Raw genomic sequence first — 144,179 nt, 5'->3', positions numbered from 1 at the left:
GATGGATCCAGTTTCACTCTCGCTATTTTTTAAGTTTAAGCCAGGATGAATCCAGATTCATTCTTATTATTTTTTTTGTGTGTCCATTTGACCCATACTAATTTTTAATCGTACATTAAAATCATGTTCTAAAAATATTTGGAAAATCGACCAAATTTCTCTTTTTGTACGGTATATATGGTGTGATTTGTTACTTTGTTTATTGTACGTCATATTTTAACATAAAAATGAAATTGTTTGATGCAAGAGCACCTCGAGTATATATGATAAACTCATAAACCCCACAGGTAGTAAGAGACAAAATGTTGTGCAACAATGCTAGTGGTACATGAAAATTAATTGTAGACGCTTCCCAATGCCTAGATACGGCATGACTCTGGAAAATGGCACTATTCTATGAAAAGTTTATGTTTCATGGCTTCATTTAAACGAAAATATGTGATTTCACATTTGATGGTGCTATTATAAGGTCCGAACTAAGAAAGTTGATTTTGAGTGAATTCATTTATACTGTGTTTTTGCGTTTTCACACTGTGTTTTTTGAGTTTTCATCCTTGTTTATAAGGTCTGAACTATGAAATTATTAGCAAAACTACCAAGCTGATGGGAAAATGAAGCCATTATTTTACAAGCGAAACTAGGAATTCACAATCATTACAAACCTTAAATATCGAAAACCCAAAACCAAGATAACTTAATTTGGGGAAATTAAGAAAGAAGAAGACAGAATGAATTGTACAACAATATGGCAATGAGGGATCCCAAGAACTAAATAAATTATAAAGAGATTGCCTACCCACCATAATGCGGTGAAACCCTTCACACACATTGTTTGTTGTTGTCTTGGATTTCCAAATCATTTGATTTCTGGTTATAGTTTCGTTTGCAATGTTTTGATCCAGAAACACCTCAAGTAATAAAATTTAGAGATCTAGTGTAAGTATTCCAATCCAATAATCAATCAAAAATCCAATGGTCAACATTGTTTTGCTTTTATATTGGTTGGTATCCTGCCGCTACCATCAGTATCCACCTTATCAATTATGAGCTAAATTGGATGATAAACCCATATGCCAGTGGAATTCGTAGATGTGGCAAGATTTTTAAAAATGCATTATGTTCTGTGAAAAGTTTATGTTTCATCGCTTAGAACGTAAATACGTGACTTCACTTTTGATCGTGCTACTATAAGGTTTAAACGATAAAAATACAAGTATCTCTAGAAGGATTTTTTTTTTCACGATTTGTTTGTAACTACGGAAAATCAGTAGTACACCCAAATAGTAAGTAAACAAAATCTAAGACATGAGATACCAATTTGATTAAAGAATTTTTATTGATCTATAGAATAAGAACTCTCAATTATAAGATTATACACAAAGGAAAACCCTAATCTTACTCTCTAAGCTAAGGTTCCTACTATACCAAAAGTTTCATCCCTCATTCGTTGCCCAAGGACCTCTATTTATAGGCATATCACCCTTAGTGTTGGACAGCTCATTTTTCTTCGTGGGAGTTTTTTGGTCTTGTTTTATCCTTCTCCCAGCCCGTTTTCCATAAAGTTTTTCTCCTTCTTTCGCTGATACCCATGTTATCCTGTCGGGACAGCTATCCTATTTCTTGCTCAATAATTTATTGTCTTCGCCGAATGACTTCTAAGCCAAGCAATCTTCCTTTGCCTATATATATGCTTCATGTGGTACCTTGCCAGACACTCCTATAGCTTTCTCGTGACTTGAACTCTTCTCGCACTGTTATCTCGTGCACGTATCTTCGCCAGTTAATTAATATTGATTTTCTGACTTGATTTGACAAGTCACTGACTGGGATCTTTGACCGAGATATATTCCTCTCTTTAAGGCCTTCTCGTGTTGACACGTGGTGAGTCTATTCTGTGTACCTACATTTTGCCTTTTCTTATTTCGTTCGAATTTCGCGAGAACGGAGAAAGAACCGTCTAGAAATTCTTCAACCGCCACGTTCTCCATTCTCCGGTTTTTACTCCCCCATGTTTTTTTAGTAACTGGCTATTACCGGTTATACTACTTCGAACGTGCCACCCAACCTGTTCTTCCGGTCATTCCCTTTTACTTTAAATATGTCTTCCCATCTTCTATTCGAGCTTTTCTTTTCTCTTCCCTTCTGCGTAAACCCTTACATCTCTCTTCTTTGCCTCATCTTTCTTCGACCTCCTTACTCTTCCTTCATCTTTCTTTATTATCATGACTTTTCAGAATGTATCACCCCATTTTGTGCTTATTTCTTACGAAGAATTTCAGGAAGACTTCCAAAAGAAGGGTTTGTCTCTTCTCCCTGTTGTTGATTCCTCGGTGACTCCTTCTAGTCACGCTACTCCGGACATGGATTTGAACTCCCGGTGGGTTCTTTCCGATGCTTGGTCCTCAGACAAGATGATAGTTTCATTAGGTCAACTGAGGGAGGGGGTTACTTTCCCTCTTTACAACCCTTCCAACCCCATATTTCTCGAGATTCTGAGAAAGATTCAATGTGGGGCTTTCCATCTTATTGGTATCGTTCTTCGCATCTCTGGCGAGTTTGCTACTCGCTCCGGCGAGGGTGCTTAGCAAATACCTTTCTCGGCGGGCGAATTCAACCCTCGCGACTGCAATGATGACTCCTTCGCAGCTAGCTATTCTGCGAGACTCACTAGCACTAAGATATACCAAGAGTGAGGTATCGAGCTTGTTCACAAGTATTCTTCGACGAAGAATCTCCCTCCATGTGTGGATCCTCTCAAGCTTGAGCAGGATGATGACTGGGAAGTGTTTCCTCTCGTGGTGAGAGGTCAGCACCGTCATCTTCTAAACTGTAATCCTTGGAAGATGTCTTGGTTTGTTCCTGACGAGGTATCCTTTCTTCCTTATCCCCTTGTCCTGCCTTTGGGCGTACTGATTCTCACATCTCTATCATTTCTTATGCAGTACGATCTACCAGCTGTCGGTTGGTAGGTTCGGAAACCCACAGTAAAATACTGCAAGTGCACAGCGTCTAACTAGTAGACAATGGCAAGTACAGGTCGTTCCCACGAGGAGTGAATGAAAATACTACTACTAACTAATACCAATAACCAACTAATCAATTCCAAGGATTTAGAAATTCACGAAATTATGAAAGCAAAATAGTAAAGATGTAACCAAAATAGGTAATGGGTTCTTAGGATTTTCGGTTTCCACCAATCAATTATGTAAACTCTACTAGTCTTTAAAAACATATTTCATGCATTTTTAAATATTGATTCTCCGCTGTAAGTTTCTTCGCTTCTTATGTAGTGATCCTAAAGCATTACCTATCTATCCTTGCATACCACGTCTAGGGATTTAACCGAAACACGAAATATCAATTCAAAAGCATAAATAATCTAGAAAATCAAATAAACAATTAGATACAAGCTTTTATGAAGATAAATTACTAGTCAATCAAATCGTTATTGAGCATATAAATGTAAAGTTGACATAATAAAATTAGTTTCCACCCTAACCCTAACAACAATTTAGCTAGACATGAATTTCTTAAAAGCCACAAATGAATCAAAATAAAATCTCTAGCTAATAAGAAACGGAAACGAAAAGAAAAACTTCAAATCCTATTTCCCAGGTTGCGGCTGTGTAGCCGCAGCCTCTTGTCGTCTCCCAAAACCGCCTCCTTTTCTTCTTTTCTGGTTTCGTCGAGATATATAGTGATGCTCGTATCAACAATTCCGAGCAAAGTGCCTAAATCCCAAATCCACACAAAGACCCATTTTCACTTTCTTTCTCGTTGGCATGGTTGCCAAGACTCGACCACAGCACCTCAGTTCACACGACCCACAGACCAATTCCATTTTCAGTCATTCCATTATACGGAACAACTTCACCCAACAGTACCTTCGGTTTCTTAGTTTCTTCTCCAGCCATCACTTCCATCAATGGATTTCTCTTGTAATATTGTTAGAATACGGGCATCCAACTCAAAACCAATTGACAATGAATGGAGAGACCCTAAGAGATTATAAATCGCAGGATCTTAATTGCCCATACAATGTGGGACTAATAATCTCAACACGCCACCTCACGTGTAGCCTCTTTGGGTCTTACACGTGGACAATAAATCGGATGACGCGGAGTAAAGGTGCGGTCAACTGACTCGACACAAATAGCCTGCTCTGATACCATGTTAAAATACGGGCATCCAACTCAAAACCAATTGGCAATGAGTGGAGAGGCTCTAAGGATTATAAACCGCAGGATCTTAGAATGCCCAAACAATGTGGGACTAATAATCTCAACACGCCCCCTCACGTGTAGCCTCGTTGGGTCTAACACGTGGACAATTAAATCGGGTGACGCGGAGTAAAAGCGTGGTCTAATGACTCGTCGTAAATAGCCTGCTCTGATACCATGTTAGAATACGGGCATCCAACTCAAAACCAATTGGCAATGAGTGGAGAGACCCTAAGAGATTATAAATCGCAGGATCTTAATTGCCCATATAATGTGGGACTAATAATCTCAACAAATATTTTCCCCAGCTTCTAATCTCGGTGTCTTCTAACTCCAAGCAGCACCCAGGACCAACACAAAACGACTCACAGATCCTAACATTTCGTTGCTTCTGCAACTAAACATTCTTTAATGTCCGTCTCTATCAGTAGCTTGCTCTCCATCCCAGCTTTATCTTCCTTCCAGTCGATCATCCAACATTCTCCATACGAGCCAAAATTAGACACAGCAAGTCCACCGACTGCCGATTCATTCTCAACTCCATCCACGTACAGTGACCCATCTTTTCCAGCTATTCCTTCACCGATTACCAACTCCACTCGAGCATAACAGAAGCTGCTCATCCGATCAAACAGCCATACAAATCATCTCATAGACTCGAGTACACCATCCTTCCAGAACTAACCACAACACCAGCTCGAGCTCAAGTACGGCTAAGAACCACTTTCAACTTCCTGAACTTTGCTTTGCTGCCAATCCTTACGAACAACTTCGTCAGTCAGGCCATACTTTCTTATTAACACCATTGATACGCCAACTTCCTTGCTGTCGATCACCGTTCAGTTTACTCATCTCTGCCTTCGTCGGCCAGCACCGTTCTTCTCCGATTCAAAACAGCCACATTCAACAGAATCCAAGCTTCACTCCCTTCTTACTCTTCTTTCGTATTTCAATTCACGTCCAACAGCAGAGAACCCCAACATCATCCATTCCATTCCCATCAGTTCTTCTTAATTCAGGCGGAAGCAACACCTTCTTCCTTCTTATTTCTTCTTTCAGGCAATTCTGCGAGCAACTGCAGCTCAGTTTCAGTGCAACCAGAGGCAGCCTTAAGATGGTTGTATGAGGCGCCTCTTATATCAGATCCCATTGATGTTTCCTCAAGACTTAGTGCTTACGAATTTGGGGGAAGAGCTCGAACTCCAACTGTGGAGAGACAACAACAACGGCAAGTAACACTTTGTTGTAATCAAACAACGTCTTCATTCTCTCCATCTCAGGCCGCAGAAAAGGTTGCAGCTGCTTTGAACAATACACACCAATTACCAAATGTTGATGCTCAAACTTCTTCTCTCCACTGAGAACGGAAAATGAGTGCTTAAATAAAGAGAAAGATTTCTTTGTTGCACGAAATGATGTCTCTGGCCGTGATATATAGTGCTGATGATATATAGAAATACCAGGCCAGTTACAGTTTGTCATTTTATTCGCAAACGTCATTTTACTTCCATTTAGTCATTTATTCTCTCAATGATCGGAATTGTTTGTACTTTCTACAAAAGCACTAAAATAATGCCGTTAGCCGAGATTTCGAGTCCTAGTTAATATAAATATGGGTACAAAATGTAGCACTTACGTGCTTATCATCGGTCTACCTAGAGATCACAAGGAAGTAGGGCTTACTATTGGGTTTCCCAACCCTAAAAAGGTGTCTAATCTACTTAACTCGTGACTCGCGTTTGCCTGTCTTCCTTTTCTTACCTTTCTCTTTCGCAAAGTGCTATCGACTCCGCACAGCGTTCCCCCTCCGATTCAGCCAAGGAATCGAAGAAACGTGATCACCCTCTTCCTAAGGTATTTCGTCGAATTGCCTTCTTATTTATTGTACTTTTAATCTTCCACTGACCGTCTGGAATCCATTTACTTCGCAGGCTGATTCTCTTGCTGCTCCTTCTTCTGGCGAGCCCAAAAGGCGACGCAAGGTTTTAGATCTGGAAGGATTAGCTGTTGTTAAGGTTACAACGGTTATTTCCGTTCCTCTTTCTTCTTCTCATACCCCATCCCCTCAGATTCCTGCATCCATTTCTGTGAAGACCAATGATCCTCCTGTTCCTTCTCCTCGTCTTGAGAAACCTCCAGCCAAGACTCCTGCTGGTGACAAAGAAAAGTGGACATCTTCCTCGACGATGGCCAACCCTCTCTTCAACCCCTACATGAAGTTTCTCCACAATATTTATCATAAAGCCAATGAGGACTCATCTTTACAGTCCGTCGCACTTAAGTCTTTGGAGACTTTTAGTGATGATGAGTTTCTTTATCTGGATACCTCCGTCCTTTTGGATGCATCCATGGGCCTGTCTCTTCAACAACATTCTGCCTTAATGATGTTGGTGAGATTCTCACACCATCCCTTCATGTATTATTTCTTGTTTTCTTCGTGGTTGGCTTCTTACTTCGTCTTCGTCAATTTTCAGGAGGTCAACCGCCATATGGCCAGTTTGATTGAAACTAAGTTGCTGGGAGAGAAGGTCGTGTCATTGTAGAATGAGCTCAAAGAAGATAAGGAACATTTAAACAAGAGAAGAAGGTGGAGAAACTTTCGAGTAAGTTGTTTTTCTGATAAATTCCTTTTCTGCCTTTCTTCTGCGGTCCTTTATTTTCTTTTTATGTGCTTCATCAAGTGTGGTGCATGAAACATCATATGGACGCCTCTGAAGCGTCTGTATCTCTTGAGGATATCCGTGCCGAGAACTTGAACCTCTCGACTCAAAATGATAGTTATATTTCTGAAAATCTGATCCTGAACCAGAAGATCGAAACTATTTATCTCCAACTGGACAATTCATATGTTGATTATGCTCGTAATGAGGAGTTAAACCTTCATATTCACGAAGAGAATGAATGCCTCAAGCTTGACCTGAAGCGTCTTAGTAACTCCCTTACCACATCAAGGGGCCTTCATGCTTCGGCGATGTCATCTTACAACCAACTGGAGGAGGATTATAAATGGGTGGTAAAGAAGAAAGACCAACTTATGGTCGATCTTCGCAAGTATCGCAACAAGGAGGTTGGTCTGAACGAAGAAGTGGATTTTCTGAAGAGGAAAGTGGAATTCCTACAAGCTCAACTAAAAAAGACTCCCCGTTCTACCATATCTTCCTGATTCTGATTTTTGATTGTCGTTGTTTTTTTTTTAGTAAATAGGATTCGAACTCTAAGACTTGTTAAGATTAATTTTAAAGGAATAAAATAGAGAGTTACTGGGTCTAGGATTCGGCCAATCTAATATCAATGGGTTCAATTATTCATTCTCAAACAATTATCGCTCGACAAATAAAACAACATCAACTCTTATTCTTGCCAAGGTAGATTCTCCAAATATTAGTTATAAATCGTAAGCATGGGACATCAAACATCTAAGCAAGCATGACCCATCTAATAAAATAATAACTCATTTTTTCAAATCATAATTCTATTTTAATTAAGTGCAAAAGTCAAATAGAACATAAAACAAATTCACCCATGTATGAAGTCCGGCTTCCTCCGTCGACCCAGTGTTGGGGTCTAGCTCCACATGGTGAAAACACACTCAAAGGAATCTTTCGTTGCTCAAAAAGGTGTTTGCAAGGAGAAAAGGTACAAAGCATTTGTAACAGTTATAACTGTTACAGAACCCACTGTTACAGAGAAACACTTAACAGACTGTTGCGAATTCGAAATAGTTGTTACAAAAGCTGTTACAAAGATATTGAATTTGAAACTATAGGTAACGGTTTTTCTGGGACTGCTTTTAACTGTTGTTTCATGTTCTTCTTCTTCTTCAATGGAAGCAACAGAGACAAGCTCTGCAACTCCCGATTCTCACCTCTATTCCGTCCCCTAACTCTCCATCCCCAGCATAAGATTCCCCAGCACTCTATTTATACTTCACAGCATCCAAATCTCTCTAATTAATGCCAGATATTCTCCATTATTCTTCTATGTCATTATACGAGAACGATTTTCTTTTATCTGATTTTCACACGCCTGCTACAACTTAGTACCCTTCAAACACATTGATTACACAATATAGATTGATTCAAACCTTTGCAGCTTCCAGAAATAACTCAACAATGCGTGACAGCAATACCAAATCCCGAGTATTTTTCACGTCCTGTTTTTATCTTCACGTGTTTACCGAGTTGTTAAAGTTTCCAAAACTCTTCTAGTTGATATATTCGAATCCAGAAAAAGATATCCTTCAAATATTCTCTACGAAACTTCCATTTTAAACCAAACATCACTCGATATATTTAGTTTCCTGAATTATCGAGATATGCATGAAATCTTCCTTTTTATTTTCTTTTCCATCTCACTTACCAACCATGTTTAGTCAAAACAGGAAGTTACCAATCCATACTAACGAAGAAGTCCCATGAAATATCTCCCAAGACCAGATCAGAACTTCCGCAGCTGCAAGCAACATTTCCCGCCTTCACTTCAAACAAAGAAGATGGACCTCCCCCTAACCAAACCAGGGGTGTAAATAGCAATTGGGTTCCCCTTAGCCACTGAGGTACCCCTTATCCAATGTGGAAGTCCGCTTAATAAATGCCTTCCGTGGGTGCCTTTAACAACTTTTCGAGCTAATTTTTCCACAAGAGTTTATTCTTCCGAAAACAATTAAAACGAATTTATTAGAGAAATAATGAGTCAAAGCTAATATATTTATGGGTTAAAATGTGTCGCACTTTCGTGCTTATCACTTCCTCACGAGTTAAGTCCGCTATTATTCACGAAGACAAAGGCGCTCTCGTTGTCCAATCCAACCAAGTTATTTCAAAATCTCCTCATGGTGAAGGTTGGGACAATGCTTATCACGAGCTATGTGTTCGATTGGAGGAGTCATATCTTAAGATTTCCAAGCTGGACCATTTGTACAATGACGTCCAAGAAACTTTGGATATTACCCTTAGTCAGGCAGAAGGTAGCGAGAAATATCATTAACTAAGTCATATTTCATGTTCTTTAGAATGCTCTATTTTGTTTTGAAGAGTCCGAGGGCCGTTACAAGAATTAGGTCATCCAGCTTTCCCGCGAGAGAGATGAGTCTCGCAAAGAGGTTTCCAACCATCAAGACGAAGTCAAGGAGCTCCATGATGTTATTGAGGATATGATCAAAACTTCCAAAAAGGTGGCGAAGCTAGATCGTAGGAATACCCAGGATTATTTAGTCCCTCTCTTCAATGGCTACTGTGATGAACGCGGTATTCCCTACCCTTCTCTTCCTTTAGAGGTTTTTTATGACAACGAAGAGCAGCCTCCAGAGGAAGAAGATTGTCTGGATGAGGAGTTTGAACCTCAGGGCGGTGCCTCTGGTGATGCTGGCACTGGTACTGATGGCGCTCCCCTTCAATAATGGCTTTCATCTTGAATCCTAGTCGTTAAATTCTGGTTGTGCTCCAATTTCTAACTTTGGTTGTTTTGTACATTTTCTTTTCATCTGGGTGCTCCCAAGCTTGGAGGCAAAATATTTACTCAATATTTTTGGTGATGCTTTCCTTTGCGAAGTGCTACTCCTTCTTTGATGCATCTCTGTCAAGTATATACTTACCGCGGGAATACTCAAAAGAACAATAACCTTTAAAAGTATATACTTGCCTCTTGTTTTTTTGAGTGTTTCCAAGGTTGCAACATCGGCTGTCATCTTGCTTATTTACATAATATCCTTTTCTTTGTCTCTTGCTTCGCCTTTGGCTTCTTTTCGTCGTCTTATGTTGCCTCTGTTTCGTTGTCTTGGTGCCATTTATCTGTGTGTTTACATGATATTATTTGTCATTCATTTGATTGTGCCTCTAGTTTCTTTACAAGGTCTTAGTATGCCTTCTAGTTATGGTCTTATTTTGTCTCATCCTTTATGAAGGATCTTAATTCGACGAAGTATCAGGCGCTTACTACTCTTTCAAGTAGTAATCCATCTACCTCGCCTTATCATTTTATTGGATCCCTATCTCGCTACGATATAATAGGCCTATCCATTCCCGTGAATGTTAGCCCCATTACATCCTCGTCTTTTCTGGTCACTCAGCTCCCTAATTATGGAGGGTGCCATCCCTTTTTGTTCCTCCTGAATGCCCCTTCAAGGAAGTTACCGCTAACATGCATGTTGAGCTCTTCTCATCCGGTTATTACGACACCAGTTGTTTTCGTGACTTCTTATCCCTTTCGCCGATGTGGCTATTGGTTACGAAGTCACACCATAAGTGAGGTTTCTTTGGGATCGAATGCTTTGTAGCCAAGACTTGTCATACGGTCATGGCCGGGAACGCTCCAGACACCCCAGGCACCCACAACTCAACTGAATACGTCGGCGCCTTGGTCTTACTCCACATCCCTTACCGAAGGCCATCATAAAAAGGGACCCTCAGCGTATAGGTGTTATCATTGACCCTAACTTTCTGTCTGGGAGTTGTTCACTACATGCGTTAGGATTTGCCTCTTACACTTTTGTGCGAACTAAGGTGCATGCCTTGGATTCTCAGCTATCCTAGGCGAAGGTTTTAAGTTTCCCTAGAAACCGCTTATTTCGTGGGTCTTATCTGCCTCCTATTCTTGAGGTCTTATTGAAATTTCCTTATACTTTCTTATGAAGATCTTTTTCTTATTCAAAAAGATCATTGCTATTATTTATTAAATTTTGGTAAAACGCCAAATCAGTATATTTTTCTTTGCAATTCTCTCTCAGAATCAATGCCCTTCTTCGAGACGAATGTGCTCAGATTAATAGCGCCGAGAACAATGGGTGATTTGTTGACAGGGCGTAGATAAAGGACCACACCAGGTCTTCCTCTGATAGTCTCCCTAGTAGTCCTTTACAAATTGTGTCCCACCTTGCCACAATGCTTCGCAAGCTCTCGTTTTCTCCTTTCTTCAATGAAAATAAAGATGATATTTCGGGCTTGCATGTTTCACTTCTCGCGCACTTGTTTGTCATTTCTTTCCTTCCTCGTGCATAGGGTTCCCTTCTCGCTGACCGGCTATTGTTAGATGTTCTTCTTATTTCCGTTATTCTTGCTTGTTGCAACAAATACTCTTTCTTGTTGGATTCTCTTCTGCTTGCTTTTATGGCCTTCCTCAAATTCTCCCGCTTACTTCGTTCTCCTCGCCCCTTTGTACCTCGCAGTGTGTCCTGATTATCTTCCTCCATTACTCTTTTCCCAGGTGTCATTTCTCCTTTTTGTACCCCATATTCTGCTTGTTTTTATTTTTGCTGGCTGTTCTTGATTAATAGCTTCTCGTTTTGTCTTTCAAGACTGATCCTTTCTCTTACCAATTTATTTTTCTTTCGTCGTTCTCGATATAGTTGCTCTTTTAATTGATCCATTTATTTTTATTCATCACATACTTATTTTCCTTTCTAAATAGGCTCACTTGGTTCTTGACTTTCATCTGTTTCTTGTGTGGATGCCTTCTACTGTTTAGAAGTGCTCGTTTTGGCTCCTCTGCGTGGAGTTCGTTTCTCCTTGACTATGGGAGCTTCCTTTTCGCTCCCTATGCTTTCCTTTGTTTTCTTTTTCTTTTTGCTTTGCTTTACCTCCATTGGAATTTCGGATTCTGGATTCATTTCGCAGCGGACCTCATTGTCGCCTCTTTCCTTGTCTGTCTCTTCAGAATTTGTATGCATTTTGGCCTGCTCTTCGCTTATTCCAATTTTAAACACCATCATCCGTTCAACTCTTTTGGCTTCACATGCCTCCTTCTTTCGCTCCATCCTTTTCCTTAGCTTTTCGTCATATTTGTTGACGTCTTTTTCAATACAATCTCGCGCATCCTTTATATCGCCTTTAATTTCGCCTACCCCGCTGGGCATTGGGAACCATATGGCTTGATGATATGTCGATGCAGTTCCTTTTATCCCGTGTATCCAAGGTCTGCCAATAAGAGCATTATAGGGAGAATCTATGTCTATTACACAAACGGTAACTTTTTTTCCAACTCTCTTGCGAAGATTTTCACGGTCAACTCTCCTTTTGGTCTTGATGCAACGCCGTAAAACCCATATATATATTATATGTAGAGGGAACAAGGTCAGAATATTTGTAACCCATAGTTCTGAATGCATGATAAAACAATATGTCAACAAAGCTTTCGGTATCGACCAAGATTCTATTTATCGCCCAGTTTTTTTCCTTCTTCCCTTCATCACTTTCCCATCTTGATTATTTCCCGAAGTTCAAAGTTATGACCAGTGGTTCGGCGTGTGAAGCTTCTCCTTCGGGTGCATCCTTCACGGAGAACGTTATTTCTCTTTTTTGCCATTCTTCTAACGGCTACTTTTTCGCTACGCTGAATATTTCATTTCCTCCGAAGTCCCTCTTGTATACTCTTTTGAGAACATTATCATGGAAGTTTTGAATGCTCTTCTCTGAGTATATTATTGAATTGCAATTTAGTTTGCTGGATCCTCGATCTATTTCAATTCGGTACACATGCTGGTTTTCTCGTGGCGATGGTGGTAATGGTTGAACATATCCTTCCAGAAAATGGGCGACCTCTCCTTGATCCAACAAACGAAGTATGATCTTTCGAATGTTTCTGCAGTCATTTGTATGGTGCCCATGGAACCGGTAGTACACACAAAACCCTAAGCCGCACAATCGCTGCGCATCATGGAAACTATGCCAAAACCAAAACCGCACAATCGTTGCGCATCATGGCAACTATGCCAAAACCAAAGCCGCACAATCGTTGCGCATCATGGAAACCATGCCACAACCAATCCGCACTATCATTGCGCTTCACGGCAACCGTGCCAAATTCGAGTTGCACAATCATTGCGCTTCACGGCAACCGTGCCAAATTCGAGCTGCACAATCATTGCGCCACATGCGCCATTGACACATGCCACGCGACGCTTGCGACCTAACATGCCAAGCCGTGCAAACCTAGGGCCAAGCCGCCACACACGCCATTGGCACATGCAAAGCGACGCTTGCGACCTAGCATGCCAAGCGTGCAAACCTAGGGCCAAGCCGCCACACGCGCCATTGGCACATGCCAAGCGACGCTTGCGACCTAGCATGCCAAGCCGTGCAAACCTAGGGCCAAGCATCCACACGCGCCATTGGCACATGCCAAGCGACGCTCGCAACCTAGCATGCCAAGCCGTGCAAACCTAGGGCCAAGCCTCCATTGGCACATGCCAAGCGACGCTCGCGACCTATCATGTTAAGTCGTGCAAACCTAGGGCCAAGACGCCACACGCGCCATTGGCACATGCCAAGCGACACTTGCGACCTAGCATGCCAAGCCGTGCAAACCTAGGGCCAAGCCTCCACACGAGCCATTTGCACATGCCAAGTGACGCTTGCGACCTAGCATGTCAAGCCATGCAAACCTAGGGCCAAGAAGCCACACGCGCCATTGGCACATGCCAAGCGACACTTGTGACCTAGCATGCCAAGCCGTGCAAACCTAGGGCCAAGCCGCCACACGTGCCATTGGCACATGCCAAGGGATGCTTGCGACCTAACATTCCAAGCCGTGCAAACCTAGGGCCAAGCCGCCACACGCGCCATTGGCAGACGCCACGCGACGCTTGCGGCCTAACATGCCAAGCCGTGCAAACCTAGGGCCAAGCCGCCACACACGCTATTGGCACATGCCAAGCGACGCTTGCGACCTAGCATGCCAAGCGTGCAAACCTAGGGCCAAGCCGCCACACGCGCCATTGACATATGCCAAGCGACGCTTGCGACCTAGCATGCCAAGCCGTGCAAACCTAGGGCCAAGCATCCACACGCGCCATTGGCACATGCCAAGCGACGCTCGCGACCTAGCATGCCAAGCCGTGCAAACCTAGGGCCAAGCCGCCATTGGCACATGCCAAGCGACGCTCGCGACCTATCATGCTAAGTCGTGCAAACCTAGGGCCAAGACGTCACACGCGCCATTGGCACATGCCAAGTGACGCTTGCGACCTAGCATTCCAAGCCGTGCAAACCTAGGGCCGAGCCTCCACACGCGCCATTTGCACATGCCAAATGACGCTTGCGACCTAGCATGTCAAGCCGTGCAAACCTAGGGCCAAGAATCCACACGCGCCATTGGCAAATGCCAAGCGACACTTGTGACCTAGCATGCAAAGCCGTGCAAACCTAGGGCCAAGCCGCCACACGTGCCATTGGCACATGCCAAGGGACGCTTGCGACCTAGCATTCCAAGCCGTGCAAACCTAGGGCCAAGCCGCCACACGCGCCATTGGCAGACGCCACGCGACGCTTGCGACCTAGCATGCCAAGCCGTGCAAACCTAGGGCCAAGCCGCCACACACGCCATTGGCACACGTCAAGCGACTCTTGCGACCTAGCATGCCAAGCCGTGCAAACCTAGGGCCAAGACGCCACACTCGCCATTGGCACATGCCAAGCGACACTTGCGATCTAGCATGCCAAGCCGTGCAAACCTAGGGCCAAGCCTCCACACGAGCCATTTGCACATGCCAAGTGACGCTTGCGACCTAGCATGTCAAGCCATGCAAACCTAGGGCCAAGAAGCCACACGCTCCATTGGCACATGCCAAGCGACACTTGTGACCTAGCATGCCAAGCCGTGCAAACCTAGGGCCAAGCCGCCACACGTGCCATTGGCACGTGCCAAGGGACGCTTGCGACCTAGCATTCCAAGCCGTGCAAACCTAGGGCCAAGCCGCCACACGCGCCATTGGCAGACGCCACGCGACGCTTGCGACCTAACATGCCAAGCCGTGCAAACCTAGGGCCAAGCCGCCACACACGCTATTGGCACATGCCAAGCGACGCTTGCGACCTAGCTGCCAAGCGTGCAAACCTAGGGCCAAGCCGCCACACGCGCCATTGGCACATGCCAAGCGACGCTTGCGACTAGCATGCCAAGCCGTGTGCAAACCTAGGGCCAAGCATCCACACGCGCCATTGGCACATGCCAAGCGACGCTCGCAACCTAGCATGCCAAGCCGTGCAAACCTAGGGCCAAGCCGCCATTGGCACATGCCAAGTGACGCTCGCGACCTATCATGTTAAGTCGTGCAAACCTAGGGCCAAGATGCCACACGCGCCATTGGCACATGCCAAGCGACACTTGCGACCTAGCATGCCAAGCCGTGCAAACCTAGGGCCAAGCCTCCACACGAGCCATTTGCACATGCCAAGTGACGCTTGCGACCTAGCATGTCAAGCCATGCAAACCTAGGGCCAAGAAGCCACAAGCGCCATTGGCACATGCCAAGCGACACTTGTGACCTAGCATGCCAAGCCGTGCAAACCTAGGGCCAAGCCGCCCACGTGCCATTGGCACATGCCAAGGGACGCTTGCGACCTACCATTCCAAGCCGTGCAAACCTAGGGCCAAGCCACCACACGCGCCATTGGCAGACGCCACGCGACGCTTGCGACCTAACATGCCAAGCCGTGCAAACCTAGGGCCAAACCGCCACACACGCTATTGGCACATGCCAAGCGACGCTTGCGACCTAGCATGCCAAGCGTGCAAACCTCGGGCCAAGCCGCCACACGCGCCATTGACATATGCCAAGCGACGCTTGCGACCTAGCATGCCAAGCCGTGCAAACCTAGGGCCAAGCATCCACACGCGCCATTGGCACATGCCAAGCGACGCTCGCGACCTAGCATGCCAAGCCGTGCAAACCTAGGGCCAAGCCGCCATTGGCACATGCCAAGCGACGCTCGCGACCTATCATGCTAAGTCGTGCAAACCTAGGGCCAAGACGCCACACGCGCCATTGGCACATGCCAAGCGACGCTTGCGACCTAGCATGCCAAGCCGTGCAAACCTAGGGCCAAGCCTCCACACGCGCCATTTGCACATGCCAAGTGACGCTTGCGACCTAGCATGTCAAGCCGTGCAAACCTAGGGCCAAGAAGCCACACGCGCCATTGGAAAATGCCAAGCGACACTTGTGACCTAGCATGCCAAGCCGTGCAAACCTAGGGCCAAGCCCACACGTGCCATTGGCACATGCCAAGGGACGCTTGCGACCTAGCATTCCAAGCCGTGCAAACCTAGGGCCAAGCCGCCACACGCGCCATTGGCACACGCCAAGCGACTCTTGCGACCTAGCATGCCAAGCCGTGCAAACCTAGGGCCAAGCGCCACACGCGCCATTGGCACATGCCAAGCGACGCTTGCGACCTAGCATGCCAAGCCGTGCAAACCTAGGGCCAAGCCGCCACACACGCCATTGGAACATGCCAAGTGACGCTTGTGACCTAGCATGCATAGCCGTGCAAACCTAGGGCCAAGCCGCCACACGCGCCATTGGCACATGCCAAGCGACGCTCGCGACCTAGCATGCCAAGTCGTGCAAACCTAGGGCCACGCCGCCACACGCGTCATTGCCACATGCCAAGCGACGCTCGCGACCTATCATGCCAAGTCGTGCAAACCTAGGGCCAACACGCCACACGCGCTATTGGAACATGCCAAGCGACGCTTGCGACCTAGCATGCCAAGCCGTGCAAACCTAGGGCCAAGACGCCACACGCGCCATTGGCACATGCCAAGCGACGCTTGCGACCTAGCATACCAAGCCGTGCAAACCTAGGGCCAAGACGCCACACGCGCCATTGGCACATGCTAAGCGACGCTTGCGACCTAGCATGCCAAGCCGTTCAAACCTAGGGCCAAGCCGTTACGCGCGCCATTGGCACATACCATGCAATACTTGCATTTTGGCATTGCCACCTGCAACAGATGCGTAACCTACAGCCAAGGCATTCCAAACAAGCCATTGGCGCATGTCATTCAACCCTTGCACTTTGGCATGCCGCGCCTACATCAAAGGACACGATTCCTTTCAAGATGCAAAATCTCGGCCGTCGAAGGTCGCCACTATGCCGGCACATCTCTTAAGCTCAACTTATCAAACACCAGCGACATGCTACACGTTTTCCAAGAAAACGCTCGAGACATCAATACATGTCACAAACTGGGGGATGCTCTTTAGGGTTTTGGTTTGGCGGTTTACAGCGTGCGGCATACACAAATGCCCGTTTTTTCAAGACAATGTATTAAGAACAAAACGGTTAGTAAATGCAGGAAGTAATGGTGAAACGCTCTTTCATTATGGAACATCAACTCCATCAAATTCCATCAATACCAGGCGTTACCACCTCTTCCCATTTAACTCATCTGTTTCTTTTTCTTACGAGGCCAGAGTAAGTTTCACTTAGAGTTGTATAAATAGGTCTTACCTATTTCCACCAAAACAACAAGTTTTTGGTCAAGAGAAATACAATACTCAGAAAGGAAACTCTGCTAGCTTTCCCAAAAGCTTTCACCTTCTGATACAAGTCAAGTACGACTCTTCCAGAACTGTTCTGGTCTCAATGCTCTCTTCGCTTCCCTCTCTAAACCATCCCTTCTCCTCCTCTTTGTGACCGAAGCAAATCCGGAACGGCCATTTCTTGTTTTAGGTCGGAGTTGTACAGATTGATCTCTCGAATCTAAAGTACTCCCCTGCAGTACATTTGTTTAGGGTTTAGATTTGTTTCTCACTCACCTACCAAAATTACCAAAATCGGAAGAAACAATTTTCACCCATAAACAATTGACGACCACAGTGGAAGATTGATCTTTCGGTTACAATGTCAGTTTTCAATCCTCGATCTCGTACTTCGATTCATACAGCAGGACGGAAGAAGCGAGCGATCTGTTTAGGGATCCACAACTCGACTACCAGACAACCTGGTTACCAGTCGCAAACCGCAAGAAACGGCTGGGGACTTCACAGAAACTGAAAGCAAGCGATCCAGTCATCAAGTGACTCAAAACGACTGGGGACTTTCCACAATCGCGGCGGTGCTTCACATAAAACTCGATCTTACACACGGAGGATCCCTTTTTCATTAGGAGATCCGGGAAACCGAGTAAGTCTTTCCTAGATAGAATTTATGGTTTACGATTTCAAGTTTTCACGGGAATGATAAAACCGATAGCCATGTTATGTTTCATCCCATGTCATCTACCAACACGCAACGTTCAAGATTCCATATCTTCCCTGAGATGTTCGTATCGCTTACAATCATAACCAAAAATGACATCATCCTAAAACGTTCATCCTGAATAATAACCCAAAACCCTCATAGGAAACACTTGTTTATCAACCCATATATCCAGAAAATCAAAACCATAAGCCAGGTGTTTCATTTTCCTTTCAAACAAAAAAAAAACACAGAAGAATTTTGGAAGACAGAAGTGCATCCAAAGGAAGCCATTCAACAGTGGTTTGCTCTTATCGAAGAAGACATCCTTCGTCATTTGGAGGACCGCCTGTTTCAGCTCCAACTCTTTGGACAACATTCCAATCTCCGCCTCTTGTTGTTTGACCACGTCCGCAGAAGGACCTTCGGTCACCTTGGCCTGCAACCTTGGATCTCAGAGTAACCCTAACACCCAGTCTTCGTGGAATCAGTTGCATGCTCATGTGTACCTACTTTGCATCATAACGATTACCAGTCACTATTCATGAGGTACCTGACGCTACCACGGTAATATTCGAAGAGAAGAACAATATTTCTTTATGGGAGGCATACCTATGGCTAGGGTCTGCACCAACACAAAAAACGCTGGAGTACATACCTGGAATATGCTGGCCCATTTTATTGCTACAGCGCCCACGCTGGAACCAGCGCCCACGCTAAGCCAGAGTCGTGCCAAGCCAGCGCCTTGACAAGCCAGCGTCCATGCCAAGCCAGCGCTCGTTACAACAAGATCCAGCGCTAACAACTTGCATCTTTTCCAGCGCGCTGACAGCTTGCGTCCTTCCAGCGTCACACTTGCACTTCCATCTTGCATCTTTACAGCAGCTTGCATTTTTCAGCAGCTTGCATTTTACAGCAGCTTGCATTTTACAGCAGCTTGCATCTTCCCAACGCTAGCAGCTTGCATCCTTCAAGCGTTACACTTGAACTCCCCATAGGGAATCAGCAATCCGATTTCATCACACGTAAAGATCAGGAACGACTTCTCCAAAATCGAAGCAAAAAAAAAATCATCAAACCCCTTGAGTTCACGAAGACTCTCTTCATGTCAAGAGACGCATGATTTCTGGGGACTTTGCCCACAAAACTGTGCAGTCCATGATGAAACATTTATAGGAAATTATATGTTTCCCCAAGGCACAACGTCAAGACATGTTTGAAGCCCTCAACCGCACCGCATCAGGAAAGGAGCCTTTTCCAACCAGAGAAATCGTTCCCAAATCCCAACCTCTCCTAGAGAGCACGATTGAGAGATGGAACTGGTGACTTCTAACCACTATCCTCTTGAAGGGCGTCCAGTCTTACAACACACTGGTTGACACAGTCTCTCCAGCGGCTGCGCTTCATTGTTCACTTCAGCAGCCGCTCCGCTTTAACATTCGCTGCAACAGCCGCTCCGCTTCGGCTTTCTCTTCATAAGATGCTCTAGGATCCGAAGACGAAACTCCAGCGTTTTTAGTCCATAAGTTTCAACATCCTCTCCAAGAGCCGAGGATGCTTCAACGCCGCTTCTTCCTGCAAAGGGTCGTACCACCACGCTCCCCATGTCAAGGAACATGGTCACAGCTAGCCAATCTTCACAGTTTGCTCGCTTACGCATCCATCCAATCCTTTTACTTCCACGGAAGCCCATACAATCCCAGCCAACCTACTTTGTTACCACGACAATGTAGTCTCTTCTGATTACATCTCTTACCAAGAACTGTTGTCACTCATTCGTTGATACCAACCAGAGCTTCACCACAGCAATATTACTACAAAGATGGAAACACGTAAACCATACTTGAGGACTGAGGATATACACGGAATCCCTTCACTGTCAAAGCTCAGAAGACACAGTCAACCAAAAAGTCGTACCCACAACAAGGTCATCTACTCTTCAAGGGTGCAGCGCAAGAATATCATCACCTCTCTATCTAGAAGACGCCTTCGACACTTTACGAGGCCGCGGAGGATCCCAAGCCTGCAGTATCCAGAATATTTTATCATGTAATTTCTGAGCATCCTAGTGTCACATCCAAAAGAGTACGATAGGCTTATATCAAATCACGTGGACAGGGATTCAAGGCGATGTAATGAAAGTAGGTTACGCATGGGGACTACCAGGATGAGACGCTTTCACTCCCCTCAACCAGGTTATTACTGATTTCAACATCATCATTGTCGAGGTTTTACGAGCCGCACGAATTTCTCAACATGAAGCCGTACATGGGCACCGAAGACTCCAAAAAGCACGTCAGAAGCTTACATTCACATATCCATCTATTTCATCATATCAAACCGAATTATAACTGGGGACTTCTCGCCGTGTCCCATTCCGTACGATAGCCAAAGATTCAGAAGATGGTTTGAAGGATATAACTTGGAACAAAGTCCTTGAGACTTGATAGCAGCGCATCGACAATGGAACGTCTCCCTATTTCATCCATGGGCGCCAGAAGTTTTCGACCATGCAAGCATTCACAATACATCATCATCACCATCAGAGGGTCCACTGAACAACCTAAGGTCGAGGATGGTCCGACGACGCAACCACAATCTCCAAGATTATCCATGACGTGATCGTTTTCGAGCATATATTTCATCCATCCTTCCCAAGAATACACCGGAGTTTTGGTAAATTTTGGAATCCACTGGAGAGACACTGCAGACGAAAACACGGATCCAGACGAACAACAGAAAAACAGAAGAGGTTTGATACCTCTTTTCATGCGGACAAAGTTTTTAGAGCTTCAACAGAATGAAGATTCCTTCTTCCTCCATGAACGAGAATAGGTGACTGGCGCGCGACTATGCCACCCCGAGCCCGCAACATCCCTCCTGATTTCTTCTCGATTTTTCACTGTCGGGACGTTTTCACCTCCCAAAGGAGCTCTAAACCTAAATATCCTTGGTGGGGGAGATAGAGAATTCTGTTTCGTGTCCGATAAAGGGGCGAACCATCAAAATACGAGTCCGTACACCGATTCTGCAGCGATTCTAGTAAAGGGCGCTAATTAGGGTTTCGGCGTGTCAAACCCTAAACCGCAAGCGCTTCCCTTGCAAGCGCTTCCCTTACTAGTGCCATTCCTTTCCAAGCGCTTTACAGACGGCCCACACCCATTCCAAGTTCCTTGATGCTTACAAGTCCCTCTCACACCAAGTCTATGCTAGCAGCTCCGCCTCGCGTTCCAAAGCCTGGCCCCGAAGACACCTAGTCGTACTGGGATTTGTCAAAGCTACCAGATGCAAGGATTGCGAATTATACTTACGTCTCGAAAAAGGTCAGACACGCTTCCTTAGCCCTCTTTCACGACTTACTATCTTAGTTCTATCCTCGTCTGTCGCCATCTTATGCTTACCTCGCAACAAGGCCCCTGTTCCAAGCTAAGCAGGGGACTTAATATTTATGGTGGTTTTTAGACAAGGAGTAAAATCGTAAAACCTTACGTATAGCATGACGTCACCGGTGACACTAACACATTTATTAGAGCATTTAATGCACTTATGTAAAAATTACCAAGGTATCTTTTTTCAAATGCTAAACTAGGGTTTCCACACACAAAACCCTAAGCCGCACAATCGTTGCGCATCATGGCAACTACGCCAAAACCAAAGCCGCACAATCGCTGCGCATCATGGCAACTATGCCAAAACCAAAGCCGCACAATCGATGCGCATCATGGAAACTATGCCAAAACCAAAGCCGCACAATCGCTGCGCATCATGGCAACTATGCCAAAACCAAAGCCGCACAATCGCTGCACATCATGGCAACCATGCCAAAACCAAGTTGCACAATCATTGCGCTTCACGGCAACCGTGCCAAATTCGAGCTGCACAATCATTGCGCTTCACGAACACCGTACCAAATTCGAGTTGCACAATCATTGCGCCATACGCGCCATTGGCACATGCCAAGCGACGCTTGCGACCTAGCATGCCAAGCCGTGCAAACCTAGGGCCAAGCCGCCACACGCGCCATTGGCACATTCCAAGCGACGCTTGCGACCTAGCATGCCAAGCCGTGCAAACCTAGGGCCAAGCCGCTAGGCGCTCCATTGGCACATGCCAAGCGACGCTTGCGGCCTAGCATGCCAAGTCGTGCAAACCTAGGGCCAAGACGCCACACGCACAATTGGCACATGCCAAGCGACGCTTGCGACCTAGCATGCCAAGCCGTGCAAACCTAGGGCCAAGCCGCCACACGCGCCATTGGCACATGCCAAGCGACGCTTGCGACCTAGCATGTCAAGCCGTGCAAACCTAGGGACAAGCCGCCACACGCGCCATTGGAACATGCCAAGCGATGCTTGCGACCTAGGATGCCAAGCCGTGCAAACCTAGGGCCAAGCCGCCACACGCGCCATTGGCACATGCCAAGCGACGCTTGCGACCTAGCATGCCAAGCCATGCAAACCTAGGGCCAAGCCGCCACACACGCCATTGGCACATGACAAGCGACGCTTGCGACCTAGCATGCCAAGCCGTGCAAACCTAGGGCCAAGCCGCCACGCGCGCCATTTGCACATGACAAGCGACGCTTGCGACCTAGCATACCAAGTCGTGCAAACCTAGGGCCAATCCGCCACACGCGCCATTGGAACATGCCAAACGACGCTTGCGACCTCGCATTCCAAGCCGTGCAAACCTAGGGCCAAGCCGCTACGCGTTGCATTGGCACCTACCATGCAACACTTGCATTTTGGCATTTCCACCTGCACCCGATGCGCAACCTACAGCCAAGGAATTCCACACAAGCCATTGGCGCATGCCATGCAACCCTTGCACTTTGGAATGCCGCGCCTACATCAAAGGCCACGATTCCTCTCAAGATGCAAAATATCGACCGTCGAAGGTCGCCACTGAGCCGGCACATCTCTCAAGCTTAACTTATCAAACACCAGCGACATGCTACACGTTTTCCAAGAAAACACTCGAGACATCATTACATATCACAAACTGGGGGATGCTCTTTAGGGTTTTGGTTTGGCGGTTTACAGCGTGCGGCATACACAAATGCCCATTTCAAGACAATGTATTAAGAAGAAAACGGTTAGTAAATGCAGGAAGTAATGGTGAAACGCTCTTTCATTACGGAACATCAATTCCATCAAATTCCATCAATACCAGGCGTTACCACCTCTTCCCATTTAACTCATCTGTTTCTTTTTCTTACGAGGCCAGAGTACGTTTCACTTAGACTTGTATAAATAGGTCATACCTATTTCCACCAAAACAACAAGTTTTTGGTCAGGAGAAATACAATACTCAGAAAGGAAACTTTGCTAGCTTTCCCAAAAGCTTTCACCTTCTGATACAAGTCAAGTACTACTCTTCAAGAACTGTTCTAGTCTCAACACTCTCTTCGCTTCCATCCCTAAACCAGCCCTTCTCCTCCTCTTTGTGACCGAAGCAAATCCGGAATGGCCATTTCTTGGTTTAGGCCGGAGTTGTGCAAATTGATCTCTCGAATCTAAAGTACTCCCGTGAAGTACATTTGTTTAGGGTTTAGATTTGTTTCTCACTCACCTACTGAAATTACCAAAATCGACAGAAACGATTTTCACCCATAAACAGGTATATAGGAGCATTTCTTATATAATAATTAAAACGAACATCCATAGCAATGTTATTGTGGATTTCATATTCATAAATGTGGCACCAATGGAAAGCCCCATGGGCCATAACTTATAAGTACGCTAAAAGAAAAGGAACTAACCATTTCATTCATAAACCTTGCAGCAACAACATATAAATGGCGCACGTTTCTAGCATTGTAGGGATCACAAACCGGTCACCGAGTTCTGACCAATTCATGTTTTGCTTCATGATCAGATCTAACTACTTGGCAAAGAACTTCATATATCTTATCAAATCCAATTTTCGAAGGTGAATTGGACGATATAACACATACCTTAACTTACTCATATAGAAATCCTTAGCAAATACATTTCCTTCCTGTCGTGATGTAGTCACACAAAATAAGAACTTAATTTGAGAACAAATAATTGGTACGTAAGCCTTATAAATGAAACGGTAAAAACAATTTCTGTACACAAATTACATTGTTAACAATTCCATCAATGGATCCTAAAAATCTGAGTTTGGAAAATGAATAGACATTCAAGCATAAAGAGTAGGAAAGAACCTTGTCGGCTTGAATCCTGGAGGAAAAATAAAAAAAGGTACAATAGCATAACAATGTGTTCATATAAGTTGTTGCCTGTTGGTCACCTATTTGAAAAGCTTCCCCCTGCTTGTGAAGACAAAAATGTTTAAATCTATGGTTCTTGTTATTACCTCAAGTCCTAATTTTGTATTAGCCAAACATCAACTCACCACATTACACCAAACAATTTTGAATATAACATGATTTACCTCCGGAGTCGCGAAATATCTTAATTTTCCAAAATCAGCACGACCTGCTTTTCCTCGATCCATTATATAGAAACTTGTTTCAAAAATGGAAAAAATAAAGAAACTAAGAGCAAAAGGTTGACCAAACCTGTTATCTCTCCATCTAGACCAAAACATGTCATGTCGAATTGTCTAATAACTCTAAACCACCAATAAGTCCATCGAAAGCTATTTCGTAAAAAACAATTGAACCAAATTGACACTATTGACTTACAAAATCTGATCATTGATTACACTTATAACTGTACAGGCGCCATCGATCGAATGATTACATTATTCTCATCTTGATCTTCTTTCGCTTGGGTTTCATCAATCAAATGGACATGCGCCATCGATCGTTGCACCATGCAAAGAAAGGAAGTAAGCTTTACTAAAAAAAAAAAAAAATAATAAAAAAAAAAAAGCAAATTAAGCGCAAATTGTGTCGTCCTAGTTATGACGCAATTACTCAAGACGAACTCGCGCGAACTCGAAATTAATATCAACAGTTAACAAATTAAGTCGAAAAGAATACGTTTTTTTCAAGGAATCCAAACCAAACACCATAAAAATATTGTTTGGAAATTATACCCGATTAGATATGTTCTGGTTAGATTTGATAAGGCTTTCCGCAATTTTGCTATAAATCTTTGAAACAGAACTATCATGATTGAAGAACCATTCTCGCTTGTAGGGGTTAAATATCGCACACATGAATAATCGTGCGAGACAACTGAATTGCTAAGGAGAGAACGGAGTTCGCATATAGCATATCTTAAATGACGAAATCGATGACGTCACAAAGTCACCAGTAAAGTGTGAGAGTTGTACGAAGTCTAAGAGTATGTGCGAGAAGACACAGTATATGGGAGCGAGCAACTCACATGCTAGATCCGAAAATATGGGCTCTGTTAGCTGTCCTCCACTATGTAAAATCCGTATATATAGGACCAGCCACCCTTGTGGTAGAGAGAGATCTTTTTGAGAGCGAAGATAGAATTTTAGGAGAGAAAAAGTTATTTGTTTCCCAAGTTAGGGTTATATCTATCATCTTTGTATTGATTTCTATACTTAATAAAATTATTTCTTGATGTTCTTCATAATGATTTCTTAGTTTGATATATAGATTTTTTGAGGGGTGTAGTAGTAGGATTTTCTACTACTACATTTTGGCGCTAGAATACAGCTCGGGATTGGGATTGAATCTGTTTGTGGAAAGTTTAAGATGAATTTCTCTTTCAAAAAATTCCTTTCAAAATAAAATTTCTTATCACTCTTGTTTGTGAAAAATATTTATTTTTAACGTGAAACTTTTCATTGTTCTTGAAGCTTAATTTGAGATTTTTCTTTAAAAGCACAGTTTTAAATTAAGAAAGAAGTTTTAAAGAATAATATTGGAGGCTATAAATCCCCTTTTGAAAAATAAAGTTTATAGATCTGAAAAAGATTTTCATAGAGATAACTAGAAGAGTTATCTATAGATTTGAAGTTGAGGTTACTTCGTATATATATATAATGCAATGAGAAAGTAGATTCAGAGGAATAGTAAAGAATTTCGGAGCATAAAAAGGAAGCAAACGTATACGGTGTAATATGATAACAAAGTCAGGTACCGATACTATGGATTTCAGTACAGGACTCACAGGACAGATCCACAAGCGTGATAATGAAGGAAGGAAGATTTCGACGATCGAAAAGATATCACCCTTATGCGAGTGGCAAAAGCATAAAATCATGTTTGAAGCAGATGACATACCATACAGAAGCTGGGTGCGAACAGATCCATTGGTAATAATTGTACCAGTGCGAAGAATGACAAAGAATGGCAGTGCGGAAAGCTCAGAGGAATGGAAAATAGAAAAACCTTTAGTAGATACCGGGAGCTCGGCCGACATCTTATTCTATCACACGTTCAAGGAGATGGGGTACAACGATATGGATTTACTACCAACTACATACAACATACATGGTTTCAACAAAGCCGTAACAAAACCGAAAGGGGAGGTAATTATCAATATGCATGTAGGAGAAATAGAGGTGAAGGTAACACTATGCGTGGTGTATGTGGAATCACCGTATAGTATGATACTGGGAAGACCATGGATACACGGCATAAAAGGAGTGGCATCTTCCTTGCACCGATATCTACGTTTCCCAATGTCGAGCGAAATAGGAGAAATTGTATGAGATTCAGAAAGATCCAGTGCCTGCTATCAGCTAGATGTGAAGAATTACGAAGGCAGAGCTAAGAAGAGAAAAGATAACTGTAGAAAGGAGAAGCAGTCAAGAAAGGAGGAAGAATTCAGGGTATGCATGATACGAGCGAAAGAAGGAATAGGCATGATGATCGAATTCCCAGATGAGGAAGGCGCACCGGCAAGAGAAATAAAAGAACCATCCCCGTTAAATGAACCTAAAGCAAACTTTGTTGCAGCGGAGCTAACCAAGGAAGTAAATATAGGAACTGAAGAGGAGCCCAGAATGATAAGGATAGGGACAGGAATGGACACAGAAGAAGAAGAGCAGACAATAAACCTTTTGCGAAAATACAATGATGTTTTCGCATGAGACATGGATGAAATGTCAGGGATAGATCCTGATATCGCATGTCACAGGTTAGACATCAGGAAGGATGTGCGATCGTTCAAGCAAAGAATAAGGAAAATAGCAACCACATACCATCCGCAAATAGAAGCGGAATTACAGAAGATGCTATATGCAGGAATAATTCGACCAGTAAAATACCCGAAGTGGATAGCAAACATGGTGGTGGTGTCGAAAAACAACAAAAGGGTTAAGAATTTGCATCTATTTCAGCAATTTAAACAAGGCATGTCCAAAAGACATCTATCCATTACCAGATATACCACAGATGGTAGAGGCTGCTTCCGGATATAAAAGATTGTCACTTATGGATGGGTATAAAGGGTACAATCAAATTCCATTAGCAGAAGAAGACCAGGAACACATAGCTTTCTACGCACCTAGAGGATTATACTGTTACACTAGAATGCCTTTTGGATTGAAAAATGCTGGTGCGACGTACCAAAGAATGGTGGAAAAAGTATTCGCAGAATGGATCCACAAAAATTCAGAGGTGTACGTTGATGACATGCTGGTGAAAAGTAAAGAAATTGAAAACCATGTAACTCATTTGGAAGAAATATTTGCGCGAATGCGGCAGTGCAAAATGAAGATAAACCCTGCGAAATGTATCTTCGGAGTGGCAGCAGGGGAATTCCTATGATATATTGTATCGGAAAAAGGAAAACAAGTGGATCCGGAAAAAGTACAAGCAGTTCGCGACATGCCAACACCAGTGATATTGAAAGATGTGCAAAAGCTGAATGGACTTTTAGCCTCTTTGGGGCGATTCATTTCGCTCTCTTCAGATAAATGCAAGCAATTCTTTAGCATTCTAAAGAAAGGAGCCAAGTTCGAATGGACAGCCAAATGCGAAAAGGCGTTACAAGGCATAAAGAATTACCTAATGAACGTGTCTATCTCGCAGAAAGATGAACCATGAAAGGAACTGTTATTATACTTGGCTTCGACACCATATGCATTAAGCACAGTATTACTTCGCATAGATGGAGGAGTAGAGAAACCAATTTATTACATAAGCAAAGCCTACAATGGAGCACAAAATAATTATACAAAGATCGAAAGACTCATCCTCACACTGGTATATGCAACTCAAAAGCTTCGCACGTATTTCCAATCCCATAAAATCAGAGTTCTTACAAAGGTACCAATTGAATCTGTAATGAAGAACTCAAAACGGTCCGGGAGAATATAAAGATGGAACGCACGGGTGGGAGAATTCCAAATAAAATATGAGATATTATCATCACCAAAATCACAAATTATTGCAGACTTTTTGGAAGAATTTCCCTTGGAGGAAGATGAGAGTGTAGAAGACATGATGGAGATAGACGAAGAACTAGGGAACCCACAAAATTTATTAAGAGAGCGAAATTCAAAAAGGTCGGAGATACTAATTGATGGATCTGCAAACGGAGAAGGAAATGGAATACGAATAGTAATTATATCACCATCTGGGGCAAAAATGGCATATTCATTCAGACTGGAATTGCATTAACAAACAATGAAACAGAGTATGAAGGAGTGATACATGCGTTGCGGTTGCAGTGGAAATGGAGTTAGAAGACGTCAGAATAACCAGTGATTCGCAACTAGTGATCAACCAAATATTGGGGATATACAACACAAATGAGCCTTCATTAAAGAAATACAAGCTACTCGCGAAGGAGTTGTCAGCAAAAATAAAAAACATGGAGTGGAGACATATATGCCGGAAAGGCAACAGATTCGCAGAGGTTTTAGCATTTCTCGTATCAATGCTGGTGGATCCGAAAACACTATACATAAAGATTACAAAACTTTGCTTGCCATCAATCAAAAAGGAAGGAGAAACAGATGTGATGATGATAGAAGATGAAGGCGGAGAGAAACGAAGAAGACTGGAGATTGCAGCTTCATGCATACTTGGAGAAGAGAGAAGTACCAAGAAACAGATTAGAAGCACATACGATAAAAAGCCGCGCGACAAATTATGAATTAAGAGATGGAGTACTTTACCAAAGATCATTCCTTGGACCTTCGCTTAGATGCTTGACGCGAAAAGAAGGAATAAAAATATTAAAGGAAATACATTATCGAGATGCAGGTGATCATAGCGGAGGAAAGTCATTGGCATACAAGACAAAGGTACAAGGGTACTACTGGCCATACATGCATGAAGACGCGAGGGAAGTATCTAGACGGTGTGAAGAGTGTCAAAGGCATGGAAACAGAATACATGCGCCTGGCGCAAACTTAAGCTCATCCACCAGTGTTTGGCCATTCGCAAGATGGAGTTTAGATATCGTGGGGACATTCATACCAGGGTCAGGCCAAAGAAGATATTTGATTGTCGCAACAGATTATTTCACAAAGTGTCAGAAGCAAAAGCAGTCCAACAGATTCGTGATAAGGACATCTTTACATTCATGTTCGAGAATATCATCTGCAGATTTGGCATACCTGTGCAATTGGTGTCTGATAATGAAAACAATTCGAGGGTGAGAACATAGAAATGTTGTTAAATGCCTTCAAGATTCAGATTGGAAAATCAACTCCATTATATCCACAAAGTAATGGGCAGGCTGAGGCAACTAATAAGACACTTGTGAGTACACTAAAGAACTGTAATGGTGACCTTCAACGCTAAATCTATTTCTGTAATGTTTTTTATGATAAAATTAAGCAATCAATTTAGTGTTTATAAGAAGAAACGTTAAACATGTTAACGGGTGATTAGCAAATTATTTAGAAGCCTGGAAAGGAATGCAGGAATTAAAACACTAATTCCTAATTTGCAGAACACAAAGTAAAGATTGAACAAGACTGAAATAAACTGGAGAAAAGATTGATATATTTCGATAAACTTAAAAGCAACTTACAGGACTATTTATAGCTAAAAACTAAAACAGAAACTTCAGTACGTGTCCTACTAACTAGGAGCCAATACGCCCACTAAGAAAACAAACTCACTACTTATAGATTAAGCCTACAGACCCGTTCAACGGAATGACTAATCCATGGACTTATTCAGATGAGAAAACGGCCAGTTTGAGTTTTAAAACTCCAACAGCCCCCCTAAAACTCAAACTTCCTCAATACTGCGAACTCCCAACTTCTCCTTCATAATGTAAAACACTTCAGCACCCAAAGGCTTTGTGAAGATATCTGCTATCTGATCTTCGGATTTACAAAAGTCTAACAATATTTCACCTTCCGTTACAAGATCTCGGATATAATGAAACTTGATATCAATATGTTTACTTATACCATGAAAAACAGGATTTCTTGTGAGAGCAATAGCTGACCTGTTATCGCAGTAAATCGTTGTTGGAAAATTCTGTTCTTGGTGTAACTCAGCAAGTAATCGACACAACCAGACTGCTTGAGAAGCACTTGAAGCTGCAGCCATGTATTCAGCTTCTGTAGTTTAAAGAGGGACAACCTGTTGCTTCTTCGACGACCAAGACACAACACTAGAACCCATATGAAACACAAAACCAGGGGTGCTCTTCCTATCGTCCACATCTCCTGCGCAATCACTATCACTATATCCCACCAGATTGCAGGTTTTAGCTGAATTATAAAATAAACCATGACTTTGAGTACCTTTGACATACCGCAAAATGCGTTTGGCAGCTTGTAAGTGATCCTGACTTGGTGTCTCCATAAAACGGCTGATGAAACCCACTCCAAATACTATATCAGGCCGTGTATTGGTAAGATAACGAAGACTCCCAACTAAACTCCGATAAGCAGAGGCATTGACAAGCTTTCCATTTCCAGCTTTACTCAAATGTGACCTTGCTTCAACTGGTGTCTTGATGGGATTACAAAATTCCATCTTGAATCTCTTCAAAATATCTCCAGCAAACTTCTTTTGGGAAATGAAGATACCTTCAGTTGTCTGCATGACTTCAAGACCGAGGAAGTAAGACATGAGTCCCATATCAGTCATCTCAAAATGTTTAGTCATCTCCTTCTTAAAATCCTGAAGCATACGAGAATCTTTTCCTGTAAATATCAAATCATCCACATACAAACACACAACAAGCATACGACCCTGTACATCTGACTTGACATATAATGTATGTTCATAAGGGCATTTAAGAAAACCATGCTCTATGAAATATGAATCTATGCGGGTGTACCACGCCCGTGGTGCTTGCTTGAGTCTGTATAAAGCTTTGTTTAATTTTAAAACTTTATCTTCATGACCTTCCTTGATATAACCAGTTGGTTGATCTACAAACACTTCTTCTTCCAGAACTCCGTTTAGAAATGCCGATTTGACATCCATTTGATAGATTGACCACTGATTTTGGGCAGCAATAGCAATCACCATGCGTATAGTGTCCATCCTAGCAACAGGTGCAAAGACTTCGTCATAATCAACTCCTGGTTTCTGTTTGTACCCTTTAACAACCAGTCGCGCCTTCAATTTTTCAACCTGACTGTCTTTATTATACTTGGTCTTGTACACCCATTTGACGCCGATAGATTTCTTGCCTTTAGGAAGGGAAGTCAGCTGCCATGTATTTTTCTTCTCTATGGCTTGAATTTCAGCATCCATAGCTTGCACCCACCCATCATCTTGTGATGCTTCCTCGAAAGTGAGAGGATCACAATCTGCAAACAAAGCAAAGTTAACAACATCTTCTTCTAATATAGCATTGTTAGCTGTTACGACGTAGTTTTGAAAACGTGTTGGCTGAACACGACTACGAGCTGGATTCCGACGTGATGTTGTAGAAACAGGTTCTTTATATGGAACAGATGTAGCATCAGTTTCGTCGTCTTCGGTAGAGAGAGAGTCATTATCAAGATCAAGTCTAAACTTCGTCTTCTCTGAATTTGTCCAATCCCAACACTCATCTTCACTGAAAGTAACATCTCTGCTGATAATAACCACATTTGTTGTTGGATTGAACAACTTGTATCCTTTTGTGCGATCACTATATCCAAGGAAAATGCATTTTTCTCCCTTGTCATCCAACTTCTGTCTCTTCTCATCTGGAACATGGGCATATGCTACACAGCCAAAGACGCGAAGAGAGGTAACATCTGGCTTATAGCCGCTCCATGCTTCTTCCGGAGTCATGTTAAGAACACTCTTTGTGGGGCACCTGTTCAAGATGTAAACAGCACAGTAAACAGCTTCTGCCCAAAAAACTTTAGGAAAATTTTTGTTAGTAATCATGCTACGAGCCATTTCAACAATTGTTATATTTTTTCGTTCGGAAACTCCATTCTGTTGAGGGGTGTAGCTTGCTGTCAACTGATGCTTAATGCCATGGGTCTTGCAAAATTCAGAAAAAGCATTAGATACATATTCTCCTCCTCTATCGCTTCGAAGTACTGTCAGACGATGACCACTTTGGTTCTCCACATATGCTTTGAATTCCTTAAACTTATCAAAAGCTTCAGATTTTTGTTTCAAAAGATAAACCCATGTTTTTCTACTGTAATCATCAGTGAAAGTGAGAAAATACCAACTACCTCCATGTGAAATGGTTTGCATCAGGCCACAAATATCTGTGTGTACTAGCTGCAGTTGTTGGTGTGCTCTCTGTGACTTCCCATCTGGAAAAGAATCTCTGTGTTGCTTTCCTCGAACACAACCTTCATATAATCGACCAACACCATCTAACAAAGGCAGGCCTGTAACCATATTCTTCTTTAACAACAATTTCAAACTGTTAAAATTCAAGTGACCATACCGAAAATGCCATAACCAGTTATCATCCATAGCAATAGCACTTAAAGAACAGATAAAAGATGATTCAAGCGACAAAGGAAATAATCGCTTGTCAGTCATCTTGATGGTTCCGACTATCTCATCTTCTTGTGTTTCAATGGTACAAACACCTTTCTCAATAATGAAACGGAAACCAGTAACAGAGAGTTGACCCAAGCTTAACAAATTCCAGTTCAAACTAGGAACATAGAACACTTCACAGATAAAATGAAAAGAGGGCAGTTTAAGCAGCACTTTACCTTTGCCCATTATGGGAACCTTAGATTTGTTTCCAAAGTTCACCATCCCTCTAATCGATTCATCCAAGTTCAGAAATAGCTCCTTGTTACCACACATATGGTTTGTGCAACCTGTGTCCAGGTACCAATTGTTGCGATGTTCTTCATCATCATCACCGCTACAAGTGAAGAATAAATGTTCCTCTTCTTCTAACTCCACATAGTTAGCATGCTCAGCAATTTTCTTTGGCAACTTCACTCTACATTCACATCGATAATGTCCATTTAGTTTACAGCGATAACATTGAACAGTGGACTTATCTTTCTTGCGCGGAGATGTTCCTTTACCTGGACTTGAGGAGTTGGCGTTGCTGGAGCTTCCCTTCTCAGTGATGACGACTTTGCTTTGTAAAGCATGTTCCAAGAACTCGGCCTTCGTTGTTTCATCCTGAATTCATAAGCACATAAAGAACCTTCCAACCCATCAATGGTAATAGAAGACATATCTTTGCCTTCTTGGATTGCAGCAACAACATAGTCAAAAGGTTCCGTTAGTGATCGCATAATCTTCTCAACAACACGAGAATCAGCTAACACTTCACCATTATTCCTTAACTGATTCACAATACTTTGAACTCGACAAAAATATTCAGAAATGGATTCAGATTCATTCATGGATAAAGATTTGAATTCACCTCGTAAGGTTTGCAACCTTACACTTTTCACCTTGTCATCTCCTTTGTACGCTTTCTGCAATATCTCCCATGCTTGCTTATATGTTTTAGCTTCAGAAATCTTTTCAAAGACTGGGCTTGGTGTATGAAGTACAAAGCTTTCTTGTCCTTCCTTTTGTTCTCTCTCAATTCATCCCTATGGGCTTGAGGAAGAGCTGCACCAACTACCGGATCATTTACATCGAAGAATCCATCCTCCACCACCTCGGTAAGCTCCTGAAAAACAAATAAAACTTTCATCTGGATACTCCACCGATCATATTCTTCCCACTAAACTGCGGAACGTGAGGCTGAACTGATTCTTTCATTGTAACCTTTCTTCAAACAACTAAACTGCAAGACTAAAAACAGCGGAAACTAGGATCGAGCACAAAGCTCTGAGTTACCAAATGCAGGAATTAAAACACTAATTCCTAATTTGCAGAACACAAAGTAAAGATTGAACACAAAGCAACTTAGAGGACTATTTATAGCTAAAAACTAAAACAGAAAACGTGTCATACTAATTAGGAGCCAATACGTCCACTAAGAAAACAAACTCACTACTTGTAGATTAAGCCTACAGACCCGTTCAATGGAATGACTAATCCGTGGACTTATTCAGATGAGAAAACGGCCAGTTTGAGTTTTAAAACTCCAACAGTTTGCACAATACGTGTGAGATTTTAAAGTCGTTGGATTTCATTGAGATGTTGGATTCATGGAATATGTCAACGTCGCATGATTTCCACCACAAATCTAAATAAGGATAGGTAAATAATTTTATCGGAACACCATATCTCGCCAGGCGAGATATTGACTGGTCCATATCGCAATATTGACTATTTGGATGTGAAAAGTGATGGTGGGTCATTTTCCCATAACTTATTTCTATGGCGCATTTTTCCTACGGGGCATCCAAAAATGGGGCGTTTTTCCCAAGTTTCCTTTTTCTTTTTTTTTTTTTTTGGTTAGTAGTGGCATTACTTAACAAAGGGTTATAACGCGTCAAGATATACTGTCAAATTTTCATTTCTGTTAATAAAGTTCAGTTTTACTTCTTCTGCATGATCTACATAGAGAAAGTGTCATGGAAATTTCTTGGAAGTAGGTGGTGATAACCCCCTGTCAGTCTCACTTTCAACACCAAGGTAGCATCATAAAGACATATATTCCTACGCAATTGACTACAATGAATCACGGTGACATATTTTTTTTGATCCGTCGGTCCGACCTTACTCTAAGGTGTCTTAGAGCATTTGATGACTAAATAATTGTGCCAAGAAAGCCTTGGCGTCCCATCATAGATTCATAGTCTCTTTTGTTTTTCGAGGTCTCTCTGTCTCCTTCGGCAAAATTACATAAAAAGAAATTCACAATTGATTTTTTATAGGTGTGATTTCTTTCTTTTATCATTATTATACGTACATATTTAATATGAAATTACAATGTTTGATGCAGGAACACCTCAAGTAATTAGTAGATGATAATAAACCCCAAGAGTAGAGTAGTGGAAGAAAAGTTTTATTTTCGTATATATTAAGAGTACTCAAAACGATGATGTCTAACAATGCTATAGTAGTGCATGGAAATAATAGACGCTTCCCAATGGCTAGATGTGGCATGATTTTGAATAAGGCATATGTTTTCTACGAAGAGTTTAGGTGTCAAGCACTCGATTTTAACGTTTATGATCTATTTTTAGAATGGAAAATAGTCAAGCACTTGATGATCTTAACGTGTTGTCTTATTTACTAACACGTTTCTGTTAATAGAGCTCTTCTGCATTCTACATGGAGAAAGTAATTAGTGCCATTGAAATTTCTTGGAAGTGGGTGGTGATACATAATTTCTAGAATCCATGTGATGAACTAAAATGCACCATTTCTAGTAACATTTAGGAACAGAGAGTAAACCCATTCTAAGAAGGTAACAATCAATCTGAAATGAAATTAAGTTGAAATGCAAATGCAAATTCGAGTTAATGATGAAATGAAACTGAAATGAAAAAATCTGTGGTGCATAACCCTCTCTCTATTTATACATGACCGGCCATTATTTTTCCACTCCGTCTCTCCAATAGCAAACCTTTTCGTAGCTCTTTAAGACTTCAACACTTTTTCAACAAGTACAAATGGCAAACAACGTTCCCGGTGATCGTCTTGAAGGTTACAAAACAGATATCAATGGCATTATAATACGTGGCTTGTTGTTAGGGTTTCTTAGCATGTCTATATTCTTCATATCATTATCTGCTGATGTCCTCCGGCCAAATCCTTATGGCACAATTACAGATTCATCTTGTATGCCGGGTTCAGATGTAGTGGTTAACTTGAAAGGTTTTTATGTTTGTTCAATCTCTGCCGCATACTTTGCAGCACTATTAGCTATATGCTTAAAAGCAACCCTCTCTTTCACAAGTCTTCCTGAGATTACTATTCGCGCTTGGGTGTTTCTTTCTGATGCTATTCTCTTACTTGGTTATGTGTTCTTCTATGTAACAGTGGTTTATAGTCTGGAGTTGACATTTGGTAATGTTTCTTGTTACTCAACAAGCTTAATTCTTGCTGTAATTCTTGGAGTCCTGTTTGCTTTGGGAATCATCATCCGCCTCATTTGCCTTTTTTCTGCTCCCAGTCCTTAAATTTCTTCGAAATATTTTATTCACGGTGCCGATCAAAAAAATTATTAGTCACTTAATTCCATTCTAAATTCTCTATGTTTTAGATGGTTTTTTCTTTTAGGAAGTACTAGCTAGGTAATTATTTATGAAATGGTGATGATTGATCATGTGTTTATTGTTTTAATAGAATGGTAATGAAAATAATGTTGTTTCGCGGCAAATCCATCTTCCTTGTTCATGGCCAAAATTTGATGCTAACAAAAATTTCTCTGGTGTATTTTATGCGATATAAGTTTGCAATATTTTCACGGTGTTGTTACAATGGCCATGATCACATTCTATTAGTGGTTTCGCAGAGCGACTTGACATGGCAAAAAAAAAGAAAAAAACTCCGAAACAGATATTATTTGGCACCTAGATTCATGAATACAGCTCTATTTTATATATTCCGAGTCTGTGATTCCCATGCTTTAAATACACACGTCTGAATGTCTGATTCTTGTTAAAATTTAGAAATGAAAGAAAGTGGAGCATCCACAGAGAGATTATGATTTCTCCATGACTCCACCTGATGGGAAAAACCGGATCTGACTGCCTGATGCCTTTAATATGTCGCTAAACCTGACTTGAGAAATGCAGACATTTCTGATGGGAAAATGAAGACATTTTACAAGCTGCGGATTCCGCAGGTCGCCAGAACAACAAAAAGAAATAACTTACATATAAATACCTCAAATTAGGGCGGAGCCACGTGGAGAGGAGGGTGTGCAATTGCACCCCCTCAAATGTAAGCTCCCAAGCCTAATTGGAACTAAATTATCCCGTTTTTAGTCATTTTAATCCTTTTGCATCCCCTAAAATATGTGATGATTGACAACTTGCCCACTCATTTTCCGAATCCTGGCTCCGCCCTCAAAACCGAAATTGTTGGAAACAACAATAAATTTCAAACAAAAATAAATTTCAGTGAAAAGAAAAATACGGAAGCCAGAAAAAAAAGCTCCATAGGGGGATCGTCATCAACATCACCTCACGAGAAAGGGTCGACATCAAATCAAGGTCCCAAAAATTTCTACCGCGGACGTGGAAGAGGAAAAGGAGGTTACAGAAACAACAATCAAAGGTACGGAAAAAATTACTCCTCAAATCTCCGTTGCAATGTTTGCAAAAAGTTTGGACATGCAACCGAAAATTGTAAATATAAGTGCACCAAATGTGATAAATTAAATCACATGGAAAAAGATTGTTGGCTTAACGAAGCTAACTATTCCGAGACAAATAATTCTCAAAATCAAGTATTTTATTCCTGCCTCACCTCGCAACAAGAAGCACAAGGCATATGGTACGTCGATAGCGGATGCAGCAGCCATATGACAGGAAACAAAGAATATTTCGTAAAATTGGAGGAACAAGAGATTGCACCGGTAAAGCTCGGAGATGGAAATTTCCAGAATGTTGAAGGAAGAGGAGTTATATCCGTACGTACAAAGTCAGGTAAAACTCGATACATATCTGATGTTCTTTATGTTCCTGGCCTAGCTCAAAATTTATTAAGTGTTGGACAACTTACAAGAAAGGTATACTCACTACATTTCGAAGACGGAGAATGCACAATTTATGATAAAATTAACAAGCAATTGGTGGCAAAAGTAAAAATGTCAGCAAATTTTGTCTTTCCTCTATCTATGCCATCAATTGAAAATTGTGCAATGAGTACCAATCATATTGATGAATGCAAGTTATGGCATTTGAGGTACGGGCATCTCAACTATAGATCCTTGAAGGTTCTAAAATCAAAGAACATGGTAATTGGTCTTCCCAATATCAGCGGTGGAGATAAAATATGTGAAGGTTGTATTCTTGGAAAGTTCCATAGATTTCCATTTACAAATAAATCGTGGAGAGCAAGAAGGCCCCTCGAATTGGTGCACGCCGATATCTGCGGTCCGACAAGAACAACTTCACTCAACAACATAAGATATTTTCTCCTATTCGTGTATGATTATACCAGGATGATGTGGGTGTATATTCTCGAGCAAAAGTCCGAGGAATTGCCTAAATTCCTAGAGTTCAAGGCGCTGGCAGAGAAGCAAAGTGGTCACCAACTAAAGGTTTTTCGTACAGACCGTGGTGGAGAATTTACCTCAAATGAGTTTATCAACTACTGCAAAGAAAACGGTATTAAGAAGGAGCTTACTGTCCGATACACTCCACAACAAAACGGCATCGCGGAAAGAAAAAATCGTACGATCGTGGAAATGGCTCGCAGCATGTTGAAAGCAAGGAAGCTACCCAACAGTTACTGGGCAGAAGGAGTCAACACGGCGGTCTATATCCTTAATCGTTCGCCAACAAAAGCAGTTCTCAACAAAACTCCATATGAAGCTTTGCATAAGAAAAAGCCCGAGATAACTTCTTTCAGAATTTTTGGTTGCGTAGCATACTCACATATTCCATCCCAACATAGAGAAAAGTTCGATGAAAAAGGAGAAAAGCTAATATTCATCGGATACAGCGAAGAGTCTAAAGCATATATACTTCTAAAGCCAGATACAAAGGAACTGGTAATTTCAAGAGATGTTATTTTTGATGAATTCAAATCATGGGATTGGAATGATGAAGCAGACAACTACGGGTTGCCACTACTCATCGAAGACGAGCCAGATCAGCCACGTCAAAAAGAAAGTACTCCACCAGCAAGCCCGCGATCTCCTAGTCCAACACAACAAAGTCCAAGTTCATCGGAAGCAAGTGCCCCACCTAGAAAGGTGCGTTCCCTAAGAGATATTTATGATACATCTAATTATGCATTTATAGCACTAGAACCTCAAAAATATAAGGAAGCGACAAAAGAAGAAAAATGGAGACATGCCATGGACGAAGAAATGCGAGTGATCGATAAAAATAAGACATGGGAGCTTGTCAATCAGCCAATTGATAAAGAAATAATTGGTCTGAAATGGGTCTACAAGACAAAGTATAATGAAGACGGTTCAATTCAAAAATATAAGGCAAGGCTAGTTGCAAAAGGATATTTCCAGCAACCAGGAATTGACTACTACGAGACATTCGCCCCAGTCGCTCGCATTGAAACAATCCGAATGGTGTTAGCTTTGGAAGCTCAACTAAAAATGAAGGTCTACCAATTGGATGTAAAGTCGGTGTTCCTAAACGGAGAACTTGAAGAAGAGGTGTACGCCGAACAGCCTCAAGGATATGTCTGCAAAGGAAAAGAAAAAATGGTATATCGTCTCCGCAAAGCACTATATGGTCTCAAGCAAGCACCGCGTGCATGGAATAACAAAATCGACAAGTATTTCCGAGATAATGGATTTGAGAAAAGTCCAAGTGAGCCATCACTCTACATCAAAAGACAAGGTACATATTTTCTAATCGTCTGTCTCTACGTCGATGATTTAATTTATGCCAGTACAAAACAAGAGATGGAAGAAAAATTTAAGAAGGAGATGATGAAAGAATATGAGATGAAATATTCATTTCCCAAGAAAAATATGCAGAAGACTTACTGAAAAGGTTCAACATGATGGATTGCAAACCAATTGCAACTCCAATGGGTACCAATGAGAAATTGGTAAAAAATGATGGAGCGACAAAAGTTGATCCAACCTTATTCAGAAGTCTAGTCGGCTCATTGATCTACTTAACAAATACAAGGCCAGACATCGTCAATGCTACAATTATTGTTTCTCGGTTTATGAGCGAGCCAAGCAAGTTACACTATGCAGCCGCAAAGAGAATTCTTCGGTATATCAAGGGAACGAAGGATTTTGGCATCAAGTATACAAGAGAAAAAGATAATGATTTAATTGGCTTCACAGATAGCGATTGGGAAGGTTCTATTGAAGACCGAAAGAGCACATCAGGCTATGTTTTTTGTATGGGAACAAAAGTTATCTCTTGGAGTTCTAAAAAACAAAGTACGGTGGCACTATCGTCAGCCGAAGCAGAGTACATAGCATCAACAAGTGCAGCATGTGAAGCAGTATGGTTGAGAATAATAATGACCGACCTACAACAAAGGCAAAAGCAGCCGACAACTATCTACTGTGACAACATGTCTACAATTGCAATGACAAAAAATCCAGTCTTCCACAGAAGGACGAAGCACATAGAGCTACGACACCACTTCATCAGAGAATTAGTGGAAAATAAAGAAATCGAGCTCCAATTCTGTCCGACACAAGAACAAAATGCGGACATCTTCACAAAAGCAGTCACCGTGGATAAATTCAATCACTTCAGAAAAAAGCTTAACATCGCAAATTAAGAGGGGGTGTTAGAAATGTTTGATAATTTGTGATTAATCCAGACTCATCTAGATTGGTCAGGAGAAGTAGGTAATTCTCTACACAAAGTTAAGTCTAGAACAATCTTGGATCAGTCCGCACACAAATTGAAGTTTAGACTAATCGACAACTGTCTAGAGTCTTCTTTCTCTAGACTACTCTTTAGCTTAATGGGCCTCATACTCTAGAGTATTTGTCTCTAGATGCTTCTTAGTAGTCGGTCATGGCCTAGTATAAATAAATGACAATGTAAGCTGTTGTGAACTAATCAATACAAATCAAAAACTCAAGTGAGTGAAGTAAGAGTTAGAGTGATAGTTAGTAAAGAGTGAGAGCTAGTCAGTAAGAGTCAGAGAGCCTCTTGTAAAACAAACGTGTAAGCCAAAGTTGCTACACTAAATCATCTTGTAACATTTTCATTTTCGAAATAATCAAAGCCTCACTTCCAATTAACCAACCTCTCTTCCCAAATCATTTCCATAAACCCATCACACTTCCGCATTGCACCAACAGAATAACTTAACCAGATACTCGTTGTTAGATTAAAAAAGTGCCAATATACTAAATAATTATGCCAAGATAAGATCTAAACAAACTAAGGGTAAAGTATGTTATCTATGTCCTCCACATAATATGGAATTCAAGAAATGGGAATCTTAAGACGCGTCTCGGTTTTTTACTTTGTATCTATCGTCTAAGGTATATTTTTCTTATTATTATACTTTTGTTCAAGATTAGTGGTCTTTACTCGTCTTTACTCGTCTTTACTCTTGACAAGGTTTAAAGTATTGGACTAAAATCATATCCCCTGGTAGTTTCAGACCCAAGGGTGTGCCGGTTCGGCAAAAGGCCGTTGGTTATATTTTCGCTAATAATTTCATTGCTCAATTACTCAATAGGAGTGTAATTGTTGGTAGGTAATGTGTTAGTTTCACTAAAGGGGATTTACTTTAATGGAGATATTCTCAGATAGGGCAGAGAAAAAGATACAAAACTTGGAACTAAACCAAGGAGAGAAAGAAACAAGCGAGAGAAAACAAAAAGGGAAAAACTTTTTAAAAGTCAAAAAGTAAAAAGAAAAAAAAAATGCCACATCAAGAGCTGTTTACGCAGTTAGCATTTTCAGCTGGCCAAAATCATTTTCGGTTTCTCTTTATAGAGCTCAGAGTTGTTGTTTGTGCAGAAGGAAAAATACTTTATTATGGCCTGAGTAACAATAAATCCTGAAATTAAATTAGGGATTTTTAACAAACTGCCACACTTGCAAATCTCGATTCAAGAAAATGCCACCATTTTTTCCAGAGTTTATTAAATGCCACAACTGTTAGTTTTTCCGTCAGGATCCACTCACTTGGTCTTTTTCGCTGAATCGGTCAAAATAATCTGTCGTGATTTACATATTTACCCTTGAAAACCCTATTATACTAGTCATGGGTTCACCATCTTTCTTCGTTAGTTCTTTCTTCTTCCTCTTTCCCTGTTCTTCTCTTCTCGTGTTTCCGTGAGAAGATTTTGTGATTATGATGTCAGAAACTTAAGAGAAACGTTAAGAGTTGATTGTCGGTGATGCTGTTGTGATTGTTTGAGCACGGGATGAAGAGGATGGAGTTGCTGCTGTAGATCGAACCTATTAGGGTCTGCAGATTGTGTTAAAATTTAAATGAGGCTTTGATTTTGGTTAATGGGTTTCCATCAGGATTTGAAATTGAGATTGAAATTTTCCTTTCATTATTTTTCTTCTGAGTTTGAAATTGAAAGTAGGGTTTGATTTTCTCACTAATGGTTTCATTTCAAACTGTTGTGAAGTGCAAATGAATCAAATGATGTTGTTGCTGCTGGATGAGCACAACGCGGTCTATTTGTTCGATGAAATGACCCAAAGAAAACATGAACTGTAGTGAGATGTTTCAAGGGTGTAAATGTCTTTTTCTAAGCTGAACCACTGCCACCTATGCACTAACGGATGTAAACTTTTGCTTGGAAAAAAAATGGATGGAAAAGGTCAAATGTGTGGCACTAAATAAATTCTGAAAAAAAACGGTTTCACTTTCTTAAACATGAAATTGAAAGTGTTACACTTTATTAAAATCCCCATTAAATTATTACTCTTAGAAGGAACTGCTTGGAAGTGGGTGAGACCCTGTCAGTCTCAGTCTCAACACAAAATTAAATGGTGAAAGGAACGTTGAAATGCATATTCAATTTCGAGCAAAATGTAAAATGAAACTGAAATGAAATGACTAATGCGCATCACCACCATCTCTCTTTATACTAAATCTTTCTATAACTCCAAAACAAAATTATTTCGCACCTAGGTTCATGAATACAGCTTATACTTTCCCAGTCTGCGGTTCCCATGCCCTTAGTGCACACAGAAGGAAAGTGGAGCGTCGCAGAAAGATGAATAAAATGCCGCCTTTGTTACGTCCCTAAACCTTACTTGAGAAATGCAGTTTTCGGACAATTCTTAACTTTTGGAACTACGAGAAAATGTCAGAAGAATTATTTTAAAGCATGACCTAATGACTCGGTATCCATCTATTTCTGTTGTTGGCCAAAATGCACTAATATAATTAGTAGTATTATTTATGCCAAGAAAACCTTGGCGTCTCCTTCGGCAAAATTACATAAGAAGTTCCCAATTGTATTTTGTGGGTATGATTTCCTTTCTTTGTTTATACGTACATACTTTAAGGTAAAGGTGCCACTGTTTGATGCAGGAACATCTCAAGTAATTAAATCAGTGGATGATAAACCCACGAGTAGGGGAAGAAAAGTTTATTTTTATTAATATGAGATGAAATTTCGTCCAACAATTCTAGTGGTACACGGAAACAGTAGACCATTCCCAATGCCTAGATGTGGCATGATTTTGAAAATTGCATTTTCTATGGACAGCTTATGTTTCATAAGGTTTAGATTATAAAAATACGTGATTTCACTTTTGATGTTGCTATTATATGGTTTAGATTATGAGTTCAGTTTTACTTCTTCTGCACACAGAAATCAAGTGCCATAGAAATATCTTGGAAGTGGGTGCTGATACATAATTGAACCCTATCAGTCGCGCTCACTCTCAACACCGAAGTGGCATTAGAGAAGAACCCACGTGAAATAACACCATTTCTGGTAACATTTACGAACTGAAAGTAAACCTAATCTGAAATGAAAGTTGAAATGCAAATTCAAATTCGAGTTAATTGTGAAATAAAACCTAAATGACAAAATTTGTTGTGCATCACCATCTCTCTATTTATACATGACCATTACTAGTGTTTCAGTACTCACTCCTCTCAATCAGAAAATCTCTCTGTAGCTCTTCCAACACTTTCTCAAGAACAAGAAGTAAAGATGGCGAACAACTTTAACGGCGATATCAATGACATTATCATACGCGGCTTGTTATCAGGGTCTCTTAGCCTGTTTGTATTCTTAATATCATTATCTGCTGATGTTCTCCGGCCAAATCCTTACGGCACAATTGAAGATTCATCTTGTATTCCAGGTTCTGATGCCGTAGTTAACTTGATACGTTCTTATCTTTTCTCAATCTGTGCACCATACTTGGTGGCACTATTAGCTACGATCTTAAAAGGGATCCTCTCTTTCGCAAATCTACATGAAATTGCTGTTCGTGTTTGGTTGTTTCTTTCCGAAATGATTCTCTTATTCGGTTATGTGTGCTTCTATATGACCGTGGTTTATAGTCTGGAGTTGGCATTAGGTAATGTTTTTTGTGCAACAGACTCAGCGTGTTTAATTCTTGTTATTATTCTTGGAGTCTTGTTTTCTTTGGGACTCATTATCTCCATCATTCGCCGTTAGAACCCTTTGAAAGATTATCTAGTTAAGGAGGGTTTAATTTCATATCTTCCTCTACCCTATATATTATTCATACTTCATTTAGAATCGATTCTAAATTCTCTGTTTCCGGATAGTTTTTTCTGTTTGGAACTTCTAGCTAGGTAATTATGTATGAAATGGTGATGGTTGATGTAGTTCTTGTTTTAATATAATGGTAATGAAGATATTGTTGTTTCACCTTAAAACCCTTTTCTTATTGATGGCCAATACAAATTTCTATCTAGTGTATTTTATGAATTTAAGTTCACAATTTTATTACATGAATACAGCTCTATTTATCTTCCGGTTCGTGAATCCATGCACAGAGAGATGAAAAGGATTTCTCCATGACTCCACCTGACTGCTAAGCATGGGATCCGATCCGAATAACTAGTTTCAATTCCGATAAGAGTCTAGGAACCGATACCATTAAACACGATGTCTTTGATACGTCCTTAAACCTGACTTGACAAATGCAGTTTTTGTACTTCATTGCTGCATGCCAAAACTAGGAATTCACAAGCATTACAATACAAGCCTTACATAATGAATGGTACAACCATACGGCGATGAGGGGATCCCAAGAACTAAATAAATGATTCAATTGTAACAAAATGATTCCGGAGATTGCCTAAAAGCCAGAATGCGGTGAAACCCTTGTTGCTGTTGTTGTATCGTTTATCACAACGCTGGTGTACTTCACGGACATGCATTGTTGTTGTTGTCTTGGATTTCCAAATCATTTGATTTCTCGTTATTGTTTACAAAGGTTTGATCCACATATAATAGGCGCTTCCAAATGCCGAGATGTGCCACGATTTTGAAAAAATGCAGTAGTTTATATGGGAAGTTTATGTTTCGTTTCATCTGCTTAAGAAAAGAAGGCTATTATTGGGGCGTCACACTCCAATAGAGGGGTTTTACTTGGATTCTTAATTTCCAAAAAAGTGGTTATGGGATATCCTAACACATAATGTCTAGATTATCCTTTAACTAGAAGTGATTTTACGTCCAGGTTTTTTTTTAATTCTAGCCGTATAATTTTATTTGTATGTAATTTTACGTCCAGGTTTGGATTAGTTCCAATCGTAAAAGCTCATTTTACGTCCAGATTTCTTTTAATTCCAACCGTAGAATCCGATTTTACGTCCAGTTTTCTTTAAGTTCCAACGGTAGAAGTGATTTTATGTCCAGGTTTGGAGATTTTACGTCCAGGTTTGGATTAATTCCAACCGTAGAATTTTATTTGCATGTAGTTTTACGTCCAGGTCTGAATTAGTTCCAATCGTAGAAGCTCATTTTACGCCCAGGTTCCTTTTAATTCCAACCGTAGAATCTGATTTTACGTCTAGGTTTGGATTATTTCCAACCGTAGAAGTGATTTTACGTCCAGGTTTGGATTATTTCCAACCGTAGAAGTTTATTTTACGGTCAGTTTTTCTACACACAAAAACTGTCCTAAAATTCACCAAGTATACAACAAAATTCGTTAATTTAGTTTTTATCTAATTAAATTAAATTAAAATTAACTAAATAAGGGTTGTTTAGTCATTACAAAATTATTTGAGATAAGAGATTTTTGATATTACTTATAAGTGACCCGTTTTTGTCTTATTAGCTGACGCCCCTCTAATAAAATGTAACGCCCCAATAATAGCCTTCTAGGAAAAATACGGTTTAAACTATATAAAATACAATCATATTTCAAGTGAATTTCTCTTGTGATTTGACTGAAAATTTAATTTTTCACTTGTTGACAGTGAAAGATCAACTTTCACCCGACCACACCGGGAAAAAAGATCCAACTATGGTTTGAGTGGAAGATTATGTTTTCACCCTTAACGTTCCTTGTGTATTTAATTTTTTAACATTTTAACATATGTTTTCAAACAAGTATATTCTTATAATAATTTCATTTTTCACCTAAAAATGGTGAAGATGCAATTGTAAAGATAAAAATGTAATGATACTTTATAAATATTCTAGAAAAGCTTTTATTTTTTAAAATGAAAAATATTTACTTCTCTTACTATTTATTCGATGGAAGGCTAAATATCTAGGTTATTAAAAAAAAATCTAGCTTATTAAAAAAAAAACCTTCACTCCAATTTTCATATTGCTTGGTAGTTGATATTTCTTTTGATATTTTGGTATTTTGCCTTTTTTTCGAAATACCTATTAGCTGTTATTAGTGCCTTTTGGTTGTAATTTAAACTTTGATCTTGACGTTCTTGAAATCCATGTAATATCTATTATAGCGTGGCTATAACATTTAACATTTTAACCAAAAAGAAAAAGTAATCTATCACCTTTTTAAAATTTCTTTTAATGCCATATATAATAAACTGGTGAGTTTTAAAGATATAAATTTTCTTTTTTGTGCGACACGTATTTTCTCGGATTTGCAAATGATCAATTACTCAGGCTAAATCCTAGACTAAAAATCCAACAAGAAGAAGGAAAACTAGTGATCAGGTGTGTAATAAAAGAGAAATGAAAGTGCGTTTGAAATTTCTAGGAAGTGGGTGGTGATACATAATTGAACCCAATAAGCTGTCTAACTCTCAACACCAAAGTTGTATGATAAAAGAACCCATGTGAAGTAATACCATTTCTAGTAACATTTAGGAGCTGAAAGTAAAACCTATACTATATTGAAATTAAAGTTGAAATGCAAATTCAAATTCGAGTTAAATGGTGAAATGAAACTGAAACGATATTTCTTATGCATCGCCACCATCTCTTTATTTATACTCTTTAACACTTTAATCTTGTTCAGCCCAGTCCTTCTCTAATTATCTCCATAGCTCTTAAAAAATTCTTTCAAGAGGTGATGAAGATGGTGAACCACGATAACAGTGATCGACTTGAAGGTTACGACATAGAATTCGATATCAGCTTCGGCTTGTTGTTAGGATCTATTGGCATTGCTGGCATCACCCCTGTGATAATATCATTACTTCTTGGTGCTCTCCTCCCAAATTCTTTCGGCATAATTGCAGAATCACCTTGTAATCCAGGTTCAGATGCCGTGGTTGAGGTGATACGCTCTTATGTTATCTTAATCTGTGCACCATACTTGGCAGTAATCTTAGTCAAAGGCATAAAAACAACCATCTGTTTCAGAAGTCTACATAAGATTGTTGTGTGTGCTTGGGTGTTACTTTCTAAAGCTTTTCTCTGGATCGGATACATGTACTTGATGTGGGCATGGTTTGATAGTCTGAAGTTGGTTTTGGATGATATTTCTTGTGCCAGATACACAAAGAGCTTTGGTCTTGCTGTTTTGGTTGGACTCATCTTCGGTATGGTACCCGTCCTCTTCAAAATGCGCCATCTTTATGCTCCTCGCGGTTAGAACTCGCCTCTACTGTAAAGTTTACATGATTATTAAGAATCTGTTATAAATTCGCTGTTTTTCTGGGAAGATTTTTCTTTTAAGAATTACTAGTTATCTAGGTTTATGTAACAAATGGTGATTGTTGATGTGGTTCTTGTTTATTTATAATATGGGAATGAATATATTGTTGTTTCACCACAAAACCCTCTTCAAATTCCTATTTGATCTATTTTATTTAAGGGTGCACACGGTACGGTTCGGCTCGGTTCTTGCCGAGGCCGAGTATCTGTACCTCCCAGAGGTCGGTTCCCAGATTTTGGACCGGTACCGGTACCGTGTACCTCGGTTCCGGTATCATTCGGTACATGTACGGTTTCGGTACGGGACCGGTACCGGTCGGTACTTTTCCATCTCATCTTCTTAACTGTGAGCAACATTTTCATTACCGCACGTTGTAAAGGTAATAGCAATGGTCACAATTCTACTGTCAGAGACATTGAGGCGAAAGAACGAGTACATGGAGCTAGTGAAGTACATGAGGGAAGTGATTGCCAATTAGAGTTGTGCAATAAAGGATTTTAATGGGAGAACGCTGTCGACCAATGAATTTTGGTGGTATACTTCAATAGATGAATCATTTTGTTGTGTCTGTCACTGTCAGGTAAACCATTCAGCATCGTGCACCACGGCCTACGCGATAATCGCCTCTGTTAACAAATTCATGTTTTCTCCACTCTTTTTCACCAGGGTGACAATAAATAAGAACGGCAAGCTTTTCATAAACATCCCCACCTCCATCAAAAAGTATATAAACCATTGAATCATCAGTACTACCAGTAGTACCTGTACTGCTGCATTTACCAACCCCATCACCAGTACCATTACTGCTGCTGCTCTGAGGAGGTGAAGACAAAATACAGTCTAGGTCATTACTGTATTTTCGATCACATCACGAAACCCAATTACCAGTCTGTCGAGCTACTTAAAAATAGTCTTAATTGCTGCCAAACAAACCCATGTACTCAGCCACTGAACCACCGAAAACAGCCACGACTTCTGTAAGTGCACTGGTCGTTCAAGCCTTTAAACAAACACTTGATGTGCATCTTTGAGCTGTTGATGGAGATTTGAATTTGCTGTTGATTTTAAGCTCATAATATCTCCATCTCTACATTGCATTTCACATTTAGAACAAACCCATTCTGATAAACCTTCTCAAACACACATCATCAATCAATGGCATCAATCACTTCACAGGCAGTGGTATTCTCTTTCTTCCCCTGTTTCTTTGGTAAAGGTTAACCCTTAGTTTATATACCCTTTTTAATCTAACGCCTAATACTGATCCTTATCCCCCAAATCTAACGGTTTATATAATTCGGGACTTTCGGTCCGGTACGGCACGGTACTTGTATTGGACCGTGTACATGTACCTCCCAAACCTCGGTTCCTATTTTTGCGACCGGTGCCTGTACCTTGTACCTCGGTTCGGTCCAAAACCAGGTACGGTTCCACCGGTTCCGGTTCGGTCCTTCGGTCCGGCTCGGTTCCTGTGCACCCTTAATTTTATTGATATGAGATTGCAGTATTTTCCCGGTGTTGTTACAATGGCCTGTGCTAAAATGCTCCAAATTCCTAGTTTGTCAATCCCATGCCTTTAATGCACACAGAAGGGAGCATCCACAGAGAAACGAACATGATTTGTCCATGACTCAACCGGACTGTGAAGAATCGGATTCCATTCAGAATATAACCGAAACCGATATATCATTTTGTTTTCTGAGAAGGAGATCAGGAATTTATCACTGGAAAATATGCCTTTCTCTATACAAAAACCATTCTCTCCAGAACTTAGTAACCTTCATCCTGTTAGTGATTAGATCCTTTAGATCCTTTAGAACCATTAGAATCCCTACCTTATTTCTTCCCAATAATGACTTCTGAGCATAGATTCATTACCATCGATCGGAAGTTTTTTAGGTTAGCCTGTAGTTCTACCATACCCAACTCCACCATTACTCTCACAGAATTTCATTCAAATGGAAAACTGAATGGAATTTTTTCTCTTCGTCTTGCTGCTGATTTACAAAGATTATTTTTTGAAGCTGCCAAAAATGGGGATCTAGGAAAGACGGTTTGGAAGCATGAGGATAATCAACAATGGTTCTCTGCAACCAAACGTTATAATGAAAAAGGATATTATCTTCTTATAACCCTTTCTAGACCAAATCCCAAAACTTGCCCAGTCTCCTTTTATGTTCCAGCTGGAATTCGATTCGAAGGGTGGTTCAATTTAGCTACTGCTTTGGAATCCATTACAACTTTCTCTGCTTCATTATCCAGATCTAAACCTCATATGATGAACCTACCTACCCCTCAAACCAGAACAGAGTCTTTCACGAAACCTAATACATCTTATGCACAATCCCTGTTCACCCAAAATAAGGCCGTCCAATCTGTAACCCAGCATCCCATTAATTCTCCATTTATTTGTGATAGACATGCTGCACCATGTGCTATCAAAACTAGGAACTCAAAATATGGCCAGTTTATTCACAATGATCATGATCCAACAAATTTAGGAGGATGGAATACTGCATTCATCATTTCTTCATCTGGAAAAGTCAAGTCATGGCAGTACTTAGGTAGATTGTTGTGTACAGAGTTGCAGATTCAAAAGGCTTTTGAATTGTTTCCAATAAACTCTACACAAGCAATTTTTTATGTGGATGATGGCTTTTCAGAGGCAAATATGGAATTCAAATTCATTGCTCGTGACATCACATATTCTGTGTTTCGATGGCATCAAAATATCTGGGAATCTACAGTTAAGCATCACTATGAATTCAACATCGAAATACTGGGCATTCCTTTTCAGTTTTGGTCCTTAAAACTCATTCATTCAATAGGAAAAATTTGTGGAGAGATGCTTCTGATTGATCCTGCAACCCTAAAACTCACCAACTTACGCTATGCGCATGAAAGTAAGGAATGTTAATGGAATAAATTCCATACCTAGAGTGATAAAACTATTTTCTGGAAAACGGATGATCACTGCACACATCCATGTTACAGGGAAATCATCATCGGCTAGAGAAAGCTTCCTTATCACTCCTCCTGTGAATACGGGCAATGAATATACACTTGTTGCTGAGTATACACTTTCTCTTCTATGCACAAATAAATTCGACAATTTTCAGTGGGTTCTTACAAACGTGTATGGGCCAAATAACTCAGTTGACAGAGCTGAATTTTGGACTGAGCTTGACACTATTTGCAGATATTGGCCAAACCTACCTTGGTGTATTGGGGGTGATTTTAATACAATTACCAAGTGTGCTGAAAAAAAGAACTGTAAGAATATTACAAGAAGTATGAAGAAGTTCAATAAGTTCATTGATGAACATGATCTTATTGACTTACCTCTCAAGGGAGCTAGATACAATTGGTCCAATGGACAAGCAAATCCGGTTATGTGCAGATTGGATAGATTCCTTATTTCACCATCCTTTGAACAACACTATCCTTTTGTTACCCAATTAGCAAAAACCAGACCCACCTCAGACCACATACCTCTCCTTTTAGATATTTCCGACCCCTCTTGGGGACCTAGTCCTTTTAGGTTTGAAGTTATGTGGTTCTTGGAGAATGGTTTCCTACAATTACTAGAAGATTGGTGGCTTTCTTTTTGTTTTGCAGGTACTCCTACCACAGTGCTCTGGTTGAAGTTACAAGCACTTAAAGAAAAGTTGAAGGTCTGGAACAAAGAAGTTTTTGGATATACCAATACTAAACTGAAATTTATTCTCTCTGGAATTCAAACTCTTTATGACTTGGCTGAAGATAATAACTTAAATGAAGAGGAGCAGAATGTACTTTTACAATACAAAGCGGACTTTGAAAGAATTTCTAAGATGGATGAGACTTCGTGGAAGATTAAATCAAATACAAAGTGGTTACAGGAGGGTGATAGAAACACTTCTTTCTTCATCAGCAATGCTTCTGCCAGGCGTAGATATAACAGAATCAGGAAACTCTACATTGGGGATGAGTTGGTTTCTGATAAAACCAGTTTGCAAAAACATATAGTAGGTTATTACAAAACTCTTTTCTCTGAAGAAGAGATCATTCGACCTGATATGGAAGGGATTGACTTTGATTCAATTACCTCCACCGAAGCTGATATCCTAGAAGATGATTTTACTGAGGAGGAGGTTTTTCATGCTATTAGAGACTTGGGAAAAGACAAAGCACCTGGTCCGGACGGTTTCCATATTATTTTCTTCCAGAAGTGTTGTCACTTTATCAAAGGTGATATCATGGGTACTGTGAACGAGTTTTGCACTACAGGTACTATTTACTCTAAACACAACTCTACTTTCATCACTCTAGTGCCTAAAAAAGATCATATTGAGTCTATCAAGGACTGTAGACCTATTTGTCTGCTTACTAGTGTGTATAAGATTATTGCAAAAGTTCTAGCTTCACGGCTGCAGCTTGTTATGGATAAGCTGATCTCTCCGGTGCAATGTGCTTATATTCATGAAAGACAAATCATTGATGGCACTCTTATTGCCAATGAACTGGTAGACTCTAGACTTCGATCTGGAATTCCGGGCATTATTTGCAAAATTGATCTTGAGAAGGCTTTTGATAGAATCAATTGGAGGTACCTTGAATTCGTACTTCTGAAAATGGGGTTCAGGAGGAAGTGGTGTAATTGGCTGAGGTTTTTTATTCAACTTCTTCTTTCTCGGTTATTGTTAATGGATCTTCTTTCGGTTACTTCACTAGTTCTAGTGGCGTGAGACAAGGCTGTCCAGTTTCTCCTCTTTTATTCAACATTGCCATGGAAGGTTTTTCAAGGTATATTGATAGGGTTGCTAATGAAGGCCTTATTAGTGGTTTTTCTGTAGCTCCTATTGGTATTGTGGTCAATCGCCTTCATTATACATATGACACAATTTTCTTCTTAAAGGATAACAAGGAAGAACTCCATCACCTGTTTTCAGCATTATATTGTTTCGAATACATAACTGGGCTAAAGGTAAATACCCTGAAAACCAGACTTGTTGCCGTGGGAGTAGTTCCAGACTTAACTCTTTGGGCTGAAGAATTAGGTTGTTCACTAGACAATCTACTTTTTATGTACTTGGGAATGCCGCTTGGTGCCAAATCTAACTCCATCAGAATCTGGGACCCTATCATCGAAAAGTTTGACGCTAGACTTTCAGTTTGGAGGCGTATTTCACTTTCGAGGGGAGGTAAGTTAGCTATGTTGAAGTGTATCTTATCCTCTATTCCGACCTACTATTTTTCTCTGTTTAAGGCCCCAAGCTCTGTCATCAAGATTTTTGAAAAGAAGATGCGTAACTTTCTTTGGGAATATAAAGATGGGGCAAAATTATCACATTTATTTAATTGGGATATAGTTCGTGCTAATAAAAATAGAGGTGGTCTAGGTGTGTGCAACCTAAAAATCATGAATTTAGCTTTGTTAGCTAAATGGTGTTGGAGATTTGGGGTTGAAAAGAGTAAGATTTGGTATAGAATTATAGAAGATGAGTATGGAAAAGATTTTTCTTTTGGGTTCCTGGAAAAGTCAGTCAATCCTATGGGGTCTCTTGTTGGCGGGCAATAGTTGAGTCGGGAGGCTTCATTAGTGATCATTCGAATTTATTTCTACATTCTGGAACTGTCATTACCTTTTGGAATGACTGCTGGTGCGGGCAGCAACCTCTATCTTCTATTTTTCCTAAGTTGTTCAAGCTAATCAGAAATAAAAATGCTTGTATTGCTGACATGATTTCTAGTGAAGGAAATTGGCAGTTCGATTTCAGGAGGGTCCTTTCATATGTAGAGGCTCAAGAATATGGAATGCTCATTGCAACCATTGGTGATATCCCCCTGTTCGTGACGGTTTGACAGACACAAGGAGGTGGAAACTGCATCCCTCTGGTGTGTTTACTGTCAAATCATTGTACTCTCAATTAGTGGCAGAAAATGGCGTGCCTCACTTTCCTACTCATTTCATCTGGCAGCAGGCAATCCCTCCAAAGATATGTTTTCTTATGTGGTGTTTGGTTCACGGCAAGTTGAACACTATAGATACGCTACAACGGAAACATATGTCTCTTCATAATAACTGTGCTTTGTGTGGTGGAGGAGAGGAGTCACAGAATCATGTTTTTCTTCACTGTAAGATTGCATACAAGATTTGGTGCAACTTAACACCAACAACAGGTTGGTCTTGGGTTTTGCCGGGATCAATGAGAGCCTTGGCAGATACCTGGCACACTCATCACTTCTCTCAATCAGGCAACTACATCTGGAATTTAATCCCAGCAACTATCGTTCACACAATCTGGAAAGAAAGGAATTGTAGAAGGTTTGAACCTACATACCTCTTCAAAACTGATAATGATCTCATTTTGGAAGTCAAGACTTTAGTTCTAACTTGGGCTGAGGCTGCAGGTCATAGAGTTCATCAAAACTGCTCCTACACGGTTCTGTCTAATTGGGAGGCATTGTTTTTGTAACTTTCTCTTTGTTTATAGCGTAACTTGGTTTTTTCTTTTCTTCTTCTACCCCTGGTAGATTTGCATGTACATTCCTGTTCTTTTAATAAATCCTCTCTTTCAATCAAAAAAAATTTTGTTTTCTGAATCTAAAGCCCTCATGTTTAAGTAAATGAAGCCTTAGATACGTTGCTAAACCTGACTTGAGAAATGCAGTTCATTTACTTGTTAAATGCCCATCTGATGGGAAAATGAAAACATTTGGGTTGTCCGTTACCTTAGTTCTCTAAAGATGTGTTGGTGCATTTGTTAAGGGGTTTTTTGTGTCTTGACTCTTTGACAGTTTATTGAATATGTTTGACTAAGATCCCTTCTTGGTGTCTGTTAATAGCACTTTTATCGATCTTTTTTCTTTGACGAGGCGTAAGGTTTTATGACAAATTAAGTTGAAGCTAATTATGATCTTCATTTCCTTAGGTAGTTTCAGACCATGGATGGGTTTCCCAGCTGTTCTGCATTAGGCATTGGGTCAATTGTATTAATATGAGAAAAATGTTGATCTAACAATGCTAGTGGTGTATAGAAATAATTGACGTTTCCCAGTGCCTAGATGTATGGCATGATTTTCAAAAAATGCATATATTTTCTACCAAAAGTTTATGTTCCATCCATGTGATTACAATTTTGATGGTGCTATTGCAAAATTTAAATTTATGAAAGTAGATTTTGAATGGATTTTTTCTTTTGTGGAGTGTTTTTGAGTTTTCATGCTTGATTTCGCCATTATAAATTCTAGATTTACACATGTTGTCGGTGAAAATTTCATCTTTTACCGGCCGGTGATTTGAATGAAAATTCAATTTTCACTTGTTGACAAAAAAAGATTGACTTGCACTCCGAGGTAAAAAAGAAAAGTTCCAGTAGTTCTTTAAGTGGAAGAATATGTTTTCTAGTTCAAAAAAGAAAAATAAAAACACTAAGTTTCGCCCTTGATGTTTTATGTGAATTAATTTATTTATTTATTGCATATGTTCTCAAACAAGTAAGAAAAGAAAAAAAAAATAAAGATTTCATTTCTAACCTAGAAAGAGAAAAAAATAAAACAACAACAAATGCTAATCATTCAGGAATTGGTATAATTATCCGTGATTTGTGATTTCGCAGGAAGATATGATCAACCAAAGTGCATTTATGCAGATGGATTCTTAAATGTGGAACAAGATGAATGTGGTGAACTACAAAGCTACTAGCTATGGAGTGGGGCCAGTGGGCATAAGAGCTTGGAATACAATATGCATGTTTTGCGTTGGATGCGTAATTGGTAGCTCATCTATTATGGAGTTGCAAATTCATTAGGAGATATGAATGGATTTAATAAGTGTTTTAGCAAGTACCAACACACCCATCCATTGGTTGCGAGCAAAATATTTCCCGACATGCATGAAATTTGACGGTTTCTAAAATTTGAATCTCCTATTTCCAAGTTTTAATGTTGGTGCAATATTGGAGGATACAGTTACAAACAATGCAACTTGCATATTCGATTTTAACGTGGTCTTTGTTTTTTTGTTAGTAATGGCTTTACTTACCAAGGACTATAACGCGTTGAGATACACAAAATTTCGCTTCTGTTAATAGAGTTAACTTTAACATCTTCTGCATTCTACATATAGAAATGAAAGCGCTATAGAAATTTCGTCGAAGTGGGTGGTGATACACTGATACATAATTGAACCCTACCCCCCTTCAACAAAAAATTGAACCCTATCAGTCTCACTTTCTTCTTTTTTTGGATCATCTGTCAGTCTAATTTTCAACACCAAAGCAGCATCATAGAACCCATGTGATGAACTATTTCTAGTAACAATTAGGAAGAGAGAGTAAACCTATTCTAAGAAAGTAATAATCAATCTGAAATGAAATTAAGTTGAAATGCAAATGCAAATTCGAACTTATGATGAAATGAAACTGAAATGAAAATATTTGTGGTGCATCACCATCTCTCTATTTATACATGACCATTTCCAGTATTTCAGTACTCACTCCTTTTCTCAATCAGAAAATCTCTCTGTAGCTCTTGTAACATTTTCTCAAGAAAAAGAAGTAAAGATGGTGAACAACGTTCCTGGTGATCGTCTTGAAGCTTACAAGACAGATATCAATGGCATTATAATGCGTGGCTTGTTGTTAGGGTTTCTTAGCTAGTCTGTATTCTTCATATCATTATCTACTGATGTCCTCCGGCCAAATCCTTATGGCACGATTACAGATTCATCTTGTATCCCGGGTTCAGATGCAGTGGTTAACTTGAAACGATTCTACGTTATATCAATCTGTGCACCATACTTTGGAGCATTTTTAGCTATAGGCTTAAAAGCAACCCTCTCTTTCACAAGTCTACGTGAGATTGCTGTCCGTTCTTGGGTGTTTCTTTCTGATGCTATTCTCTTAGCAGGTTATGTGTGCTTCTATATAACAGTGGTTTATAGTCTGGAGTTGGCATTTGGTAATGTTTCTTGTTACTCAACCAGCTTAATTCTTGCTGTAATTCTTGGAGTCTTGTTTCTTTGGGGATTCATCATCCGCGTCATTTGCCTTTTTACTGCTCCCGGTCCTTAAATTTCTTCAATATATTATAGTATCACGGTGGATTTAATTCATATTGCCTCTACATAGCAGTTCACACACTTTGCTTAGATTCTATTCTAAAGTGTTCTCTATTTTTTAGATGGTTTTTTCTTGGGGATTTTAATAAAGTGTCACACTTCCAATTTGCAGTTCAACCGTTTTTTTCAAAGTTTATTAAATGCCATACATTTGACCTTTTCCATCTAAAAAACTGTTGCCATCAGTTAGTGCATAGGTGGCAGTTATCCAGCTTAGTAAAAGACATATATACCCTCAAATCAGTTAGTACATGTACTCCTTCTGTTGTTCTTAATTCCTATTTTAATGACCACTTCAAAGTGGCAATTAAAGATACCAACAAAATTGCAGTTTTATCTCCACCTGCAGCACTTCATCTCAGTACCACCAGCAAACTCATCCAACAACCAATGAGGATAAGTTTAGACGATAATTTTAAACTCATCCAGCAAACTCATCTCAGTACCACCAGCAAACTCATCCAACATCCAACAGCAAACTCATCTCAATTACTCAACCCACAGCAGCATATTTAGACGATAAGTTTCTTTTGCTTGAGATACGGGACCCTACAATGTATGACAGTATAAAAGTTTATGTTGAAGAGCCTGTAAAGAAGGAGGAACAACCCTGCTAGTAACTATGAAAATCTTTCTTTGGGCATACTTATGAAATCCAACACGATCACCAACTGAACTTGAAACTCGAATCACTTGAGTAGAAAATACAGTTGCTTGCATATAGGCTTCGTTACAGAGTGGCTCAAGACCAACACCCACTGACAAAAAATGAAGAATTGAAATCCCACCTCAAGAACAAAGAAAAGGTGATCTACTAAAACTTCAAAAAAGATAAGAAGAAGAAAATACATGTTGAGAAGTCTCCAGCCTCCTTAAATGTGGATAGGAATTGCTCCAGTGTACCAAAGACCATAGGCATACAAAAATGCATAAGAGACCACAGTTCAGAAAGATTATTCTGAATGGGGGTTCCCGTAATCAATAACCTTCGTGGAATGAAAAAAAGTTATTCCAATACATTGTATAAAAACTGCAAACATTGACCAATTAGGCAGCTGCAAGTGTGTTGAACGCAAAGGTGAACTTTACCATCAGTACTCGTTCATTTACAAGAGTATAAAATAACATACACTCCCTGCAGCTCCTGATGAAAGTAGTTTTGTAGGTGTAGGACTATCAAGATTAATGAAGAGTTAATTGAAAAATTTGTACATACACTGGAAGGATTTTTAAGTCGCTGTGCTTCATCAATTACAGCATAGTTCCATGGAATTTGAGAAAGAAAGTCCCTTATCCATCAACACAATGTCATACGTAGTCAAAAGGACATCGAAAGGAAAGTCTGTGCTAGCCTATAAACATAACAAACAAACATTAGCTCAACAATGATTTTGTGTAAAAGAGTATGACAATCAACTCGAATCAATGCTCCTTTCGAGAAACAAAACTCAGAACAACATCAAGTTCATAAGATAACAAACCGTCAAAAGTCTCGTACAAGGAAAAATACTGCATTACCTGCTCAAAAGCTTTCCTGCGAAGATCGAGTCTGACTTCTTTGTCTCCAACATATCGTAGAACCCTCAATTTAGGACAAAACTTTGCTACCTCTGATACCCAACCATCTGTCACACTGAGAGGGCATATTACCACTGAGAAAAAACAAGAAATTCGTAAACAAACAACAACGAAATCCTCTAAAATCCGTAATCATATATAATCAACGATCAAATCACAAAAGTACTAGCAGAAACCAAAAGATTAACTCACAGAATGGCCCAGGTGATTTCAAATGGAACTTCAAATAGATTAAGAAAGTAATGGCTTGCAAAGTCTTCCCAAGACCCATCTACACAAAACAGAACCTAAACCATTATAAAGTAGAATTTTATTACCAATTAATCCGTGGGAATTAGGCGTAAGCAAAGAAAATTCTCCTCTCCCCACTGGTAAGATGACTAGCAAGCTTTCCCTAATGGCCTAACTCATTGCAATTACACAGTGAGTAACAACAAAAATACTGATTTCAACAACTAATACTGAACTTGAAAAACTCGAAGGAAAGAAAAAAAGAAAATCAAAGAGTTAGGGTTTTAGTAAGCAGTCCGAATTCCCAACCTCGTCTCCTGCAAAATAGATAACAAAAGATCAATTTAAGGGAAGAAATCAATGATATAGAGTAGAAACGGAATTGAGAGCTAGGGTTTTACTGACCAAGAATAACATTGACACCAGTAAGATATCTTTGTATAAGCCATGAAATTCCTTCAATTTGATGAGGCTTCAGTGTAGCCTTTATGCCAATCTCATCATAGTTTAACGGGAGTACGTCACTTTGATGATGATCCCTAGAAATAACTAAATCTGCTGCTGCTTTTAGTCTCTCCTTGTAATTCATCGACATCTTCTCTCCTGAGTAGTTGAAGAATCAATCTACCAGAACATTTACGTCGATCGAAGAAAATATGTGGAAATCAACCCTAAACTGAGAGAACCCGTCTTCTCTCAAGAACATCACAAACCCGTTTCTCTACTGTTTCTTCTCATCTCAAGAACATCACTAGTATAACAGGGTTTTCAAGGGTAAATATGTAAATCGCGACAGATTATTTTGACCGAATCAGCGAAAAAGACCAAGTGTATGGGTCCTGACAGAAAAACTAACGGTTGTGGCATTTAATAAATTCTGGAAAAAGAACGGTGGCATTTTCTTGAATCGGGATTTGCAAGTGAGGCAATTTGTTAAAAATACCTTTTTTTCTTTTAGAATGGTAAAATTATGTATGAAACGGTGATGGTTGATCATGTGGTTATTGTTTTAATAGAATGGTAATGGAAATATTGTTGTTTCGTAACAAATCCATCTTCCTTTTTCTGTTGTTCATGGACAAAATTTGATGCTAACACAAATTTCTCCGATGTATTTTATGCGATACAAGTTGCAATATTTCGCGGTTGCAATATTCTCACGGTGTTGTTACGATGGCGTATGATCATATATGCTATTCCAATAGTGGTTTCGCAGAGGGATTTGACATGGCAAAAAATAATAAAAAATCCAAAACAGATTATTTCGCACCTAGATTCATGAACACGAACACAGCTCTAGTTTATATTGTCCCAGTCTGTGAATCCCATGCCTTAAATACACACGTCTGATTCTTGTTAGAATTTAGAAATGGATTTCTTCATGACTCCGGTGATGGGAAAAACCGGATCCCACCGACCGATGCGCCTTCGATATGTCGCTAAACTTGACTTGAGAAATGCAGTATTTTTACTTGTTCCGTGCCGACTGATGGGAAAATGAAGACATTTTACAAGCTAAAACTAGGATTTCACAAGCATACAAACCTTACATATAAAAACCTCAAAACCGAAATAACTTAGCCAGAACAACAAAAAGGCCCAAGACAAAATGAACTGTACAACCGTATGGTGAGGGGACCCCAAGAACTGAATAAATGATCAGTTGTAAGAAAATGACCCCGCAGATCGCCTGACGTGGTGAATCCCGTGTTGCTGTTGTCACCATTCCGCAAACTCTAAGGTTCAGTGAAGCTCGTCTACATCTAATTGAACAGTTTGATCTGGCGGAGTTTGTGAATGATTGTCAGAACTGTTCAGTGTGTGCAAGGGCAGATGAGATGAACCATCACTGGCGCTAGGTGTCGAGATCATATTTACTGGTGGAGGCATCGCCAAGGGAAGTTGAGATGAACCACTGCTGTTGCTAGGTGTTGAGATTGTACTTACTGATGGAGGCATCTCCCAGTGATGTTCAGATAGACCACCATTGGAGCTAGGCGTTAAGATTGTACTCTCTGGTGGAGGCATCGCCAAGTGATGTTTAACTGAACCACCATTGGAGCTAGGTGTTGCCACCGTACTTGCTGGTGGAGGCATCGCCAAGTGATGTTGAGATGAACCACCACTGGAGCTTGGTGTTGAGATTGTACTTGCTGGTGGAGGCATCGCCAAGTGATGTTCAGATGAACCACCATCGGAGCTAGGTGTTGAGACTGCATTTGCTGGCGGAGGCATCGCCGAGAGACGTTGAGATGAGCCACCACTGGTGCTAGCTGTTGGAATTGTGTTTACCTGTGGCATCCCCAAGTGATGTTGGGACGAACCACTATTGGCGCTAGGTATTGAGATTGTATATTCTGGTGGAGGCATCACCGAGGGACGTTGAGATGAATTACCACTGGCGCTAGTCGTTGAGACAGTATTTACTGGTGGAGGCATGGCTAAGGGAAGTCGAGATGAGCCAGTGGTGACGCTAGGTGGGGAGACAATATTCACTGGTGGAAGCATCGATAAGGGTCGCTGAGATGGACCACCACTGCTACTAGGAGTTGAGAACAGATTTACTGATGGATCCCGGATGGCGGATGGAGATGTTACCTGGGATGGTAATATTATGTTCTGGCTAAGAGCATCAGAAAATGCCCGACCTGATAAGCTCCCCCTCATTCTTCCTGCAGGCCGCCAATTCTGCTCCGGGGTCACTTCTGACGAGTTATTACCTCTAGGAAATGTTGAATTTCCTGCAGGCCGCCAATTCTGCTCCGGGGTCACTTCTGACGAATTATTAACTCTAGGAAATGTTGAATTTCCTGCTTCCACATTTCCTCCTCTTTGTTCTCCAATTAAAGCTCTATGTCCATCACCAACCATTAGGGAAGATGATCCTCTTCTAGGCTGAAGTTCCACCGGTACAACGGGCAAAGATCTCGCCCCCTGGGCAGGCTGTTGAGACATCATCCTAGAATGTTGGCCTCCTGGTGGAGAAGCCACATTAGAGTGTGATCCTCCTTGCCGATTTTGCATATGGGATAAATGAGGTGGAGCTCTAGTCATTATAGGTGGGCTCGCCATTTGGGGGACTCTTGTGCCTGGAGATGGCTGAGAGTGTTGAACGACTGGACTTGGCTGAGAGTGTTGAACGGCTGGACTTGGCGTTGTCATGACGTAATTCCTGTAAGAACCTGAAACTCCTGGAACTCGGCTTGGAGCAGACAGACCGACAATCTGTTGAACTGGTGGTGGCTGACTAGGAAAGTTTGGTCGGGGACCCTGATTCTGCTAGATAAGCAATAAGGGAGAGAGCAACAGTCAAGAAATTGGAAATGTAAATATCACGGACTGGAAAAGGGTACATAAATTCTTATACAGGATATTTTCCTTTCAATAGGTAGTAGTCAAACCTGTGTTATCGAGCGGAAGCGAGGGCAAGGTTGAGTTAACATTTCTGAAGTGAAATTGCGATCCATATTTGACCGAGAAAACTGTTGTTGCTGGGTTTCTGCTGCACCACCGAACTCAGAACCACTTAACATAGGGTACTCCAAACTTGGTCGCGCCCGTTGATGAGAAACTGGGACTAGAGGCTGGGCAGGGAGTGCCTGAATTGCTACTGGGGTTCTGGTAATATGTCTCGTATTTCTTCCTGCCTCACCACTGATCGTTAAATCCCCATACTCTGATGAGCCTGGTCGCTGTAATAACAAATCATCAGGCACTGAGTAATTGCGCATTAGAGAATTAGTAGGTCGAGAGGTCCAATGCACATCCCCTAGATCTCGATTATGTGTAGGAGTAACAGCATCAGTTAACACGGGAGTCAACATATAATCGGTTGAAGAGGGATCAGACATGGGTTCCACCACAGGGAGATTGAATCTAGTATTTGGTGCCACTGGTTCGTTAGAGGCAGAGAAATTTGAAAACTGAACTCCTGACCAGAAAGAATCTTCATTTTGGATCCCCGTAATATCGAATTCCATTTCTGCATTACCGTGGGTAGAATCTTGTGAAGGCTTTACATCTTGAGTTTCACAAATATCCATTACATTATTCTCATAAATTCCTTCCATGGTGAGATCCACAACATCTGCGGTATATGCTGAGAATCTTAGAGGTGCACATTGGTTGGACTCATCTTGTTCGTTTCCTAAAGTTTTATCTTGTTTATTCAGAGAATCATCAGTTTCCCTGATAGGTTGCCACGATCCATCTGCTGAGATCATCACATCTGCAACACTGTCGCCTACCTCTTTCAATACCTATATACAAAGGAACTTGCTCGAATGAGATTTTTCAAATGGAATAATCACTTCAATAAATGTGAATGGAGAAAAGCTTACTTCAACCATACGCTGATCGATCCGTAAGTCTGTGAACGTAACTGACTGATTGCACTGAGGGCAGCGCCAAGACGGTCTTCTCGAGTTAATCTTAATATAATTTCCATAATCGAAGCACTAGCGTAATAAAAAACAGCTAGGTTAAATTAAAGACGCAACAATATGACAAACACAGAAACACATAGAACATTAGGCAATGTTTCACCTGATGGTGTTTGCATAGTTGCCCCTTCACTGGAGTTGTCAAACGTCGGAAGCTGTCAAAATTGATAAGAGAAAAAAATTGATACAATCAGATAAAAATGTATGAGGAAAGGGAGTGACTGGAGTCCAATACTTTGTCTGATTAAGCACATTAGCAAGAAGAAAGAAACCAATAGTATTAAGCACCAAATCTATGAAACTCATAGCAAAGGATCCATAGCTAACCTTATAGGACAATTAAGTGAGATCCGTGATGCCCCTTCAATTATCTCAGAATCTGAGAAATGCAATAGTAACAGGTTATACCTATAATTCATTTAAAACTAATTAAGACACTACAGCATGGCATCCTCAATTTGCATACCTAGGTCGTCCGCAGAAGAAAGAGAAGACGCATAATGTTGTAGATTTGGAGGACCAAGAGATGACACCTCACTCGTAAAAGCAATGACTATGACATAATTACCTGTACAAAATAGATTTAGCAGTTACAGATCTGTATGTGAACCAGCAGTGTTATATGCAACTAAATAGTAAATATTTCAGAGAAGGGGAGAGACCATTGAAGTGCCCAACAGCCTGTAGGAGGTTCGTTCCAAATTTAACCATTGTAGTCACATTTGTTGGAAATTGTGGCCCATTATCCTGACCAAAGAAATAGTAAATAAGCCTTAGCCATATTTGGAAAAAATGCATAAATGAGCTTTATCCCGAGAGATATCATCAGGTAAAAAACAAACCATTGAACTGTTGATCCTTCTTTCTATTCCCTTTCCATTTAACAAGAAACTGCAAAAGCAAGAAAGACATGATCAGAAACGAATATAGTTGATCAGGAAATTTTGAAAAGATAAAAGAATGATTAAAAAAGCAAAGGAGTAAGTGGAGAGTACTTTGCTCGTTGGGGGGTTATAAGGCAAGACGATGTGTCAATGTTATCCGTCTGAGCAACAAATAATCGCTGCAAAACAAGCAATAATTGAGCTGTTAACAAATAGAAAGAAGTCTAATACAGTAAACAGTGGGTAAATGTAAGGAGTTTCATATGATCTGGTATTGCTCGGCAAAGTTTACTTGACATTGACATTTACGGTTACGAAGGTTTGCCAGGCACTTAAAGGATTAATCTTTTAGATCGGAAAAATTGTTTATAAAAACCAACTTAGCCTAGTGAAGTAAACTGAAAAGAATTTGCCTGAGGAGATACTTACAATCTTCTCCCGTGCAGTTGCTTTATTCTTCATGACATGGAAATCAAGCAAATAAGCCCCAAATCCAGGCTACATGAAAAGAAGGGAGAGTTCCAGAACACCATATACGAATGTTAATTTCTACACTTATTTCACCCTCTAAACTGAAAAAGGATCTCACAACAAAGTAATATACAAGCTATTTTTATATCATCGGGGAAAAAGTATCTACAAACCTTGACTTCAAGATAAGCAAATATGTGTGACATCTTCATCCAGGGATAGAATCTGCGTTATAAAACAATGCTTGCAATTAGTATACAGAGACAATACAATTCCTATTAAAACCAATACCCTCTAAGGAACTAATCCATGGAAGGTTCATACTGGAGATATGACCTTTGAAATCACATAAACAACTTCCTGGGATGTGTTATGAAGCTTCATACCTGTCTAGAATTTTTGAAACTACTGGTGGAGGATTGTCCGGTTGTGTGCCAACATCCGATGGATTGCAAAAGCTCATACCTAACTAATTATTCAAAAGTAAAATCGTTAGGGAAATCAGTTAATCCAAAGTCATTATTTGAAAGAAACAAACACATGCAGAGGATAGAAAGATGGGTCAAGATCCCCCAATGCCAGATTTTCCCAAAATCTAGAGAGTGTTAAAATGATGTGCCAAATTCGGGGTTTACTACTTGCTAACAAAAATGAAAAGTTTTGTCATTGGCATGTTAAGCGGCAAAGATTAAGATAATTATCAAACCTCGTTCGTGCGACTAAGAAGCATATCTACATCATTAGCCAGGAACCATCCACTCTTACAGGCACTCTGCACAAAATGTGAATAAGATATAAGATAAACATGACATTCAAGACAAACATATGGAACAAATACCATTAGTCCATTACTAAACAAATAATCTTTCCATGGACCATGACCATGGAATCCAGTAAAACCTATAATAATTAAGAAAATCAGCACTGATAGCATTGATTCACAAAGCCGGTTTTTACTTTGTGAACCTACCAATATCAGTAACTACCCCGAGTAAATAAACTCTTCCAAGATTACATTTCATCTGCGTCAATTTACAAGCAATTGGCGCATTCAATTCCCACAGAGGCAGTACGCATGAATTGGTGCGTGCTTGGAAGGGACTGGCACAATTGTCGAATGCCACCTTATTAAGTTCAGTTATCTAACAATTACATACACATTCAATTTCCAAACACCAAATTACCTTGACAGATATCATCACCATCATAATCGCTGCTTGGAGTAACATTTCGTTCTTATGTTGGTAAATCTAGCCGGCACAGCACAAATTCACAGTGTGTTAATACCACCAATACGATGTGTCTTGCACGAATCAAATACTAAAAATAAAGCCGCAAATACACAATTTACCCGTCTAAAAAGTGCCGGCAACTCATGAGCTCTAGCCGGAATCTCATTATTCGCAACCGCGTAATCGATACCTCTGTAAATAGCAATTGAAACCAAATCTTGAACATTATAAACAGTATAATCAAAAAAAAATATATTAAAAAATCAATTTCTCAACATTGAACAAATTCAGTAGATTTTTTACTCAAATTGGGGGGAAAATTAGAAGGAGAACCTGGCTAGGGTAACGCAGAGATTGAAGAACTGACGATGATCGAAACGAGGACCAGAACGAACAAGTTTAGCTAATCTTTCAGCAACAGAAGTCACTCTGAATGAATTCATAAACGATGCTGGAATTACATAACCTGGGTCAAAGGTTGGGTTTCCACCACCGCCGCCTCCGCCGTTGCTAACACCGTGTATTGATCTCATCGGTGGCCTCTGTGGTGGTTGCGCCGCTACCATCTATGTCTCTGTCTAAATAACTGTGAAAAACAATAAAACCAACTGAACCCCTGGTGAGGATGAATGAAAGAGTGTTTTACACTCTCTCACTGATGCTCTCGAAAATTCACGTCTTTTCTTTGGCACGTACTATACGGTGGTCAAAAATTATTGATGCAGGGTCGGCGTTTTTAAAATCTCATCCTACTGAATGAGATTTTCAGATTTTTTTTTAATAGAGGAATTAATAGAAATTCTATTCAATCATATCCAAATCGAGTCCGGGTTTTGATGAAGATGAAAAATTAAAAAAAAAAATTCAATAATTTAGATCTGGTTTCTCTTTCTAATTTTTAGATATTTCAGATCTACTTTCTCTCTCCAATATATTCAGATAGTCAGATCTGTATTTTTCTTTCTAGAAAATTGAATGAGATATTACCAGTTAATTGATTATATATGGAAATATGTAACGGTAGTTATGGGTATTAAAGAGATTATATATGGTAATATGAAAGATTAATATAGGTAAAAAGATTTAATATCCTCTAATCAACTTTGATGAAGATAAAAACCTTTAAACTTCATATGAGGAAAAACAGAAAAACCTTAGATATCTCCAAAATAGTCAGATCTGTTTTCTCTCTCCAAAATAGTCAGATCTGTTTTTTCCTCTCACAAAGCTAGATGGTGAAGAATTTGAGTTTTGGTCAAAAATATGTGTTGTGTTAACTTTTTCCTAAAGTTTAGGTACTTAAGAGCAAAGTAAGGAAACTTCCTAAGAATTACTTACTTAAGAGCTAAGTTAAGAAATCTAAGAGCATCTCCAATATTAGGGTCAAGGTCATCCTATGTGGAGGTCTTATTTACACCTTTTGGTTATAGGTCATTTACTACATGACAACAAGATATAAAGATAAGACTATCGGCCTAAAACTTCATCTTCAGTCTTCAAAGTCGTGTTAAACACTTTTTGTTTAAATATAGAGATAAAGATGATATGGATTAGACTTTCTCTTTTACTCTCATTCAGTCATATCATCTTTTCTTATGACTTTCACCTTTGTATGAGAGATCGAAAATTGGGTGGAAAAAGTCTTAAATCATGTGTCATGTTATTTTTAAACCCTGAGCCCCTTACCCATACCCCCACCCACTCATGTCATCATTCTTTATGATCTTATCCCTTGTACTGGAGATGAAAATTGGGTGGAAAATGTCTTAAATCCTATGTATCATGCTATTTTAAGGAAGGTTATTATTGGGGCGTCACGCTCCAATAGAGGGGCTTCACTTGGATTCTTAATGTCCAAAAAAATGGTTATGGGATATCCTAACACATATACAAAATGTCTAGATTACCCTTTAACTAGAAGTGATTTTACGTCCAGGTTTGGATTAATTCCAACCGTAGAAATTTATTTGCATGTAATTTTGCGTCCAGGTTTGGATTAGTTCCAACCGTAGAAGCTCATTTAACATCCAGGTTTCTTTTAATTCCAACCGTAGAATCCGATTTTACGTCCAATTTTCTTTTAATTCCAACCGTAGAAGTGATTTTACGTCCAGGTTTGGATTATTTCCAACCGTAGAAGTGATTTTACGTCCAGGTTTGGATTAATTCCGACCGTAGAATTTTATTTGCATGCAGTTTTACGTCCAGGTTGGAATTAGTTCCAACGGTAGAAGCTCATTTTACGTCTAGGTTCCTTTTAATTCCAACCATAGAATCTAATTTTATGTCCAGTTTTCTTTTAATTCCAACCGTAGAAGTGATTTTACGTCCAGGTTTGGAATATTTCCAACCGTATAAGTGATTTTACGTCTAGATTTGAATTATTTCCAACCGTATAAGTTTATTTTACGACCAGTTTTTCTTCCCACAAAAACTTTGTCCCAGAATTCACCAAGTATACAACAAAATTCATTAATTTAATTTTTATCTAATTAAATTAAATTAAAATTAACTAAATAAAGGTTGTTTAGTCATTACAAAATTATTGAGATAAGGGGTTTTTGATATTACTTATGAGTGACCCGTTTTTGTCCTATTAGGTGACACCCTTGTAATGGAATGTAACGCCCCAATAATAACCTTCATTTTAAGACATTGACCCTTTGCATTGAAAATGCTCTAAGCTTTTAGGAGAAGTAATATGACCAAGGTTTTTTTATTTTTATTTTTTTGTGTACAAACATAAAATTTATATCATTATAAAAAAATCCATGTCTATTACTCAAGTGAAAGTTGGTGGTGACTTATCCCACTCCTTTGTAAGTTTCTCAATCCTGGCTACTTCGGATAAAATATTTGCTACTTTATCCTTTCCTAAGTACACAGTAATAATGCTAAGATCTACATCGGTGAAAATTCAAAATAATGTCTTTTATAAGGTGTTGAATTCTAAGTAACGTTGAGATGGCCTTTGGTGATAGCTTCCACTGTAAGCATAGAGTCACTATCTGATAAGTGCTTGATTCTTACATATTAACTACTCAAATTTATATTTATTAGTTCTCCATGTTGTACATATTTGATAAGTTTGATTATTTTTGCAGTTTTTAGGAAATAAAGCTCGATGGACTAAAATACGGAATTCTGCTGGAGGAAATGAACTAATGAAGTGATTTAATGCGATAGGCCTAAAAAGAAACATGAAGAATTACTGGGCCAATTATCTGGATATGGGAGTATGGTAAGCATGCCACTGCGTATGTAAAAGTGTGTCACGGCGTGTGTAGAAGTGTGGAGACCATGTGCATGATATTAATTATGATAGGGGATATTTGAATATATTTTATTTAAAAGTGTGTCATGGCATGTGTACAAGTGTGGATACCATGTGCAAAATATTAATTATGATAGAGGATATTTGAAGATATTTTGTTTAATGAAGAAAATATTTCTTTACGAATGTGGAGTAATGGAATATATGAAGATTTGGGAAAGAATATAATTCTTTATGGTTGGAAATAATAAAGAAAATATTGATTGCAGTGTTTGACATATGGTACATTTTAATTGGAGGCGTTTTATATTATTTGACATGTGACGTACTTTCATTGGACGATCATGTGGTAGCGGAAATGATAAAGAAAGCAGATGGAAAAAGGAGAGACGGCCAAGGGCCGAGAGCAAACATTAGTTTTTAGTTTAGATAAAAAAAAGGGGAAACGTCCGGGTCTTATTATCAAAGTCACCTTCTCCGGCTTTACTTTACGCCTATTTAATTGTACCTACCATAATGTCAATCCCTTCATTTGTTCTGAACTAAATTTTCATAGATGTAGAAGCATGTGCAACCCTTATTTTCACTTGCGAACTTTCTAAATATTAAACGAAAGCATCATTATTCTTTACATCATGAAAATAATCATCACTACGCAGGGTTAAGGAGCTTGGTTCGGGAGGCATCCAATTTACCTAATTCATATTCGCTTACCAACTTTCCTAGGGATGTTCATGTTTGTTGTAATGTGATTTTTCATTTAACATGTGAGAATTTCGACTTAGGGTTTGTGTTCTGAAACACTTTCAAACATCTTTCACTCCAGATAGCCCAAACAATGATGGTCTTTTTAACAATTTCCTCTGCAGAACAAGCTCATTATTGTGCATTGTCCATCTAGTTAATGATACGATGTTGCAGACACATTTGATCGGAAATCTAAGATTTTTATGCTAGGATGCTAAAACTTGGAATCAAGTTTATAATACTTGTATACGTAAAACTACCGTATTCGAGTATTCGAATGTAAATTTGACATTGGTAACCTATCGTCTGTAAGGAGTTTTTGATGGTACTGGAATAAGTTATAAATGACACCAAATAACGTCCTTCATATTAGAGTGTGCTAAGGAGACCCTCTCTTTGAGAGAAATTTTGGTAAACGTTATCTCGTTTGAGTAAAGGAACTAGTTTAAAGTTATATAGCATTTTGTAAAAGAAAAAAAAATGTTAGTCACATTGTGGTGAAAAACGATGGTTGTATTAATTAGTTAACCATATATATAATTCTTTGTTGGCGTTTATGTTAACTCTGTGGGCATTTTTTTTTTTGTTTTTTTTTGTAATCTATCAGTAGCGGAAATTGAACCCGCAACCTATAACTTGGGAGTCCAACCCCTGACCAACTGCGCTAATGCCAGTTGGTTCTCTATGGGTATTTTACTTGTTGCTTTTTGTATATGATTTACACCTATGTGGATCGCTTGTTCTCTTTTCTTATTCTTGATCGCAGTAAACAAATTCATGGTGTAACCCGAAAATCTTAGTTTTTCATTGGCTAGTTTGCTTCGTCCGAACTCAAGTTTGTTGGAAAACTTCCAACCGAGAATCCTTGTTGGTTAATAAATTTTGCAAGGGGACACTCTCTTATGATCATTTTTAACTTAGACATGTTGTAAAAAAGTTCATTAATTGTATAATTCGAGAAATTCAGGGTTCCTCGTTGGATTCTTCCCAACGACTTGTTGATTCCCAACTGGGAACCTAGTTGGATAAAAAAGTTTGCAAGTGGATATGTGTGTGTATCGTGTGTACATATTCTTACAGTCGGGCTATGTAGTAATTAAGATGCACCGATTTTTGGTGTTTTTCGTGGATTAAAACAGCACCCCAGGATCGGTCTACGAGAACATGAGCATCTACTGATTCTGGATTTATTTTTGTCAAAAAAATAAAAAAATTCAATTTTTAATGATGAATTAACATTAGTTGATTTAAGGATTTACTTGATTAAATATCTAATAGTCACCCAAAGTAACACCAATTAATCAAGGGTAAATTAGCCATTGAAGAAAATAATTGGCTACCGATTTTTTCATTTTACTTCAAAATGTTTTATTTATTTTTTTGACTTAAAAAGGGAAAAGTTTTATTAAAGTGAACTTGGTATCGCCAAAGTAGCGATACCAAGGTACAAAAAATTTACAAGGATGAATATAGCTGCATTCCAATTACATAACAAAGTAGACAAATCAAAACCAGCGAATAAATCAGTCTTCATACCACAACTAAACATCAAACATTTGATATTCGCTATCAGTTGGTTCAAGTCCTTAGTAACATGATTATAGACTCTCGCATTTATTTCGTTCCAAACACACCATCAGTTTGCAAAATGCAAAATACTCCAAATCTTCTTTATTCTGCATTTAGCATTTTTCCGGCTCTTATCATCCCATTCCCATAACTTTGATCTAACATTTTTAGCTAAAACCCAATTGATCCCAAAACTATCAAGAAAGTAAGACCAAATAGCAAAAACTAACTTGATGTGTAGAAATAAATGGTCATTTGTCTCCAAAAAATCACCACAGAAAACACATTTCGGATCTTGAATCATACATGCGTTATAAAGAACATCAAGAGTTGGAGCGTCATTGAAACATAGAGTCCAAACCAAAAAGGATACTTTTAATGGTACCTTGGAATTCCACAACTGTTTATCCGGGAAAGATAATAGACCATCTATTTCTAGCGCCTCATATGCATTGGCCACCGAAAATCATCTTCATATCTCAAATCTCTAGTATCTTCACCGGAAAACAAAGAGGGATCACCAATAACTTTTAGAAAATTAGCAACCTCCAACATTTCTTGTTCATTGAGATGTCTAGAAAAACTGAAGTTCCAAGCACCTCAAGAGAAATCAAGTTACTTACCATAGCATTTTTCGGTTTAGTAAGCCGATAAAGATTAGGAAAAATATGCTTAAAAGGATACTTACCGGTCCACACATCATCCCAAAAGTTAATACGTAAACCAGAGCCAAGAGATAAAACAGTACCAGATTTCACAAATTCTCCTGACTTCAATATTCCAGACCATAAACTATGACAGACTGAACTTCTTGATAAAGAAGGAATAAAAGCTTCTGTCGAACCACCAAATTTCTGATTTATAATCCTTCTCCAAAGAGCATACTTCTCAACACCATATCTCCATATCCACTTTGCATGCAAGGCTTTGTTGACCAACTGTAATTTCTTAATACCAATACATATATCCCCTCTAGCTTTAGGCAAATTAACTCTAGACCACTTTACCCAACTTTTATTCTTAATAGAATTACCTGAACTCCAAAGAAAATTCCCCAAGATCTTATCTAGCTCCTTAGCCACAACCACTGGCATTTGGAATATAGATAAATAGTATATTGGCAGGCTAGACAACACACACTGATCATAATAAGTTTCTGCCATGTAGACAAATAGGTTCTCTTCCAGCTAGCTATCTTTTGTTGAAGTCTCTGAATGATATCATTCCAAATGAGACTACACTTCGATTTACTACCTAGAGGAATGCCCAAATAATTCATACAAATGAGACACTAAACAACCAAAAATATCTGCACAAGATTCAATATTATGCATTTGACCTAACCCTACTACAGTACTCTTCCTATAGTTTACTCTAAGGCCAGTCACAATTTCAAATCCCAACAAAATATTTCTAAGATTCTGAATTTGATATTCCTCATCATTAATAAATACATCAAATCATCAGCGAATGGAAGACGAGTTACAACAGCCACCGAAAAGCCAGAAATAAAACCATCATTCACCACTTTGTTGAGCATTAGTGATAGAACTTCAGCTACGAGAATGAATAAAAAGGGTGAAATAGGATCACTTTTCCTAATTCTCTTATGACTCTTGAACATTTCAGTTGCTTCCCCCTTTAGCAAGAGTGCAAATCTATACGTAGAAATACACCAAATAATAGATATGCCCCAAATGATTCACCCAAGCACCACGCTAGCTAAAAAGCAAAAAAAAAAAGATCCAAAACTTGCAACTCCTTCGTGGGATTTTTTATAAAGTACCCTTACTTTTCACATTACACTAACAAAGTACCCCCGTTTTTTTAGAAATTTGTTAAAGTACCCCGTTTTATTCAAAAGACAAATTTCATCCAGTTAAGTGTTAGGTGGAAGTTATCTTTCCAATTAAAAGTCATATTTACCCCTGAACTACATCTCCTTGGTGGGGATAATAATTGATCCGATGATCCTGAAAACGGTGTGACAATCCTGAACCGGGCTCGACGAACGTGAAAGTGTTGTCACGATCCTGAACCGGCTCGACGAACCTAAAAAAAGGTTGTAGAAGGTCGATTTTCCTCCAACCAAAAACCCCAAGACACTTGAAATGATGAACCCTTTTTGGGAAATGATGTAACGAACCTAAAAGCGGTGTGACGATCCTGAACCGGACTCGACGAACCTGAAAAATGATGTAGAAAATCGAAAAACTAAAAGGCAAATATGTAAAGTAAATTAATTTTAACTAACACTAGATGGAAAAACTAACGTGAGGGTACTTTAACAAAATTCAAAATAACGGGGGCAATTTTTTTTGGTTCCTAAAAGAGGATTACTCTATAAAAATTCTCCTTCATTATTATACGAAGAGGATTTTTTTTTTCAGAACTAGTGAGAAAACCCATAGGTGAACAAATTAGTGATAAGAAAAAACCGGTCATATTATTTCTACCAAATAAAAACCGTTTCAAATAAAACTGGGACAAAAACCCCAAGCCAAATAATAATGTGTAAATTTAGTTTTTGTTACTTTTAAAAAAGCCAAACATACCCTTCGACCTTTTCTTCTTCTTCTCTGATTTCTTCTTTCTTCTGTCTCCTTCTCCCACCACTATCATCACCATCAGCAACAATGGAACTGCACCAGAAGAACGGCGCTGATTCGAGAGATGAAGAATTCGAGAGACGTTTTCTCTTATTCATTTCCCTAAAACTGAGAAAAGAAGAAGCGGCAGTTGCCACTGTTTTATCACTTGAAATTGAGAGTAAATATCGTTGCTGCTCATCGAGAAATAGATCGAGAATTGGGAGATGAGAAAAGGGTAAGATAGAGATGATGGACTTTGGTAAGATTCAAGATGGGTTGAATCTGAGATTGCAAGAAATTGGATCTGCATCTCTCCTGGGGTTGATTCAGAAATTGAAACTCAGAGTTGAGTTAGATTGAGAAGATGTGAAGATGGGTTCTGCTAGCTTCTGTTGAATTCAGTTGTGGAGTTTTGGATGAACTGAAATGGGGATCTGGATAAATTGAGGGTTTGTGTTGGTGCTCTTGAAGAAAAAATTAGGGATTTTCTAACAATTCGAGAAATGAATGAGGCCGCTGGTGTTGAAGATGGATCTGAAGAATGATGGTGGTGGAATTATGAAACAGAGATGAGAAGAAATCAAAGATGAGCTGTTGTGGCTGCTGGTGATAATGAAATCACTTAAGAGGAAATGGAACTGTAGATGATCGAAATGATGCATTAATGAACTTGGCAAACTACGATTCGATTTGAGATGGGTTCTGAAGTAGCAAGATGTTGTTGCTGGGCATATTCATATGAGAAAAGAATGAGAAGAAGATGAATGGAGTTTTTGGTGATGTGTGTTGACTGAATTGATGCCTCAGCTGCTATTGAAATTGCAGGTGACGATGGATTTTGACTAAGCAGTGGAAGTGTTTATTGGTGGTACTACAGTTCAGTGAGGTGGTCATGGAAGTGAAGAGAAGGAATTGAATAAGAAGTGCAAGTTGTGTTGAGAACTGGTGTTTAAGAAGATGTAATGTTGATGCTGTTGTTGTTACTGTGGTCTGATGGCAGAGATGTAGGTGCAGTTGTCTGGTGGTGTTAGCTCTAGCGCAAGGACTGGAATTGCAGGTTAAGCCATGGATTGCTGGTAGGATTTAAACCAGTTGAAGCCTTGTGTTGGTTGGTATGCAGGATAAAGAAGATAATGTCATTGGCTTGTGAACTGAAATGATGCAGGTGGAGGTTATGGAGCTGTGAATGGGTTAAGAAGCTATATGTCGCAGTGGTGGAATGTGGAGCTGTAGATGACAAGGAAATGGTGGTTGCTGCCATGGTTCAGCTGGAGCAGTGGAAATTTAAACTTCAAGCACATTATAAACTTCAAGCACATTATAAACTTCAGCTGGAGCAGTGGAAATCTAATAAGAAGAGGATGACAGACAATGCTGAAGATGTAGATTATATGGTCGTCGCTAGGATGGCACAGGGGATGGTAGGAGCTGAGCTAGCAAATATTATTGAGGTTGTTGCCATTAATATGATGCGTGACGAAAGAACTGAGGTATATATAACCTGCTTTTTTATTTTAATCCATCTGTTTGAGTATATATAATTGGAGATCTCGTAATTGTCTTAGTTATAAGGAAACTGTAGGATTCTTATTTTGTCTAGGTCACGCAAGTTAATTAATGGTACATGTTTCAAGTATCTGAGGTGCACATCAATGGAACCCGCAGTATGTTACGAATATTGATACTCTAGAATAGAGCCAGTTACTTGCATATCCTTAAAACACAAACAAAGTTATCTTGTATCTGCTTATCTCTTTTTATTCTTCTCTGACTGAAAAATAGCTGTAGGTCTATATTTTTCAAGCACGAGTTTCAGAAGTTTCTTAAGTTTGATTAACTAATGAAGCTATCGTTTAATGTACCTTAACCAACGGACGATTTAGTCAAATTAGAAGGATCTCTGATGAGTTAAAAAGAGGGATCTGATTTTAAGTTGAAATGGTCAATGAAGCAGATGGTGCTGTTGTGGATAGATGGAGGATGAAAGTAGAGCTGAGTTACAGCAGATGATGCTGTAAACTAGAGAAGAAATGAAGCTTAAATGAAGTGCAGCTACTGATGAATTCTGATGAAACCAATTATGGTTTCATCGTATTTATGATGAAACCAAAATTGGTTTCATATAATTTTTGGTCAGTGGTGGTGGTGGTCGTCGGCAGGTGTTGGCGATGTTGTTGGTTTTAGTCGGTGGTGGTTGGCGGTGGTCGACAATGTTGGTGCTGGCAGTTGATAATATGTGTTCTAGCATAGAGCATGGATCTGTGTTGTTGTGATGTTGTTGTATCCAAGACAACTGCAACATAAGATCCTTGTTGAATTTTTCTTATAGTTGAATTCTGATGAAACCAATTAGGGTTTCATCTTATTTTATGATGAAACCAAAATCGGTTTCATCGGATTTATGATGAAACCAAAATCGGTTTCATCTAAATTTTGGTCAGTAGTGGTGGTGGTCGGTGGCGGCGGTGGTCGGTGGTGGTAGGAGGTGGCGGTGGTGGTCGGCGGTGGTGGTCGATGGCGGCGGCGACGGTGGTGGTCGGTGGCGTTGCTTGTTAGTGGTGACAATATAATAAGAATTAAAGTGGGGTTGATTTTTGTTTTTGTTGGGGTGATTTAAACTAAGAGGGTAATATAGACCAATTATATTAAGTGGGGTTTTTGCGAACAATTTGTTTTGTTGGAGTTTTTGTGTATGGATAGTGACATCTTTGGGGTTTTAACTCGCGTACCGTTTTTTTTTTGGTAATATAGGTGTATACGCATTTTGAAAGCTAAGTTGGTGGTGGAGGATTTAGTAGTCTACGGGCTTATTTGGAACTGTCATTTGAAGCCACCTGGTCTCGACTTGGAACCCATTAATTACTCCCTCCGTTTCAAATAACTAGGATGGAATCTATTAATTACACACGAAACCAGACTATTTATTTGAAACGGAGGTAGTATCACATTTCCGGAATGAATTTGAATTTTCTTATGAAGTTTTTATTTTTAATGACTTAAACGGAAATCCCGGTCTGGTGTACAGGAAACTGATAAAAAGGTGTGCAATCTCGGGAAACAATCAGGACATATGGAAAAAACAAAGGGGTTCTTGACCTTGGTGCTATGATACCATGGGAGCATGTCTTTATTTATCAACATTTCTACTTGCATTAAACTATCTTCTTCCATTCATGTATCTTTTTACAATTTCCTGCATATCTTTTATACAATTTACACTCAGATTTCTCTTTACTGGGACAGTGGAATTGCGACACTTACGTTTCCCGGATATCCTTTCCGCGCCAGAGCTTTCAACCTGTGCATCTGCATCTTTCCCATACCTAGGACAGTTCTTGCTGGACTTCATGTGCCCCACCTGGTCCAAGAAGTTGAGATGTCAAATACACGACCGGTAACTATGGATTTTCCTAAACAAGAAAACTGCTAGCTGAATGCACAAACCTCACCACATGCGCTGCATACAAAATCTTCTCCGTACCTAGGACAGTTCCTGCTGGTTTTCATGTGTCCCTCCTAACACGAGGAGAAGTTGAGATGTCAAATACAGAACGGACACATTGTCTAATTTTACTGAACGGTTAAAATGTTGGCAAGATGACAAACCTGCCCACATGTCCCAATAGAGAATCTTGTCCAAACTTAGGACAATTCATGTTGGTCTTCATGTGTCCCTCCTAGTCAGAGAACAAGTGGAGCTGTCAAATACAGAACGATGAATTACGTTACTTTCCTGAACAAGCAAACTGGTGGGAAAATCCACAAACCTGGCCACAAGCCCCACATACAAAACGTTCCCGGAAATTTTTTGTTGCGGAGTGCGGCACCTACAAAAAGATTTCAAAAAGTACGGTAACTTAATCAGTTTAGGAGAGAATCTCATACTGTCATCTCCGCAAAGTAATGATGGATCGATGCAATTTGGTTTTCCAATTTAGGGATTAATGGCCTCTCGTTAGATACTTAAGCCATCAACATTTTACTATGAAAACTGATAACAAGAAACAAATGAACTACCTTAACATCACTCTTTGTATTGAAGTTGCCAGAGAAGATTCTTTCACCAAGTACACTTTCCACCTGCACCCAGAAAAAAAGAGGATAAAGGATGACTATATCAAAAGTTTGTCAAGACATTCCCTTGCAGGGTGAAACCTTGCAATAAACAGGTAAACCCAGGAGCTTTATCAAGCAGGTGCAAAAGTGTAACTGGATATACAAACCTCCTTTGGATCACGACTAATGTTCTCCGGTGATGTGACTGAACTATCAAGCTGGGCTGTAGCAATGACTTGTTCGATATTGCCATTAGTTTTATTGAGCTGTTCAGCACTTGAGCCTGACTGCCAACTCGATCCTGACTCGGCCTGCCCTTCAGCTATTGTCTTTTTCTTCTTTTTCCGCTCAGCTTCATCATCTGAAGAACTACGAGGAAAAAGAGGTGGGCTCATTTGTCTTTGGAATTAAGAAAACTAGTGAATCAACATCCACATACAAATGAGAGAAATCAATAACATTTGACTAGATTGTAGATTGTTTTCACTGTCAACTCTTTCGTTGATAAGCATATATACCCGAGAACTTTCTTTCATGCCAACAACATGAGAGAGTCAAAAACAGATACGCCTTTGGCTGAATAACAATATTGGGTGTGTGACTAAGAGTCATGAGACGGTAACGAATGCAACATTAGATCGAAAATACCTAGTTGCTAATCCAAATAATACTCTTTATAGACTTAATATCTGTAGCATGCATCACTGTTGAAATATTTAGATAGGCTAATGTGCATGGCGATCAAATAAAATAGCGAAAAATATTAGACAAAATAACCTTTCCCCATGCTTACCATCCATGAGCATCCTGCATGGTTCTGCAGTTTCATTTTCAACTTCCTCATCTGCTTGGACTTGGGCTAGATTTATTGTTTCCAATCCCATCAGTTTTGCCTTGTTTAAATTTATTGTTGCCAACCCCATCAGTTTTGCCTTGTTTAGATTCATTGTTGCCCCTCTCAGTTTCTCCACATTCTTCTGCATCTACTTGCATCGGTTGATCGACCACAGTAGGTGAAGGCATGCTAGAATTTTTGGTAGGCTTTAATTTTGGGTCTAAATCTTTGCCATACATAGGACAGTCCTTGTTGGTCCTCATGTGTCCCTCCTAGTTTGATAAGAAGTTGAGATCTCAAATACAGAACAAATAAATTAAGTAATTTTCCTAAACAAGCCTACAGTTGGAAAATGCACAGACCTGATTACATGCCCTACATATAAAACGCTCCCGTACAACTTTAACTGATTGGTGCTTTTCCTGGTTAAGGATTTCAAAAAGTAAGTTGATTATACCGGGAAAAAAGATTATACCGGGGAAAGGAGGGAAAGTAATAATAATGGAATCATCCTCTAGTAAAAGCTATAGATAAACTAATAAACATGTTTGCCTTTTACTTCAATAGTACATAAGAATCTAATATAATTTTGCCAACTGGTCCCACAATGGGAGGCAGAGTATTTCATACTTTCACAACGTCAGGCCACATAAGTAGCAGGGATTCATTTAGGTTCTCTAATCTTGTATATGACCTTCTCACGAGATAAATAGGCTATTTCTATTATACTGTGGAAGTGACAACAGCAACAAAAAATATGAGCTACCTTAACATCATTCTTCGCGTTTAGCTTCTTTGATTTGAAGATAGCAGAGAGGGTCCTTTTACCAAGAATTCTTTCCACCTACATCCAAAAATAAAGGATAATTCTGTTAAAAGTTTCTCAAAGAGATCCCCAACGGGTGAAACTATGCAAAATAAAGTTGAATCCAGGAGCATTAACATCCAGAGGCAAAGCTTATAAGCTCAATAGCTAATCGGAAATACAAACCTCCTTCGGAACATGATTAATGCTCTCCATAGACATGATTGAACCATCACGATTGGCTATAAAAATGACTTGCTCAAAGTTGTCATTAGTTTTATTGAGATGCCCAGTACTTGAGCCTGACTGGCAACTCAATCCTAACTCTTCCCTAGCAACTGTGTTTTTCTTCTTTTTCCGTTCAGCCACGTCATCTGAAGCACAAGTAAGAAAATCCTCATTTGTCATCAGAATTATAAAATTAGTGAATTGACAATGTAATATCCACAAGCAAACGGGAGATAACGTAGCCATTAAACAAGATTCTACAATTTCTTCACGGCTAACTCCTCTGTAGACAGATTCTATATTTCCAGATGAACAACATGAGAAAACAGATAAGCCCCTGCAGGTTCTATTTTCTTTTATTATCTATATTTCTGGAATATCCAAGTAAGTTAACAAGCACTGCCATCAAATAAAAAACGCTAATCTGAAAGAAATAACAAATACGTAAACATAAATCTAAAATCTTATATATGCTCACCATCCCCAATTATCCTGCATAATCCTGCTTCTGCTGCTTCATCCTCTATTTTTTTCTCTCCTTGGACTTGGGTTGGATGGTTCTGCATTTTAATACCTCGAACACCATCAGTATTTTCTTGCTTAGATTCACAGCAACCCACCTCCGGTTCAACACATACTTCTGCATCTACTTGCGTGGGTTGGTTTTCCAAAGTACGTGCATGCGTGTCAGAATAGTTGCCGATGTGCGAGGGTATTTTAGCCGCACCAGTACTGCCACTAAGAGTTGAGAATGGATTTACCAGTGGATCTCTGATGGCGGATGGAGATGTTACCTGGGTTGGTCGAATTATGTACTGGCTAAGAGCACCAGAATGTGCACGGCCTGATAAGCTGCCTCGCATTCTTCCCAACGGCTGCCAGTTTTGATCTGGGTTCACTTTTGATGACTTATCAACACTAGTAAAATCTGAATTTTTTACCTCCACATTTCCTTCTCTTTGTTCTCCAACTAAAGATTTATGCCCACCACCAACCATCAGGGAAGATGATCCTCTTCTAGGCTGAAGCTGAACTGGTACAAGAGGCAGAATTCTTTCACTCTGGGCAGGCTGCTGAGACATCATCAGAGAATGTTTGTCTTTTGATCGGGAAGCCACATTCGAGGGTGGTCCTCCCTTCCGACCTTGCATACGGGATAAATGAGGGGGCGCTCTAGCCATTATAGGTAGGCTCGCCATTTGGGAGACTTTTGTGTCTGGAGATGGCTGAAGGTTTTGGAGGTCTTCACTTGTCTGACTCGACGATATCCTGACGTCAGTTTGGTAGGAACCTAGAAATCGGCTTGGTGCAGGAAGACCAACAGTCTCTTGAACTGGTGGCTGACCAGGAAAGTGAGACCGGGGAACCCATTTCTGAAAAGTAAGTAATTTAGGAGAAGAGAAATATATCAAGAAGTGGCGAGGAAATGATAAAATATATTAACAGTTTCCCTCCCTCATGTGAAGGGGAACACCACCACCTTCCTACAGGTTCCCAATTTGAATATAAATCACACTGCATTGACTGAATTTACCCATACCATTCTAACATGTTACTATTGACTGGAACAGGGCAACTAAATTCTCATAATAGGTAGATCTCAAACCTGTGTAATCGGCGGGAAGCCAGGTGGAGTTGGAGACATGTCTGAAGCAGAATTCACATCCATATTCGAACTTGAAAACCGTTGCTGCAGGGTTTCCGTTGTACCACCAGAGTCCGCAATACTTGGTCGTGCTCGTTCGCGAGAATGCATCAATAGAGACTGGTCAGGGAGTGCCTGAACAGCTATCTGGGTTCTGGTAATATTCCTAGGTATCTGTCTTCCTGTATCACCGTTCATTACCAAATCCCAAAATCTTGATGAGCCTAATGACTGCAGTGATAAATTATCAGAAATTGGGTGGTTCCGGCTTAAAGAAGTTGAAGATTGAGAGGTCCCACACACATCCCATGGATCTCGATTGTGTGTAGAGATAACAGCATCATCTGGCATTCGAATCAGAGTAAAACTGGTCCAAGACGGCTCTAAAATAGGATCCATCGCACATGGATTTAATCTTGTGCTCAGTGTCACCGTATTGCTAGTGGCAGAAGAATTGGAGAAGAGAAATCCTAAAGAAAATGTATCTTCATTTTGGATCTCAGTAATATCAAATTCCATTGACTCATTCGAATGCACAGTGTTTTCCAAGGGATCTATATCTTCGGCTTCACTAGTATCCATTGCGATATTCTTGTCAATTCCTTCCACAACATTTGAGGCAGATTCTGATAATCTTTCAGGTATGCATTGGTTGGGATCATCTCCTTCTTTCCCCAGGGTTTTATCTTGTTTATGTGCAGGATCATCAGTTTCCCTGACAGGTTTCCAGGATCCGTCTGCTGAGATAATAACGTCCACAACATTCTCTCCTACGCCTTCCAATACCAATATACAAAGGGACGTCGCCAAATGTGGTTACCCAAAGGTAATAATCATTTCAATGTAAAGGTAAAGAAGAAAAGCTTACTTCAACCGTATGCTGATCGACGTATATTTCCGTGTAGCAGACTGACTGACTGCAATGAGGGCAGCGCCAGGAGGGTCTTCTTGAGTTGATCTTAACATAATTTGCATAATCAAAGCACTGGTGCAGTATAAGCTATGAGTTAAAATAAAGATACAACACGAAAGAGACGAATAAATTAAGAGTATTACGCAATGATTCACCTGCTGGTGCTTGCAGAGTCGCCCCTTTGCTGGAACAGATATTCGTCGGGAGCTGTTAAAACCGTGAAGAACGATAAATAGATTATTCAGATGTAAATGGATGGGGAAATTGAGTGCATGACAAATTCATTTGATCCAGTAAAACAGTATGCAAAAAGAAATCCCAAAAGCCGTAAAATATGAAAGTGAATGCGGAAGGATCTCCTAGCAAACCTTATTGGACAATTAAGTGATACACGCGACACCCCTTTGACTATCACGGAATCTGATAAATGTAAAAGTAACAATTTAATTGTTCATTTAGAGCTTCATAAAACGACAAACTAAGTGCAAATAAAACTATAGCAGCAACCAACCTAGCCAAGGAAACACAGAGATTAAACTGGCGAGAATCGAAACGGTGACCAGTACTAATAAGTGTGGATAATTGTTTAGCAACAGAAGTAACTTTTGATGAATCCATAGATGATGATGATTCAGGATTCGTTTTGTTTTCTCCGCCACCGCCACCGGCGCTGTGTGTTGATCCTCCGCCCATTTGTGGTCTTTCTTTTCACTTGTGAGTCTAAGGAGGAGGACTAACATTTCTTGGGCCTCTTGGGTGGAGGACGACCTTGTCCATTTGTCCCACAATGAGTGAGACGTGTCAAATTTCGATGGTGGCGCAGTCACCAATGTGGGTTACAGTATCAAGTTTCAAACGCCGCTAAATACTCTATACTCAGAAGATGACAACAACAAAGTCAATATGTCCGAGTGGTTAAGGAGACAGACTTGAAATCTGTTGGGCTTCGCCCGCGCAGGTTCGAACCCTGCTGTTGACGTTTGCTTTTGCTTTTTTTCTTTTTTCTTTTGGTAATACTTCTTGCTTGCCATTTTATTAGTCAAAACTTGGAGAGGAGGGAGGGATGCATCCTCACATTTTGGACGTTATTCAGCCGTAAGCAGTAACGAATTTGAAACAAAACATTGTGGGATGTATTTCTTTTACAAAGTTATACTTTCATACGGAAAGTGAGAGTATTCTGAGATGTGTAACATCACTATATACTACTTTGATAATGAGTGGTTAAAAATCGACTAGATTTTATGCCCGTGCTACGCACCGGGCATCTTTATCTTTTAACCATATTTTTGATTTGGTGTGCTACGCTTCTTCCCACTCCGCCGCGGTGCATTTTTGATTTGTTGTGGCTCGGCTTTGCCTCGCCCCGTCGTACATTTTTGATTTGGTGTGGTTTGGCTTTGCCTCACCCCGTCTCTTAGGATTTTTTATTTGGTGTCATGCGGCTTCGCCTCCCCATTGCGATGCATTTTTAATTTGGTGTGGCTCCGCTTTATGTTTGATTTGGTGTGTCTCGGCTTTGCCTCGCCCTGTCACCATGTACTTTTAATTTGGTCCTTTAGCGGGGCGTCTTCCAGCCCCTTTTCGGTGCACTAAACCTTCATTTTTTTTTAACAAAAATGGCATGTAACTCGTGCTCTGCATGAGGTTGGATGACAATTTAGAAAAGATATGTTAAACCTTCTTATTCTTGAAAAAAAAATTTAGGCTCGTGTATCCCATGCTACGCACCAAGTTGGATGAGAATTTTAACGCCCCAATGACTGTTCTCGGTCCCTTGCATATCAGAGCTTGCTTCACCATGAGCTCAAAATGTTTTTCTCCCCTTTTCCTTGGAACCTCCGCTAGATCGACTATGGGTATGGTTTCGGAATGCTCACCTTGTTGTTCTATGTCACTTGATGTTGATACCTTTGGAGGCCTACCCCTTTTCCTTGGAACCTCCACTAGATCGACTATGGGTATAGCTTCAGAATGCCCACCTTGTTGTTCTTTGTCACTTGATGTTGATACCTTTGGCGGCCTACCCCTTTTCCATGGAACCTCCTCTAGATCGACTATGGGTATGGCTTCGGAATGCTCACCTTGTTGTTCTTTGTAACTTGATGTTGATACCTTTGGCGGCCTACCCCTCTTCATTGGAACCTCCGATGAGTTGGGTTTTGGTGTGGATACGGAATCCTTCGTTTGTTGTTGACTTGATAGCGGTTCCTTCCTCGGCCTACCTCTTTTGTTTGGAACCTGCGCTTCCACGAACCTTTGTTCTGAAATCTCACATGCGGTTAGATCTCGTTTCTTACTTTCCGCGCGTTCTTCTTCACGTTGAGTCATTTCTTTTAATTTTACCCTTTGTTTTCTCCTTGACGTTTTAGTTTTTGGTCTACCTATTGGATCTCCCTTTCTTGGCTCTTCGCTTTGTGCGATCCATGGACGAGTAATTAGCCTTAGTTGGCTCAAAAAGACTTGCCGGCTTACCGAGTTGCCACGTGAGTAAGCTTCGAATAATTCCTTTTCTTCGTTCGTATCCCATGGGGATTTCCCGGGTTCTCCCGAAGGGGGAGGGTCGAAATATAGTTGCTTCCAAAACGGATCAACAACCTTTATAGGTATCACTTCTTCATACTTCACAAGCATATGACGACACAGAATCCCCAATGAAGACATGTCGGGACAAATACACACATCACCCGGGTTTCCGTAATTTTTCTCATATTCCATTTGTCTCATCATATGTTTTATTGCCCAATGAAAGACGTTGAATTATATTCCTTGGAGCAACTTACCATAACGAAGAAATTGAGTCATCCTTTCCATTGAGATTTTCTCAAAAGTCTCCTTGATCCTATTGTTATCAGCCTTAAAGTATTGATTCATTTCCTCGGTGACCATAACCACATTGCCTTGACCGGACTGTATGAGATATTTAAATCTCCCATGAGCGGACTCCGCTTCACTAGTTGCTTCACTCTTGAAGTGTCTATACCGGATTGTCCATGCACGCACACATTTTTCCTTGAACTTATCCAACCATTGAGTCCGACAATACCATACAGCAGTCGGATAAACTTCGTTCCAATCGGCAATAAACTTCTCCAATCTCTTTTCGTACATAACCTCGGTAAGAGACCAATAAACTTTCTCCCAATCTCTTAGAAATTCCAACCACTTTTTATGATTTTCCGCATGTTCTTTGTCCACTCGCTCCTTTATCTTTCCTCTCTCATCTTCTTCTTCTTCGGGGGATAGTTTGTTCTTTCGAACATCTTCCTCTAGTTGAACAATCATTCTCTTCTTAATATCCGCCTTAGTGGGTTCAAACAAGGCATGGCAAGTTTTTTTGACATTTTCACGTATATGATACGTACATAGGAAATTTTGTGCGTCCGGGAAGACGTCGGATATTTCTTTCATTAATGTGTCATCTTGATCGGTTACGATGACCCTCGGAAGTTGATTTTCCCGGAAGAATAATTTCAATTGTCGTAATGCCCAATGATAATTATAGTCCCTCTCGTTTTCCATTAAACACCAAGCCAATGTGAATGCTATCTTGTCCGAGGTTTTCCCCACGATGTTGAACAACGACATATTATATTTGTTCGTCTTGTAGGTACAATCCATCAAAAGAACACCACAACATGTATTTGCCAATTGTGAAAGAAAAAGATGCGAAATGAATATTTGAAGGGGCTTCTCGTCCGACCCTCTTTTAATGATACGCGTGTAGTTGTAATCCCAAGCTATCTTCTCAAATTATTGCATAACGGACCTCCCTTCCCATTCCACCTTTCTAATAGTTGCTTGTGCGCTATAAATTGTACGTAGAGAAGACACGTTAGACTCATCCTTTTCCTTGAAGCCTCTGAGAATTTGTCTCGGTTTGATAAGTGCTTTGGTCAATCTCTTTACATCCTCAAACTCATGAGTTTTTAGTTTCGCAACTAGGGAGTGACCAACAAAATCTTTCGGATCCCGGTGGTTATGACATCCACACAAAACCTCACAATCCCAATTGTTCATGTCATTTAAAGGGAATACAAGCTTAAACGAGAAATTATTCTTCCTCGTATGAGTCTTGTATACCCTATTTGTCTTCTTTGGATATACATAATCCTTTCTCTTGTGGCTATTCTTCTCCTTGTATTTCCCACTTCTCTCGCAAGCCATCTCAAAACGCCTCTTTGAACCTTCGGTATTCCTCACCAACACACACATGTTCTTAAGAGCTGTCTCTTTAGCCCAAACGATTGCTTCATTTCGATCTATTATTCCCTACATAAGATCAATTTCACGTTCATTAGAAGGTTCATTACTAGCAATCCATTAGTAAAGTTCAAGATACTAGGTGAAAAGTGTTTTTTGGTACCATACCGGAGGTATTTTATAGTATTCCGACGTATCCCGATGAAGCGGCTTTGCATTTGTTGGATCAATATATGTCACCACCTAAAGATCGAATGAAAATTAGTTCCAAACGAAATTAAAACAGTATGCCGGAAACCCGTACTGGCATGCTCGACCAATGTTCCGGCATAGTCGAACTTAACCAAAACTGAAGACCAAATTTGAAACATATTCCGACATAAAAGATTCATTAGACAGCAACGCCGGAAGCAAAGGTGCCGGCATTCTCGTAATTTATTGTCCCAAGCCGGTACACGCTTCCGACATTAAAAATAATTGATATGTAATGCCGGTATTCAACTTTGGAAAACATTTATTCCTGTATGTTTTTTGGTAGGTACCGGCATTGTAAATTTGAAACTTAACAACGCCGGTTGCGCTGCCGGCATTCTCGATATTGATGGTACCACGCCAGTACTTGATGTTTATTAATTTCCCATGTCGATATTTGGTTTTAGATGGAAATGTTTCCTGTATATTTTTCATGCAGTTCCGCCATGGTAACCTATCAATGAAACCATGCCGATTAAATATTCCATAGTATATTCCTTGGTAGGTAAAAAAGTTAACTGCGTACCGGTATAGTAGAATACTATACCAGATCAATATTCAAAATTGGGGATATCGGTCTACCGGCATGGTCGTAGTATGAATACCGTGCCAGTAATGAGTCTGCCGGCATGGTATTCATACCATTTCCATGCCGGCACCGAGGTCTTACAGTTGAAAAAATGACGGGTTTAAAAGAAAAAAATCGATTTTTCAACCTCCTACCAGCTTTACCTGTGTATTGGGGATGCTTGCATGTTGTGCAAGTTTACTTTCTTGTGTAGCTTCTTCGAAAAACTCTCCATACTCGTCAAAATCATCATTCAAGGGTGTTGGCCAACAAAGAGTTGCAATTGAGAGTTGTTGTCGTTAGCTGAAGATTCAAGATATGCTCCTTGTTGTAGTTGAGCTAAAGATTCAGCAACTGCAATTCTCTCCTCACAATCATCTTCAATTTTCACAAAAAGATTTCCACTCAAAAATATTTTTCCCTCCTTCTACTCTCACCTCACTCACCCAAATTCAAATAAAACACACACTAATCATTCATCAAAAATCTTATGATTTTACTAATTATTATTAATCACTAATCCTGATTAGTGAGGGGTATATTAAGTAATACGTAAAATACTTAGATAAGGAGTGATCCCGAATTGATATCTGGATCCGGTTTTTGTCCTTTTCTTATATCCCCCAATTATTTTTTTTATCCCCCAATTTCGCATTCTTCTCGAAACAATAAAATAGGGAAAAAAAAGCTCATTTGTAAAATAACATATAAGATCCCACACAAAATAAATTTGAAAATCGATAGTTTCCTTTCCCTTATCTTTTTGTTATTCCGCCATCCATCTTAGAGTATTACCAAATCTGAATTTAGTATTTCGGCAAGAGATAGAGTCGGAATTTCGAAAGAAATTGTGTCAAAACACCTTATGTAATAATGATCCACATGTGCACTAAATATCCCCCGTGAGGATGCTGCAGAATATGTAAGGATACATAAGTTGCAAAATGGCTTATGTACCACCCAGAACATTAAAGTTACAACTTAAATAACGGTCGGTGCATGGAAGTACTTCACAAAACCATCTACTTTCGGCTTCCCATAAATGAAACTCGGTCTTAGTACAATAGCTGAGAAATTTTGTTAAGCCAAAAGATTTGCATGAAGAGCTACAGGTATGTGCAGACTTGTACATTTGTAAAAAAAAAATGGTCGCAAGAAGAAATGTGAACAGTAATAATAATAATAATAAGTGAAGTTTCAAGAAAATGAAAATTTTGGTGTCGCCAAAATGTACATACTAAAAATAAGTTTGTAATGGAAGGAATTCCCTTATGTACAAACTCACATAACGACGTTTTTATATTATGGATTACGGTTGTTTGGGAATTTCGACATAACCCAGTAAAGTATCCAGAAGACAGTAGAAAGGGCGGGAGATTGTAGTACAGAGATCAACACAAACTTGGGTTCCTACAATAGAAACACATGACTGTCAGATTAATGTTCGGCATAGAGAAAAGCACTGCCAAGGAAAGTGACACAAAGTCGTAGTTCTGAAATTCATCATAAGTCATAACATTTCATTTCCCTACCATAATCCTTTGCAGCATCTACTGCCAAAACGTTCGCTTCACCATTTACATTTTTCATTTCCTCATCATTTCCAAAACCTCCAATAGTTGACACAACTGCTATAGCACCAACCACTACTTCGTCTCAATTCGCATAAAAAACATCTCCTGCATAAAGAAAAGAAAGGTAAGGTTACACCATAGGAACACAGTTGTACAAATAATCATCTCTAAGGACACATAAAACAGAATCTAACTGTTGGAGGAGAGACAAATAGTCGCGAGCAACCTAGTTTCCCGATGGGGCAAGGAAAAAATACATATTGTCTACCGCAAATGTGAAACAAACTCAATTCAAGAAGTAGACCCATGCGAGTCCAAGAACTTAATGTGAAACAAACTCAGTTCTCATAAAGTTGGAATTCAAACACTTTTATTTTGGCTCCAAGGGATATTTAGTCTAATCTTGACTCTGGATATACTAAATTGCAGAAAAAATAATATCAAAAACTTCATGAATTAAAAATAACCTGATCTTCCTGCGTTATAATAAAATATGATGACATAATAAGTTTGAGACAGATGCAGTACCTGTAATTGAACATATGCAAGAGTGATTAATAATTCAGTAAAGCATAGCAGGTACTTTATTTTCCCGATCTCTTTAAGTATGTACATATGCAAGGAAAGGTATTGAACAACCAAACTTAAGGGAAATTCGATATTTGGGTTAAGTTTGAATATTTCTTTTTTGTAAACCCAATTTGGTGCGTTGAATGAACAACAGAATAAGAAGTATGATAGTTGACATGCATCAAACCGATAAATCAGCAATTTAAGCTACAATATTCTAGTAATTTAAGGTTGTACGCCATCCAAGTGAGTGTTAGAGGGAGATACGATATTAAATCCGCACCAAACTGGAGGATCAAGGTGGCGGGGACGGCGGAGGAAACACAACAACATCATCCCCTATGAATTCATCCAAAATTGCTTCTGTTGCTGAACAATTATCTACATTAGTCGACGATTCGATTCTTTTCAATTCAATCTCTATATTGCATTAGCCAGGTTCGTTGAACTCATTTTTGCCCTCTAACTATTTGATTTATTACCTGTAAGAAAATACATTCGCCTCCTGATGGCAATGCCAAATTATCATATTCCAGGTGCTTACCATGTGTTACAAGGATAAATCTCCGGCAATGGATCCATCTTCGACCAGTTTTACGCTGATTCGAATTCTAACTGAAGCTGATACCTCTATACAAGACCGAGATCCAGGTAATCGAATTCCTCATAATTTATTACTAGAATCATTAGGTTCATCAGGATTTTGGGATTTCGTATTCAATGGTGAGATTGGAAGAAACACACCTAGAAATATTGCCAGAACCCCAACTCAGAAAATCCCTGCCCAGCCTCTAGTGATGAATTTGCGCAAACGAGCACGAAAAAGTGTGATTGTTGGTCTTCCTGCACCAAGCCGATTTCCAGGTTCCTACCAAAGTGATGTAAGTCAGACTTGTGAAGACCTCCAAAACCTCCAGCCAAGCATAAGAGTATCTCGAATGGCGAGCGAACGACCACACCCTCATTTATCCCAAATGCAATGTGGTAAAGAAAGATTACCACCTAATGAGGCTTCAAGACCAAGATGCCAACCCTCTCAGCAGCTCGCCCAAGGAAAAAGATTTCATCCTAGAAAAGGATTGTCTTCCTTAATGATTGGTGGTGGACATAAATCTTTAATTGGAGAGCAAAGAGAAGGAAACATGGAGGTAGAAAATCAAGATTTTTCTAGAGTTGATAAGTCATCAAAAGCGACATCAGATCAAAACTGTCAACCATCGGGAAGAATGCGAGGCAGCTTATCAGGCCGGGCATATGCTAATGCTCTTAGCCAGTACATAATTCAACCAACCCAAGTGACATCTCCATCCGCCACCAGAGATCCACCAGTAAATCCATTCTCAACTCCTAGTGGCAGTATTGGTGCGGCTAAAATACCCTACAGGCATGCATATACTTTGGCAAACCAACCAACGCAAGTAGAAGCAGAAGTATGTGTTGAACCGAAGCAAGAAAATACTGACACTGAAGATGAAGCAGCAAAACCAGGATTATGCAGGATAATCGAGGATGGTAAGCATGTGGAAATTTTCTTGTGTGGTTTAGCATCAAATCCTGCTTCGCATAAGCTAATGCATGTTCAGTTTAAGTTTATCCTGTTCAGCAATAATGTAGATTATGGTATGGTTTGATGCTCTTATCATTTGTTTAATCTTCCTTTATGTTAATGCTAGATTGTTTAATCATTCTTATGAGTTAAGTTTTCCAGAGAACAACTTTTTACTTGACCTTCAGATGACGAGGCTAAGCGGAAAATGAAGAAAAAGAAAATAGCTAGGGAAGAGTTAGGATTGAGTTGTCAGTCAGGCTTAACCACTGAATATCTCAATAAAACTAATGACAATGTTGAGCAAGTCATTCTTATAGCCAATCGTGATGGTTCATTCATGTCTACAGAGAACATTAATCATGTTCCAGAGGAGGTTTGTAATTCTGATGTTTATGCTCCTAGATTCACCCGCTGGAGATCTTCTTGAAAAACTTTTAACAGAATTATCCTTTATTTCTTGGATGTACGTAGGTGGAAAGCATTCTTGGTAAAAGGACCCTCTCTGCCATCTTCAAAACAGAGAAGCCGGAAAAGCACCACTCAGTTAAAGTTGTACAGGAACGTTTTGTATGTAGGGCATGTAATCAGGTATGTGCATTTTTTTTTTCCAACCGTAGGCTTGTTTAGGAAAATTAGGTAATTTATTTGTTCTGTATTTGAGATCTCAACTTCTTATGGCGACTAGGAGGGACACATGAGGACCTACAAAAACTGTCCTATTTATGGAACCGGTTTAGACACACAAATAAACCCTAGAAACAATCAACCGATGCAAGTTGATGCAGAAGAATTCTGGGAAGATGAGGCGGTAAAGTCCTCTGCAACAAAAATGCACGTGAAAATTTTGTATGTGGGGCATGTGGTCAGGTTTGTGCGTTAGTTTGCTTGTTCTGGAAAATTACGTAATTTGTGGTTCTGTAGTTGACATCTCAACTTCTTATCCGACTAGGAGGGACACATGAAGACCAACAAGAACTGTCCTAGGTATGGACAGGATGCGGACATACAAGTAGTTGAAAGCTCTGGCATGGAAAGTTTATCTGAGAAGCGTAACTGTCTTAATTCCACTGGCCAACCAAAGAGTGTAAAGTGTATAAAAGATATGCAAGAGATTGTTATGCGAAAAGCCCGTGAAGATGAAAAGGATGATATCCTTAGAGTTGAACAAGCAACTAAAGCTGCACATGAAAAATTGTTAATGGCATCGCGGAAACGTAAGAGGGCACAAACACTAAGGGAATATGCTGACTTGTTAGCAGAGCGTGCAATCATGGCGTTCAAAATTGCCCAAGCTGCTCGATTGTCCGAGTCTTCTAGTAGCTTCATCTTCTCTGGATAATTGATTCAAACTGTTTGATGGTAAAATCAGTATACTCTCATAGTCATAGGGTTCCCTTTTTATCAATCTTCAGGCTGAAATTTTTGAGATTGTACAGTTTTCAAGAGAAGAACTGTACCTTTTCATTTGTGTATAATATATGTGGAAGTATATGCTCGTTGAGCACATACTAACTTGAATTCAGCACCAAAAATAAATAAATAAAATCTAAATATGATTCGCACAAGGCACTTATTAACCCGACTTTTGTTTTTTTAACTTCTCCAGCGTCGACACTTTATTTTTGCTGCAACCCACATGAAAGGACTTCCCAAAATGTCACCTATCTTGGTACAACTCTCTTCCTCTTTTGGTTTTCGTTGGTACAAAGATGTCAAAACAATAGAGTAGAGTAATGATCCAAAACAAAAGAGTGTGAGGACAGTTAGTATAAAATTAGCAATTTACATAACTAGGTCAATATGTCCGAGTGGTTAAGGATACAGACTTGAAATCTGTTGGGCTTCGCCCGCGCAGGTTCGAACCCTGCTGTTGATGTTTGCTATTTTGTTTATACCTCTATTTTTAACATATATATACATGGAAAAGCAAATCCTATTTGGGCCGCACAACTACGGGCCGTAGGCCCTACAATATTATAAGCATTTTTTTTATTTATCAAAGTTTTATTGTGTTGCAAATGACCATCAGTCGATCACTCTTCCCTTGTTCATTACCAATGAACTAGAAGGTGAATAATTCAGTGCGACTCACTCACGTTACATCTTTACTATTATTAAGCAAAGAGGTCATTCAGGCCCTTTTTACAAAATTATCCCTCAAAATAAAATCAAAGTAAAAATAAACCGAGGTTATAGTTGTCAAAGTACTAGCTAAAGGGTAGAAATGTACATTTGCATCAGCATTTTTCGAGAAACAAATTCAAAATTCAAATTGCAAATGCCAGTTCCTCAACCTCTCATCTTCAGGGAGACTCTCTGTTGTGCTCTCTTCCACTTCTAAAACCAGATCCGGTCTCCCTGTTCAGTAATTTTTTTTGATTTGCAACGATTGTTATATCGTTTTTATGATTGGGATTTTATCTCCTGTTTTTAACACTCTTTTGTTTCATTTGATTTATTTTCTGATTACAGAGATCAAATGGTAATGCCGAAGGACTTGGTTAGATGTATGAGATTTTCATGCAATTGAGCATTCACTTAGGATTAATCTCATTGAGTCATACGGTAATGTTTTTCACTTCTTTTTCAATTTATGTCCTTCTCTAATTTGATTTCTATGAGTTGGTTTGGTGTTTTTGTATACGAGTTCGATTTTGTAAACCGATGGGTTTTTTGTAATTGTGATTTGAGTGAGAATTTAAATTTCTTGAAGTATATTCAACTGAATTTAACTTCATTCCAGTGTTTTTATGTGAATTGAAGTACATAAAGTGTTCGATGATTTGTTGAGAAGAAAAAAATTTGATTGCAGGGAATTCGATTTGCTGGTGTAACTTAACATATGTTCTTAACGAGGTCTCTGATGAATTTGGACAATGGATTGCAGAAACAAATTATAATTAGCAACAATAGCACCAACAAGTTCAACTTGCATTTAGCAAGGATGCGTATGATCCTTCATTACAGAGGCCTCCTACCAAAAATCAGGCTTGAGCATTTTACAAGATTGAAAAGGTATGTCTTATAAGTTCCCTATTAAAATGTTGGGGCCTGTCAGACTTATGTATATCTGTTAGATTGTCAGCTGAAAGCTAACACTGAGGTTTATACAAGTTCTTGATATCCATATACGTACTTAATTAGCAGCAAAAAAAGATCTGACAAGAATGGTTGATTGAGCTTATTAAAATCGGAAAAATGTGTACTTTGCTAGAAAATTCAAGAGAGATATTGATGTATTTCCACCCAAAAAAGGCAGCGGCAAAAGAAAAGGTGGTGTGGGTAAGAAACAGAAGAGTAGGTAACTGGGAGGAGCACTATAATGGTTGTGAACATCAGAAGGTGACTACTGTTATACATCCCAAAGTTTGCAAGATGTTAAGATCTCTCACAGCTTTCGGCTGTTTAATTTATTTTTCAATATTTCTTTGCATTTTTTGATACTTCTTCACAATTGATAAAAATTGAATTTGTGAGAATTCAAAATTATAAATGGAGTAGGCATTTTTTGGTAGGCGCAACCCAATGAAAAGCCAGTTACATTAGTGCCAATGTATGACATACATGCTGAATGTTTGCACTGAATTGCTTGCTCATGAAACGCTATCTGTGGCAGTTGTATCTATATTACAAGTAGTAGCCCGTATATAGTAACTGATTTTTGTAATACTTTTACACTCCAGGCAAAAAGACGTGGCGGATTTGTTAAGCAAAGGAAATCTGGCATGCAAGTGATTTTTTTGCCTATCGTATTTTCTGAATGTCTGCGTCACCGATGTTCTTCATCGGGAGGTATGAAGATTTCTAACTTGAATAGACGCAGCCGTATTTGGAAGGACTTTCTATTATGTTGTGGTGCAACATGTATATAAAGACTGAACTTCTATTTCGCACATGGAACATAAGTTGGCCGTGAACACGAGAGAAGTAGAGCTATTTATAAATGAGGAATTTTAACCTATACAATATGTGCTAAATTACCAACTTATCACTATTCAATTGGATGTGAGGTGTGCATATTTGAACGCAAATTCAACATAGCAGATATTTGAAACACTTAATAGGTGTAGAACTTGAGTCAGAATTGGATTTTAGATTTTAGTACAATGAAGACGGAACTTGCTAAATTCTTATTCAGTAATGTTCAGCTAGAATAAGTGAGATTTTTAGTTCTTAACACTTAGATATATGTATGTCATATGCCACTTCTCTACATTCATCAAGAAATCGAGCTTTTCACCATTTACTCATATGCTTTCTTAATATTGTTTAACAGTCTCATATGCCACTTTTCTATTATTGTTTCCTTGCACATACTTTCACAAAAACAAAAAAAATGGTCTTCCACCAATTTTAACTCCTACTGCATCTTACTTTAACCTATTACGATAATGCAATCAGGCAATGGAATGCGAGTGCAGAAAGTTTCATCTTATTCTCATTGCATAATAGAGAGTGTAAGTCATGGACCTTTCCTTTGGAATTCTTACGCCAGAATTATGAAGGATTATGTGGGCTGAAAGTATAGATTTGCTTAAACTATGGTTCGACATTCGTAATACTGTGTTCCATCTGGAAGAGACATTGAGTATCGCAACATTCTCTACTGCTAAGATGTACTAGGCTTTAATGCTCGGCCAACAGCTGCAGGAAGTGGACCGAATTGGGGGTTTTAGTAATGGGTCTGAAATCAATGGTTACGTCTTTAACTCCTTTCTAATTGGTATATTGTTATGGCTGTCTCTAAATGATTCAGCAGTACTTATGTATTTCAATTCGAAAACACGTGCAGCGCACGTGCCCTTTACTAATATAGGTGAAAACCACCCATTCGTCCTAATTAAATAATACCAAGATCCTAAAATTTGTAGAGAATAATCCAAACATAGAAACACACTAAATTTGGATTATTTGGAAATAATTTATTTTATTTTGTCACTATTAATTTACCCATTTCTTCATTCAATCATCTTTGTTTTCATCAAAAGTTATAGAGAGAAGCAGAACGAGATTTAGGAAGAAGAGAAAGAACAATGTCTGAATCAATAATTGACAAGGCAAAGAACTATGTGGCAGAAAAAGTTGCAAACATGAAGAAACCAGAGGCTGAATTAACAGATATCGATCTCACAAAGTTTAGTCGTGATTCAGTCACTTTGAATGCAAAAGTTTCCATAACAAATCCTTATAGTCACTCCATTCCCATTTGTGAGATTGCTTATACCCTTAAAAGTGCTGACAGGTATGGTCATATATCATTTAGCATTTGTTGATTTTTAATTCATTGATTTTTGTTTTATGTACTTTTGATTTAGAGTCGGACTTAATCATGTTAATCTTGGTTCCTGATCTACATAGATTTAACTCATTTTTAAGACGTCATCTGATATTTAACTAAGATGTCAAACTATTAGTCTTTTTAATTTACATGACATCTGATCTATCATTAGATTTCACATTACACTTTTGACTTCAAATTCCCATCTGCATACCATGGACATATCACCGTAGTACAATGATAAAATCGTTAGGTGATAATACCTACAGTTTGAGACGAAACCTGTCAGCAGGAGGAGAGATTTAGGTAGGGTGATGGGGTGCATCCGTATGAGCCCAAACATTTACTAGTCAAGGCTCACGCGTTATGGACTCGAGTCTTTAGTGAAACATTTTCTAATTGCAATACCGTTTAAGTGATTTTATATTTGGATGCATTTTTTTTTTGTTCCAATAACTATTCCTTTAATTTGATCGAACCAAAGACCTGACATTTTCCTTTTTGCTTTATTTTGTTGTTGATATTGTGGGATTAGGGTAATTGCGTCAGGAACTGTACCAGATCCAGGATCCATCAAGGGGAACGAGGTTACAAAGCTCGAGGTACCAGTGAAGGTGCCATATAATATTCTGATAAGTCTAGCAAGGGATGTAGGTTCAGACTGGGATATTGATTATGAATTGCAAATCGGTCTCATCATTGATATCCCGGTGGTTGGTAATATTACAATCCCACTTTCTCAGAAGGGAGAAATCAAACTCCCAACTTTCTCGGATTTCTTTAAAGGAGGTGGCTCGAAAGAGGATGAAGAAGAAGTTGCTAAGAAATCTAGAGTTACAAAGAAAGATTAATAATTTGTTTTGTTTCCATCCAGGAGAAAAACACCTGTTAATTTTTTTTTTCATTTTTTGTTTTATTTTCTGTGTTTGGATTTTATGATCTTCTTTTGTTATAACGTTTATTATCTAAGGAGCCATGGATGATACATTTCCAAAGATTGCTTCAAAATCTTGAACCTTCTCACCTCACGAACCCTTTTCTAGTACTATATGCCTTGATATACTTCACAAATCTAGTTTTTTCATTTACATATTCTTCTGGGTAAACCTTAACCCGTAACTAAAGATGTATACTTTTAAGTGATCTTCATGTTCCTCCACCATCTCAATATCATTTATCTTAAGTTTGCAAAAATATTTGAGATCTTCGTAATCTGTTGCTCTTCACCCCCCACCTTTACCATTTAACAGAAAATCAAAAAAATTGGAGTATCCATCTGTGTGTATATACAAACTGAACGATAAAACGTACTGCTGTGAATAATCATCGCATTCGCATTTTATTTGTAACAGGTTCCAACAAGCTGATCATGATTACCAATTTCCATGAAATGTAGTCATGCGATTTACACTTTTATGTCAAGTGAATTTAGTATGAACCTAGCCTGCAACACCAGATCATGCATCATAGGCCACTTAATTAGTTCAGTTCAATGCTCTCTATTTGTATCTTCTTGATGCATATTACTTTTTCTTGCCCACTCAATGTGTAATATGCCTATGCTGTTATCATTGTAGTTTACTGGTCAAATCATTGTGAGAATCTTTTAGCATTCAACTGTTCACATAAAAGCAATTCACTCCAAGAATGACCGACTGATTATGACCAGAGTGAGGAGCAAATACTAAGGAAGTAAAAATTCCAACGACAATAGAGACAATGATGTTTGTGGTTCGAGTACTAAGATAGTAAGACATACTACCAACTATACCTACGAAAACAATAGTGCACGAGTTAAATGCTAGTTATTTCGTAGGTGCGGTAGGTAGATGACCAAGCATGAGAAAAGTTGGTAACATGAATATGTTCATTTTCTTAATTTTATCTGGAATTTTGAGATTTTGTATATTTGCAATTATTACGGTGGTGCTGATTACTGGTGGTGGAATTTTAAATTCCAAGTGAGAAATTTTGCTCCCATAGAGTAACATAGGAACATCAAGAATCCGACTGTTGGAATCGGGTTTGTTGTGACAACGGGCTAATTTCATTGATACCTAAACTGTGAGGATTGGTTTCTGTTTTAGTCTTTAATGTGTGAACTATTGCCATGATTCCACTTAATTACTTTGCGGTGCCAGAATTACCTAGGAGAAGAAAGGGCAGGTAAGATGTCTCTTTCTCCTATTTGCGACATGAATTTGCAGAGGATGAACCTTCCCAAGAACTTGATGGTCTTGGATTTTCTCGAATTGTCTTATGTAAACGGATCTGCACAACAATAAACCACACATTGACACATATATGCTAACAACTTTATATCTACAGTTTTGTCACCTTTCTTCTCAATTCCCCTTTCTAGGAAAGTTGCCAGTTTCTATTTTGTTAGGCTTAGTCTTACGGGCTAGATATTTAGCTGCTAGATTGACCATTCACGTCAGATAAGGCAACCTCCTAACCCCTATGGGATGGCCAATCTAGCAGCGGAACGCCTAACAATTCGGCGTTAAACGCCGAACAGTAGAGCATTTGGGGAACGCCGAACCAAGCGACGTTTGACCATAGTCAGCTAAGTTGACGCGCCGCTCTGATCGGCGTTGAAGAGACTCGATACATTCAGCGAAAACTCGACCTTTCCTCCATTTACAGTTCTTCTCAAAAATGTTCATTTTCTCTCCCAAAATTGTTTCTCAGAGATCTTGAGTTCTAGAAGTTATTTTACAAATTCCTTCCGTGGGTTTGCGTTTCATTGGATTTGTGATCGATTGATGGTGGTTTGGCGCGATTCCATCCACGAAATCATCTGAGGTAAGAAATTTAAGTTTTAGGTTGAATTTTTAGGGTTTTTGATTTTTGATACGATTTAATTCAAATTGATGATCGATACATGGTATTTAGATGATGCAGATGATATGTATATGATTTAAATTGATTATTTGTGATGATTTTCATTTTTTGGGGATTTAATTTGATTATGTGTGATGAACAAAAAATGGTTTTTTTTTTGTGATAAAAATGAATTAACTTGTATGATTAGTTTGTTTGTAGGTAAATTTATATGATTATGAATGATAATGATAATTTGTATGATTAAAATGAACGATAATGATGATTGAGTTTGTATGGATGAATTGGTAATGTGATAACTTAGTTTGTATGGATGAAAATGAATGATAATGATTTTTTTTTTCATCTTTGTTATTGATTGTAGTACGAGTATGGATGAATTGTTAGACCGGTTGGATATAGTTTCGTCAAAGAATTGTGATAGACGTGTATGTCAAGATGTTATGAAAGACCCTCGCAGTGTGAGCTTTATAGGTAGTTTGAAAGATGTTGAAAAGTATTATAAAACTGTAGTGCAAGATAATCCGGTAGCACAAAGATTTTGCGATAATTGTGGCTTTTCCTCTGTTTTTGAGTTTGATTTTTCCAGTGGGGATAGCGGCTTAGTTGAATCCATAGCTGAGAGATGGTGGAAAAGTATTAGGAGCTTTCATTTTCGGGAGTTTGAAATTGGCCTCCTTCCTTTAGATTGGTACATGTTAACGGGAATTCCCACTGGTGACCCTAGTAAACGACCAGTAGTTATGTCGCAGTTGGGTAGTGATCTAACATATCCTGCTTTGGATGATTTGTATTTTTCGAATATCAAAACTTATGGTCCATGGGACTCTAAGACTAATACATTTTCCTTAATTGTCTTGAAAAAATACATTGAAAGTAGAGAAGGCCAGAATAATATTGAATGTGCAGTGACATTGACACGAGCATTCTTTATGTGGTGTTTTGGTCATTTTCTTTTAGCGCATTCTACTGGAAAAGTAGATAAACGTTGGGTTCTGTTATTGGCTGATTTAGATAGAGTTGGGTAGTATGATTGGGGTCTAGCTTCATTAGGTAATACCTATAAATATCTCGACCATTGGTCAACCAAGGGTACGAATTTAGTTGGCATGGTTGTGGTACTTGAGTATTGGTACTATTACTACTTTCGCAACATGCAACCCTTCCTTTGTCAGTCACCTCAAGGACATTTTGATGTTTTCCCAAAGATTAGCCTCTTCAAGAAGGAAAGGATTGTATCAAGGAATAGAGGACATAAATGAGGCCAAAAGGATACCATGAAACACTCAGTGGAAAGCGCAAGAATACAGATTGATACTAGAACAAGGGAAACATGTATTTGGCAACCATGGGAAGAGAGTCGGTATGCTATGGGAGACCAATATGAGTATGCACTAGAAGTATCCAAAAAGAGAATTCTGTTTTTTCACTTTGAAAGTGGCACAAAAGTTAGTTGTTACTTGGGGGCGAGATTCCAAAGGCAGATTATAGGTGAGATTGTAGTCCCGGCAAATCCTCCAAATTTGGAAGCAATTGAAGACAGAGATATTGTAGTAGAGGTCAACGACTATTATACAGTCACTGAGGATCAATACAACACTTGGTGGATCAAGAAGAGTGTTGGAGCTTATGTCACTGATTCATACCATGAACATAATGTCGATGAGATAGCAGTTGGTAGCTCAGCTATTCCTCGCAGTTTGTTTCCTAGTCATCCTCCTCCTAACATGATGTCACAGACATATACCTATGGCATATAGAATGAGCCCCCATCAAAACTGCCGGAGATAGATTGGAGTTTACCATTTACTGATGAAGCCGGCATAGAACATCAAGTACCAGTTCCAAGGGTTCCTTGTCCGTTTAACTTTCGAGGTATGAATTTGACAATGGTAAGTACATTTACATTTTGTACTCATTTTCATTTTAAGTTTCTTGAATATTTAATTAAAATTCTCTGATTTATATACTTGTAGGATGATTGCATTAGGTTTATGGAAAACTCATTTTTATTACAGCTTGGAGCTCGTCAAGTCGCACGGGACGAATCATATAAAAGGGCTACAACTTCATGTTCCTTATCCGGAAGATCCACATCGTCTTCAGTACCATCTGTCCAAACAATCCACATGGAGCTAATACATCACAAGACCTCACATTAGGGGTACTACCTAGAAGATGGTGCATATCCCATGTATAGTTGCATCGTGCAAGGATACAAACCCGCCTCAAACATTATAGAAGGTCTTTTCAATCAATATCAAGAAGCTAAAAGGAAGGACATAGAACGTGCATTTGGTGGTTTAAAATGTAAGTTTGGCATTATATTGAAACCTTGTCGTTATTATAAAAAATCTGACATGAAGGCAATTATGAGGGGGTGCTTGATAATGCACAACATGTGTGTTGAGGTGTAATATCGCAATACGGATTGGGGGAGGATCACGGGAGATGAACCTCAACCGCCAATTCAAGGAAACGTAAGGCTACCTCCTCATATATTTTACAACCCTGCGATTTGGTCACAACTTCACTTGGAACTCACTACACACATATGGAACCGACACGGAGAAGGTCTGAGAGATAATGATATTCCAAACATGCATATTGATGATGCCTTGCCGGAAGTTCATGAGGGTACAACCGACGTGGACACCGATGAAGATCAATATGACCCTCAAGGAGATGGTGCATTTTATGAGAATGGAGAGTAACCATAATACTCCTTTATTTTAATCAAACACGCATTCATTAATAAGTAGACATTTTAATTAGTTCTTCTAATACTACATAATACTCTTTTTATCACTTAAGTACGTTTACAATTACATTACATATTTAACTAGAACTTCATATGCATACTTCTTCATAATACTTCTTCATGCATATGCTTCATAACCAAGTATCTCCAAAGCGGTGTTATGAATGAACGACATTCCATGATCCGTTTCATATAAAGTCCTAGCATCCTCACGATTACCATTTGATTCCCTTAATGAAATGACAAAAAGCTTGCAATAACGCTTGATGCTTGATAACCGACATTGCAACACTTTTTTGCATCTTCCGTTAGCATTACCATTGATTCTCACAAATTCTTCAACAACTTGTTCCCAAAAAGAGTTGGTTGTTAATTGAGTGTTGTTAACTTTGCAATAACTTCTAACCAAGTCATTGTCTTCGTCGATGGAAAATGCGGCCATGCTTGATTTTTGAATTGAGAATTATGTGATAGGAGAATTGAGAATTGGGGTGGGGATTTTGAGTTTTATGTGATAGGTTTATATAGAGATAGGATTTGGTCTGAGTTTGAGCTGAAAATGTAGCCGTTTGAGGAAACGCCGAACCAAACGACGTTCCAACGCCGAACCGGACGACACTAGCAAGTCTCAGCCATCTGATCAAGGTGACCGTTGAATTCTCAACGACTCAGATTTATGGTTGGGTCATAGCAAACAACGATCCGATTCATGGAAAAGATCAAAAAGGTGTAATATTTTGGGGAAAGATAATGGAAGAATACAATAAAAGAAAAGGTCCCAATGGTGTCGAAAGAGATAGAAAGGCATTACGAACAAAGTGTAACACATTGAGAGCCGAAGTGAAAAAATATATTTCATATATTAGACCCTACTTCCGAAGTAGACCTACGGGGATGACCGAGGAGGATTATGTAAGTAGCTCAAAAAAAATTTAATGTTTTCTTTCTTCCATCTTGATCTCTTTCTTTCGTTCTCTAAATTTTTCTTTTCATTTTTTCCCCAGTATCGTCGTGGAAGAGAGAATTATGTAGCAGCGACTAAAAAACAATGGATGCACGAATCGATTTTTCAGTTCCTGAAGACTTATCAACCAGATTACAATCCAGCGGTGAATAATGATGATGGAGTCGGTACTTCTACTCAACCTAGTCAACATACTCAAGTTACTGAATAAAATGAAGTTGATAATTTGGATGAAGAATTTCAAAATATGGCAAGGTTTGGTAGCTCTTCATCTACTCATAATTCTGAAACCTCAGACATATCAAAGATAAGGCGTTATTTTGAACAAACAGATGACGTTAGAAGTGAAGGGAGATATCAAGCAAAGAAAACGGATCGTGAGGCTAAAGCATCGCATAAATCAGATGAAAAATTGGATAAACTCATCGAACTTCTTGAAAACGCACAAACACAAAGAATGGCAAAATATGAAACATAGGAAGAGTATCTTAAGAAGGACATGGAAAACTCTTCAATTTTGGCACAAACGCAGCAAAGAGAATCGGACATGAATATCCTACGTCAACCCTTGGATGAATTACAAGAATGGGAGAAAACCGTCTACAAAATATGGAAGAACGAGATTTTAGCCCGTCATGGATTACCACTTATCCCCTAAATTAAAATGATATATTAGTAATAATTTAAGTTATTTAGAAGTAGGATTTCAATTTTAATGTATTTTTTTGTGTTCTAAGTTGTAGAATTTCAATTTCAATATATCTTTTTATGTTCTAATTTATTTTAATTTTAATATTTTTTTCAATTTCTTCAAAAAACATTGTAACCGTTTTGCAATGTAATTAAAAAATTCCCTTTAGTTTGATAAATTCTCAAATTTGAAACAAGCAACCATTGGAACAAATTGGAAAATCATTTGGAATTCTCATAATTTAGAAAATGAAATTCTGTAAAAAAATAGTCGTTGGAGGAAAAACAGTCAAGCGCCGCATGGTGCGACGTTGAAATAGGATGCCGAATGGAACAACATTTATTGAAACGTCGAACGGTTCGGCAGAGATTTCAGGGAATATTCGTGAAATTCCGAGGAGTTCAACGTTTAGACCACTTTTTCAGCGCCGAACGATTCAGCGTTTCAATCTCGCTGATAGTTGGACTGCGAGGACTTGCTAGGTGAGAGAACTATCAACTATCACTATTAACTTTTTTCCAACACTTATTTTTTAATTTGCAACACTTTTTGGCCAATCTAGCACTCTAATCTAGACCATAGGACTTAGCCTTATGGCTGGGACGTTATCTACAACGTCCTTGGCTTCTTTCGCCGACCTAGAGTTATTGCATCCTTCGTATTTCTTTTTGTTGTAGAAGTTGGCATGTTTAAAGAAGCAGTGGACTGAGTTTTGACTAATTAAGATATCTATTTTTATTTTGCTAAGAAAAGATATTATATTAAGAGATAAAACTTATAAGTATTGTGAGAGGAAATCGGGAGAAATTTCCCACCACTCATTACAAGTATTGGTTCTTCTACAATGCTTTGCTAATTTATCAGCAGCTGAATTGAAATTTCTACTGAGATGGCTAGTTTTAGAAAAGGAAAAGGAATTTAAAATCAAATGACAGTCATCTAAAATGGTGCTATTGAACCAAGCTAACCCATTATTTTTATTTTCTAAGTAATCCATGATTTTCTTTGCATCACTGTAGAGACTGATAGAATCCAAGTTCTTGCTTCTGGACCATTTAATGGCTTCAAAAACTTCTAGAATCTCTGCCTCTTCTGCATTTTTTGCTATGCCTCTGACTAATTTGCATCCCTTGTAGGACCCTGAACCTGTTTTCATATAGATGCCAATTCCAATATTATTAGTATTTTTATCAAAAGAGGCATCACAATATATAACATTACAATCAGTTGGAAGAGATTGATTAGACACTGGATTGAAAGAATTATTAGCTCGATTATTGATTGTGTTATCAGAAGAACTAGCCATTTATGTGTTACCCACTACCAAGGAATTGACAGTATCATTGGTAAATCTAATAGCTAGTCTAGCTGTAGCAGAATGCTGAGTAATTCTCCCCTGAAAAACTTTAAAACATCTGTCTCTCCATATGCTCCAAGCAGTAGTGAGAATTTCTATTTGAATGTCACCATGCTGATTGTTAAGCAGCCATTTCTGTAGCCAATCTTTGACAGAAGGATTGGAAGCTGCATCTTGCAAAGTTATAAAACCATTTGGTGTAGTAGACCAAACAGTTTTAGCAAAACGACAATGAAAAAGAAGATGCTCAGTCGATTCAGCTATGTTATCATTACACATGTTACACAGATTATCTCTAGCAGGAGCATAACAAGAAAGTCTCACTTTAGTTGGCAGAATATCACTAATACACTTCCACAAAAAAAGCTCAACTTTAGGAAGAACATTAGTTTTTCATAAGGCTTTGAGAATAGGAACTGGACCAGAGTTAACAGACCCATCAGTAGCATTATTAGTCAGGGTCCTATACGAGGATTTCACAGTAAAATTACCATTATGTGAAGGAGACCAAATTAGTCTATCTCTACCATGTAAAGGTATTCTAACATGAGATATTCTAACAACATTCTCCCTAGTAAAAAAATCCTCTAACTTGAGCATATCCCATTGTTTAGTATCTCTACCTATGAAGTCAGCTACCACTAGATTAGGATTAGGGTATTGTTTACATATAGGATAAGACACATTAGGGATCCAGTTATCCTCAAAAGCCTTAATACTAGAGCCATCTTTCACTTCCCAATGACTGTTTTGTTTCACTATTTATATACCCCTATATACCTTTCCACACTCAAGAAGATTCCTTCTTATTCTGACAATGAAGAGGATCATTGTTACTAAAGTATTTACATTTCAAAATTTTGAACCATAATTCATCAGAACCATGAATAAGCCTCCAAGAAATTTTAGAAAGTAAGGAAAGATTAAAGTGGACTGCTAGGGTTATTGATAATGCTAGGACTGGGTTAGCGGCAAATATTAGTTTAGAATCTGACCATGCGACATTGATTAAGACTATCCTTTATCAAAAAGAAGGTTACTTATGATTCTTATAAAATGTCTTCGATTTTGTATTTCTTTTCTGAATTTTTCTGCATGTGGCTTTAATCTTTTTATTTCCTTTTGTAGATACTGAAAAGTGGCATCTTGAGGAGATTGAGAGTTTGAAGGAGAAGCTTTCCGCCAGAAATGTTAAAAGCCGCAGAATTAAGAGAAAGTTGGTGGTTACTGTTTCCAACTTGAATAAGGACGCACTCCGTGTTCACGATGCGGATGTCAAGAAGAATGCAATGCAGATCTGCACTGATCATAATATTCCTGTACCAGATTATGATTTTGCTGAAGTTTCCGCTAATGAAGAAGATTCTGAAATCTCTAATAGTGAAGCTGATTACGAAGAATATGAAGTAACCGATGAAGAGAACAGAGACTCTGAGGTTGAGAAAGATGGTGAAGATAATATGGGAGGAAAATAGCCGCACTCTCTATAGATCCTCTTCCTTTCCGCGCTTGTGAATCCTTTATCAGTCCTTTGTATTATATTCTTATTTTTCCTCTTTTGTATACTGGATGTCCCTTAATTTTTGGGGCCTTTTCTTTAATGTGTACTCCTAAGAATTTGAGGCTTTTTTCTTCAATGTAAATTCTCCTGGTGTTATATCTGCACGTAATCAAGAATAAAAAAGCAAAATGCTATTCTTTCTAACAGTTAGAATTAATCCAATGATGATAACATATTGCATGAGTGTATGAGTGTATCATATGAAGGCGAATAACATTTTATATTGACATTTGCATTCCCATTCTTGCCTTTGTTATTCGCTTTTATTTGATCAATATTTGATATGTGCTTAACCATTCGCTTGCATGTATACGGGTGTGATATGATATAATTCATATCCTTATTATGTGTGCGCTATTATTCGCATTAATTATATTACGAGTTATATATGGTACCTGAATGTTGTCTCGTTTATCCTTACCTCTTTTGTGCATTTTACCTGCGTCTTGATTGGCTTTCTCTCTGCAATGCTGCCTCAGTTATTCTGCTTCGTTATCATTTTCGCACCTTAATATTTTTCTTTTCTCCTTGCTCCTGTTTGATATCATAGTGCGTTAATTTTGCTTCTAATTTATTGTGCGTCTTTATAAGTGCTTGTTTTCCTGCATAATAATGTTAGTTGCATATGTAAGTCAATTTGTGTTTGTTATGAGGTATTATTGAGCCTCTCTAATTAAGTAGAGGTCTTATTATGCCTCCCCTTGTTGATAGGTCTTATTTTTGCCCCAAGGTATTGTTTGGGTCGGGCGGCAAAATCGCAGGATGTCTTTATACTATCATGCAATGACCCACTGATCTTGCCTTATCATCTTTCGTATTATTGCCTCTGTAGGATATATTAGCGCGTCAATACGACAAGTCTATACTCTCCTTTGAGTCATAGCCCCATGATATTGACGTCTTTTGACACAATTCAGCTCTCTAATGGAGGGTGCCGCCCTTATATTCCCCCTAACTGCCCTTTCAAGGAAGCTTACCCCTACCGGGTTAGGGTGGGATCTTCCCATCCAGTTATGCCGACAATCAGCTAATTTCGTGATCTCGGACGAGATCACACCCTAGTGGGGTTTCTTGGGGCCGAGTGTATCATAGTCAGGACTTGTCAATGATGGCCAGGTACGCTCCAGACGCCCCAGGCACCCTTGACTCAACCGTGTACCGCGACCCCCTGATCGAGTTTCTACACTCCTTAGGAGAGAGCTTAGTACCTTAATCTTTCGACTAAGGAGTCTCTGCTGGATAGGCTTTCGTCTCGTCCCAATTCTCCATGACTCAGGTTCCAGGGAGGGTATGTCTTTCGCCCGAGTCATGCATTACTAGGTTTTCCCCAATTATGACGCGTGTTAGGTCTTATTGTTGCCTCTTGCAATTATGCGGACTATGGTGCACGCCACAATTGGATGTCTGGGCTCCCTAGTTAGAGGTTTTAATTTTTATTGCCCTTTATTGAAGTCTTATTTATGAGGTCGTATTGTTGCCTCGTTCTTCTACTTATATTTTTGTATGTAATATTCAATTGTTGAAGAAGTAAAATCTTTCATTTTCATTCATATCTTTGATTCGTACATTGTAGATTTATTCTTTCTTCATTTATTCACCTACATGATAAATACTTAATATAAATATTATTGCCGCCTCGCCTAAGGATAGTACTTCTTTAAGTATTTTTGGTTCCAAAGTTGATTCACTTCTTCTTAATTTTGCTTCCATTAGTTCATACATTCCATTCCCACTGACTTTCCTGATCGCGTATGGTCCATCCAATACGTTTTGTCCTTTTCCATCTCGTCCTTTCTTGTAATGCGGTATTATTCGCAATACTAGTTGATGAGTGCTAAAAAGTGCATATTTCTATATCTTTTTGTTGGAAATTAACTCATCTTTTGTGCATTAATTCTACATTTTATCCCATATTCTGTATTTTCTTTGTTTTCAAGAATAAATATTTTTCTTAATTAATTTTGTATTTTTAGGTAATAAATGAAGTTTGGATGAATTGTGGAGCGGAAAAGAGCAGAAGAGTAGTAGAAAGCCGGAAGAAATTACGCAAGGAAGCCGCGAAGAATGGTGCACACAAGTCCAAAGAGCTAGGAATGGGCTCAAGAAGGAAGAATTGTTCTTAAAGAAGATATGGGCTTGGCATACCCAAGGCCCAAAACCCTTACCCAAACCCATTTTCTATATCCATAACCGCCTCCATTCTCAGCCGTTAGATGGGACTACATCGAAATCCTACGGTCGCTCCTTCGTAGATCATCAAAATATGAAGTCTCTGACAAACACCACAGCGCTTAAATTCCAAGCCTTCAGATTAGACTGTAGTTGAATCCAACGATCGCTTCTATGCCTGTGCATCAAAATTAGATACTCCCGATCTACACTACAGTACCTAACATCATCTAACACCGTTGACTTCGTTGTGTTTCAAAATCCAACGGTTTCAGAGATTCATCTCTCATCTCACCGTTAGATCTACGAACCATCTTCGCATCCCGCAGCTCAGAGTCACAGAACATCAAAATTTGATGAAGCCGCTCAACACTCTAAAAACCTAATACCCATACCTCCAAATCGACCACTTCTTCTTCTTTTCTTTCTTTCTTCTTCACCCATCCCTGTTGCAGAACCACCACCACCTACCCTGCCACTGCCATCGCCACCACCTACTCCATAGCCACCTAAACACCACCAAACACCTAACCCTTCATCATTAGCACACTCTACACCTCCCTCAACAACCAATTTCACCTCCTCTCACGCCACAGAAATCCTAGGTGTGAAATAGGTGAAATAGGATGATGAGATGGAGATAATCAGAGGCATGGAGAGGAGCAGGAGACTAAGGAGAAGAATGGGTCGAAGTCAGTAGCGTGTAATCGCATCAATTTGGGTAAGAATTTACCAAACCCTAGTTCTGTCAATTTGGGGTTTTTTTACATAAATCCTAATTAGGTTGAGATAGAGCATGGAGAAGATAAAGTGGGTGATATAGGGTAGGTAATTGAACCTAACTGTGATTTTCTGTCACATTAGGTAGAACCCTAATGTCTACTGTTTTGGGAATTTTTGGGTGAAAAGGGTGTAAACCCTAATTATGTAATTGGGTATAAAAGGGGATATTGGGTAAGTGTTGGAATCATGCCTGGATTAACCAGAGCATCAGTAGAATAGTTTAGTTTTGTTATGAACTGTAGCTTTGAGGGTTTCAATCTTTTCAATTCCATGATTCTCAATTCAAATGCATTGTTAATTTTAGCTGTTCTGAACTCCACCATGTATTTAGTTTGAGTGTGTGATTGTTACATTTTATATCAAGCTCCTGTTCATGTTTATCTAGATGCTGGAATAGCCAGTGTCATTTGGTCTGATTTTGGGAGAGCTGGATTAGCCAGTCTCTCCAATCTTTGTGCTGTTCATATTTTGCTCTTGTTTTATCCACTGTTAACTGTTACTGTGAGGTTATTGTTGTTGTTTTCTTTTAATTTCAGTTTTACCATGTTTTAGTTTGTCACCTTGCTGAGGAAAAAGATGAAGCTTCATGTGAATGCTAGTTAACTGATATGTAGAGAAGAGTTTTGTGGTCTGAAATTGTGCAGGATAATCATAATTTAAGCACTTAGTTAGGCTAGCCTTGTGACTAATGGTGCTGCAGCTCATGCACAGTTGTTGCTAAGCCCTTAGACTAGTTGTACTTTAATCAGACAATTAGTACTTTGGTAAGTATTTTAGCTGTAATTAGGATATCCCATAGGAAGAACAAGTGGCAGAAATTTGAGTCACATTGAAGATTGATTAGCATAAGTTTGAGGTGAAATCAAAAACCTCAGTGCCACTGCCCTATTACCATTTTGTCTCACTGTTTTACTTCACTATTAACTTAATTTCTCATCTCCACTGCCCTTGGCTTAGGCCTTGGTTTATCTCTTTGTCATTCTTTGTGTCACTGTCATTTTTCCAGTCACTGTCATCACCTAGTAGTTTCTTTGCTGTTTTAGTTTACTTGTTCATTGTTTCACATTTTATCACTTTCACTGTCACCTTCTCACTTTCACTTTGTTCCATTTTGTTTTGCTTTTGTTCTTTGTTTAGTTTCATTGTTCTGTCACCTTCTCATAATACTTTTGTTCTGTTTGCTTTTGTTCATTGTTTTGCTTTTGATGTGTTCACTGTCACCTTCTCACAACACTTTTGTTACTTCAGTTTCAAGTTCTGTCACTTAAAAGCCCATTTGTTCTCTTGCTTGGCTAAAGCCTAGTCCATAGCTCAGAAGCCTAGCTCAAGCTAAGGCCCAGATTCATTACAAAGCCCAGTTCAGTCTTGGGTTAATCTAGAAGCCCATTGACACTCAAAGCCCAGTGCACTTCAAAGGCCAAGGCTAGTGCACTTCAAGACCAACTGAGCCCAAGCTCAGTTCACTTCATTGTCAAACAAGCCTATAATCCAAAGGTACCCAAAGCCCAAAAGGCTTCATAGTTAACCAACAACAATTTAGGAGCCCAAAATAGCTAGAAAACTCCAAAACACTCCCAGTCTCTGTGGATCGACCCGTACTTGCACGAGCTACAACTGACGACCGTGCACTTGCGGTTATAATTTGTAGGACCTTTTAGAAACCTACCACTAGTTATCCTGGAAAGAACTCACTTTGTTTGACGCGCTTGTTAAGGTTATGATCTTGTGGGTATGTTATCGCCTTAGTGTACTTTTTTTGCGTTCTTACTTGCAGCACCTTTCTGTTTCTCTGAGATCATATTTTCTTTGACCTTTGACATTGCCGCTTCAGTATTATTATTGTTCATTTCTTCTCCTTTGGTTACCATATCAACCATTAGCCTTTCTTTACGCTTATCCTTCTTTGCTGCATCTTTCCAATTTCTTCTTTTATTTGCGCGTCCTTCACTCTTCTCAACATCTATTCTACTACAGACTTTAACTTCTGCTAAATCTCCTCTGATTATTCCTACGCCCTGTGGTAGTGGAATTTAATATACTGGTGATAGGTGGAGACCACTCCCAGAATGTTGTGTATCCATGGTCTGCCTATCAAGGCATTATATGGAGATTCCACGTCAACTACACAGAAAGTTATTTCAGTAGTAATGGTTTTAAGAGGGATCCGCATGGTGAATTCTGCTTTTGGCTTGTTAGCTGATCCGTTGAACCCATAAATTTTGTAAGTGGAAGGGATTAGATCTTCATCTTTGCAACCCATGGTCTTATATGCGTGGTGAAATAGAATATCTACCGAACTTCCCGAAATCGATCAATATCTTGTTTATTTCCCATGCGTATGCGTCATTGTCTTCTTCTCCTTCCATTTTTATTTTTGGTATGATTTCCAACTTGACCACCAATGGGCTTTCATGTAATTATCCTCCTCCTGGTACCTCTTCCGCACTGAATGTGATTGGTTGTTTTTGCCAATCCTTGAGTTTTGACACCTTTGCCAGGTTGAATATCTCCTTTTCCTTCATCATCTCTAGCATATACGCCGCTTAATACATTATCATGAAAATCATTTATGCTTCTGAATGAATGAATTATTGAGTTACAGTAGATATTTTTAGCATTCGATTCTACTTCAGTTAAATATGTTTTCTTCCCTGCTTCCAGTCTTGGTGCCCGTCCTTCTGGTGGTGGTGGTAGGTTTTGTTGTTGTGCGGATAAGAAATGGTTTAATTTCCATTGATTGATCATTCTCTGTATAATATTTTGCACATTTCTGCAGTTATTTGTGCTAAGACCATGAAAGCGATGATAAGCACAAAATTCTCGGCTTCTTCTTCCTGATGGTGGCTCTTGTCCAAGATTTGGTGGTGTCAGTATTTCTTCCATTAAAATTAATGCCTCCCATATTTTGTCTATTGCGGTATTTAGATGCCGCATTTTTATTTCTTCATATACTCTGTGGTTTCCACCTGGTCCTAGGTTATAATATCTTTTTTGTCCTCCATATCCTTCTGCTTGGTTGTCAAACCTGGGAATATTGTTATTACTTGCTTGGTTGTTATATTGTCTTTCTCTATATTCTCTTTCATACATTTCTTGATCTCTACTGCTCATTGTTACCTACTTTTTCTTATCCCCCATTATTGTCTTTTCTTGACTCCTTTGGGATGTGCTTGCGATCGCATTTTCTATCTTTGGAAGCAAGCTTGCATTTCCTTCTTTTGCGTTGGTAAACGCAACTGGGTAAGAATCCATGTCTCTCTGGTTTTCTTCAAGAGCAATATATTCTTCTTCGAATTCGCACCTCTGTCATGGTTATGGTATCCTTTATCCTGATATCTGCGTATATAACAAATCTATCGGAAAGAGTGAATTAATGAAAGCTAAAATAAGATTCTTTTCTTCCACTGTTCCAGCCATCTCGCTACACATGGTTCTCCATCGCATAGTTAAGTTGCGTAAGCTTTCATTGATTCTTCTCCTTAAGCTGAATACCTTCTCTATTCCTGGTTGTAACATGTTGTTTCTTATGTATGCTCCTAAGAATATACTTTGTAGATGATTGAATGATCTGATTGTTCCCATTGGTGATCCTTCAAACCATTATAAAGCCTCTCCTGTTAAACTAGCAGGAAAATACTTACATAGGACCGCATCTTTATCTTCCTATTGCAATAAAGATCTGTTGTACGCCTTTATATGTTGCACCACATATGTGGTTCCATCAAAAATATTAGTAAAGACAGGTAAAGTGCATTTAGCTGGTACTCCTTCCATTTGTATCTTCCTTGCGAATGGTGTTGTTCCTGGTTCTTCTATTGCTTCATCTAATTGCCGCCTTCCTCCATCTCCCCGTGCTGTCATCATCGCTCTTACTTCTGCTAATTCTCTTAATATTGTTTCATTCATGGTCTGATATTCATCTTGTTGCATAGGTATCTTCAACCTTGCTTGTCTTACTCTGTTATCATGCCTACTTTGACGCAGCGCCTATTATAGTTCTCATTCTTCCGCCTCTTCTCTTCGTCACCTGCATCTATCTCTTTCGTTCCTTTCATTTCTTGCATTTTTCCGTGGTTCCCTATGTCTTTCATCTTCTTCTGCCTGTTCGCGTTGATTTCGCAACATTTACCTGCCTTGTAATATTATCCTTCCCTGTTCTTCATCACTTTCATCTTCCTGATCATAGTATGTATTAGAGCATAGCTCGGTTGAACCCACCAAGCGTTGGTATGTCAAGTTTGGTTGTCATAGTTTAGTGAATCAAAACTCATTTTAAGAGTCGCTTGATTATATACTAGAGCCAATTTCGTATAGGTTAGCTTGAAAGTATTAGGATATGAGACATTACAAGTATTGTGAAGACTTGAAGAAGTGAAAAAGTAAGAAGCTACAATGACAACATCATCCTTCCACTTGTGGTTAGTGATATTTGACTTGAACTGTTTCATTCCCTAACGTATCTTTCAAGTCGTGCATATTGAAAACAGAACTGGGAAGCGTGAACACTCTAGATAGACATAGTATTAAGGAATACAATATGATTTTTATTGCTTGACCATTAAACTTTGTAGATAAGACATCGACATAATCGTTTAAATGCTATTGTGATTATGTATGGGTATGAGGTGAGGATTTCATCCTAGGAAATAATGTTTTACATGTGTTTTAAGGAAGTAAGTTCATAAACTTGTTTATGAATCGAAAAGGAAATCGCCAGGCGTTATTGGTATTGTTATTCATTGCATATCTCGTGAACAACCAATATGTGTGATTTAGTATAACCTCTCATGACTTGTTTGTGTTCTTGGTAAAACTATTAACAAAGGCCCGACTTATGTATTGTATGACTTTTATTAGTGAAACCAATCTTAAGTAATCACCTGGGATGGTATGATCGAGTTTGTGATTTGTGTATGGCCGAATCTGGGTAAAGGGGAACCGATCCTAGTAAGAGGTGCAACACATCACAAAGGGGAATCGATCCTTGTATGAGGTGCAGCAAGTTTGTAGCAGAAAGGGGAACCGATCCTATGGACATGTGCAACACGTTTTTAGGCGAAGGGGAACCGATCCTATGGACATGTGCAACACATATAAGTTAGATACCATATATATGTGGGGAACCAATCCTAGTACCTATTCAACCGAATTTGGGAAAGCTAGTGTGACTATGCACAGTACTCACATGGAGGTAGAACCGAAAATTGTTTTGGTAGAATCGTTAAACCCATGATTTTTGATTGAGTGTTCTTGATCAACCACATAGTTCTTGAAAGTCATATGAACTAATTCTAAACTTGTTTGGAAGTGTGGCAAATCAGTTTCAAGGTTGTAAGTATGAAAGAGGACTTACAAAGTAAGGATGTCGACACACTTTGAACACATGCAGTAATGTTTATCTTTAATTGTTCAAAGTTATTCCTTAATAGCTAAAGGAAGAAAATCCCAGGATCGAAACATAAATAAGTTAAGAATATTTTAATTAAGGTCTTAATTTTATTTTAGGAAAATAATAATTAGTAATGTGCATTTACTAGTTAAAGATTTTCCAATGAGATTTTCGGTCATTATTTTGGACAGAGCATTTCCAGGAATTATGGAAACCGATTTTGTGCTTTAATGAATATATTGAGAATATTTTCGGTTTTGGAAATTCATTGGTGTCCAAACTTCCTTGTATATAAATACTTGAAGTTTGCATTTCTAGCAAACTAATCCTTCGTGACAACAAACTTCCTCGGTTGTGTTGTTACTGGTGAAGCCGCTTATTCGGAGAGGAGAGTAACCTAATTAGGCGAAATCTATTACGTCCGCTCAGTTTAAAGTATTCTTTGGAATTGAGAAGCTCTATTAGTACCGTTGGTGGGAAACTAGATAATTGCGGTTTATCTTGTGTTTTCGATTGATTTGATTGACTAATGGTGGTTGAACTTTGATTGCACCTAGTTTTTTTATGCTTGAAAATCTTCTCTTCTGATATAAGATTCACTCAAACTAGATTGAAGTTTAGAGAAGGATCTTTAGACTGTTGTTAGTGTTAAAGATGGATCTTGTGATAATCCATTGTTAACAAACTCTGTTCTGTGCGTGATTGATCACAAGAGATTCAAGTTGTTGTGTGCATACGTTTTTTGAAGGTCTAAGAAGATTTGAAGACAAAGAAGATATTGAAGATTTCTGATTTGGGGTTCATAATCTTTGGTGTGCACAATACTTGTTTCGGTATAAGAGGATCCAACTATAATCGTTTTATCCTTGTGGTAGATTGGATTGATTAGTTGTGTAGATCGACATCAATAAAGTTCTTTGTAATTAAAAGTATTGATTGCAAAATCTTAACAGTTACTTCGGTAGTTGAACATAAGATAGATCTAAGAACCTGACGAAGGAGTTTATTTGAGATAAACAGAAGATCCTTTGTCGAACTCACATCACTTGGTTGAAGAGAGTTGCTACCAAACATATTTGTTGTTCCTTCACTGTTTGGAATACGAACCAAAGGAATTGTTCCAAGTACGTGACTTATTCATAGGTCGGAGGCGTGGAAATACAGACGGAACTAGGTGAACTACAGGTTTAGTTGCTTGGTCTCAACTATACGAAGTTGGTTTAATTTTGTGTAGCAGCTTAATCCCGAGAGTTTTCAATTCTGGACAAGGTCCCGGGGCTTTTCTGCATTTGCGGTTTTCTCGTTAACAAAATCTTGTTGTGTCATTTACTTTTATTTTCCGCATTATAATTGTTTTATTATAATTAAAGTAAATCACACAAACGTTAATTCCTATTTACTTGATAAGCAATCCTATTGTGTTTGGTTAAGTCCGAACTTTTTATCAAGTAAACATACTTCGTTGTTGTATTGTCTCGATCTCATATCCATAGACGATCACACGAAGTGTGAAACGATTAGTTGCATTGTCTCGACTCTGTCCATAGACAATTACTTTCGGATAAAGGACATATAGGTAGGAAAAGTTTTAGCTTGAGGTATATTTGGGTACCCTCTCCTTTTCAATTGGTATCAGAGAAGGAAAACACGAAAATATCTAACAATCTGTGTTTGGTGCGATCCAACCTATAAGAATTGAATCTAATGGTTGATTCAGTTAACGTAATGGCAGGATTTGACTACTTTACAAGATCGTGGTGGAAAACACGTATGAAGTATTAATACTCTTATTCCTAAACATGTTAGGAATTATGCTTATGTATGTCTTGAGTGACTTACGTAATCCTTTGGCTTTCATAGGATTGTATATCATTATAGTGAGTAACAATGGTACAATGGCCTATGAGACATGTCGTATCTTGAAAATGGATAAGATTCTGCTCAAAATTTTTATGAATATCGGCTATTGTGTTTTGGAAAAATCAAGAATCTTAAATATATTTTGGATGGCATACCAAAGTATACACATGTACATTTTCAGATCAAGGACTGTCAATGTTTCGCTTTCTAGGATGCAGTTTTGGAAAATATGTGATCCTGTAAGCAATGAGTTTTCAGTTAATAATTCTATTAACAATGGTTTGCTTCATACACCTCACAGCTGTTTTAATGAAGCAAGTGATCTTTTGAAACATCACTGGGTTTATGATTCTGATGGTATTTTTAACAAATATCATATCTTGTTCACATTTATCTCGGAATACTCTAGTAAATTCTTGAATAAAATTCAAGTGATATTGCCACTCTCTGGTAATAAAAGAGTAAACAGGTTTTTGGACAAAAACATGGAATCAATCGAAAACAAAGATCTAGACCATGAAAAACCGGGTGACTAAAAGAAAGAGCTAGATACAAAATCAGAATTGTTTCCCCACTTGATATTGGGAAGATTGATCAAAACCGTAACTAGGGTTTTTCATATTTTTGCAAGTATGAAAAAGAGGAAAACAAGAGAAGAAATCTCTGGATTAGACAAGTATGTCTTGAATCCTTTTATTCCTCCCGGGGAAGTTGAGAAAATCAAGTATCCTCACTTGATCAAAGGGAAGCATGCCCTTACAAATTTTGTAGATAACACATGTTATGAAAGATATCAAGCTTTGAAAGAAGTAAGCTTCACTGAAGAGAAGAGATTCGATCCAGATGTTTTAGAAACCAATTATGTGAATTTTTTTCAAGACCGAATCTGGGAAATATGTTCGGATTTCAAAAATATTCACCTGACATAGTAAGAATTTTTTATGGTAATATTCACAATATTAATCATGAAAAACTTACGTTTAACAACTTGGTTGGAAGTACTTTTCTTCATATCAACAGAAAGATGATATCAGAAATCATCAACTACAATGAGAAGGGTCATATGATTACTTGTTTTTAAATTGAGCACGATAACATTTAGAAACTCATCACTGGTAAAACTGTTGAATGGAAAAAGGAAAGATGCTAACCAAAGATGTACCTTTTTATCTTAGGGTTTTTGGTAAACTTGCTGTAACAACCATGTTTGCTTGTACAAGATATTCTTCTCTATGGAATAGAAATTCTCTGAATTGGTTTATTACCTTCTTGAAGGCAAGAAACAGATTGATATTTGTGGAATAGTTATCAATCAAATAATTAAAATCATTGAATCTCTTAATGTCACAGGTTTCCATAGAAATCTTGGATATCCCCGTCTCATCACCAAGTTGTGTGAAAGTGCAATTGGCAACAAATTTGGAGATGAAAAAGATACTAAAACTGTCTCTCAGGGAATATTATCAATCGGATGAAGGGAACTCCAAAGGAAACGAGTATCTCATATGATCAAACCCATAGTAATGGAGCCAATTGGATTGTATTTAGAAACAATTGGCATTTGCCTATAGAAATGATCTGGAAACCCTTTTGAAGGAATCATAAAGATCAATAATAATTTTCTAAAAGGAGAACAGGAAGAAGACTCTGAGAAAGAATCTGATGGGAAACAAATGAAGTCTCATTTGTCTTCAATAAAAAAGAAAAATAGACAGTAGTTTTTGATTATTTCAATAAGGTCTATTATGAATAAAACTATTATGAATAAAATTATTTGATTTATAATTTTTCTTGTGATGGTTTTTTGATTTACATAGTCTATGCTTGAATGTTTTATCATTGCCATGGATGTTTATGGGATGTTTGATTTCGGTTTTATTACCTTGATATTCGATCTCATAATGTTGTGAACCCTTATGGTTTGGGTGACTTTTTGATTTAGCAAGATTAAGTTATATCCCATGTTGGTAGGCTTTATCAAAGGATCATGAGGGGTTCTGATAGAAACAATATGTGAAAAAGTCACAATATGTTGAATGGTTTTGGTTTAGCATAAAATCATATGTGTTTCGGTGGTTTTTCAACTTTTGCTTGCAATAGTTAAAAATCGGTTTTCAACCTTTCTCTGGTAAAGGTTGGTTGTTGTTATTCTTTTGTGTTTGCATAAGGATGACAATATAATGATATTTCTATATCAATTCTCCTGTAAGAAGATGCAAACAAATTGGAGAAGCGGATGCGAAATTTGAGGTAACAATGCTGTTAGTTAATTGTTTTTCTGTTTAAGAAAAGCCTGATTTTATTTCATATATATTTTGCTTTTGCTTAACAAAATTTCAGTACAATTGATGATTTATTCCATTATGTGTGTATGGATGTGTGCGTGATTCAATTGGTTCCGGTTCAGAAAAACTATTGTTATCTTGCTTTAGTGGTATCAATTGTTTAGGCTTACAAAATTTCGGTGCAATTTGCGGTGCCATAATGTCTATGTTGTTTCAATTGCTTCCTGTTGAGGTGAATAATCAAGCAAGTTGATTTATTTTGGTTTGTATGAATTATTTATGGCTTAACGAAACAAAAAGTCTACGGGATGGATTGTTTAGTCCAATTCGATTCCGGATAAGAGAAGCTAAGTTTATCTTAGTTAGACTTATCAAAGTGGAGGTTTCAGTTATTCAAGTCTAATCGAATGCCTTAACAAGAAATGCTAGTTAACTAACCTAGTACTTGTCTTGTTTAAAATTTAAAGGTCTAAGTTATATGGATAATTAGAGCCAGATGAGAAAAATAGAGTTATCTTTATTTTGGTCTTATCGAATGAAGCGATTGTATTTGTACAATCGGTTTAGCAAAGGGACTAAGGTGCTTAGTTGATTTTTTTTTTGTTTGCTAAACTAAATTAGGAAAATTGCTTCGGGCAATTATTTCCTTGATAACATATCAAAACAAATTACTTTGTAATTTCGATTTTGATATTGGTTATCAAAATGGAGTGTGGAACCCTCGTGCTTAACTCTATAGGTTTGCAAGTCTATTTTGAGATTTGTAAGATTCTTTTCGGTTTGTCCTTTATTTTTTTGTTTCTTTGTTATTTTGTGACAAAAAGGGGGAGAAATATATGGAGTAAACAAGTGATACTGGCATTGATTTTATATTGATTGTGAAAATGCGGGGGGTACAAGAACCACACCCAATATTTCGATTAGCAATATGTATGGACTAACTCCAATATACTTTCAAGAGAATCAACTAGACTCAATCTTAATAAAGTATATCAAAGAGTTATATATCTCTTTCTCGATTTAACTCTTACTCAAGCAAATAGAAATTTGCGAGTCTAATTGAATACAAGAGAAATCACTTGAACGGTACCAAAGACCAATGTTCAAGGATCAATCAATTTCAATCAACAACCAAAGGTCGGATTTCACAATTGATTGATTCAAACACACAACCTGTGATATTTCAATTTGTTAGAGAATAGCTCAGTCAACCTCGCATGCATCGCTATATCAAGAATGTTTGTCAATGTTAGTGATCAAAACTAAAAAGTCTTGATTTCTAGCCTATTAGCTAACACTATATTTGTTTACTCCTGACTCATCTGAGTCGTCTGGATCTGAGTCATCTGAATCTGAGTGAAATCACCTGACTTATCTGGATCTGACTCGATATGTTTGTTTTGAGTCAGATATGACTCATCTGACTCAAAAAAATGTAAGTCAGTGGTTTGGTCCCGTGAGTCAGGGGTGTTTTGTTACCTGACTCAAATGGGTCCGAGTTAGGGGTTATGTCTGAGTCATAGGTCGAGTCAGATCTGACTCAAAATGCAAAACAAACGGTCTGACTGCTGACTCGACCCGAGTCTGAGGTTGACTCAGATCCAGACGCCGAGTCAGCTGCAAACAAACAATATGTAACTCTCGGACTAGGATAGGAAAAGTGTAGTTGTGCTCAAGGACTTCATGGTGATTCAACGACAACGACGAAGATCTACACCAAGGAACCGTGGAACTTCATCAACAAAAAGGTATGTGAAGACTTGAACTTATCTATCAGTTGAAAGTCTATCTATTCTTCTCCTATTTATTATGAGACAAATGTCGTATGCTATATAGACTAGATCATATACACTTGATATTTCGAGCTGAGTATTCATTGCTTATCTTTTACTCGAAATCTTGTGTTGGTAAAGCGTTTCGCTTTGATCAGGTTTATCTTCACCTAGTGACGAAAGTCATGAAAGTTTCAATCACTTTGGAAATTGATCTGACGAGAAAGGTCTGTTGTTCTTCACGATTGAATATCGCCCTCTGAGAATGTTTCAATGATTGAAATGAGAGTTTAGATTACATAACCATGTATTCCTTGAACCGAAGTTTTCGAACTTTGTTGATCAAGAGAAATCGGTAGGATTGTGGAATTGGCTTGCCAGGTCCGCGAACTGACGGAAGTTCTCGACACGAGAATTTCTGCCGAGTTTGGAAAACTCAACCGATTAACTTAAGTACGCGAACTTGTTTGTGAACTTAAGAGGTTATGATCTAAAGATGTGCTCTGAACATGAAACATTAATTATTAAGGAATTCTTAATGCAAACCGTGGCTATAATGTTCATGAGCCTATTCTAATCGAATCGAATCATCTTTGTTTCAATTGTGTCTTGTGTAGTTACATTAGATCTCATAACAATTGAACAACTCTTAACTAGTTCATTTGAGTCAATTGAACTAGTTATGGTGAAGAAGAACATGATTAATATGAGATGCTCATATGGTTGACCTTTTGGGTTATCATGTTGAACCAACATACGTGTACTCGTTTGGGCATGGTTTTCTCAAACCCAGTAAACGTGTACCTAAGTGTGTATGACAAGCTATGTATTTCGATATAACGGTTGAGAGAGATATTGGCTTGAATCTAAATCAGGTTTTCATCTAACGGTAAATAGAGTTTGCTTTGTACCTAACGCAAAACCCTGATTTGAAGGCTATATAAAGGAGACTTCTAGCATTGAGAAAAACTAATACCTACACGTCTGTGTGCTATTAGTGCTCTCGCTAGAGTCGATCTCCATTAACTCTTGAGTTTCTTCTCTAAACTCGAGTTAGCGACTTAAAGACTTCATTGGGATTGTGAAGCCAGAACGATACTACTTTTATCGTAGTTGTGTGATCTGATCTTGCATCTTCTATTGTACGAGTACAATCGATTGATTGGCTTGAGATCGTGAGAGTTATCCGATATGAAAGTTAAAGAAGTCACAAACATCTTCGTCTCACTGTTTGTGATTCATCGACAATCCGCTTGTGTAGTCAGGAAGTATTGTAGAGAGGTGATTGATTAATCTAGGTTGTTTTTCGGGAATATAAGTCCGGATTGTCAATTGGTTCCTATTACCTTGATTTTATATCTAAAAATGGAACAAAACCTAGGGTTTATCTGTGGGAGACAGATTTATCCTTTCGGTAGACTTTTCTGTGTGAGACAGATTTGTTTATTATCAAGTCTGTGATTTTGGGTTGAAGCAACTCTTTGTTGTGGGTGAGATCATCAAAGGGAATCAAGTACGCAGTGTCCTGCTGGGATCAGAGGCGTAGGAGTACAAATGTACCTTGTATAAGTGGGAGATTGGTAGGGGTTCAACTATAGATCAGTCCGAAGTTATCTTGGAGTAGGCTAGTGTATATAGCGGCTTAATACAGTGTGTATTCAATCTGGACTAGGTCCCGGGGTTTTTCTGCATTTGCGGTTTCCTCGTTAACAAAACTTCTGGTTTCTGTGTTATTTCTTTTCCGCATTATATTTTATATAATAGAAATGATACAGGTTGTGCATTCGTGAGCATCAATTGGAAATCCAACTTTTGGTTTTTGATTGTAGTTGATTGATCCTTGGACATTGGTCTTTGGTACCGTCCAAGTTATCTCTCTTTGATAAAGACTCGCTATTGATTTTAGCTTGAGTAGAAATCAAATCAAGAGATTGAGATAATAACTCTTTGAGATACTTTTTATCTAGATTGAGTCTGATTGTCTAGTTGATTCTCTAGCAAAAGTATTTCGGAGTTAGTCCATACAGATTGCTAAGCGAAATATTGGGTGGTGTTGTTAGACCTCCGATTTTTCAATTAGTATCAGAGCAGGCAGACACGTTAAAGACCTCATCAGTCTGTGTTTGTAGCGATCTGACTATATGGACCGTAATGTCTCAATTGACGCCTCACCAGGTTTAAAACAGTGAGAAAAGGTCTGATAAACTGGTAATCTTCAAAAGAGATTGGAAGAACAAATCCGGATCTATTCTGGTCTTGTTACAGAAATTGCAACTCTTAAGGATTTGATATCCAGTAAAAATCTCTCGTTGCTTCTGAGAGAATCGAGTTGTTCCTTTCTAAAGAATTTTCATCCTTCTGACAATGCTCAACTATCATTTGTTGAGAAAACTGATGTGACTAGGAACCATTAAGACAAATTCCAAGGGTTTGGTTTTTATGGATGTTCATCCGATCATCCTCAACGACCTTGTACGTCGTCTTTAAGGAGTCTGGAGGCTGCAAGTAATCATTGTAAGAATATTGTGCAACTTTGTGTTACTCAAAAGGGACGTATGATACTATCAGGAAATTCTGTACAGAAAAGTACCGATGGTATATGCAGTCTTACTTCTTGTCCTACTTCCTGTCTTCGATGGTGTAGTGACAGTCGATGTGGGCCTTTTCTACATGTGTTAGGCGATTCCTCCTTGTGTGTATTTTCTATCGTCTCCAAACGTAAAAAAGACTCTACAACCAAAACAGAAGGACTTCTGTCAATTGGTTGTTATTCGTCTCATTCAGAACCAGGAAACATTGATGTAACTCTGAGCAATTTCTCTTGGAAAAAATCAATGAACGATGAGTTAGATCAACTTCATAGACAAGTTATGTGGAACCTTGTATCATGCAAGTACAATGTCTATAATGAAGGTTCTAAATGGGTATCCAGGAATGAAGGAGATTTTTTAAACACCTTCAGAAGTAATCTCAGGCTCATTTCTCAAGGACACTCACGTGTTGATGAGTTTGTGTTCAAGGAAACGATTGTCCCTATTGAATGCCTTTTAGATTTTCGGCCTACTTATACTTGTCACAAGCCTTATGTTACAAGTGCTTCAGGGAACAAAATAAGAAGAATCTCTGCACATGTGCCTTACCTTAGAAAGTCACTATGGGATAAACAAGGGGATCTTTTTGATCCCATCATGTCTTCCTAACCTTAGACATTCGTGTCCCCATATTTGTCTTGAGAAAATGGGGATTTGCGTCTTTTAGCTCAAGAAGTGTATTTTTGGTAATATTTGTTGTATATATATATATATATATATATATAATCTTAAATAACTAAGAAATACAAAAGCTTTTGTTTGTCCAGGGTTTCTGTCGTCCGTTAACGGTGCGACTCAAGTCATCCTTTATATGGCACCTGTTACTAGATGCAGTACAAGCAGGAATGCATCCCTTGCAGCTAATATTCATGGATTCTCTAGAATATCCTCTACAAGTCTGAAGAAGGTGAAGGTTACAATTAATGGTAAAAATCCTTCCTCAAACTGGTTCTTGTCTTCTTATCAAAGTGATGAAAACTTCAAGAACCTAGTAAAAGAATTCATCAGCAAAAGAAACAGCTTAAAATCTCGGATCTCTGCATCCTTAGATGATATTGTTCACTATGAACAAATGCTGTCTCAATCTACAAACACTTTTCAAAATCTAGAAAAGGAACTTAGCAAGTTGACAGTGTTCTCAAAAGATTTGGAGGAGTTAAATGATCCCTTTGTCAAACAACTCTTCAATAACGAGAAGGAGCTCTCTGAAGATTTTTTGGAAAAGCTTATTAATAACTAGTATGTCTTCCTTTTGAATTAGATGGAAGAATAACTAGTGCTTTGAAAGCTATTATTTGTTGTTCATCTTTTTATGTTATTTTTTAGGTTTATTGGTATTAAATTCTAAAAATATTTGGAGGATGATGATTATTGCAGTATTTTCTTGGTTTGTTATATTGCAATATTTTTATGGGATATGTATTGTTTGCGTGTATGAACTTGAAGGTTCCATATTGTGGTCAAAAGTAAAGTCGTTCATGAATTGATATTCGTATTATTGAAAGGACGAATGGACTTTTGACATATACAAAGTTTATGCCTATACAATCATGTATTTGATGAAAAATAGGATTGAATCTTTTATATGACAAGGATAAAGTCTATTATGTTGTTATGCATATAATGATGCAAAGATAGAATAGATCCTTGTATGTTATCCACGGTATTGATCTTCATTGATCCATTTTATTATGTTTTACCGTGAAGGCTCCATTATGTGTCTTATGTTGAGCACCTTACAACTAAGTCGATTAACCTTGGATTTGTTGGTTGTTCCGTAAGATGCTATATATTGAGCGTTATGAACTAAATTAATCATCCTTGATTACTTAGTTTTGTTCTCCATAAGTTTTCCTTCTTATGTTGAGTACATGTGCGGTTAAGATGGTCATGTTTCATGATAATCTTAGTCGAGGTTCCATAATATCTTATGTTGAGCCCAAAATAATTAAATTGATTACCTCGGTGATTAGTTTTGTTATTTGTTTGTATTCCGATTAGATTAATTATAGGTTCTCTTGTAATTAATCTAATTAAGTTTTCATATATTCCACAAGTTCTTGTGTTGAGTATATGAACGTCTATACTATCATGTTCTTTCGGTTAATATAGTCACGTATTCCATAAGGTTTTCCTTATGTTGAGTACTTGAACGGTTAAGTTAGTCATCTACATATGATTAACTTAATCGTATCCTGTTGCTCCGTGAGTTTACTTATGTTGAGCACTTTCAATTAAATTGATCACTTTTGTGGTTTTGATTTAATTGCGTATTCCAATTAGAATATTCATGGGTTTACTTGTGAGTATTTTGGTTGATTTTTGGATATAAAAAATCATTCACATTGTTTTTGGTGTCCAAATATAAACCCTTCTTTTCTTTCGAAATTAAGGTCGCTCTTGTTGTTCCTTTGGGAATGACATCAAATGGGGGAGAGTTCTTTTGAACTTGTGCTTAATGGTAATATCTTGCGGGGAGTGCGGCTGTGGAATTTTATAGGGGTTATCTTGCGTCTTAAAACTCCTTGATGAATGCTGTTAGCTTCGGCTATAAGATTGCATCTAAATTAAGATGATATGTTGTCTTTCTTTTGGTCATGAAATGTCTCTTGTGGAAATTTCATTATGAACCCGTTCTTGTACCTTTGCCAATTTTATTGACAAAAATGGGGAGAAATATTGTAGGTCACACTACAAATACATATGGTTTTCAGATCATTGTGTAAGGGGGAGTGGTTTCCATGATCGAGATGGAGTATTGACTAAGGGGGAGTGATACATATCACCATAGTATTATTGTTAAAGTCGTGATGCAATTGTACTTTGATGTTCATACTAATACTATGACATTGTATAATAATGATCGAGAATCTCGATTTCTCTCATTGTTATAGCTATGGATCTTCAATAACGGTGATACTAAACATACAACCTTTGGGATCATTGGAGTACTTGGAAGGACGAAGATTTCAAGGAACGTTGAAGATTGGACTATGGAATAGGAGCCACTAAAGTTTATCTTTTTTGTATTCCATATGTATTAATAGTTTTGTCACTAAAATTGATAAAGGGGGATATTGTTAGAGCATAGCTCAGTCAACCTCGCATGCGTTGCTATATCAAGCATGTTTGTCAATGTTAGTGATCAAAACTATAAAGTATTGATTTCTAGCCTATTAGCTAAGTCTCGGAATAGGATAGGAAAAGTGTAGTTGATCTCGGAAGTTCTCGACCCGAGAATTTATGCTGAGTTTGGAAAACTCAACCGATTAACTTAAGTACGCTAACTTGTTTGTGAACTTAAGAGGTTATGATCTAAAGATGTGCTCTGAACATGAAACATTAATTATTAAGGAATGATTTATGCAAACCGTGGCTATAATGTTCATGAGCCGATTATAATCGAATCGAATCATCTTTGTTTCAATTGTGTCTTGTGTAGTTACATAAGATCTCATAACAATTGAACAACTCTTAACTAGTTCATTTGAGTCAATTGAACTAGTTATGGTGAAGAAGAACATGATTAATATGAGATGCTCATATGGTTGACATTTTGGGTTATCATGTTGAACCAACATACGTGTACTCGTTTGGGCATGGTTTTCTCAAACCCAGTAAACGTGTACCCAAGTGTGTATGACAAGCTATGTATTTCGATATAACGGTTGAGAGATATTGGCTTGAATCTAAATCAGGTTTTCATCTAACGGTGAATAGAGTTTGCTTTGTACCTAAGGAAAAACTCTGATTTGAAGGCTATATAAAGGAGACTTCTAGCATTGAGAAAAACTAATCCCCACACGTCTGTGTGCTACTAGTTCTCTCGCTAGAGTCGATCTCCATTAACTCTTGAGTTTCTTCTCTAAACTTGAGTTAACGACTTAAAGACTTCATTGGGATTGTGAAGCCAGACCGGTTCTACTTTTATCGTAGTTGTGTGATCTGATCTTGTATCTTCTATCGTACGAGTACAATCGATTGATTGCCTTGAGATCGTGAGAGTTCTCCGATAGGCAAGATAAAGAAGTCACAAACATCTTCGTCTCACTGTTTGTGATTCCTCGACAATCCGCTTGTGTAGTCAGGAAGGATTGTAGAGAGGTGATTGATTAATCTAGGCTGTTCTTCGGGAATATAAGTCTGGATTGTCAATTGGTTTCTGTTACCTTGATTTTATATCTAAAGACGGAACAAAACCTAGGGTTTATCTGTGGGAGATAGATTTATCCTTTCGATAGACTTTTCTGTGTGAGACAGATTTGTTTATTATCAAGTCTGTGATTTTGGGTTGAAGCAACTCTTTGTTGTGGGTGAGATCATCAAAGGGAATCAAGTACGCAGTGTCCTGCTGGGATCAGAGGCGTAGTAGTACAATTGTACCTTGTATAAGTGGGAGATTGGTAGGGGTTCAACTATAGATCAGTCCGAAGTTAGCTTGGAGTAGGCTAGTGTATATAGCGGCTTAATACAGTGTGTATTCAATCTGGACTAGGTCCCGGGGTTTTTATGCATTTGCGGTTTCCTCGTTAACAAAACTTCTGGTTTCTGTGTTATTTCTTTTCCGCATTATATTTTATATAATAGAAATAATACAGGTTGTGCGTTCGTGATCACCAACTTCTCTAATACAACTTTTGGTTGTTGATTGTAGTTGATTGATCCTTGGACATTGGTCTTTGGTACCGTCCAAGTTATCTCTTTGATAAAGACTCGCTATTGATTTTAGCTTGAGTAGAAATCAAATCAAGAGATTGAGATAATAACTCTTTGAGATACTTTTTATCTAGATTGAGTCTGATTGTCTAGTTGATTCTCTAGCAAAAGTATTTCGGAGTTAGTCCATACAGATTGCTAAGCGAAATATTGGGTGGTGTTGTTAGACCTCCGATTTTTCAATTAGTATCAGAGCAGGCAGACACGTTAAAGACCTCATCAGTCTGTGTTTGTAGCGATCTGACTATATGGACGTAGAAATCAAGACTTATAGTTTTGGTCACTTAACATTGAAAAACATGCTTGAGATAGCAACGCATGCGAGTTCGACCGAGCAGTGTTCTAACAATCTCCTCCTTTGTCAATTTTAGTGACAAAACTGTCAATACATATGGAATACAAAAATAGATAAATAAAATTTTGTAGCTCTTCTTCCACATGCCTAATCTTCAACATTACTCGAAATCTTCGTCACTTCCAAGTACTCCAATGATTCCAAAGGTTGTAAGTTTAGCATCATCGTTGTTGAAAATCCGTAGCTATAACAATGAGAAAACAAGAATTCTCAATCATTGTTATACAGTGTCATAGTATTATTATACAACATCAAAGTTCAATTGTATCACAACTTCGACAACAATACTATGGTGATATGTATCACTCCCCCTTAGTCACTACTCCATCTCACATGGAAACCACTCCCCCTTACATAATGATCCGAAAACCATTTGTATTTGTAGTGTGAACTACTCATTAATTCTCCCCCTTTTTGTCAATAAAATTGGCAAAGGTACGAAAATGGGATCCTAATGAAAATTTCCATAGAGACATTTCACGACCAAAATAAACTGACTCTCAAATATTAGACGACTCATTCTAAATATTATTGCCTAGGATCATTTGTATACTTTTCAAAATTTTCAAAATAAATCCTCAAACCCGTACTCATAAAAATGAACATATACTCATTGTTTGAAATCTCTTCGTGCGTGAACGCGAGAAGCTTTGCATTGAAGAAAACTAGAGGTGGGAGAATGTATGTAATACCCCGATATTCGGAGGTGGTTGGTCGAATGGAATATAAGTAATGATTTGTCCTTACCTAACACCGAGGCCTTTTCAGCACAATTGGCTCCAGAGTTGGCAGAAAACTCTGCAGTTAAGCGTGCTCGGACGGGAGCAATCCAGGGATGGGTGACCTCCCGGAAAGTTGTTGCTGGATGACCGCAGCGATGCCCGTTGAAAACCCCACACTACCGGATAACCGCAATTGCTAAGTGGGGACAATATCGGTGGAGGAACGGGTCATTACAATCTACTTTTTCGGTATGCCGCACCGCGATTAAGGACTACCGTGAGCAGAGCCTAGTCATGTGAAAATTTGCACCTATTTAGTGATCCAGCCACTAGTTTGTTTGTTGTTATACAGATTTATCTAAGTTCTACAAGCCTATAATAATATACTGAAAACCTATGCACCAAATTCCCAATTAAGTTTGTTTAGTTTTCTTTCTTTCTTTTTTATTCTTGCTCGGTAAATAGATTTATATTTAAAAATGTGACGTACAAAAATTATTGCACAAACCCAAGTACAAGTTACAACCCACAATGACATTTCAAAGTTGAAATGCCTGTAAGATCCCAAAATGGAAAACCCCGTTACAAAGACCAAAACAGATGAATGCCCCGCCAAAACTCATATATCCAAACAATACTCAGAAAAAATCGAGCCCAAACAAATACCCTGTAAAACACTTTGAAAGCCCAAATATCATATGGACAATGGACATAAGTCCATAAGTAAATTCCAAGTAAACTCAGTTAAGAAGCCCACGAGATAAACCCTAACAAACATTACGTTTCAAGATTTCCATCACGGTTTGCCGTCAACCCCACTGCCTCCACTGTTGCAGCTGCCGCTTTTGCCGATCACCGCCATCTTCCTCCCAAACCACCTTCACTTTCACCTCTACTACCACAAACCGCCGTTGATATTGCTTTTTGTTTAGTTTTCCACCGCGACTGTTGCTTTTTCACCAAGTTTCTGTTGGGATACATTTTTACCCCATGAGTCCATGACTATTTAATTGGTCTTGCGAAAAATGACCGTTTTCTTTTCTTTATTTTGATGCTTGAATTAGGATTATCGTGTCAGGAAATATACCAGATCTAGACTCCATCAAGGGAGCTTGCGGAACTCGAGGTGTCGGTGAAGGTGCTGTTACTGCTGTATAATATTCTAATAAGTCTAGAAAGAGATGGATGCAGTAGGTTCCATTGGGATATCGATTACGAATTGCAAATTGGTCTTGATATTGATATGTACTACGTCAGTGATTGGAAAGAGGATGAAGAAGAAATTGTTAAGAAATCTAAAGTTACAAAGAAAGAGTAATTTGTTTCGCTTTTTTACTGCTCTCACATTGTAAACATCGTTTAACTGAAAGAGTGATCCTATCAGTTGTCTCCTTGCAGGATAAACTCCACATCATTCGATCATTATGAACCTTCTTACCTTAGTTCATTTAAAAACATCTGTAGCAACACTTACAAATTTAGTTCCATTTTTATTTTCCTCCAGCACTGAAAACTAGTATGTATATCGTTTAGTTCATGTTTAATTTCCTCCACCATCTTTACCCTCTAACAGAAAAACCAAGAAAACTGAATGATAAGACATACTATTCAAAATGATCATGGAATTCAAATTTTACTATAACAGGTTTGAACAAAGTAAAGAATGAAACCGATTGTTGTGGAAAAAAAAAATCAAATTTTAGCATGTGCTGCCGATTGGCCGCTGTTAACAGCTCATGCTAAATCACAATTAAGTTTCCATCACGCGTTATAAGAATTCAAACCGGCCGAAATAAAGGAAACTCACTCATAAAATGACTGATAACTGATTATGACCAATTGAATTGAACATGGTGTGATGAAGACCAAACACTAACAAGGTGGTCATCCAAATCCAGGAAACATATATACCGAACGAGGAATTGTACACCATAAGAAATGCAACTGCCTACGTATGTATGGTATATGACCAAACATGAAAAACCTAAGTGACATTCACTTGAATTGACATTCTCATTAATTCGTTTGTCTGGATTCAATAATGTACCGTATGTTAGCAATTAATTATATGGGAGTTATGTCTTCTTCAAAATTGCGTTTAAATTGTGTGGACAACCAAAATGAGAAAATTCTTGGCAAGCATTTAAACTGTGTGGACAACCACCATGAAAAAATTACCGGTGTCACTGTAATACAATGGTAAAGTTATTGGACGATGATATTAGTGACTTGGCTTCGAAACTCGGAAACATCAAGAAAATTCTTGACAATAAGTTATATGTACGTCACTTCCATGCATCATGCTGACGTTCATGATATCAAGAAAATTCTGGACAATAAGTTATACGTACGTCACTTCCATGCGCCATGCTGAGGTTCTATCATGAAATATCTTTGGACAAGGTGAAAATTCTTGACAATAAGTTATACGTATGTCACTTCCATGCTGCATGTTTCCCCGAAAACACTTGTGGTTCTTTCGTGAAAATTTCCTTGGACAAGTTGAAATAAAAATGCATGTGGAGTCCACATGTAAAAAGTAAAAACGACTCGGTTAGTATATATATGTCCATCCGGACCATCCCATTAATAAGATTGATAGAAAAGAAAAAGTTGAGAGATTTGCATTGAACACTGGCACCAACTAATAACATGATCTCTGCAATGTCTCAAATTATTCACTATCCACTACTAACTACTTCTTCCTCATCTTCGTTACGGTCTCCTTTCACCTCCACCCCATTCTCGAGCCGGTTGCGTTTTAGCACCAAACGCCTTGCACAATCAGAAGACTCCGTGCACTTTCAGTACCAACCTGCCATTTGGGATAAGCATTTTGTTGAATCAGTACCAAAGACTAATTACGTGGTGGTCATTGTATTAATTTTCCACTCGAGTAGTTCATTATATCAACTTGTTCATCTTCTAAGACTATACTAACTACTACTACTTTTTTATGTGCAGCACAAAACAGATACGGAATTTCTGGTGAAGAACATAAAACAACAAGTGAAGGGTTTGCTTAAGAATGAAGTAAAACCACTGGCGAAGCTTGAGTTGATCGAGGCAATTCAAAGACTTGGAATGAGTTACCTTATAGAGGAAGATATTCTCAAAATCCTAGAGAGCATGTACCATGACGATGCACATAAGATGAAAGATAATTTATATGCAACTTCTCTCGTATTTAGGCTTCTTAGGCAGCATGGTTTTCATGAATCTCAAGGTAGAGCCCCTAAGTCCATGAGGTGGGGGCATTTTCCCCCCGACAGTTTCGTGGTTTTTTTTAATTATTTTGGGTTTGCTTTCTCTTTTATTTTAGATAATAACAAGTTTATTTTTCGAGTGGCAGATATTTTTAGTGAATTCAGACACGGGGAAGGTGGGTTCAAGGAAACTATTATTCACGATATAAAGGGAATGTTGAATTTATTTGAAGCGGCACATCTGCTTTCTGAAGGGGAAATCATCTTAAGTGAAGCCATACTCTTCACAAGAAAATATCTATTAGAAAATGGTAGTAACAAAAATAAAAACATTAACGTTAACCTAGCTAAACAAGTTGATCGGTCTTTAGAGACACCATTTCACTGGAGGGTTCAAAGATCAGAAACTAGGTTTTACATTGAAACATATGAGTCTCAAAAGGATATGAATCCTCGTCTTCTTGAATTGGCTAAAGTAAATTACAACATGGTTCAGGCTCAACACAAGATGGAACTCATGCATGTATCAAGGTGCGTGTCTATTTTATACGTACATTTAAGGGCATATGCGGACTGCGGTTCATTAATTGCAATGATGTCTTACTGTAGTAATTGTGCTATTATCTCATTCTTGGTTCAGATGGTGGAACGATATGGGGATTGCGAAGGAATTGTATTTTGCAAGAGACCGATTGGTTGAGTGCTTCCTATCAAATATTGGGGCTTGTTGGGAGCCACGATATGGACGTTGTAGAGAATGGGTCACTAAAATTATGAGCTTTGCTCTAGTAATCGATGACATCTATGATTCTTATGGATCTTTAGAAGAACTAGATTTATTTACCTGTGCTATTGATAGGTATAATCCTATATACTTAAATTTCAACTACCTCAGCTGAAACTCATATGGCGTTAATTTACAAATTTTCATTTGAAGGTGGGATTCCAAAGCCGTGGAGAACCTGCCATATTACATGAAGAGATGTTTCTTAGCCCTCTTTAACACCGTCAATGAAATGGCTTTCGAGATACTCAGTGAAAAACAATTTGACATCTTACCGCACTTAACCAATTCGGTATATGTGTATATTGTTGTTTTTGTTCCCTTTTTTTTTCCATCGTTTAAACTCTTTAAGAGAATTTGTCAATAATTAGCGTTGTTGTTCGTTTATTTAGTTAGCCAATTCAGTGAAGGCAATGTTGACAGAAGCAAAATGGTGTCATAATGGGTACGTCCCAACTTCGGTGGAATATCAACATAATGGCTCGGTGTCATCTGTTGGATATGTCTTTCTAATGGCTGCATATTTCACGACGAATCGAAATATTAGTGATGATGTATTACAAGCCTTCGAAAACAATCATCCTCTAATATATTATTCATGCTTGCTGTGTCGACTTTCAAATGATCTCGCAACATCTTCGGTATGTCATTTAATAATTTGACAAAAATAAAATAAAAAATTAGTGTTTTCACAATTCTTAAGTAACTTACTAGACATATGCCTTTTTTTAATCCTGAATATAGGCAGAGATAAAAAGAGGTGAAGTGGCATCATCCATATACTGTTATATGCAAGAAACAAACGTCTCCGAAGAGGATGCTCGTGAACACGTAAAAAGCTTAATTCATGAAACGTTTAAAGGGATGAACCGCTACCTGTATGTTTCATCTCCGTTTGATCGTTCATTCGTTAACATAGTTCTAAATTTTGCAAGAACAACTTTGTTAATGTATCAATATGGAGACGGAATTGGAGCAGAACATTCAAAGAGCATAGAGCATGTTTTGTCTATGATTGTGAACCCAATTCACATTGACGGTCATACCAATAAAGACTCGTCTTAATTCCTATGTGCAAGCTTAGGCTGTTTTCTTTTGCGTGTGCTATAAACCCAGACATACGAAGGAACATGGACTGTTGGAAAAATTCTGCATGCAGATGGTTGACGATAAGGCCATTGAGATCAAGGCCACTACTTTGTAAGCATTCACTGCTCGTAATATCTCTCTTTCTTTTCCGGAGGTCAGGTGCTTGCCACCCCTCCTTTTTTTTCTTTCTTTTTTTCTTGCCACCCCACTACTTTGTTTTCTGGATTATTATCCGGTTGTACCAACGTCACTATAGTATGGTGATAAAATTATTGAATGATTATATATCTATAATTTGAGTTTGAAAATCGCCGGAACCAAGCCCATGGAGCAAGGGGAATTAGAGTAAAAAGTCCTTGTCCGTTACCATATTAAACGAGAGACAAGGTGAAAGAATGAATTTGGATCATGGGAGGGACTTTACTACACACTAAGAGAAAGATTTACCTAGGTGGCTGAACATTAGCCTAGGCTTTATTATTACTTTATCATACAAGAGTTTTCAATTAATTAAAAACTGAAAAAAAAAGAGTTTTAAAAATTGAATAAAAAACTAAAAGAAGCACTTGGGAGGCACGGTTTCAGCCACTCGAGACATTTTTTTCCCAAACTACTGATCTTCGGCCTCCTAAATCGAAAGAGTGTGTGAATAAGTGAGTACTTTTAAATCATAGTAGCATCTAATTAGCTTCTTTTTTTCTTTTTTTTCCTTCGTACTGAATGAGAACCCTCATTTCATACCCTTGCTCTTCAACACAAGAGCCTAAATTAGTTAAACTGAACGATCGATGCAGTCTCTAAAGCTCTCGAAAAAGCGAGACTATTTGGTGGTATAAAATAAACTGACTCCCAAATTCTAAACGACTCATTCTATATAATTTAAACGAATAATTAGCTTTGTTCCAAAATTTTGGGAATACTGCAACATAAAAATGGTTTAATTATTAGATAAAAATTGTTAAATGGACTTATAGAAAAGGTAAAAACTCTCTCGTAACCAACTACACGCACAATATTGGGACTGCCTGGTAGTCCCTAGGTAGCTGGCCTCATCCTATGCAACCTTAGCTTTTCTGTCGGCATGCATTTGAGCATATTCATTCTGAGAACGTTGTTGAAGAACTAACGAAAGCAGGGAGGTAGAAGTTTCTAATGGACTTTATGTTGGTTAAACTTCAACATAGAAGTCACTAACAAGTTGGTTAGGACAAGATTAGGAAATTGATGTAATCCTAAGGGAATTAGAAGTCATCTTGTTCTAAGAAAAGGAAAGACATCTAATAAGGTAATAGGACTAGGAAAAGGAATTCATAGTTCTATATATATATGATCACCAAAGTTGTGGTTGATCATATGAGCAAGATTAGAGCTTCTGTTTAGTTTTGAGAGATTTTCAAAACATCAATAAAGAGAGTTGTCTTTATATAAGCTAAGTTTCATCTTGCAGTTGCCATTAATTGGTATCAGAGCTTGTTTCTGAGCCATGGAAAACGAAACCACCATTGTGGGTGCAAAACAGTTCACGCCACCATCAATACAAGTTCCAATCCTCAACGCCACAAACTACATAGTATGGGTCATGAGAATGAAGGTACTGATGAAAATCTACAAAGTTTGGGAAACAATTGATCCTAGTACATTGGACCCAGACAAAAACAATGTTGCCATTGGATTACTCTTTCAAGCAATACCAGAATGTCTAGTTCTACAAGTTGGTGCACAGGAAACTTCAAAGAAAATTTGGGATGCAATAAAGGCACGTAATCTCGGAGCTGATCGAGTTAAAGATGCCCGTCTGCAAACCTTAATGTCTGAATTTGAAAGAGTGAAGATGAAAGACACTGATACTATTGATAGCTTAGCAGGAAAGCTATCAGAGATAGCCTCAAAAGCTGCGTCACTTGGACAATCCATTGATGAAGATAAACTGGTAAAGAAGTTTCTCAATAGTTTACCAAGATCCAAGTATATTCATATTATAGCTTCTCTCGAACAAGTCTTAGATTTAAAGAAGACTAGCTATGAAGATATAATTGGAAGATTGAAAGCATATGAAGAGAGAATCCTTGATGAAGAAAATAATGGAGAAACTCAAGGAAAACTCTTGTACACAAACTCTGACCAACAAAACTCTGCGACAAGAGGAAGAGTTCGTGGAAGAGGTGGTAGAGTAAACAGAGGCCAAGGAAGGGGAGGAAGGTTTAACTCACAAGATAGAACAACAAGTCAGAATGATCAAAACCAAGGGAAAGAAAAGAAGGATAGATCAAACATTATTTGTTACAGATGTGATAAATCAGGACACTTCTCCTCTGTATGCCCTGAAAGAATACAAAATATGGAAGAAGCAAACAAGAATGAAACAAGGGAAGCAGATACATCTCTTTTCATGCACGAAGTTGTATGCTTAAACGAAGGGAAACTAATACCAAAGAAATACGAATCAAAGGATGGAGAAGAAGGAATCTGGTATTTAGATAATGGAGCCAGCAATCACATGACTGGTAAGAGACACTACTTTTGTGAACTGAATGAGAAAATCAAAGGACAAGTGAAGTTTGGGGTCGGATATTCTGTAGAAATTGAAGGGAAAGGATCAATTCTATTTCAGAGCAAGACCGGAGAACAGAAGCTTGTCACAAACATCTACTTCATCCCAAACTTACAAAGAAACATTCTAAGTTTAGGACAAGCTACAGAAGTTGGATGTGATTTTAGAATGCGACAAGATTATCTAACAGTTCATGACCCAAGTGGAAGACTTTTAGTTAGAGTCTCACGCTCATAGACTCTACAAGATAAGTCTCATGATTGGAAGGACATTGTGTCTGAATATGAGACTGGAAGATCAAACATGGAAGTGGCACACAAGGTTAGGACACATAAGCTTTAGAACTTTAAAGGAAATGTCTCAGAACAAGATGGTTCGAGGACTACCACAGATAAATGATGACGCAAAAATCTTTGAATCATGTTTAGTTGGGAAACAAACTCGTCAAGGTTTCCCAAAAGCAACAACATTCAGAGCCTCAAAGCCATTAGAGCTTCTTCATGCTGATTTATGTGGTCCTATTACACCACAAACCCTTGCAAATAACAAATACATATTTGTTATTATAGATGACTTCTCAAGATATATGTGGTATATTCTTATGAAAGAAAAGAGTGAAGCATTTGACAAATTCAAAGCTTTCAGAAATCTGATAGAAAAGGAGTTAAAAGAGGAGGTCAAAATGCTTAGAATTGATAGAGGAGGAGAGTTCACTTCCTTAGAGTTCAACAAGTTGTGTGAGTCAAATGGAATCAAAAGGAAACTCACAGCACCATATACAACACAACAAAACGGAGTGGTGGAGAGGAGAAACAAGACTCTAATGGAGATGACAAGAAGTTATTTAAAGGCTATGCAAGCACCTAATTATCTATGGGGAGAAGCTTTACGACACTCCACATACCTAATAAACAGGACACCTACGAAAGCTCTGAAAGACATGACTCCATATGAAAGTTTGCGAAAGAGAAAACCAAACATAGATCATTTAAGAGTGTTTGGTTGCAAAGCATACGCAAAAGTTGATTCTGCAACTCTTAAGAAACTGGATGATCAATCTCAGACTCTTGTGAATCTAGGAATTCATCCTGGATCCAAAGCTTACAGATTATTCAATCCAACAATGAAAAGAGTGATAGTGAGTCGAGATGTAGTATTCGATGAAAAAGAAAACTGGAACTGGAAAGAAACTAATGATGGACCAAGTAGGGATCCAGGAATATTTCACATGAGATGGGGTCAAGTAGTTGATGAAGGCGAAGGACCCATAATCATCAATACCAATGGAAACAATGATGTTAATCAAGAAGAAGAAGAGAATAATGAAAACACTGAGAATAACGAAGAAGAAGAAGAAGAAGAGATCGATGAAATAACTCAACACATTCCACTGCGAAAATCAACAAGACAGATACAAAAGCCACATTATCTGGAGGATTATGTTCTTCAAGCTGCAAAAGAATGTGAGATTATGCTACTTTCTGTTAATGATGAACCAAGGAATTTTCAGGAAGCAAAGGTCTTGATTAAATGGACACAAGCATGTAGAGAAGAAAAGGGAACGCTTCTTGTGATTGTATTCTATGTAGATGATCTATTTTTGACTGGCAACTCCCTTAAGGTGATCAATGAGTTCAAGAGAGAAATGTCATCAAAGTATGAGATGTCAGACCTCGGAAAACTCACTTATTACCTTGGCATAGAAGTCCATCAAGGAGTAGATGGGATTCAGATTAAACAAGAAGCTTATGCAAGGAGAATTCTGAAATAAGCAGGACTTGAAGCTTGTAATCCAACTAAGATACCAATGGAGTTTGGACTTAAAGTTTCAAAGGTACAAGAAGAAGCTGAGATTGATCCAACGAGTTATAGAAGAAATGTTGGATGCCTTAGATACTTGTTACACACAAGACCAGACTTGGCTTTCTCTGTGGGAGTAGCAAGCCGTTATATGCAAAGTCCACGCAAGTCTCATGGTGATGTAATAAAGCAGATATTGAGATATCTAAGAGGAACAATCAGCTGTGGATTGAAGTATGGTCGAAGAGGATGAAAAGGAATTGTTGGGTATAGTGACAACAGTCATAATATTGACCAAGATGATGGAAAAGGTACAACTGGTCATATATTTTATCTAGGTGAAGCACCTATTACATGGTGTTCACAGAAGCAAGACATTGTAGCCCTCTCATCCTGTGAAGCTGAGTTTATGGCCGCAACAGAAGCAGCTAAAAAATCAATATGGCTTCAAGAACTGTTGGGTGAAATCAAAGGAAGAGAACCTGGAAAAGTTCTCATCAAGATTGATAATAAGTCTGCAATTGCACCCACTAAAAATCCAGTGTTTCATGGGAAGACGAAACACATTCACAAAAGGTATCATTTCATACGAGAATGTATCGAAAAGGAGATCATAAACGTTGAACACATACCTGGAACTGAGCAGAAAGCAGATATATTGACAAAGGCATTAGCTCAGATCAAGTTTGAAGAAATGAGACAATTGATTGGAGTACAAGATATGTCACGGGTAAGGTTGAAGCTTAACGGGAAGAATGTTGGTCAAACTTCAACATAGAAGTCACTAACAAGTTGGTTAGGACAAGATTAGGAAATTGATGTAATCCTAAGGGAATTAGAAGTCATCTAGTTCTAAGAAAAGGAAAGACATGTAATAAGATAATATGACTAGGAAAAAGAATTCATAGTTCTATATATATATGATCACCAAAGTTGTGGTTGATCATATGAGCAAGGTTGGAGCTTGTGTTTAGTTTTGAGAGATTTTCTAAACATCAATAAAGAGAGTTGTCTTTATATAAGCTAAGTTTCATCTTGCAGTTGCCATTACTTTAAGATTCTTTGATGGAACGTGAGAGGGCTCAATGATTTTGAAAAAATAACTTCTTTGAAAAATCTAATAGATTCTCAGAAATGTTATATTTGTCTTGTTTAAGAAACGAAGATGATGAAGATTAGTAGATGGTTTGTTAAACATTTGTGGTATAATGATGATTTTGCCTAGTGGTGGTTTGCTGACCATCTAGGATGCTGGGAAGTTCGAAAAGATGGACGAAAGATTGGGTTTTAATAACATCACAACTGTTCTTACTCTTAGGGTTAATGGTTTCAAATGGGCTATAAATAATGCTTGCAGTCCATGCGAGTATGATCCAAGGGCAAGTTTTTGGGAAGATATGGAGGAAATCAGACATTGGTAGACAGGGCCAATTTGCTTTGCTGGTGCTGGTGATAACAGAAATACTGCTTTTCTTAATAGTTTCATCCTTCATCAGGAACTTGTGGACCAACCATTGATTGGTGGATCTTATAGTACTTGGTTCAATAATCAGACTGATCATCTCTTGTGTAGGCTGGGTAGGTTTTTGTTTAGTGTATATTTTGATGAAGCATTTCCTAATATTCTCCAAATCGCAATGACAAGAACAATTTCAGACCACAACCCTATAATCATTGTTACATGTGCTTCTACAGTTTCCAAGCCATACTTCAAACTGAAGAAAAGATGGATTCTCTTTCTCCTTACTTGTTCTTATCGGTGGTTGAGATTCTATCTAAACTTATGAATGATGTTGTAGAAAGAGGTCAAATTCATGGATTCAAGATAGTAGATGCTGGGTTGATGATTTCACACCTTCAGTTTGCAGATGATACATTTCTCTTTGTGGATGCTGATGAGGATGAGGTAACTAGAATTCTCATTATCTAAATTATTTTTGAAACCTTAACTGGTATGAAATTGAACTTAGAGAAGAGCACTATGATTAGTGTTGGAGTAGATGATACTATTCATTCTCTAGCGAAAATCTTAGGATGTAAGACAGAGAAGCTTCATGTAAAGTATTTAGGAATGCCAATTGGTGCACATTTCAGAAATACCTCTGTGTGGGATTATATGATTGAAAGAATGGAGATCAGACTTGCTTCATGGAAGAAAATATTTCTCAACAAAGATGGCAGACTTATTCTTATTAAGGATTGTCTTTCTAGTCTACCTATTTATTATTTATCTTTGTAACACTTACCTGCAAGTATTGAGAATAAAATGATAAAGTCGATGAGGAATTTCCTCTGGGGAGTTGTTGAAGGAAAAAAGAAGATGTCATGGGTTTCTTGGAAGAAGGTGACCATTTCAAAGAAGAAGGGCGGTTTAGGAGTTAAAAATTTAAGAACTACAAATAAAGCTCTTCTAGTTAAATGGGTGTGGAGATATGCTACACAAAAGGGATCTTTGTGGAAAAGGATAGTTCAGCAAAAAACAAAAGTGAATGAAGATTTGTTGATTCCAGCTGATGATGCTACAGCTCAAGGAGGGAGTTTATGGAGAAATGTGGTTAAGTTGGTTCCTGAAATTCACAATCATGTTACGTTTACTCTTAAAAATGGAAGATGCAATATATTTTGGCAAGATAAATGGGTGGACAAGGGATGTCTCAAGGACCTTTTTCCGGTTATATACAAATCCTGCAGAAGACAACAAGCCACCATTGCTGAGATGATAAATGATGGGAGATGGGAAGGAGTTTTTAAAAGCAATCTCAATGTTAACGAACAGATGGAATGAGATCTTTTACGAAGAGATTTGGGGACAGTTTCAGTGATGGTAGATGAAGATGATTACTTCAAACTAATGGACAGTTTTAGTAGCAAATTTTGTTATGCAGTGCTAGAGGAACATGCCGAAGATTGCGGATTTGAGAAATTCTTATGGAAATCTCAAGTGCCTAGCAAAGTGAGTTTCATCCTGTGGGCTATATTCCACAATTCTCTCCCAACAAGGGATGTGTTAACTCACAGAAGAGTTCAAATTGATAGTGAAGCTTGTGTTTTTTGTGGTGTTGTCAGGGAAACTACAAACCACTTGATGTTGCATTGCAATTTTTCTTTTGATATCTGGGATTACTTCATTAAGTCGTTTCATATTTCATGGCCTCTTCCTGAATCTGTTCTTCAACTATTTGAGGTTTGGGATAATAATGCTCTTATTGGGAGGTGCAGAAAATTATGGGAGATCATCCATTATGTGATTATTTGGATTCTCTTGAATGAACTGAGTGGAGTGGTTTTTGGTGCTAGGAGGAAAACCGTGGAGGAAGTTATTTCTCTAGTCAAGCAAACTCTTATGCTTTGGACTAATGAGGAAGATGTCTTTAAATTTGTTGACTGTAACATTGTTCTCCATAACTGGGAGAACGTCATTCAAATGTAATTCTCCCTGATTCCTCTCTTTTTTTGTAACTCTGTAACTCCTGTAACACGCAATGCCTGTCCTTCTTTTTTTTTTTCCTTTTAATATAAACTTTTCGAATTCGAAAAAAAAAACTTTAGCTTTTAGTGTGGTAAGCTTTGAGAGTGTTTTTTTGAACACAAAATTGGTTAAAAAGACCAAAATCAACAATTTCTTGGTGAAAAGGACATTTATATTTTGATACTGTTTAAATGGACAAAAATGTAAAAATAGCCAGGATGTAAACAGTTTCATCCTACCCATTTTCAAATACTTTTTCTTATTTTTAATTTATATCAGGATGCATCCAGTTTCATCCTTGCTATTTTTTAAGTTTAAGTCAGGAGGAATCCAGTTTCATCCATGATATTTTTTTGGTGTCCATTTTACCCATACTAATTTTTACTCGTCCATTTGAACCATGTTTTAAAAATATTTGGACAAATAAACCTATTTTCTGTTTTTTGAATGGGTCTCGTACAATTGTTCTTAAATTATAAATATTATCATTGTAATGTCTACTGATGTAATACAGAATAAACCTCAGACCTAAAGGTCTAATTAAACAAGTTCAATTCCACGACTAAATCAAGTTTTAAAAGTCACCTCAAAACCGATATAATTTGGGCCCGACTTTGTCACAAACAATAACTGATACCCAAGTTCTAAATGCACTATTTCCCTGGTGTCTAGCTTTTCAAAGGAACCCTGATTTTGGGCATACCAAAATCTTATTAGGCATACCTAATAAAGACAAAAAGGGATGTGAAATAACAAAATCAGAAGCCCCCTTAACCAATTTTTTTAATGGCAAATCTGTCCTTTTAGGATTAGTGTTAATACAAATGATTAGTTAAAATAATTCTGATTAGTGATTAGTGATTAGTTTTAAGATTATTTAGTTATAATTTTGTGTAGATGAAAATTTTTGAGTAAAAAAAAAGTTAGATTTTTTTGGAGAAGGAGAAGGGGAAAATGAGAAAAAAACTTGTATTTGATTCAATGGATGAGGAAGGTACACTTCTATCTTATGTTTAATCTCATTTTTGTAGCTTAAAATCATAAAAAGTTTGTTGTTTTTCACTAAGGTTCGGCGAGTCTGGAATATGTTCGGCTTAATATATCAGCCGAACCCACCTGGATATTGACAACTAATGAACAGTTCGGCAAGCTGAAAGTGTTATTATTATGAGCCGAACCAACTAGTTCGGCTTGTTTATAAATGTCATAATGAGCCAAACCTGATCCTGTGTGATATGGAAGAAAAATTATGTTAGGTTCGGCTTATATTGAGAAAATTGTAAGCGCCGAACCTTTTGGTAGTACATGGTTCGGCTATTTACATAAGTATTATATAAGCCGAACCTGATCATTTATATTCCTGATAATAATTGGGGTAAGAATTTTGTATTGGTTCGGCACATAATATGAATATCGCAATAGCAGAACCTCGTAAATGTGCTAGGTTCGGCACATATTATGATTATGGAATATGCCGAACACCTATGCATATCTATTTTTGACTAGGTTCGGCTTGAAATTTCATAATATTTCATGCCGAACTGTTCATATACAGTTACAGGAAGCTTTTGTGAAGAACAATTCGGCTAACAACGCAACTCAATTTTGAGCCGAACCCAATACTATAACCGTCATTTAATTGATGAAAACAACAAATAGGAGATTGGGTTTGTTTATCCTCATTTCCGGAGTTGGAGATGCAGTTGGTTCAATTTCTGGTTCAATTTCAGTTTCTACACCTTCATCTTCAATTGATGGATTCGAAGACGATTTGGTT

General features: G+C 38.5%; 7 protein-coding genes and 2 non-coding genes across 17 annotated transcripts; 6 read left to right on the top strand and 3 right to left on the bottom strand.

The window, feature by feature from the left end:
• Nucleotides 1-57,290: 57,290 nt before the first annotated feature.
• Nucleotides 57,291-59,719, bottom strand: LOC113323168 (probable helicase CHR10). 3 transcript variants are annotated; one of them, XM_026571440.1, is made up of 7 exons: nucleotides 59,400-59,719; nucleotides 59,304-59,311; nucleotides 58,956-59,034; nucleotides 58,704-58,837; nucleotides 58,035-58,537; nucleotides 57,832-57,943; nucleotides 57,291-57,734 (listed from the first exon to the last, which is right to left on the bottom strand). In XM_026571440.1, the coding sequence occupies exons 1-5, from the start codon at nucleotides 59,587-59,589 to the stop codon at nucleotides 58,433-58,435; spliced, it is 516 nt and encodes a 171-aa protein (XP_026427225.1). In that variant the 5' UTR covers nucleotides 59,590-59,719; the 3' UTR covers nucleotides 57,291-57,734; nucleotides 57,832-57,943; nucleotides 58,035-58,432. The 3 variants fall into 3 exon arrangements, with proteins under 3 accessions (XP_026427225.1, XP_026427223.1, XP_026427222.1); XM_026571438.1 differs by having other exon boundaries at nucleotides 57,291-57,943; nucleotides 58,035-58,171; nucleotides 58,402-58,537; XM_026571437.1 differs by having other exon boundaries at nucleotides 57,291-57,943.
• Nucleotides 59,720-60,278: 559 nt separating this feature from the next.
• On the bottom strand, nucleotides 60,279-66,845 carry LOC113321831 (E4 SUMO-protein ligase PIAL2-like). 4 transcript variants are annotated; one of them, XM_026569756.1, is made up of 17 exons: nucleotides 66,490-66,843; nucleotides 66,357-66,385; nucleotides 66,143-66,215; nucleotides 65,976-66,041; nucleotides 65,498-65,563; nucleotides 65,178-65,260; nucleotides 64,965-65,016; nucleotides 64,750-64,818; nucleotides 64,432-64,499; nucleotides 64,279-64,327; nucleotides 64,099-64,183; nucleotides 63,903-64,004; nucleotides 63,764-63,815; nucleotides 63,540-63,591; nucleotides 63,335-63,451; nucleotides 62,396-63,253; nucleotides 60,279-62,273 (listed from the first exon to the last, which is right to left on the bottom strand). In XM_026569756.1, exons 4-17 carry the CDS (start codon nucleotides 66,018-66,020, stop codon nucleotides 60,738-60,740), a joined length of 3,234 nt encoding a protein of 1,077 aa, XP_026425541.1. In that variant the 5' UTR covers nucleotides 66,021-66,041; nucleotides 66,143-66,215; nucleotides 66,357-66,385; nucleotides 66,490-66,843; the 3' UTR covers nucleotides 60,279-60,737. The 4 variants fall into 4 exon arrangements, with proteins under 4 accessions (XP_026425541.1, XP_026425539.1, XP_026425540.1 ...); XM_026569754.1 differs by having other exon boundaries at nucleotides 66,357-66,845; XM_026569755.1 differs by having other exon boundaries at nucleotides 60,279-62,270; nucleotides 66,357-66,843.
• An 11,690-nt stretch (nucleotides 66,846-78,535) lies between these two features.
• Nucleotides 78,536-83,426, bottom strand: LOC113325346. The gene is made up of 11 exons (XM_026573541.1): nucleotides 83,198-83,426; nucleotides 83,055-83,106; nucleotides 82,842-82,893; nucleotides 82,638-82,758; nucleotides 81,735-82,549; nucleotides 80,607-81,501; nucleotides 80,087-80,274; nucleotides 79,862-79,939; nucleotides 79,458-79,517; nucleotides 79,054-79,367; nucleotides 78,536-78,629 (listed from the first exon to the last, which is right to left on the bottom strand). The coding sequence occupies exons 1-10, from the start codon at nucleotides 83,424-83,426 to the stop codon at nucleotides 79,101-79,103; spliced, it is 2,757 nt and encodes a 918-aa protein (XP_026429326.1). The 3' UTR covers nucleotides 78,536-78,629; nucleotides 79,054-79,100.
• Nucleotides 83,427-83,583: 157 nt separating this feature from the next.
• On the top strand, nucleotides 83,584-83,665 carry TRNAS-UGA. Its single transcript has one exon. It is a non-coding gene; the product is annotated as a tRNA-Ser (tRNA).
• A 5,909-nt stretch (nucleotides 83,666-89,574) lies between these two features.
• LOC113323837 lies at nucleotides 89,575-93,967 on the top strand. 2 transcript variants are annotated; one of them, XM_026572181.1, is made up of 9 exons: nucleotides 89,575-89,862; nucleotides 90,008-90,291; nucleotides 90,390-91,473; nucleotides 91,588-91,775; nucleotides 91,874-91,990; nucleotides 92,088-92,269; nucleotides 92,352-92,761; nucleotides 93,009-93,071; nucleotides 93,875-93,967. In XM_026572181.1, the coding sequence occupies exons 3-7, from the start codon at nucleotides 90,399-90,401 to the stop codon at nucleotides 92,362-92,364; spliced, it is 1,575 nt and encodes a 524-aa protein (XP_026427966.1). In that variant the 5' UTR covers nucleotides 89,575-89,862; nucleotides 90,008-90,291; nucleotides 90,390-90,398; the 3' UTR covers nucleotides 92,365-92,761; nucleotides 93,009-93,071; nucleotides 93,875-93,967. The 2 variants fall into 2 exon arrangements, with proteins under 2 accessions (XP_026427966.1, XP_026427967.1); XM_026572182.1 differs by having other exon boundaries at nucleotides 89,806-90,291; nucleotides 90,390-91,365.
• Nucleotides 93,197-93,278, top strand: TRNAS-UGA. The gene has a single exon. It is a non-coding gene; the product is annotated as a tRNA-Ser (tRNA).
• Nucleotides 93,968-96,292: 2,325 nt separating the features above from the next.
• On the top strand, nucleotides 96,293-97,848 carry LOC113323838 (desiccation protectant protein Lea14 homolog). Its single transcript, XM_026572183.1, has 2 exons — nucleotides 96,293-96,644; nucleotides 97,216-97,848. Exons 1-2 carry the CDS (start codon nucleotides 96,436-96,438, stop codon nucleotides 97,529-97,531), a joined length of 525 nt encoding a protein of 174 aa, XP_026427968.1. The 5' UTR covers nucleotides 96,293-96,435; the 3' UTR covers nucleotides 97,532-97,848.
• Nucleotides 97,849-132,081: 34,233 nt separating this feature from the next.
• On the top strand, nucleotides 132,082-134,890 carry LOC113320214 ((-)-alpha-terpineol synthase-like). Of its 3 annotated transcripts, none has more exons than XM_026568152.1 (7): nucleotides 132,082-132,368; nucleotides 132,468-132,729; nucleotides 132,856-133,240; nucleotides 133,350-133,568; nucleotides 133,647-133,785; nucleotides 133,886-134,134; nucleotides 134,238-134,890. In XM_026568152.1, the coding sequence occupies exons 1-7, from the start codon at nucleotides 132,156-132,158 to the stop codon at nucleotides 134,556-134,558; spliced, it is 1,788 nt and encodes a 595-aa protein (XP_026423937.1). In that variant the 5' UTR covers nucleotides 132,082-132,155; the 3' UTR covers nucleotides 134,559-134,890. The 3 variants fall into 3 exon arrangements, with proteins under 3 accessions (XP_026423937.1, XP_026423934.1, XP_026423936.1); XM_026568149.1 differs by having other exon boundaries at nucleotides 132,082-132,380; XM_026568151.1 differs by having other exon boundaries at nucleotides 132,083-132,371.
• A 6,864-nt stretch (nucleotides 134,891-141,754) lies between these two features.
• Nucleotides 141,755-142,363, top strand: LOC113325342. Its single transcript, XM_026573540.1, has one exon. The coding sequence runs from the start codon at nucleotides 141,755-141,757 to the stop codon at nucleotides 142,361-142,363; it is 609 nt and encodes a 202-aa protein (XP_026429325.1).
• The last annotated feature ends 1,816 nt before the right edge of the window (nucleotides 142,364-144,179 follow it).

This window comes from Papaver somniferum, chromosome 11 (genome assembly GCF_003573695.1).
Source record: "Papaver somniferum cultivar HN1 chromosome 11, ASM357369v1, whole genome shotgun sequence".
NCBI lineage: Eukaryota > Viridiplantae > Streptophyta > Magnoliopsida > Ranunculales > Papaveraceae > Papaver > Papaver somniferum.
The sequence above is the reverse complement of the archived record's forward strand: the minus strand, read 5'-3'. Positions and strand labels throughout refer to the sequence as shown.

Coding starts and splice junctions, on each gene's coding strand:
- LOC113323838 (XM_026572183.1), top strand. CDS start 96,436: ATGTCTGAATCAATAATTGACAAGGCAAAGAACTATGTGGCAGAAAAA. Junction 96,645..97,215: donor ACCCTTAAAAGTGCTGACAG/GTATGGTCATAT, acceptor TTGTGGGATTAG/GGTAATTGCGTCAGGAACTG.
- LOC113325346 (XM_026573541.1), bottom strand. CDS start 83,426: ATGTTAGTCCTCCTCCTTAGACTCACAAGTGAAAAGAAAGACCACAAA. Junction 83,107..83,197: donor CTCTGTGTTTCCTTGGCTAG/GTTGGTTGCTGC, acceptor TACATTTATCAG/ATTCCGTGATAGTCAAAGGG. Junction 79,368..79,457: donor TATGTAGGGCATGTAATCAG/GTCTGTGCATTT, acceptor TTATCAAACTAG/GAGGGACACATGAGGACCAA.
- LOC113321831 (XM_026569754.1), bottom strand. CDS start 66,589: ATGGTAGCGGCGCAACCACCACAGAGGCCACCGATGAGATCAATACAC. Junction 66,042..66,142: donor TGCCGGCACTTTTTAGACGG/GTAAATTGTGTA, acceptor TGTGCCGGCTAG/ATTTACCAACATAAGAACGA. Junction 64,184..64,278: donor GAAGGATCAACAGTTCAATG/GTTTGTTTTTTA, acceptor TTCTTTGGTCAG/GATAATGGGCCACAATTTCC.
- LOC113320214 (XM_026568149.1), top strand. CDS start 132,156: ATGATCTCTGCAATGTCTCAAATTATTCACTATCCACTACTAACTACT. Junction 132,730..132,855: donor TGGTTTTCATGAATCTCAAG/GTAGAGCCCCTA, acceptor TTCGAGTGGCAG/ATATTTTTAGTGAATTCAGA. Junction 133,241..133,349: donor GAACTCATGCATGTATCAAG/GTGCGTGTCTAT, acceptor TTCTTGGTTCAG/ATGGTGGAACGATATGGGGA.
- LOC113323168 (XM_026571437.1), bottom strand. CDS start 59,589: ATGTCGATGAATTACAAGGAGAGACTAAAAGCAGCAGCAGATTTAGTT. Junction 58,838..58,955: donor GAAATCACCTGGGCCATTCT/GTGAGTTAATCT, acceptor GTTTTTTCTCAG/TGGTAATATGCCCTCTCAGT. Junction 58,538..58,703: donor GCAGGAAAGCTTTTGAGCAG/GTAATGCAGTAT, acceptor TTATGTTTATAG/GCTAGCACAGACTTTCCTTT.
- LOC113325342 (XM_026573540.1), top strand. CDS start 141,755: ATGGTAGATGAAGATGATTACTTCAAACTAATGGACAGTTTTAGTAGC.
- LOC113323837 (XM_026572181.1), top strand. CDS start 90,399: ATGTGTTACAAGGATAAATCTCCGGCAATGGATCCATCTTCGACCAGT. Junction 91,474..91,587: donor CAGCAATAATGTAGATTATG/GTATGGTTTGAT, acceptor CTTGACCTTCAG/ATGACGAGGCTAAGCGGAAA. Junction 91,991..92,087: donor TATGTAGGGCATGTAATCAG/GTATGTGCATTT, acceptor TATGGCGACTAG/GAGGGACACATGAGGACCTA.